At 40.1% G+C, this 106,107-nt stretch overlaps 8 protein-coding genes across 11 annotated transcripts; 6 read left to right on the plus strand and 2 right to left on the minus strand.

Moving 5' to 3' along the window:
• The first annotated feature begins 3,185 nt into the window (after positions 1-3,185).
• On the plus strand, positions 3,186-22,682 carry crbn (cereblon). The gene is made up of 11 exons (XM_085456599.1): positions 3,186-3,285; positions 3,545-3,657; positions 3,794-3,996; positions 5,263-5,412; positions 8,031-8,193; positions 12,211-12,273; positions 12,375-12,459; positions 13,774-13,889; positions 16,995-17,059; positions 20,108-20,239; positions 21,657-22,682. Exons 1-11 carry the CDS (start codon positions 3,213-3,215, stop codon positions 21,838-21,840), a joined length of 1,347 nt encoding a protein of 448 aa, XP_085312725.1. The 5' UTR covers positions 3,186-3,212; the 3' UTR covers positions 21,841-22,682.
• Positions 22,683-33,128: 10,446 nt separating this feature from the next.
• LOC146709565 (vasopressin V2 receptor-like) lies at positions 33,129-35,071 on the minus strand. The gene is made up of 2 exons (XM_085456600.1): positions 34,210-35,071; positions 33,129-34,026 (listed from the first exon to the last, which is right to left on the minus strand). The coding sequence occupies exons 1-2, from the start codon at positions 35,036-35,038 to the stop codon at positions 33,818-33,820; spliced, it is 1,038 nt and encodes a 345-aa protein (XP_085312726.1). The 5' UTR covers positions 35,039-35,071; the 3' UTR covers positions 33,129-33,817.
• A 4,029-nt stretch (positions 35,072-39,100) lies between these two features.
• Positions 39,101-43,051, plus strand: vhl (von Hippel-Lindau tumor suppressor). Its single transcript, XM_085456601.1, has 3 exons — positions 39,101-39,578; positions 41,741-41,863; positions 42,259-43,051. Exons 1-3 carry the CDS (start codon positions 39,392-39,394, stop codon positions 42,450-42,452), a joined length of 504 nt encoding a protein of 167 aa, XP_085312727.1. The 5' UTR covers positions 39,101-39,391; the 3' UTR covers positions 42,453-43,051.
• A 1,882-nt stretch (positions 43,052-44,933) lies between these two features.
• Positions 44,934-47,304, plus strand: LOC146709567 (uncharacterized). Its single transcript, XM_085458043.1, has 6 exons — positions 44,934-45,017; positions 45,110-45,188; positions 45,291-45,339; positions 45,432-45,515; positions 45,644-45,757; positions 46,696-47,304. The coding sequence occupies exons 1-6, from the start codon at positions 44,962-44,964 to the stop codon at positions 46,749-46,751; spliced, it is 438 nt and encodes a 145-aa protein (XP_085314169.1). The 5' UTR covers positions 44,934-44,961; the 3' UTR covers positions 46,752-47,304.
• A 532-nt stretch (positions 47,305-47,836) lies between these two features.
• tatdn2 (TatD DNase domain containing 2) lies at positions 47,837-54,764 on the plus strand. Of its 3 annotated transcripts, none has more exons than XM_085456604.1 (8): positions 47,837-48,066; positions 50,618-50,927; positions 51,044-51,181; positions 51,275-51,457; positions 51,642-52,637; positions 52,761-52,888; positions 53,270-53,453; positions 54,249-54,764. In XM_085456604.1, the coding sequence occupies exons 2-8, from the start codon at positions 50,628-50,630 to the stop codon at positions 54,387-54,389; spliced, it is 2,070 nt and encodes a 689-aa protein (XP_085312730.1). In that variant the 5' UTR covers positions 47,837-48,066; positions 50,618-50,627; the 3' UTR covers positions 54,390-54,764. The 3 variants fall into 3 exon arrangements, with proteins under 3 accessions (XP_085312730.1, XP_085312728.1, XP_085312729.1); XM_085456603.1 differs by having other exon boundaries at positions 47,838-47,879; positions 47,993-48,066; positions 51,044-51,457; XM_085456602.1 differs by having other exon boundaries at positions 51,044-51,457.
• A 1,162-nt stretch (positions 54,765-55,926) lies between these two features.
• ghrl (ghrelin/obestatin prepropeptide) lies at positions 55,927-57,372 on the minus strand. Its single transcript, XM_085458044.1, has 4 exons — positions 57,156-57,372; positions 56,700-56,777; positions 56,500-56,611; positions 55,927-56,405 (listed from the first exon to the last, which is right to left on the minus strand). The coding sequence occupies exons 1-4, from the start codon at positions 57,267-57,269 to the stop codon at positions 56,386-56,388; spliced, it is 324 nt and encodes a 107-aa protein (XP_085314170.1). The 5' UTR covers positions 57,270-57,372; the 3' UTR covers positions 55,927-56,385.
• Positions 57,373-59,513: 2,141 nt separating this feature from the next.
• On the plus strand, positions 59,514-65,318 carry ccdc174 (coiled-coil domain containing 174). The gene is made up of 11 exons (XM_085456605.1): positions 59,514-59,665; positions 59,890-59,997; positions 60,092-60,192; positions 60,274-60,332; positions 60,419-60,566; positions 61,768-61,863; positions 61,959-62,095; positions 62,427-62,521; positions 62,921-63,068; positions 63,171-63,323; positions 64,614-65,318. Exons 1-11 carry the CDS (start codon positions 59,624-59,626, stop codon positions 65,159-65,161), a joined length of 1,635 nt encoding a protein of 544 aa, XP_085312731.1. The 5' UTR covers positions 59,514-59,623; the 3' UTR covers positions 65,162-65,318.
• Positions 65,319-81,140: 15,822 nt separating this feature from the next.
• Positions 81,141-102,708, plus strand: fgd5b (FYVE, RhoGEF and PH domain containing 5b). 2 transcript variants are annotated; one of them, XM_085456606.1, is made up of 21 exons: positions 81,141-81,359; positions 82,283-84,845; positions 91,015-91,168; positions 91,683-91,741; positions 91,849-91,879; positions 92,423-92,574; positions 92,768-92,924; positions 94,593-94,683; positions 94,808-94,858; positions 95,427-95,485; positions 96,426-96,497; positions 96,726-96,794; positions 98,416-98,499; positions 98,651-98,730; positions 98,928-99,024; positions 99,149-99,286; positions 99,440-99,542; positions 100,917-101,053; positions 101,155-101,280; positions 101,420-101,574; positions 102,015-102,708. In XM_085456606.1, the coding sequence occupies exons 1-21, from the start codon at positions 81,350-81,352 to the stop codon at positions 102,049-102,051; spliced, it is 4,425 nt and encodes a 1,474-aa protein (XP_085312732.1). In that variant the 5' UTR covers positions 81,141-81,349; the 3' UTR covers positions 102,052-102,708. The 2 variants fall into 2 exon arrangements, with proteins under 2 accessions (XP_085312732.1, XP_085312733.1); XM_085456607.1 differs by having other exon boundaries at positions 101,155-101,253.
• The last annotated feature ends 3,399 nt before the right edge of the window (positions 102,709-106,107 follow it).

Genomic DNA, 106,107 nt, shown 5'->3' on the forward strand with positions numbered 1-106,107 from the left:
TTTCAACCATTCTGGTTCTTTGTTTTTAGCCCAATGACATAATGCAAAATCTGCTACATAGTTGCTCATTAGAAATAAACTTTATGAATGAAAAAATCAAGTATGGACATGTTATTAAAGTTAATAAAATTTCATACTATTAAATTTCTTGCAAAATGTATGAAATGTATTGAAAGGGACAAATATCCCCTTTGCAGGCATTAATATACACTGATAATGAGTAGATGTGGATTAGAAAGTCACTATTCAGTGTATTCAAGGCTAAGTACCTGACAATATTTGAGTAAATGTAGTAACTTTCCCTTTGTATATGCCACTGTAAATGAAATGCCCTATTTCCTGTATATTCTAATTTAAACTACATCGTTATCTCATTCTCTTTTCAAAACCTGCTGGACTGTAAAGGTTTACTATAGGAATATCAAACACGTGGTTTGATATGAAGTAACCTGCCAAACGGTCCAGTCTGGTCCATCTGATTGCTTTGAAAACTGAAAAATTTCACAGAAGATAAGGTTAGCTTTTGGACATTAAGAAGTGTGGTAATTTTAACTTGAATAGTACCTATCAATGGTAGCTATTCATTCAGAATGTGTGGATTTCTGGAATATATGCATCCCAAAGTTTTTGAGTTTTGTTTTTTTTTTTAATTTATAAGTATACACAGAAAGACTATATATCTCTGTTTGAGTTTTATAATTTAAATTAATTTACAGATCGTTGCCTACTGGGTAAAATACGACCAACTGTTAACCAACTGGTCTTCAGATAACTGAAGAACCTTTGTAACACAAGTAACGACATCATTGTAACTGTAATTTAGTTACAGAATTTAGTGCAGTAACATTTGCCTTCTAGATGGCAGCAGAGTCTTTCAGGCTGGAGTCAAAGAGTTTTCCCAAGCTCTTGACTGGTTGTTCCGTTATGGACGGGATTATAGTTCCTGAGATTGAAAACCGGAACTTGTCCGTCACCTTTCCCTTCTTCAGCACCATAGATCTTGACTTGGAAGGTTTGACACTCATCCTTGCCCCTGAGATGAGACTCTCAAGACCTCATAACATCCACCTGCACCCTGGGACTGATGGCATCGTGATGGTGAGATGCCATCAGTCCTGACCTAGTTAGCGGCCCTCTACACTCCACCTCAGCGGCCTTGACCACCATGTACATTGCGAGAGCAAAGAGCATAACTGAGATGGTACAGCCTGTTATTATACCTTTCCTGAGGCGATGCCAGTCTGAAGTCACTGACCCAGAAGTGACCCTCAGTCTGAAATTGCCATAATAATCCAAGATCAGGTGCTTGATTTTGCTGGGAACATGGTGGAGGTGTAGAGCACGCCCAATCAGCTTGTGTGGGATAGACCCACAGGCATTTGTCAGGTCAAGCCACAAAACAGCTAGGTCGCCCTTGTTCTTGTGGGCTCCTCTTATAAGGTGTGTAACTACGTTAGTGTGCTCTAGGCAACCAGGAACTACTGGGAGCCCCCCCCCCCCGTTCTGAACTGACGGATCAATGTAGCTGCTTCTAAGAAGAAACTCGGTCAGTCTCCGGGAGACGATGCTAAACAAAACCTTCCCCTCTGCGCTCAATAGCGAGATGCTCCAAAACTGGTTGATGTTTTTCGAGTCCTCCTCTTTGGGAATCCAGACTCCCTCTGTGCACCTCCACTGGTCATCAACTCTTGCTCTCTGCCATATCACCTTTAAGATCTTCCACAGATGTCAGAGAAGCACTGGGCAGTGCTTATGGGACCTGGGGAGGATGCTGAGCAGGCTGACTTGATGACCTCACACACCACCTTCAAACTTGGCTCTGTCAACTTAAACTCTGCTATGGGGGGTTGACGAGAGCTTCATTAGGTCCCAAATCTTGTTCCCTCTGTGGGTCACTCATGATGTCTTGAAGGAAGTGACTCACCTCCTCTATTGAGCATTTCAGCTGGCCGCTGTGTTTGTCCCGAGCAGTTGTTTTAGCAATAAAAGCTGCTCGTTTCCTGGCTCTCTCTCTTCCCCGTCTCCTGTGCCACTCTGCTCTGTGGAGGATTATCAGCTTCTTCCTCAAGATGTCACGCAGTCTGTCCTGACTCTCAACACTCTTAGTTCTCAGACTGGAAATCAAACGTGTGATTAAAACACAAGTTTAACTTATAAATACATGTTCATACTTTTATTTTACAATCAGAGAGAAAGAAAAAGAGAAGGGAAAGGTGCAGGACAGACAGAAAGGTGACAGGCTCAGGCTATATACACTAGTACAAAAATAGCACAGGGAGTATTTCCTGTTTTATTAGTATTTATTTTATTAGGGGTACTAAATAAGATGAGAGCTAAATTTAAGTATAAAGTGGTTAAGTTTGTACACTGGCCAAATGTTTGGGTCCTGTGAATAAACTACTATTCTTTTAACTTAACAAGTGAACTGTCTGCTTGTTTCTTCTTAAAATAAATATGGCTCAACACCACCAACAGAACCAGCTAAGGCAGCATAACCGAAATAACCGAACTAACATTAACATTAGTGTAATTGATCGTGCTGTTTTTGCGGGGCTGTAAAAGTGATTTTAAGCTCAGTGTCAAGGTCCTCCTGTCCTCCACAGCTGTCTGCTAATGTTTATGCAGCATTCACACCCTTTTTACATGTTTCAGCTTGTTCTGTTTGTGAATATTCTGGCATTAGTTATTCATAAAATCGTAATGTCTTTTTAACGTTAAAGTCGATCTTTGAATGGCGTGCATCATAAAGTAAAAGCTTTAAAAGCAAGTGGAACCTGCATTAAGTACTAACTAACATCACTAATGTCAGATAACTTTGCTGACATGCAGCCAAATTGAACTTTTTCATGATCTTTGTCATTGGAACATTTGTATCGCTGCACAAATAAGTGAGATAAAACCCAGTAATTACTTTTAAAATTTTACTTTTTGGCTTTCGCATTTGAGCCATTTTTAAAAAATTGTATTTATTTATTATTTCTAATTTCTTTTTTAATTTGTTTCCTTTTTTCTCTATTTTTTCCCCCGACGTGTTTTTTTATGCTTTTGCTGCATTTATTCTGCTTTCGTTTGGCCCCTCGGGGCCACCGTAGTAAAATGGCATTTCAACAGTGTACATTATGTAGCGATGTCGCCGGGGGGCGCTATATTTCCACCGGGTCCTGCACATTGATACGCCGTAGAAGAAGACTTAGTATTGTAAACACAAGGATATGGCTGACGAGAGGGGTGGAGGGGAAGACAACGCCAACGACAACATGGGGAACCAGTTACAGCTCTTACCAGGTACCCGTTAAGCTGACCGAAAGCCTGCTCGGTGTTTTCACCGGGACAGTGCGTTTCTCTTCCTCCTGCTAAATGCTAGCTAACACACCTCCACAGCAGGCCACTGTTAGTGATCACTCTCACTGTCTCAACCCTCTGCTTTCGCTTTCTTTTCAATTATGCCATCAGTGCGATTTATTAAGGTGAAGCTTTTACGTCTAAGGCTTGTCAACGAGCTACCTAACTTAGCCTCTCTGTGTACACTTGTGCGCTGTGACAGACAATGAGGAGGAGGAAGAGGAGGATGACATGGAGACCGAAGATCGAGACAGTGAGGAGGCAGAAAAGCCCAACATCATCACCTTTGACCCTAGTCTTCCCACATCACATTCAGTGAGTCATGCATCACAATCCCTCTTATTCTAACATCTTTTTTTTTACATGATTTGCTTTCATGCATGTGATCCTTCTCAGAGTTTTAGTTTCTCTGCAGCTGCTGTGTTAATCTAACCCCCTTTTTGTGTGCCAGTACCTGGGTTCAGACATGGAGGAGTTTCATGGCCGTACGGTCCACGATGACGACAGCTGTCAGACCATTCCCGTGCTGCCACACACAGCTGTGATGCTGGTGCCGGGCCAGACGCTGCCTCTGCAGCTCTTCAGGCCGCAGGAGGTCAGCATGATGAGGAGCGTCATCCAGAGAGACCGCACTTTTGCTGTGCTCGCACACAGGTGTGTGATGCTGTTAAAATCTCTGTGTATGCTGGCAATCATGGAAAGATGCACAACTCCTACAAATGGAAAGCATTTTTTTGTTTTCATTTGAAGAAAATACAGTTGTGGTCAGAAGGTTGCACACACTCATCATAGGCATGAATGTCACTGCAATTTTGGGCTTTTAATGATGTCTTTGAACTGTTTTTTTCCCCCAGGGTTGAATGATTGTAAAACATATATCAGAAGTTTGAAATTATTTTTGGATTTTCTCTAATCCATGGAGGGTTAAAGTTATACACTCTGGCTTACACACACTCACTTAAATCTTCAAATATGTGAAGGTTATGCAGTGTCTTTTAACCTGACAAGTCTTAGGTCTATTAATATCTCATTTCTGATCACGGTTGACTACAACTGGTAGTGTCTCTTTCCCAGGATTGACCAATACTTAGAACAATGGGAAAGTCCAAGGACCTCACTATAAAACCAAAATGAATGTTTATGTTTTGTTTATTTGTTATGGTGGCACAGGTGTTTAGATTTTCCTGCACCTCAGGTGATTGCATGAGGGTGTGGTCACATGTTATTTACCTGACACTGGCGTCAGGTGAGGCTGCAAACCTAGTAACACAGTACTAGCTGCATAAATATGGTGGTGATAGCATCGTGGTCCAGGTTTGTTTTGTTGCCTGTGGCTCTGGTACATGGCACAAAGTACATGAAATAATGAAAGTGTACCACCTCTAAATTCTTCAACTTTAACTCACTCACAGCTAGATGGTTAAAACGTGTATAGAATTGCATCTTTCAGCAGGGCAATGATCCCAAACACACACAAAAACTTGTTTTGGAATGGCTAAAGCAGGTAAAAGCTTCTGGAATGGTCTTTCTAAAGACCTCAAATCAATTGAAAACTTGTAAACAACACTTAAAAGCCAGGTCCATACCAGGAAATCAATGAATTGAAACGCACTCTTAACAATTCTGCCAAGAAGAGTGGCAGATCCTCTGTGGATTATAGAAAATGGGTTATAGAAAATCCCAGATAAATTCAGGCTTGTGTACTCTAATTCTTGTTTTAATGTTTGTTTGTTTTGTTGTTGTTGTTTTTTTAAGCCAAAATTACTATGGCATTCATGTCCACGTTGAGTGTGTGTGTAACCTTGTGACCACAGCTGCAAATTTCCATGACTCTTCTTTATGTAAACTGTTTCTTGTGGGTCACTGGTGGATAATTCTCAGCATTTCATTTCAATTTCTGCATCTGATGTGTGTCTGCAGCGATACAGGTGAGCCGGATGCAGAGTTTGGAACTACGGCTGAAATCTATGCATACAGAGAGGAGCAGGAGTACGGCATTGAAACAGTCAAAGTGAAGGCTATAGGGAGGCAGCGATTTAAGGTCCACGAGATAAGAACTCAAGCAGATGGGTAAGTTGAAGTTCCCTCATAAAGTATTAAACCAAAGGTGGGGGCTGAATTCTTACTGCCAATCCCTGGTTCAAAGATGTGCGACAAATCAACAAAGCCACACATAACCCTTAAAAAATGCCAAATGAAATCAAATATATGCAAAGGAAAAAAATGCAGCCAGCTGTGGAACAGAAAATGGGTGCAAAACATTTTTCTTGTTTAATTCAGAGTTTCTGCAGTAAAAAAAGGAAACTTTGTTTCTTGCATTTAGTGAGACAGCTGTTTTCTACAGGAGTTGCATACCTGCAGGTTTTCAGCCGGACAACTAGTCAGAAACACATTTAGATGAGAAGGAAAACTATGTCAATAATGGCACAGAGACACACCGTCAACAGTCACACAGTATTTGACCACTAGGGGGCAATCTAACACTTGATAAAATCAACTAGAAACACAGGTTTTTTATTGCGTCACAAACTGCTTCAAAACAAGTAGCATGGAGGCTGTCTCTAATAGATGTACTTAAAAGAAATGTAGTTTCTTAAAACATTTGCTTGTGGAAACCAGAGATTACAGCAATTCAGCATCGCGCGGATGTGCATGTGGATGTGTAGAGGTGATGTCAGCTCTATACCTATCTATATTACCAAGAGGTGGTAAACAGACTACACAATATGAGATTATTATGATTTTGAACATTCTGCAAAATGTTGTGTATTTTAATAACATACTGTATATTGCAATTTATCATCAACTGCAAAGTATCCCTTTTATCCAGTAAGATAATGTTATGTCATTTTAGTTCTTTTTTTTCTTTTTGCTGCAAAATGAGATTGTCAAACATAACAACACTTATCACTAAAAGTCTGTAATCAGTCTACCTTTGAATGGGGCAAGTTGGCAAGTACACGCAGTCTGTTTCTAATAATTCAATGGTAAATCATTGAAATTTGCATATCTGTTGCTGTCTACATAAACTGAAATTCACATCTATCTATTACATTTATGCTCAGCAGTCTTCCTCTTCCATTGGAACAAAACCAGAATACAACCAGCTGACAGCCAGTTGTGTCGAGTCCCCTCGAGTTGTGCTCATTGACAAAGACTCATTCAGACTGATGGCAAACTGTCTGCATTTATAAATTAGACAGCATGTCTGTGCAAACCTTTAACAATCTCTCTGTGAGTGACTGCAGTCAGTTCAAATCAGAATGTGACTGTTTGCAGAAAGGTTGTCTCCTATTGGGTGATCTGTGCATTTGCCTTATGACTGCACAAGTGGTCATGACTGTGCAACACTCAAGTTCTGGGCAACCATCTCGCCACCATAAGTCCTATTTTTACTTGCGTCACTGAGTCATTAGCTTGCTTTTAATTTGGAAGTAGCTTTGTCAAGCTAAGCGTGTCCAGTGTTGGATGGTTTTTCGGTTGAGATTATATATATATATATATATATATATATATATATATATAAAACAATTCTGTAACTGTAACTTCGGTCGTTGCTGTGCTTTTTTTTTGGAAGTCGAATTTCCCAGAGGAACCCACCCGAGGGATTAATAAAGTTCTATCTTATCTTATCTCTTATCTTATATAATGTAAGTTTACTTGGCTAACATTATCACAGGATGATGATGCATGAGATGCCCTCTCGTGCATAGTACTCCCAGAGTATTTTAATTGTATTTAATAAAATATCAATATTTAGTGTCTCCAGATCCATACAATATCACCACACAAAATCACAATACTATGCTTTTGCAATATTTTTTTTCACCGCCTCTAGAATCATCCTCACATGTTGAAATTTGTGAAGAGGGCTGTTGCAACAACAGATTTACGTTTCTGACTTATTCCAGAGTTCAGTGCAGCTGCGTAAATGCAAAGCATATTGTCTTTTTGGACTGAAAAGGAAGCATTGATAAAGATGTATCTATTGAAGTCATGTAATAGATCATATTAACCCACATCCTCCCTGGAAATCATCGGCACATACTGTCCATAAAAATGAGGCTTTATTAAGGCATTTTCCTTTTCTCTAATTGAGGTTATATAATACACATACAGTGGTTGCCATGATTGTGTTGACCTTCTGTTGTGACTCTTGGAAAATACAGCATTTAATCAATCACTCAATTACATGCAGTCTGCTCTTTCTCTTGTTTAAAATTAAAATATACTTTGTACTTTTTCTGTCTATTCTTTCTATTTCAGTAAACATCCTCCCTGTAATGTTTCTAAGATGAAATGGCTTAGTAATTATATTTTAGATCAGATTAAAAGGTCAAGTCTGGACAGACATGGATTTAGCCCTACAGCTGTGAGGCAGCGTTTCTTGTTTCTCTGTGGTCTGGCTTTGCTTTGTATTTCTCTGCACGAAGTTCACTGAGAATAATCTGTGTCGGGCACTGGCAAAATATTTCTTATTGTCGAGTGAGGAAAAAACCCAGATGGCACCTTTTTGTGATCACCTCAATGATCCAAACATCCTGTAATGTAGCGTTTGGCCAGTGCACCATTTGTTTAATCTACTATTCGCCTGCTCAGTTTCACTCATATTCTGCTGTCATCATTCACATTTCCCTTCTTTTGTGTCACGGGTCTTTGTTATTGTCTGCTTTTGTTCCTCTTCTCAGGATCAAACAGGCTAAAGTGCAGATCCTTCCAGAACGAATCCTTCCAGACCCCCTCTCCGCTGTGCAGCTAACGCCTCTGTCCAGGCTCCACATGCACCCTTCTTCCAAACCTCCAAGTCAGAGCTGCAAACAGGCTCAGTGCTGGTGGAATAACTACAAACAGGTACAGAGAATCATGCACAAACGTGAAATCTGTGTGCGCTTTCTAAAAGTAACAGTTTCTACTTTTGGAGATGTTTGAATCAGATGACAGTGACAAGAAAGTTAAGATGAATTTCCTCATCTAAGATGCAAAATGTATTTTTCCACTTTGAGAAACTGTTCAGTAAAACATCAGATCAGTCGGTGCCTGTTGAAGATAAGATAAGATAAGATAACCTTTATTAGTCCCACACGTGGGAAATTTGTTTTGTCACAGCAGGAAGTGAACAGTGCAAAAGTTATGAGGCAAAAATTAGAATACAATAAGAATAAATACAGTACACAACTGTACAGAATAGAATAAAATAAAATACTATATACAGTAGAATAAAATAAAATAAATATACAATAAGATAAAAATAGAATACAAATACAAATACTATATACAACTGAGTAAAAATACAACGATGCCAGAAAAGATTATTGCACTTAGTATTATTGCACATGTATGGATGTGTGTGCTTGATCAGTTAAAGTCTTTATTATGGAGTCTGACAGCAGTGGGGAGGAAAGACCTGCGAAAACTCTCCGTCCCACACCGTGGGTGCCGCAGTCTCCCACTGAAGGAGCTGCTCAGTGCTGTCACAGTCTGCTGCATGGGGTGGGAGATGTTGTCCATCAGGGATGACAGCTTAGCCGCCGTTCTCCTGTCACTCACCACCTCCACTGGGTCCAGAGGGCATCCTAGAACAGAGCTGGCCCTTCGGATCACCCTGTTCAGTCTCTTCCTGTCCCCAGCAGAGATGCTGCCGCCCCAGCAGACCACACCATAAAAGATAGCAGAAGCCACAACAGAGTCATAGAATTTCTTCAGGAGTGGGCCCTCCACTCCAAACGACCTGAGTCTCCGCAGCAGGTACAGCCTGCTCTGCCCTTTCCTGTAGAGGGCGTCTGAGTTATGAGTCCAGTCCAGTCTATTGTTCAGATGAACACCAAGGTACCTGTAGCTGTCCACTATTTTGCCACTATTGCAGAGTCATCAGAGAACTTCTGCAGGAAGCACTGGGTGGAATTGTGGGAGAAGTCTGCAGTGTAGATGGTGAAGAGGAACGGAGCCAGAACCGTTCCCTGTGGGGCCCCCGTACTGCAGACGACCCTGTCCGACACACAGCCCTGAGTCCTCACATACTGTGGTCGGTCGGTGAGGTAGTCCAGGATCCAGGTAGTGAGGTGATGGTCCACTCCAGAGTTCACCAGCTTGTCCTTTAGAACGGAGGGAAGAATGGTGTTGAAGGCACTGGAGAAATCAAAGAACATGATTCTCACAGTGCTTCCAGCGGTCTCCAGGTGAGCGAGGGAACGATGTAGGAGGTGAATGACGGCATCATCCGCTCCAATGCCAGGCTGGTAGGCAAACTGAAGTGGGTCCAGTGATGAGCTTATTAGGCGCCGAAGCTGAGCCAGGACCAACCGCTCCAGGGTCTTCATCAGGTGGGATGTCAGAGCCACCGGCCTGTAGCTGTTGAGGTCCTTGGGGCGTGAAGTCTTTGGCACTGGTACAACACAGGAGGTTTTCCAGAGCTGTGGGACTCTTCCCAACCTCAGGCTCAGGTTGAAGAGGTGCTCCATCACCCCACACAGTTGGTCCGCGCAGGACCTGACGACCCTCGAGCTGTCAGGTCCTGCGCGGACCAACTAAATAATCAAAGTCTAGTTTTGTGTGAAAGTGAAGACCTGAAATACATTCAAAGAATTACTAGAAATATGTGGTGAAGTTTCCATTTGAATCATGAGCAAAATGAGCATTTTCACCTGAATCCTTTTCACTGAATCCCACCCTAACCCTATACTGTTAGATCCAAAGGTTTTTGGACAGTGACATAAAAAAAGATTATGCCTCTCTACACCACCACAGTAGATTTTAAATCAAATCACAATTTTTCCTAAAATGTTGCATTAACTACCTAAAAGTAATTGGACAAACTAACATAATGTTAATTACATGGAATGTCTTTAATACTTGATGAAAGTCTGTGGACATAATCAAAAGCTGTTTCCTCCCCTGAGATCCTCTGCTAGACCTTGGCTCTCTCTGCCTTTAGTTTTGTCTTTGATAACTGAAAAGCATGCTCTGTTGGGTTGAGATCAGGTGACTAACTTGGCCACCGAAGAATATCTAAAATATTTTGCCTTGAGAAAATCTCAGCTTGCTTTTGCAGTATGCTTTGGGTCATAGTCCATTTGCAGTGTGAAGTGCAGGATTTGGTTGAATCTGAGCAGACATAGCCCTGTACACTTTTATCAGTCATTCATCCTCCTGCTTCTATCAGCAGTCACATCGTCAATAAACACTAGTGGTCCAGTTCCACTGGCAAACGATACATGCCTGTATCATGACACTTCCTGCACTATGTTTCACAGATGTATTTTGATTTGGCTCAAGGGCTGTTTTTTTTCCTTCTCCATACTTTTCTCTTCCTAGCTCGTACAAGTTCTTCTTGGGTTCATCTGTCCAAAGAACTTATTTTAGACTGACGCGGGCTCTTTTAGATGTTTTCTTTAGATGTTTTCTGGGAAAGTCTAATCTGTCCTCTTATGGCTGAAGGGGTATTGTCGTCATCACAGTTAGCGGGATGATTGTGAGTTTGTGAATGTGATAACTCGAGAATGAGGCAATGTTTGAATTTAATACAGTGGGTGCAGCTAATAAAAATCTCAACGACCTTGAGTTTGAGCCCAAGGTCAAGTTTTCTGAAAATCTTTTAAACGCAGTAACACAAGAAGAAGTTCATGTAGGGTTTTGAAATTGATCCCACAGGTGTCTCTGCTACTAGGGTGAGTCATACCATTGGCGATTATCAGTGTTTTTGTTCTTTAGTGTAACCAGTAGTTTGCACCTTCTTGTAAATCCTCCTTTCCCAATCATGAAGTCATCTCTTAATTGTAGACTTTGACAATGATGCAACTGTATCTCACTGAGTGTTCTTGACTTGGTCAGATGTTGCTATTAAATTAATTTGGTTATGATCATTTGGTAGGGGTCATCTGTGGTCTTTCAGGCCTTTGATTGTTGATTTGGACCTAAAGTTTGTGCTGTCCCTCGTAGGTTTATTTACTTTTTTCAGTCTAATGATGGCCTCCCTCACTTCCAACAACATCTCGCCAACGAGGGAAGAGACCTTATCTGCCCATTATACTGATTAACATTCAATTGTCCAATTACCTCTGAGCCCCTGAAAATTGTTATTAAAAACAATTTAAAAAAAACCCAAGATAAAAACGTCTCTAACTCCTAAACTGTTAATGCAGTTAGTAAAACTACTTGAATTAAAGCTGAAATCCTGCCAATTCAAACGCATTTTGATTGTCTGATTCAGATCTGTTGTGATGAAGTACTGAGGCAAAATTGCAAAAAATGTGTCATTGTCCAAAAATTCTGGGATTTTTACCTCCATAAACTGTAAGTGGTAAAAAAAAAAAAGATAAGCGGCTTTTTTCTGTCTTGTAATATTAAATACTGCCTACATTTAACTGAGTGCTGAATTAGCTTGATATTTTTATGGTTCAGCATGTTTGGAGTTGGGCATGCTAATCTTTATTGTTTGACATTTCCAAATACAACCTGTACATATAACCTATGGTGTGTTTAGTTAGTACATAGTTCATTTTAATCCAGTTCACTCACATGAATTGACTAGTTGTTGCAGCTGATGTGTTTCATAATGTAAAGATGTGAAATAAATCAATACAGTTAAAAACAGTAGAGAAAGTGACTTAGTGCAGATGTGTTGGCAGGTGTTAGATTGTTTTAGTAGGAGAAAATGTTAATGTCTACTGTTAAAGGAGAATAAGTAGATGACATGTTAAGGTATCTGTGCAGGTGACATTAACACTGGATGTGAAAGTAGCCCATGTGCAAAACCGTGACCTGGAACATGCTACTTTTACTTATCTATATGACAAAGGGACGGATCTTGTGTTGCTTCCATAATCATCAGATTAGATTTGATTTAAGTGATACATGTGTTATTGACCACAGAGAAAGTTTCACTGTGCCAGTCTGACGCCATGGCCACCCTGGGTCTACGCACTCTATGATTCAGTAAGTACTGCAGCCCGCGGCACTTCCTCCTCTATATATAAACATGACACACAAATGAATATAAACCAAGATTTCTCGGCTTTTGGTGGTTCACCTCACAGGAGTCGCTCATGAACAGGGTGAAGAAACAGCTTCATGAATGGGATGAGAATCTGAAGGATGATTCCCTCCCGGCGAATGCAGTAGGTCAGACTATGTTGATTTTATTCCAGAAGGTACAGGTACAGATGCAGACAAAATTATTACCTCCCCTATTATTAAAGTGATGAAGTCAAGGGGAATTTCTACATAGCTTTTCTAAACACACTAGTTTTTTTGCAGAATGTCACTTGAGAAAGTGTTGTTCCAAAAATAAAATAAAATAAGTTTAGATTTAAGAAAAGGAATTGTTGATGGTCACAAGGCAGGAGATGGATATACAAGGTTTTCTGAGAGTCACGAACTGGAGTGAGACGTATCAATAATAAATTCAAAGAGAGCTATTAATACAGAGCAAGCCTGGCAGAGGCAGGAAGCCAAAAAGGCTTCCAAAGGCTCTGGAATGAAAACTAGTGAGAGATGTGTTTAAAGACCCCAGAACAAAATGCAGAGACACTAGTAAATGATTTAGCAAAGTCAGAAATTGTAGGATCAAAGGACACTCACTGGAACGCCGCACAGGAATGGACTGCAAGGTTGCTGAAGGGGAAAAACTCCACTTCTGTAGAAAAAGACACTTTTAAACCAGACTGAAATATGCTAAAGACAACCTGGAAAAAGATTACGCAGAACTATTTGGCCACAGAAACGTTGCTTATATCTGGAGGAAGAAGAGCGGTGGACAGCCCAGAGAGCACCACAATGAAACATGGTGGTCGGAGTATCATGTAGGGATTCTTCGGTGCATCTGGAACTAGGAATCTCATCAAGGTGGAAGGAATAAAGAAGAAAGACATGGAGATTTTAAAAGAAAGCAGTCAGCAGCATAACTGGTTCTGGGTCATTGCTTTGTCTTCCAGCACAGTGACTCAAAACATACATGGCTCCTGGTGAAGAATTGCTATCAGAAGACCAAAGTGAACATTACTGGCTAGTCTGCACAAAGCCCTGGCTTGAATCCGAATGAAAATTTATGGTGTGTACCGAAGACCAGAAGGAGGAGGGGGTGGTGGAGATTGACCAAAGAAGAATGGGCTGGGATTGCTCAGAAGACGTGTGTGAAAACCACAACAAATATCTGCAAGGTGTTACCCAGAAAAAAGGATACGCAATAGATTATTAGCATCAGGGGGGTTAATAATTTTCACCTGATTGTTTCTGTTTCTTGTGAAATTGTTTTGTTTCTGTGTGCAAAGTAAAATATGGTACGCAATCCCTATTGGGAACTACTTTTTTAGGGGGGCTAATAATTCTGTCCTCATCTGTATGTAAACATGCACACTCGCAATTTGTTTGTGTTCGTTGTACTTTCTGTCCTCTTTATTTCATCGCTCTCTTGTCCTTCTGTCTACGCTCTGTCAGATTTCTCCTACAGAGTAGCAGCCTGTCTGCCCATAGATGATGCTCTGCGGCTCCAGCTATTAAAGATTGGCAGCGCCATCCAGAGACTTCGCTGTGAGCTAGACATTATGGATCGGGTAAGTAAAAGTCACCAACAGCCTCGCTGACCTGCCCCAAACCTCAGACATAATTTGTCTTATGCAGTGATAAGATTCCTACTTGTGCTTTACTGAGCACACAGTGTCCCTCTGGTGTGTCTTGTTATATTTAACCATGTCTGACGGGGGCTGACAGATGTGTTAGTGCTGCAATATTTCAGTTTTCAGAGTCAAAAGCAGCCATTGCAGCATTTAAGGTTAATGGACCGGTATTTAGCATGCAGTGAACATCAGCTGTTTGTCACCTTGAAGGGGTTGATCTGATTTTAAGGAGAGGTTGGACACAGCAAGAGAGCTATCCATATTTCAATTAAAGAAAAAAACTCAAAACAAAGCACTCTGGCCACTGTAGATCTGCTTTTACTCAGTCATGTGGGCCAAAGCAGTCACAGGTTGTTTTTAGCCGTGTTAGCAGTATGGCTTTGTAGTAAGGACACTTATGCTGGTCAGTGGTTTCATCACTTTGCTGCGACTGAAATTGCTTCATAATTGTTACATTTGGCAAAAACATTTAACTCCCACTCCAGATGATTTGAAATCATCTCTGGTCTGGTAGCTGTTCTTCTAATCCCTTTAGTCAGCTCCGCTATTTACAGAGACTATTCTTCAGGCCCTCTTCAGTCATTGCCATACTTGAGCATAGGAAGACATGTTCCACACATGCTCAGTGGAGAACAGCAATAGCTACTTTGTTTGTGTTCATCTGAAGAGGATGACAAAAAGCTATGTGTGAGTGCTTAATGAGAGTAAAATCAAAGAAGGGAAGGAGAGGAGTTGCATTAAAGCTCCTATATTGTGTAGCGTATTGGTTAATACGGAGACGGGTTACGCCCTCACGGGGCTTTCATCAGCATCAAACACACATTGTTTACTCCTTCTTCTCTTAGATACTCCCATTAGGATTCCACATTGTCGATCATCCATTTTCATCTCTCCCAGTCTTTTTTGTCTTTCTCTGTCACATGTCCAGCACCTGACTGTCTGCTCTCACAACATCCACAAACCTCTTGTGCCTCCTTTTTTTTCCCCTCTTGCCCAGAAGCTCAAACTTTAATAACCTTCTCTTAAAGATAACCATCATTTCTCCTTCCTCTCCATTTTGTCCCTGAGCCTTCCCTCTAATATGCTCATTCCTAATCCTGTCCATCATTTTCATTCCCAGTGTAAATCTCCTTCGCATGAGAAACTACCTACAGTTCTGCTTCCTGACCTTTTATCTCGAACCTGCAATTGAGTCCATAAGTTTCTGTGACATTTCTTGTCATTTTGCCTCTGTACACCAACATAGTGGATTTTATATACTCAAGATTGAAGTGATTGAAGTGCAGCGTTTTAGCTTTCATTCAAAGGTTTTTTACAGAAAGCTTTGTATTACCTGTTTAGGAATTTTGGCAATTTATGTGCATAGTCCCTCATTTTCAGAGGTACAAAATGAACTGGACGATTGACTGACAAGGCTAGTTGAAGCCTTTTCCCCGTTATTTAATGAGAAATAAAGTATATGTAATATATGTAAGTTAAGATCATCTAACTAAGTCAGGTTCTGTCAGGTTCTCCAATCAAGAGTCTTCTTCATGAGTTTTAGACTTTAGGCTCCTTATTCAAATTATGTAATTTTTTTTTCAGTTGCTTTTGAGTCTCTGAAAATGGGAGACTGTATAAAAATGGCTGAAATCCCCACACAGTTAATGCAGGACTTGAAGCGTCTGGAATTAAAGCTCAAAGTCTACAATCTTGATTCTTTAATTTGAAACTCACTGTGGTGGTGTAAAGGTGCTTAATTACAACAAATTATGGACCTAACTGTATATGACACACCCGATCTCACTGCCACCTTTCCTTTTACTTCCATCACAAATCATCCTGATATGCTCTTCACCTTTCTTCCATGACCGGCGGCTCTCTGAATGGACAACACATCTGATATCGTAGTGGCTCACACTATGATATCAGGGTCTTAATCTAATAACAAATTTAAAAAAAAAAAGATTGCAATCAAGGTACTTAAAAATATTAAATATAAATCACAACAACAGTCGCCTCAAGGCGCGTTATATTGTAAGGTAGACCCTACAATGATAAATTCAGAGAAAAACCCCAAAATCATATGACCCCCTATGAGCAAGCGCTTTGGCCACAGTGGGAAGGAAAAACTCCCTTTTAACACGGAGAAACCTCCAGCAGAACTAGGCTGGCCTGGAGGGGTGGCCATCTGCTGCGACCGTTTGGGGTAAGAGGATATGTTAAGCTGTTTGATGGCAGCACCATGTCTCTGAAAGCTGGGATGAAAACAAAAAAGTCTGGGAAAGGAAGCAAGGTACTAAAAAGAAATCATTTTGCAACTAATGAATTAAATTGACAAGAGGCCAGTAACATGAGTGGGTATAACATTTTTTTAAAAAAGCACCTTAGAGAGGTAGAGTTCCTCAGAAGTAAAGATGGGCTGGCCTTCACCAATCTGCAACAAATTGTTCCTCAGTGTAAACATACAGTACGTAACATCAAATGACTCGGAGAAGAATAGGACAACATTCCTCTCGTCAGTTCTTAGTCATTTACAGACTGATTTACTAACATGTTTTCTATGTTGTGAATGAAAAATGGTTTTTAAAAAAAAAAAGAAAAAAAGGTGTGGCTCTAGTCAGTTAGCCAAATCCAAATAATAAGGAGTAAAATTAGAAAAACAAACAAACATCTAATTGGTTAGCAAGCTCAGATGACTGATTCAGGAGGAGGATGGTAAGTTAATGTTAATGATTTTCCAGGCATGTTTATATAAACAGTGATCAGTGTGTCGCACTTGTGTTGAATCAGAAGCTGAAGCTTGATTTGTGAAGTGCTCGTTAAATGTGTTTGCCCATTATCTGTTGTCCCTTCTTTCTGATTGAGGATAATAATCCCTCTCACCAACGACACTGACGTGACCTGAGCTCGGGCCATGTTTTGAGTCGCATTTGTGGAAGCGTGACGAATGGCATGATTAATATAACGCCCTCAATGAGCCTCAACAGTGGACGCTTTGCTTTGAAAATATGTGACATGTATACATATTGTTAAAACCCTCTTTTCTCTCCTCCTCCTCAGTGCACGTCGCTGTGCTGTAAACAGTGCCAGGACACGGAAATCACCACAAAAAATGAGATCTTCAGGTGAGCGCTTGTTTTTGATTTTTGTTAAAATAGTAGTTGATAGTGATCAGCACATAGTGGTTCCGTCTCAGCACTAGTAACATCCTTCTCACATCACTGGAAATTTGGATTCAGTAATAGAATAAAAGATGATGTAACCAACTTCACAGATTTCACAGATTTCCATGTTCAAGTCGGCAGTTTTTCCTGCTTTTAACAATAATGGAGTGTAGTAGACTTTTATAGTTTTTTGAGTTGTTTCCGGAGCAGCTGGCATAATTGGGGGTGGAGGTTTATGACAGTTTTATTAGGTCTTATTATCCAAGTTCTTCTTGTTTTTTTTTTTCTTCATTGTAATCACTGAAATTATTAGCACGTCAAAGTTAAGACCAATTTGTCTGTCTGAGAGTTACGTAAACTCTGGGATTACATCAGGAAAGTAAGTGGTGCTTCTCTACACCTCCTCACTCACACAGTCTAAGTGCACTCTCTTATATGCACACTGTTATATAATGTCATTTTCTGACGGTTTGCTGTGTAATGGTTAATCTGTTTGTCCAACAGTGACACAAAAAACCTTGAACAGTCATGAAATTGCCCAGAACATTCTTAGGGGTTTATGAGAAAAGTGCACTCTCTGTTTTGTCATCCATATATTTTGAGTCAGTGAGTGATTATGTGTGAGAGAGGCAAGCAGACTAATAGTTGAAGCACTGCCTCTGACGAATTTACATACTGTATGGTGCTAATGCATCTTCTTTCAATGCCAGAGCAGAAGTACATTAAATGTAACCAAATTACCGCTTTAAAGACTGACTGAAAATGAAGTTTTTGGGGCTGATTATACTTAGTGTGTTTGTGTGTGTGGGACATCAAAATGTCTTTTGATGCGTCATTTCTGATTGTGTTTGGCTTTTGATACTTCAAACCTTATTCATGGTGTGGGTTTAGCGCTGTACAGGAGCTGCTCTACCGCCTGGCTGTAGCGGTAGAGCAGCCAGGCGGTAGAATTGGTCACCTACTAATCGGAAGGTTGGTGGTTCGATCCCTGGCTACTCCAGTCTGCATGTCAAGTGTCCTTGGGCATCGGAGAGCAACCCCAAGTTGCTCTCCGATGCATCCATCGGAGTATGAATGTGCGTGACCGTAGTTAGGAAGCACTCAGTATAGAGAAAGTGCTTGTGAGAATGGGTGTGATTGGGTGCATGTGGCATGTTGTATAGAGCGCTTTGAGTACTCCAGGAGAGTAGAAAAGAGCTATACAAGAATCAGTCAATTTACAATTTTACCACTTACAGTACTGTGCAAAAGTCTCGAGTCATCTTCATTTCTTTATATTTTGCTTCCAAGCAGCCAGACTTTCTTGTAACCTTTTCAAGTTGTTTTAAGCAATAGTTCTTCAGGCTTTTCTGAAGGTCTTTGGAAGTTTTCCGTTCGACATTTTCACTCCGTTTCAGTGTAAACCTTGTAACTGACCATTTTGAGAGGAATGTTTTTATTTATTAAGCCACGTAACACTGACCTATGGATCATTCAAGCATAAAAAAGACACCTAGCTCAAGTGATGAACCAGTATTGTGTCTAGACGTAATACAAACAACCAATTTTAAATGGCGTCTTTAGGTACTTTGTTACTGTCAGCCTACTACAAAACACATAATTTAATCACATTTGTTTTTGTTGACTCTATAATAAATGCCACAGATAATACAGTTTACAGCATAAAATAGTATTTTTTTGCACCAACAAGGTGATTCGCAAAGAGATATTAGGAAAACCTGCCATTGTCTATGGTCTGTCCTTAAAGAAATGTAGGAAAACTGGACAGGACAAAAGAAGAAATGACAGGCTGAAGTAACATCAGCAGATGAACAATATCGGAAAGTCTGAAAGACGAATCCAAATTTGAAAAATGCACAATGGAACGATATCAGCCTTGGCTTAGCCTCTCCAGGTTATTGAAACAGTGTGGGGTAATCTTGACAGCACAAACAAAAGACAGTCAAAGAAGCTCTTTGAATGTCCTTCAAGAAGCCTGGAGAACTATTCCTGAAGACTCCTTAAATAAATTAGAAGAAAGCTTTCATAAGTAAGTTCAGGCTGTGTTGAAGTATAAAGGTGATCATAGTAAATATTGACTTTCAAGCTCATTTTACAAACTCTTATTTTACCTTAGATACTGTATTTCATTGTATCATTGCACATGTTTTAATAAATCACTGCACTTTCTTCCCATTTTTCTCCAGGGATGAGTTGAAACTTTTGCGCAGTCCTTTTGAGTTTCCAAATTTCACTCTTAGCTCCATGAAAAGGAGCAAATGTTCTCCTCCAGCTAAAGGTAGATGACAAATAAAGGCAAAAAAAACCCCCATCATAAGAAGCCTTAACCTCAGCCTAACATAACAGCTTCACTGGTCCTGGAGATGAACACCACTCCTCTAAAAGACATTTCCTCATTTTTTTTCTCTCCCTGTTTTAATGATGCCACTGTGTAATCAGACCAAATGGGTTGTTATCTGGTGGTGCTAAGGTCTTAGCATAAGATTCATGTTATTTTCATATTCTTCTGTCACTCTGAAAGAGATCATGACCAACAGGAGAGAGGTGATTTCTCCCACTAAGGCAGGAAGTGGATACCAACCATGCCAGTAAAACGCCTTCACGGTATATCAGAGCCAAAGTCCTTCCATCTAGTGGTCAAGCATTCAGTTTTTAAAATTGTGTGAGTCATGCGTACGCCTGCAGTTTTATGTTGCATTTTTAGCTTAGCTGAAAATAGCACAGATGAGATTCAAAGTTCTTAAGAAGCTCCACTGAAAACATTACCCAAAAGAGTTAAAATGCTCTAAGAAGGAAACGATGAAGACAGAAAATTTGTCTTCATTGTTAATATAAAAATGATGAGCACAGCTGAACTTTTTAGCATTTTCAATTTTAGACCTCTTAAAGCCCGTTTCCCCTTTTCATTTTCAGTGTCTCACTTTCATGATGTTTTGTTTTGGCTCAACAGTTTACTGAATTCACACATTTTCCACCTGCCTCTCTCTCTCTCTCTGCCTCTCTCTGCAGCCTGTCCTTGTACGGCCCCATGGCTGCGTACGTCAACCCTCACGGTTACGTCCACGAAACGCTGACTGTCTACAAAGCCAACAACCTTAACCTGGTTGGAAGGCCATCTACGCTGCACAGCTGGTTTCCAGGGTAAATATTTTTAGCATACAGCATGAGTGTGCTTTCCATAAATGGATGTTTTAAGTAAGAGACACATCTCTTGATACCTCACAGCCCAGGGCTTAGAATTTAATGGCATCTGGTGTAGCTGCAAGTTGCTGTGACACTGCTCAGTGCCTGAAATTAAAATGCTTTGTACTGTACTTTGTGTCAACTTGGTTATCAATGGTGCATCTCTTTATGCATGTTCAGGTTGTGCAATCTTGGATTCTGCAGTCAGTGAAGCCTCCAAATTACTTACACTAATAATCCGCTCATCCTTCTTCTCCTGCTTTTCCCATTCAGGGTCACAGGGTGTTAGTCTGTCCTACCTGCCATAGGGCAAAAGTGAGGGTAATCCCTGGACAGGCCATCAGGCTGTCACTGGGCTCATTTAGTAATTAAATAACCCAATTTAAATTCCTGCAACATGATACCTGTGCAAAGCACTTTATGCTGACAGTAATGTCAGTTTTTCTTTTAAAATTTTAAGATATTTTTAAGGTTGTATCGCTGAACTACACTGTGAGAGATTTGGTGAATGATAACAGAATTAAACAGACCTGTAAGAATCTGTTTCAGAGTTTTAGAAGTTGAGGTTTAGATTCGACCAGGCAAATCAGACTCCAGAGTGGGACTTGTGATTTGGTTCTGTCGCAGACAAAAACAGTCACACTCTTAAGAGGAATGAGTTTGGACACAAATGACTTCTAGATCAATTTTACTTTTCAGTGCAAACGTGATCTGACCTCATTCCGACTCATCTGAGAGATGTACACATAAACAACTCCAGCAGCTGTGCATGCTCTGAATATTGATACACAGATGAGCAAAATCAACAGTTTCTGTAGTTGCAAACCACTACTTATGTTTTTTCTGCCACATGATAAAATGGGCTACTCCAGTATAATACAGAGTTATTCTAGAAGTTTCTTGAGACATGGTTTGCTTTTGTTTTGTTTTTGCTTTGACTCTGGGCTTACAGAGTAATACTGTGAACTTCTTAGTTATGTGAATTCAAGGTATATTTGACTTTCTGTACATAGTTTTCATTTGTATGTTTCACCTTTACTGTACATGTGATTCGGCGCGTTTTTTACTGAGACATCGTTGAATCTATTCTTATGGCACACTCACAGGGAGGACTGTGTTGGCATTAACTTGGAACTTGGAAGTCATCTAATCATGCGGCAATAGAGTACAGTGCATAAGTCTTAAGTTGCACTTTATTTTTTTATTTGCATTGTTTTCTTGCCTCCAAAGAGCCGGACCTCCTTGTAATTTTTAAAGTGGTCCTGAGCAACAGTTCTTCAGGCTTTCTGCTTGTAGCAAAGTGCCAAAAGTATACACAGTACTGTATGCACTACTGATCACAAATGTGAAAATGTGGCACTTTAATTGCTTTCAGGTACGCCTGGACGATTGCTCAGTGTCGAACCTGCGGATCCCACATGGGTTGGAAGTTCACAGCCACCAAGAAGGACTTGTCTCCACCTCGTTTCTGGGGTCTGACCCGTTCAGCCATGCTCCCTCGTATCCCACAGAGTGAAGGGGAGGAGGGCAGAGAGGGTTCTCGCCTCTTCTGTCTGTGATACCAGACCATCTATTTGCCTCATTCAGAAAATTCCTGCAAACTTCCCACAGTCTGCATCTTTAGCCACTGTCTGGCTGCAGTTTCTTCAATCACAATGCCTGTCACCCCTGGCAACAAATTCAGCATATTAGCAGAAAGGTCATTTTGGCCTTCAGATGGCAATTTTTAAGTGCATATTTGAACAGGCTGGATGTAATTATTATTCTAAAAGGTTCTTAAAATGCGGAGGCAGTGTCGAGGTTGAAAGCAGTCTGTTAGAGTGAGAGTCAAACTGAGACTTGCAGAATAGACCATGATATGTGGTTAAGATCCCAGCATGCAGCTGCCTGATCTGCACCTCTTTCCAGCTGTTTTCCAAATAGAAGAACACACAGACCCACAGGGGGACGCTGAATGCATAATACTCTTTACCTTCACCTCCTCTCCTCTGTCTTAGCTGGCTGCATGCAGCTAAAATTGAGATGTCGTCGGCAAGCTGCGATGGCCACTTTAAGCTGTTGTAAAATCCGCACACAGTAATTTAATAGTCTAGCATTCAGATCCTTTGTGAGTTTCTCAGATAGGATTTCTAATATTATTATCAGCTGCGAGAGACCGGTGGAGAAAACTGTTAGAAAGAGAGTGCACTCATGTATGTGTAGATCTGTCACGATAGGAGATATTTTGAATTTTGGAATTACAGCGGATGTATTTTTGTATGCAAGAAGGTTGGAAATTAAGCTAACATATTCATTGATGTTTGGTGAAACTGCAATTTGTTATCACAGTGGATTTGTTTTGTTCGAAACAAGAAACTGAAGTGACAATAATGATATTGTGTAATATATCTGATATAATCTGTGTCTGTTTTGTATTCACTAGAGACTCATTATCCCATCTGGAGACGAGCATCATCTTTGATTGCACGAGTGAAAATTAGCGATGCATTGGTGCCTTGCGGCAGACTGTTTATCAAAGGTCAAAGCCCACTGAGACAGAGCAAGAGGAGCATTTACCCTTCTTTTAGTTTGTTCACGCGTGGTATGTTAAAATGGTGTGCCTACGCTCCAGCTCGGTGTCTTTTGAAGTGCGAGGAATCGGATTCAGAAAGGCAAAATGATGATAAGATTTAAGAGTTATTATTATTATTATTATTATTATTTTAATATTCTCTTGGGTTTGTAGGGTGACAGTTTTCAGGATTCTGTTGCAAGGGTAATGGCTCACGTCTGTATTTATGTACGGTAAAACTGAGGCAGTATTTGTTGTTTATATGGCTGTCGACCGACTGTAGAGTCTAATTTATTTATTTTTTTGCAAAACTCTTTTGCTGATTCTTTGTTAGGAAATTATCTTTTTATGAGTAAGCTGAGTAACACAATGAGAAATCATCTCGAATGTTTGTCTGATGACATGTTTTTGGATAGAGAACATCATTTTTTGGATAAACGCGTCTTTTTCTTCACTTTTTCTGCTGAGAGAGGAAAACATTGTTCATGTCTGTGGATCACATTAAACTGGCAATAGATACATTTTAACTTTACCCCTCTACCCTTCCAGCAATGCTGCAAAAACTGCAAACCCCCCCCCCCCCCCCCCCCCTGTTTCTTTCTACCCTTGATTGTTACTCTGGTTGTTCTGCAGTCTTCTATTATTGCTGCCTGGTGTAAGCTATAGTAGTATGCGCATCTACAGACTGGTTTGCAACCATCTAGCAACCACCAGTTACAAGGGAAAAATTAGCATTTCCTGACTGATTAAGAGTGGTTGCTGGGGGTTAATGGTAGCTGCTGGGGAAGTGGTTGCTAAAGATCCAGTTGTGCAGGCCTATTCAGTGACCCCATGGCAACCAGCAGGCACCAGGAGAAAAACTGCCAACTAGTTGACCAAAATCTCCTTGTGATTGCTTTGGTTGCTAGCATATTGCTGTGGTTGTAGTTTGAATTTAAGTGTCTGAGTGTGACACAGACAGGAAATAGAGAAAGTTCACCTTCACAGTAAAAGTTGTCTCAGCTCTGCAGCTAATTTATTCAAGCCACAATTTTTCTTCAAGTTGGGCTAGTGTATAGGAAGTATTTGCAGACGAACATTAAAACCACATGCAACACCTGTGGGTTTTGGTGAAACATCGTGTTTGCTTACGATTTCATCCAGTGAGAGCCAGAGACCTCCGCGAACTGGTGCCAAACATTCGAGGAACATATCCCATTTAAATTTGGCTACACCTACCCTCAAATGATGTACAAATGATCCAAACAGGTCTTCCAGAAAGCCGTCATGAGACAGAAGCTGCCCAGGAACGGGAGAAGTCCTTTAAGGGACAGAAGGTGCTTGGCCATGTTTAAATCAAGTATACTTTCTGCTCTTTCAGGATGGAGTCATAGAATTTTTATCATTGGAGCCTCTGATAGCCACTACATTGTAATAGCTACTTTCAGCTGCTGCATCAGTCAAAGGGGGCCACCAAATATTTGACTTCCAGTTGATACCCTTCCTTATGCAACCCCAAAGTGTACAGAGTTGTATTGATACTTGGTGGGGAAATACCTTTGTTATTTAATAGTTTATCTAGATGTAATCCAATCACCAATCTTCATATTATTGCTGTTCCCTCAAAAATCTGAAAATGTGAGCTTCCGAGTATTTATTTTTTAAGCTTTTACTCATAATCTTCATATTTCATATCAAAACACTTTGTTTCGTCGAGCAGATATATCCGCTTTGAGAGGAGCTCAGAAATTTAAATGACTGTCTTGTGATCTTTTGATGATATTCTCCATCATATAACTGATTTGAGTGTTTGCCATGCCGTCTGATTTACACTCACATATTAAAAACTATAACCTGGATGCTTCACTGGATAAATCATCTGTTTGCAAAAGCCTTTGCTCGTTTCACCAAGCCATTCGTTGTACCACAAATTTAAATAAACACGCAGGTTCCAAGCAGTAGCTCTTGTCTCATGTTTGTCTAAAGAGGACATCTGTGGGAGGTTTTTGAGATGATCTGCTGAGCTGTAACATGCAGGTAGAGCTAACCAACTACCATGCGCCTTCATTGCAGCGTGCAGTATGCAGATGTGACTACGTGCAACTATGCAGATGCAAGTGGCTGGAGGATCATTGATATTCTGTAGCACGTGTGAGAATCTAATCAGTCCATGTATGGGAGCGGAGAATTGTCAGCCACTGTGGCCTTGAACGTGAGGGCCCATCGGAGAGGAGCATTTATAGTAAAAAAAAAAAAAAGTTCACTTGGTTTCGCACGTGGACTACGTGACCTATGGTCGTGGTTAAAAAGTAAAAACACCTCATCCCAGATCTTCTGGTCATTATCAGGTCTTAAATGAGGTTAATACACCCTCAGAACAAAAACACATGAAATATTACACTATGTCATTATGAATTTAACATAAGTTGAGCAAAAATACAGGTCCCATAAGTAAAATTTACCCATGCCTCCAAGAATAAATGCTTACATATACTATATTTCTCATAGTATGATTTTTGTCATGAATGTTGCCCCCCTGTTTTTCTCTGTAAAACATTAGACAGCTTCATTCATTTTTATACGAAAAATGGAAGGCACCGTACGATGACCATTTGAAAAACAAACAAAAAAATTATTCAAAACAAAAACAAATTATTCACAGTCACCACAGCAGGAACCTCTGCAGTATTTAATTTGGCAGATTTTTACGCCAGATGCCCTTCCAGATGCAACCCCCAGGGGATTTGTGTGTCCTCCCAGGAGGGGAGGCTTGTTAGGAAAATGTTTAAACTGCTACACCACAGAAAACAAATATTTAGCATACTGTTGTTTGCATATTGGTCAGCTTGTTTTGTGGCTTTAGCAGTTGTTTTGTTTCTCTCTTTCCTCCTTTATGAAAGGGATGATGAGGTGGTGCTTTTTCCTTAGTCGTCTGCGACCAGTTTCTGTAAAGTCGTTCCTCGATTTGTGGTCAACAAAAATCACGTAAATATAGAAAATCCTCCCTACAGTTCTCTATTGGAATTTGTTTAGATATAAATGTAGATACTCATTGATAGGCTAACTGGTAAAGTGCTTTAATTATTTTTTGAGTAAGTGTAAATGTACTTTTTTTTTTTTTTTTTTTACAATTAGTCCAAATTGATGACAGCTGACTCATTATTATTAATTAAAGTGAGGTTTTTATTCTCACATAAGTTTCATATTGTAAAAAATATATATATACCTGTGTATGTATGTATGTGTTGTGTGTGTATATCTATCTATCTATCTATCTATCTATATTACACATATGCTAACAGGTCACTTTATTAGGTACACCCGCTCAGCACTTTTAAACACACGTCTAATTAGCCAATCATATTGCAGCAATGCCATGCATTTAGGCAGGTGCACAACCTGCAAAAGTTCAAACTGGTCATCAGAAGGGAGACAGATTTAAATGACTTTGAATGTTGTTGGTGCCAGACAGGCTGGTCTGAGCATTTCGGAAACTACTGAAGTGATGGTACTTTCCCACACATGCATCTCTCAGGTTTACAGAAAATGGTCAGAAAAACAGAAAATGTCCAGTAGTGGTGAAAACACCTTGTTGATGCCAGAGATCAGAGGAGAATAGCTAGACTGCTTTGATCTTATTGGAAGGTAACAGTAACTCAAATAACCACTCATTACAACCAAGGTATGCAGGAGAGCATCTTTAAATGCAAAACAGGTCCAACTTAGAAGCAGATGGACTACAGCAGCAGAAGACCACACTGGGTGCCTCTTCTGTCACCAAACCAAAACTGGACAACAGAAAACTGGGGGGAAAAAAGAAGCTGTGACATTTGTAGTGTCAGAATTTAGTGTAAACAACACCTTGGATAGCTGCTGGTATGGTATCAAATATTTTCTTTGCACTTTGGGCCCCCTAATATCAGCTGAGCATTATTTAAATGCCACGGCTTACCCTGAGTATGGCTGCTGACCACATCCATCCTTATACGACCACACTGTACCCATTGTCTGATGGCTCAAATCATCTCAAACTGGTTCCCTAACATGACCGAGTACCTAAATCACCAGGTATCAGCCCAATGGAGAATCTTTGGGATGTGGTGGAACAGGAGATTCACATCATGGATGTGCAGCAGACAAATCTGCAGCGGCTGTTTGATGCCATCATGTCAAAATGAAGATTTTTTTAAACATTCTGCTTTTATCAGCTAATTTGGGTTCAAGCATATATCCCCAGTCTTCTGATTATTATAAGAATATGCCTAACAAGCTCACGCTTCTCTAACTTCCTTGTTTATTTTAAAACTTCCATTCTTCCGCCTGTGCCATGCAGACTCAAGTGACATCGTTTGAGGACATGCACCGGATTCCTTTTCTGCTTATGCAGCGTGAAGGGCACATGTAAGTTTTACTCTACCCCCAAAATGTGAAAAACAATTTACAAAAAGATCAAAAACTAAACTAAATGCAACATAAAATTAAACAACTTGACTTTTTTTTAAGGCCGAGATAAGATAAAGTGCCCAAAGTTGACAAAGCAGACAAAAGACAAAGGAAATCTTTGGCTGATCACAATAATGTAGATACATAAAGGCAAACAGACACTAACAAAGTGACTAAATAGAAAGAAGTAAACCAAACGGTAATGTGTAACCAAATAAAAAACATGAAAGTAAATCATTTGAATTCCCCCCATGATGTATCTTTAAGGAATTCACACATTCAGACAAAAAACTCAACAACAGTTGCAGAAATGCAGTCCCAGCATGCTTCACAGGCTGCCTAAAGCCTCTCGTCGCTGTGGCTGTCTCCACCCTCCGAGTTGGAGTAAGATCTCTCATCTGCTGAATCTCCAGTCCACACCTTTTGTTCCCCCTGCTTCTCCTGCTCCCCTTGTTCCCCCTGCTCCCATTGTTCCTCCTCCTCTTGCTTCAGTTTGTTGACATCCAAGTCCTCCTGTTTCTGTTCACCTGAGAGTGTCTTGTCTTCGCTCGATTCACACATCTGGACCTGCTTTTTGCTCCCTCTCCTCCCATTAAGACCGCTCCTGGCCAAACATCTCCGCACGGTGGATGGGTCCACCAGAGTGCCGCTGGTCACCGCCAGCTCTGAGGTGATGGCGCTACTGGACATGGTCCGATTCTCCAGGAAAGTCAGCTTAATGAGTCTTTCGTCCGCTTTACTTAGTTTCCTCGGTCGGCCGCTGCGTTTCTGATCTTCAACCGTACCCGTTTTTTTGTGCTTCTGCAGAAGAGCTTGGACAGCACGTTTGGAAACACCTGTCTGACGCGAGATTTCCGCCTGTGAGAGACCTTGCTGGCGCAGGCTCACCACCTTGTGTCTCGTTTCTATGCTCACTTTAGCCATGGTGTTTGATCTTTCTGATCCCAGCAGCCTCACCTTAACCAGGTAGACCAGACGACGGGAATCACAACCAAAACAGCAGGCGGAAGAGCGTCTTCTTCTGCGTCTTCTTCTTGATGCATACTTGAGGTTGGCACACATCTAATTGGTGCATTACCGCCACCAGCTGGTCCCGATAGCGTTCACCACTTAAAGACTTCAACAGCCAGGTTAACTTTTAGTTTCTTGAGGTTTTTGGACCACTTTGCGTCTCTGTCTTCATATTTTTCATAGTATAATACAACATGTTTGGTGTTTTCCTGTTACGAATGACAGATGGGAATCTCTCCTGCTCCTCCCCAGAACCATTACCCTTTCATTTCGTCCTTTCATTGCTTTTGCCACCTTTTCAACATTTTCTGCATCACGATGCTCTTTATTCCTGTCAGCCTGAGTTTAACTAAAACATTTTTTTTTCTAAAAAAAGAACTTTATTCATGAACATCAGTGCAAACAAAAAGGCACTCATAATAGTTGTCTTGATTAACTATCATTAGTGTCTTTTTATTATAGTTATTCAAATAACCTATATACACAAGGTGGGGTGGCTGTGCTGGGAAATGAGAAAGAAAACACAAGATCATTTTAAAATTGTATATACATGAAGACAGGTAGATAGATAGATAGATAGATATACTGTACACTATGTGAGTGTTTTGAGTGAATTTGAGTCAAGTTATTGGTCTTGCATCTTCAAGTACTATGAACATTTCTCCCATGTTCATTCATAATCTGTCAGTAATGTTTTCCTCTACTTTGATAAGAAACTCAGAAACAGTGACCATCACTCTAATTGATGCATCTGCATCAATGTGGACAAAACTGCAGTGCTGATGAATGTATGCCTGTACTGTATGTTTAAAATAAAATCCCCATCCTTACTCTTTCTTTTCCATTAATGTAAATTCTTCTGTGGCGACAGGAAGTATTTGTTGCTCTTTTGCCTGTAATGGCACGGTCTGACTAATGTTTAACTGGCCTATTTTAAGTTCTGTTGCTCTCTGAGACAAGCCAAAGCGCTTTGTTTTTTCTTTCCTTTTCCCATAAAGCTCTTACAAACGCCTCATGTTGGATGACCCCGTTCATGGCCCTGTAACTTTGCTCAGCAATTTAGTGTTAGCTGCTCCCTTCTGATTTCTAGTGGCATTCCACCCAGCTCTGCTCATTATGCTGCTATTGGGGTTGTTTTACACGCAGGTGCGCTGGGTGCAATTGTATGTTTGTATGTATCTGATGCTGAACCATACACTACAATACTCCATAATCTAATACTGGCCTGATAAATCTGCTGTATATGGTCCTCATAGAATTCCTGTCTGCTTAGTTATTTTCAATTAAACATATGATTACATTTAACACTCTTGCATTTCTTACTGTTTTTCTTCATTGTGTGTGACCCATGTAATCCTTTCATGAAACCACGACCAACTCTTGATTACTTACATTTTCCAGTGTAAAGCTTCCCATGACATGTATGTATTTATCCTTCTGTAGTTTTTAAAAGAAATGTATCTGTGTAATAATTTGTAATGCCTATTTTCCTCACTTTCACTAGTTGACCTTCTCTTCACATTGTGTCATATTGTATGTCATGGCACTTTGTTTGTTTACATTGCCTTTTCTAATTTCATGTTTTAAACATAAAGCTGGTTCAGTTGTACTTCTCCCTCTTCTAAGCCCACTTTCAATTTTATTATCTATATAGTACTTTAACCATTCATTTCATATATTCTCCATTGTTTTGCAGATTTGGATTTTTTAAGTTACTGGTCTGTAATTTCCTAGTTCTCTCTCATCTTTCCCTGGTTTTCACATTGTTACTACCACTGCTAACAGAGCCTCCCAGTCTCTGTTACACAGCTCTAATAAGATATTTCTAGATGTCTCACTAAGATTGGTTATTAGATTTTCTCTTAGTGCTGAATCTGCTTTAATACTGATTCTGTCCCAACTTCCATCATTTAGACATAAAACATTTTCCATATTTCCATTTCTTCCTCGTGTCTCTTGTGCAGGTGAAGTAATTTATTATATTTCAAATATTTATTTCAGTTATGTCACAAGTTAAACTAAACAGGACTCTCTGGCTGCATAGTACTATGCACTCGTAGACATGATATGAAAACTGTTTGACTCCACAGCTAGAAGGAGAGCCTCCATTACTCCTGGATGCCAGAGTCTAAGATGTGTGCTGTTGCAGTGTAATAAAGAAAAAGTATGCAGAAACCAAACAGGTGTGAAAATACTAATTTAATATGAAACAATAATATGGACTCAAAGTAAAATGAAATCTTCCTATCATGTTTGGCTTATCCACAATTATTCAAAATCAAAAGTTATTATCAAAGTTTACATCCTGAAATAATACTATGGTTAAATTTTAACTAACAAACTGCTCTTTGTCTAAAACAATAGTTACTTCTGAGTGGCATTCATTAATTCCAGTGAGAGCCTACTACATGGGTTGTAAAAACTGACTGACTAAAAACGTCTTCCTGTGTCTACCCCGGTCTTGAGACTGTGCAGGGAGACACAGCAAACCATACTGGTTGAGATGGAGTGCCTGTGCAGTCTGAATGGACTGCTTGTTTCACAGCGAGCCTGAACTGTACCTGCAATAAAACATTAAATTGCTGTCTACAAGTGTCCAGACATATTCAGGGGTGCTGCAGCACCAGGTGAACTCACCATGAACAGTGTGATTCTAAATTTAGGGTTTAATTGGTAGATTTTTGGATGCTTGCATTTATTGTCCCGGTTTCAATTTTAGCACATGCTGCAAAACAACTCAAAAATTCTAAAAATCATACAGTGACACTTACATTTTTAGATCCTGCTCCCATTTTGTTTTGCTTTTTTCTAATCAGCGCATTTAAAAAGTGTGAGAGGAGCACAGAAAACAACGAAGCACATGAGCTGCTGTCTTCTCTTCTATATCCTGCAGTCTCACACATGGTCTGTCTTTCTGCCTTTACTGAGCTTTGTATTTTTACCGAGACAAGAGTGTCAAATAACTGAAGGTGATGGTGAAATACATATCTTGTTAAGGCCTTTAATCAGGTTAAACCCACCAATTTCAAGATCAGACTGCACATTACTGCTATCCCTGGGGAAACTGAATTGGTGCAGCAAATATAAAAGGGTCCACGGGGGGAAAGGTTAATCATTTTTACAGGATAACACAACATGGATTAAATGGATGTCCACCAATTTTCACAAAAAAATATGTCTATGTGACCTGGTGAATGCCTGCCTCTTTAAAATAAAAATAAACTTTTTAAATAGGCAGAACAAGGAGAACTTAACAACTTCTCAAACATCTCATATTTATTGCACTTTCTACTGAAGTGTAAAAATATATTTCAGATAATAATTTTTCTTTGAAACGAATACAAACACACGGCAGCTGAACATGTATGATAGTTTTGCGCTTTAAGTTTAACATGAACTGATCTATATAAATATATAACTCTGAGATTGTTGACATGCTTGTCTCAGGATAATGTGATCCTGATTTTGCAGACATGCAATCCCAAACCTATCAGGAAGCTCCAGCGTGCTTCACATGTCGCCTAATCTGTCTCCTCACAGTCCTGTGGCTCTCCAGCCTCTGTGTTAGAGTCAGAAATCTCAGCTTCTGAATCTTCAGTCCAGACCTCCTGCTCCCATTTATTGTCATCCCAGTCCTCCTGTTTCTGTTCACCTGAGAGTGTCTTGTCTTCGCTCGTTTCACACATCCGGACCTGCTTTTTGCTCCCTCTCCTCCCATTTAGACCGCTCCTGGCCAGACTCCTCCGCACAGTGGACGGGTGCACCAGAGTGCCGCTGGTCACCGCCAGCTCTGAGGTGATGGCGCTACTGGAGATCTTCCTATTTCGCTGCAAAGTCATCTTAATGAGTCTTTCGTCCGCTTTACTCAGCTTCCTCGGTCGGCCGCTGCGTTTCTGATCTTCAACCGTACCCGTTTCTTTGTGCTTCTGCAGAAGAGCTTGAACAGCACATCTGGAAACACCTGTCTGCCGCGAGATTTCTACCTGTGAGAGACCTTGCTGGCGCAGGCTCACCACCTTGTGTCTCGTTTCTATGCTCACTTTAGCCATGGTGTTTGATCTTTCTGATTCCAGCTGCCGCACCTCATCCAGGCAGGCAAGATGGGCGAATCACAACCACAACAGCAGGCGGAAGTGCTCCTTCCTCACGGTTTTCGTTGGCACTCCGACCCTCGTCGGAGATGCTAAAATGGCATAATGAGCTGATATTAAATTTCAAAGCTAATGTTCAGTCTTACTCACAAGTTATTGAATATTACCATATGAAAATGCACGTTAGCTCTTTATCATTGGCATTTATTTATGGTGGACGTCCTGGATTTCAGAGAGCTGCTGCAGAGATGAGATCACTGCAGGGCTGCATTCACATCCAGTGGAACCAAAGGGCAACAATGTGTTCCTGGGCCCCTGAGAAAACAGCAGCTACACTGATTTGAAAAGATTGGCTGATTACTGCACCCATCAATATTATTAATGAGAAATATTGATGAGCTGTCAATAAAATCAAGTGTTGATGAATTAAAGTAACCTGATTTATTATTGACCTAAACGGGGGTTCTTTCTTTGAAAGAACCTGCTCTTTCAAAGAAGGTTTTTCACTCTGATGACCTGCAGATGTTGCATGACATAGCACAGGGTTGTCCATCTGTCTGTTTGTCTTTTGATTACATTCTTCCAGCTGTAATATTTGTGGAAAGATATGTTGACAATGTAGACAATTCAATCCTTGTTTTAAAACACATTAACATTAGGTGGGACCGCATGGACTTATATCTAAATATTAGTGCCATAAATACGATCTGTATCATTTGTAAATGTTTAGGATTACAAAGGCTACCTCATGTGTTATACAACAGCAGTGCAACACATTTGTGACAACATTTTATTCCATAAATAAACAAAGTTGTTCATGGCATGAACAGTATTTTACAAAATACAAGCACCTGGTGTGTGATTTTGTGAACAGTGAGTAGGTTTTCACCATAGAAACATTTAAAGGGCTGACAAACATATTTCACAATCTTTAAATACAGTTTGTTCCAACATAAAGTGTGCCTCTATTTCTTCTCTGTTACATCAGTGAAACACATATGCTTGCTTTTAATCTTTCGTTTGGAAAGCTATGAATAGATTTTATTTACTTTAGATTGGTGAAATCAACTCAAGGAATGTTTCTATATATGGCAGTATGCAAAACACTATACAGCTGAATCCAATCTGGCTGAAAAGACTGGCTCATTCAGGTACCACTAAATGGGATGAACATTTTATTTCTCAAAGTAAAAAGATTTATCCAAACAGCTTGATGATCCACACCAGTTGTTTAGTCTCTCCAGATGCTGTTATCCAACAGCATGTTGTTCTCACTCTCTCGCCTTTGTTGGCTGCTTTTTACTACACACTATATCTTTTTATGTGCCAAATAACATACAGCATGCGTTGCCTTCACCCTTTGAAACGGTTGCTAAAATTCAGAGAGGCAGCATATCCAGGCGCGCAGACTTTGCACGGTTTGCCCTGCAGGAGTTTCCCATTTTTAGTAATGCGCTACCTTCACTTGGACTCGGGGGGATTTTTTAAGCTTAGATACAAAGTGCTGACCAGCGTCGCTTCCTCGTGCACTGAGTCCTTTCCGCCTGAATGCCTCCTGCACAGGAGCGACACCAGCCTCTTGGGAACCTGACCGCTGAACAAAAGGTAAATGCAGGGATTCGCGCAGCTGTTCAGGCTGGCAAGCAACATCAGGATGGTGAAAGTAGCAGCTGGAATTAAAAGAGGAGGGCAAAGTGTCACGTGTCTGCCAAGCAATCTCATCTGCCACCTAGAGATTAGTAATTTGTGTTTGTGCGTAAATATGCTCAGGTTCTGTGTAATTAGAAAACGTAAAAGACCAAATGAACTACATTGATTATGACGATCACACAGCAAATATACGCAATACTTACTTTCTTTAGGCGCCTGCTTGTCCCACGCGGACCACAGCTGGACAGTGAAAAACGGAGCCCAGCAGACAATATAAGCGAGTACTATGACCACCGTCATCTTCAGTGTTTTCACTCTAGCCTTCGACATGCCAGCCACACCGCTGGCTCTGGATGGCAAACCCACCGTTCCTTTCTGCTGAGTCTTTTGGTAGATGTTGATCTGGATGACTCGGCAGATGCGGACTTGGCAAACAACAACTGTGATAACGGGTAAAACAAAAATGACCAGCGTGGTCCAGGTGATGTAAGTCTGCAGCCCCCATGGCTGGATAAATGTAGCCCAGCAATCAAACACACCCGGTGTAACCTCCACCTGTGAGAAAATGAAGACCTGAGGCAAGCTGCCCAGCAGAGAAATCCCCCACGCAACGCACACGGGGACATTTAGTCTCGTGCGCGTCCGCTGAAACTTTACCATCGGGTTGCAGATAGCCTGGTACCTGTCAACTGTCATCACCACGATCATGTAGGTCGATGAAAACATGCCGAGAACTTGCAAATATTTCACAAGTCGGCACACCAAGTCCGGTCCGACGAACCTGTCTGTGATGTCCCACAAAAGCTGCGGACACACCTGGAAGAAAGTGACCACCAGGTCCGCCAGGCACAGGTGGAACACGAAGACGCGCATTCTGGACATCTGTTTGCGCTGTTTCCACAGGACGAGCAGCAGGCTGGTGTTGAGGACGGCGGCGCTCACGAAGAGGACACTGAGCAGCGCGATCTCCACCTTGGCCAGGCTCTCATCTCTTGGCACATCCTGTGCCTCCACAAAGTCACTGTCATTCATTGTGATTGAAGACCTTCGATGTTGACGAAAAGTATCTGAAATGAAGGAAAAATTGAATATTTTCATTTTATGCAAACAAACAAAAGTCAAAACGTAATTTCCCATGATAAAATATTGTTGAAAAGAAGATTCTGTTCCATAGAAGTAACTGCAATGTGGCTTATTTCTGTATACCTGCTTAAACCTCAAATAATATTGAAGGCGAATGGAAGCTTTACTCCTGCAGTCGAGTTCAGCTTGCGAATGCTGTCTGGTGTTAATCTGGAAGGTTTCTACTGTGCCTCAGTATTTTATGTCAGAATGAAACTGGGTGGAGCTCATATTCATTGAATCTGATTAGCATTTCTTACACATAAAAAAAGCCATGGGTTAATCCTGATAATTAAGTATAAAGCATATGGGAGATTAGTGCTGGCGGACTGTTGTTTAGGCTAAAGAAGAGATATCATGTGATTTTTATTGCATTTTTACTTTCAATATGTTAAAAATAATTTTTTGATATTTAATATCAAGTATAATAGTATAGGATAGTATATATAGTACTATTTAGCCTACTTGATTTTGACCGATTTATCTCTTCTCCACAGATCCTTTACTCAGCAATTGTAAATACTTTAGGCCTATATGCATTTGTATTATCAAATATAAATAGACCAATTAAAGAATCTGTTATTATATCTTTTTATTTATTATTGTATAACCTGAAACTTTGGTTCGCATGCATAGTCTTAACAGATCTGGTCTAGTAAAAGTGGTTAGAACGTAAAATATAGAGTTCTAACCACACACACACACACACACACACACACACACACACACACACACACACACACACACACACACACACACACACACACACACACACACACACACAACAACAACAACAACAACAACAACAACAACAACAACAACAATCTTTATTTATAGAGCACATTTAAAAGCCAACATCAGAATCATATAAGTGTGGAATTATGTTCACAGGTAAAAACCACTAATAAGAGTAAACTATAGCACATAGCTATAGCAAAGTAAAGCTGTACCATCAAACACAGTGATAGAGAACATAGACAACGCAAGACAACTCAAGACAAACAGAAAAATTAATAGAATAACTCACTGCAAACAAGGCCAGGATTTAACTGGTAGAAAAAGCAAGTTCAAACAGATATGTTTTAAGCCGTGATTTAAAAGATTGAATAGAATCAGACGCCCGGATGCCAATCGGGAGATTGTTCCACAGCTCAGGTGCAGCTAGAGCAAACGCTCGATCACCTCTAGACTTCAAACGAGATCTGGGCTGAACCAACAATAACTGTGAGGATGATCTTAAAGCCCTCGCAGGAGCATATGAGTTTAAGAGTTCCTTAAGATAGCTTGGTCCTGTGTTATTAGTAATTTTAAAAGTAAGCGACAGAATTTTAAATTGAATACGAAATTTCACAGGCAACCAGTGCAGATCAGCAAGGACGGGAGTGATGTGAGCAAACTTCTTAGTTTTAGTTAGAATGCGTGCAGCGGCATTCTGGACTGTCTGTAATCTATGTAGAAGGGTAGAGTGGAGACCAAAATAAAGTGAATTACAATAATCTAGCCTTGACGTTACAAAGGCATGGATGAGCTTTTCCAGGTCATTGTGCGGGATATAGTGTTTGGCCTTAGAAATAAGGCGAAGTTGGTAAAAACTGGATCTGACGACAGCAGACACTTGTTTATCAAGTTTTTATGAGCTGTCAAGTAGCACACCCAGATTCCTAACAGTGTCAGAGAAAGAGCTAGTGAGAAAACCAAAGGCATCACGAAGTTTGGCACGGAGAGCGTCACTACCAAAGATCATAATTTCAGTTTTCTTATCATTAAGGATAAGAGTATTTGCCAGAAGCCATTGCTTGACCTCACACATGCACTCTCGAAAGCTACTCAAGGACAGAGCTAGATCATCATTTAACTCAAAATAGATCTGGATGTCATCGGCATAATAATGAAAAGCAATGTGGTATTTCTCAAAGATAGCACTTAAAGGAAGCATATATAATGAGAACAGGGTAGGGCCTAACACAGATCCCTGGGGGACACCACAGCAAACAGGTACAGCGGAAGAAGACGAGGTGGCCAAGTGAACCGAAGAGAGCCGATTGGAGAGGTAAGATTTAAACCAATCCAAGGCAGCGCCCTTGATGCCTGCAGTGTGCTCTAGTCTCGCCAATAGTATGTTATGGTCAACCATGTCAAATGCCGATGAAAGATCCAATAGCACTAGGACAGAGGGGCGTCCATTGTCAGCCATTAATAAAAGGTCATTAAAAACTCGGAGCAGCGCTGATTCAGTGCTGTGATGTTGTTTGAAGGCCGATTGAAATTTATCATTAATGTTATTCTCATCCAGGTAGGTCTGAAGTTGAAGCAGAACTACCTTCTCAAGAATTTTGGCCACGAAGGGAAGCTTAGAAATCGGCCTATAGTTGGCATAATCATTTTGATCGAGGTTACTTTTTTTAAGAACAGGTTGGATTATAGCATGTTTAAAAGCTGATGGTACATAACCGGAAAGCAAGGAAGAGTTCAATATGGACAATAGACAAGGTCCAATTGCACTAAAACAGTCCTTGACTATACGGGATGGAAGAACATCATGTACAAGATTAGTATTGTTCAGTTTCTCAATTAGATGCTTCAGAGTAGAGAGTGAAACGGGTTCAAATTGACAAAAAGTAGTAGAACAATCAGGAATGGACATACGATCTGTCACCAAAGGAAGAGTAGATTTAAGAAATACGACTTTGTCTAAAAAATAACTTGAAAATTTTTCACAAAGACCCGGGGAGCACGGCAGAGGCATAGAGGGGCAGGGGTTGACCACAGAGTTAAAAATTTTAAATAAAATTCGAGGATTGTTGCCATTGGTGGTGATAATTTTAGATAGGAAAGCTGCTTTAGCCGTTCTGGCAGCTGATTGAAACTTCAAGCGGCTAATACATAAAATGTCATATGATGACTGGAGATGATCTTTCCTCCACCTCCTCTCATCCCGCCGACACATACGTCGTAAAGCGCGAACAGAATCATTTAACCAACATTGTGAGTAGGTTCTGGGGCGTTTCATTTTGATAGGTGCTACAATGTCAAGGATAGAGGAGCATGTAGTTAATAGAGTATTGGCAAAATTCTCAAGCGTATGTGGGGTAAGACAATCTGACGTAGTAAATGGAGAGTTCACAAAAGAGTTAGAGAAATTCAACACAGTATCAGGATTCACAGTACGCGTAGGGCAAAGAGGAGCCTCAAAGCGTGATCCGGTGTTATCTAGGTCAAGATCGAAGATAACCGGGGAATGGTCAGAAAGTCCAGTGTTTCGAATTTCCTTAATACATATATCCACATCGTATGAGAAAACCAAATCAAGGGTGTGGCCTTTAACATGGGTAGGCTCATTCACCCACTGAGTAAGATTAAAAGAGTCGGTCAGTGCAAGAAAATCATTAGCCAATTGATCATCCATACAACAGACATGAATGTTAAAATCACCAGAAATAATAACAGAACCATATTTAAAAAGAATGGATCCCAAAAAGTCAGCAAATTCAGAGATAAACATCTTGTGGTATTTAGGCGGACGATAAACCACAACACACATCCGAGGGCCAGTCAATTCCAATAACACACACACACACACACACACACACACACACACACACACACACGCACACATATATATATATATAAACCAATTATATATATAGTCTTAACAGATCAGGTCTAGTAAAAGTGGTTAGAACGTAAAATATAGAGTTCTAACCACACACACACACACACACACACACACATATATATAAAGCAATTATATATATATATATATATATATATATATATATATATATATATATATATATATATATATATATATATATATATATGTAATTGCTTTTATTTATTTTCTAGGTGGAGGTGGGTGAGAGTCTGACAGTTTTCCTGTTGTGATTTCATTTGAAATTTATTTTCTTGTTGCTGCTTCTGCACCACGTACACCGCGTCCTGAACGCATCTCTTGTAGCGAGCCACTGCATGTCACGACCAATCAGAGATCAGAACAGTTCAACGTTCCACACTTTCAACCGGAAAAGTGACTGTAAACAAACTAGTTGAGAAGTAGTTTTCTCGCTGTGGCGTTTAAAAGTGTTTTAAACTTTTTCTGTTTTATAAGATAAGTAAGCGACTAGACAGATTAACTGATACGATTTTTATAATTTCGAGTAGCTGCCGTCGCGGACGATTGTAAACATTTAGGGAGCTACTTGCTAGCGTTAGCTACAGAACGCGACTCTCGCTGCGATAACAGTTTAGCATTATTTAGCTCCAATGCCTCAAGAAGGAGAGGAGACTCTTCCTCTGGTTCGTTCCCTGAACAGTCAGATACCAGTTAAAGTGCTGTTTTATAACCATAGTCCCCGTGTCGTACGGCCTTTGTGGATAAATTACCAGGGAGAACCGCATCCTTACAATGACATACAACCAGGGACTGGACGGAGGATGCACACTTACGTCGGTAAGACGGCTGCTTGCACGTTACCAGTGCATAAAGCGATTAGCTAACAAGTGGCTCTTTGTAGCTTTATTGTAGCAAGGGTGCTTACTCAGGTATTTCTAGAGATTTAAAGCTTTGTTTTGTGTAAAAAAGCAGTTTTCTCGGAATGCTGGTATCACCTGAACGCAGCTTTCTCAGAGAAGAACCCAGCCCAGACTAAAGGAAAACGATGGATGTCTAGGATTAGGTTTACTACAAACACACACACACACACATATAGACCTGTTTTTATGCAGGTCTGTTACATATGATGTCTTTACAGACTGGAAGTGAGCTTTCAGTTGTTTTGATTATCATCTGTGTTGCCAGCTCCTATTGATATTTGTGCTTAATTCTGTCTTGAACCTTGTACTGACTGACTGATTGACTGGAGGTTTTTTGTGTAATTTTAATGATTGTCTCTTTGTTTAAATAATATGTTTTAGTATTTTGTCTGTCTTTTAATTCCGAGATTCATAATAATGATAATAATAATAAAAATAATAAGCCATGTCTTGGAAACTGAACCTAGAATTGTATCACGAAAATCATGAAATAGTATCACCTTTAAAGCATTACTCTTGTATATTTGTACATATTATATATATTTTCTCTTTATACTGTTCATATGTATATAGTGCTGAAAAACTGATTTCCTGTGTCGTTCAGTGGTGCTTTGGTACTCTCAGCCTCTCACTGAACGGGCTCCTGTGACTGACCAGCATGTAATGGAGTGGGTGGGAAGTATTATCCAACATTGTCTTTATTTTGGACAACATCCACCTCTCCGACACCACCTTAACGGAGTCCAGCTCCATCCCCACAACACTACTGGCCTTACGGATCAGTTTATAAGCCTGTTAGCATGAGGCGACCCTCAGCCTGCTCCCCCAGCATGCAACGGCATAGAGGATTGCACTGGCCACAACAGACTCGTAGAAAATCCTGAGTGTTGTCCGGCGGATGTTGAAGGACCTCAGTCGCCTTAGAAAATAGAGGCGACTCTGGCCCTTCCTGTAAAGTGCTGTGGTGTTTTTAGCCCAGTCCAGTTTATTGTCTATGTATACTCTGAGGTATTTATAGTAATTCACAATGTCAACATTGACCCCCTGGATTGAAACAGGGGTCAAGTGTTTCCTGGTCTTCCTGAAGTCCACGATCAGTTTCTTGGTCTTTGCCACGTTGAGCTGAAGATGATTCTGCTCACACCACGGGACAAAGGAGTCGACCACAGCCCGGTACTCTGTCTCATCATCTCTGCTGAGGTCAGGTAATCAACAATCCAGGACACCAGAGAAGCATCCACCTATATCGCTGTCAGCTTATCTCCCAGGAGGGTCGGCCTGATGGTATTGGAAGCACTGTAAAAAAACATGACCCTCGCAGTGCTCGCTGGCTGGTCGAGATGGGTGTAGACACGATTAAGCAGATAGATGATGGCGTCCTCAGTTCGGAGACGGGGCTGGTAAGCGAACTGAAGGGGGTCCAGATGTGGTCTGACAATGGGTCGGAGCTGGTCCAGGATGAGCCTTTCCAGAGTCTTCATGATGTGGGAGGTCAATGCCACAGGCCTGTAGTCCTGGGGGCCACTGGGGCGTGGCGTCTTTGGTGCAGGGACGAGGCATGATGTCTTCCACAGCACTGGGACCCTCTGCAGACCCAGACTCAGCATGAACAGCTTATGGAAGACTCCACAAAGCTGGGGGGCACAGGCCTTGAGGATGCGGGGACTCACTCCGTCTGGTCCAGCAGACTTGCCTGAGTGGAGTCTCCTCATTTGCATCTGAACCTGGTCTGCAATGAAAGTGATGGGTGTGGGAAGGGTGTCAGGATTCTCACCGGAGGCGACAGCGCTATGTGGAGAGAGAGGCAGGCACAGTGGTGTGGCTCTGGTACAGTAGGTGGGGTCTTAGGACCATTCTGGGTTACGCTATTTTATGGTGAGCGTTAGGCTGCGATTTTGTACCTGTTGATCCCTAATCTCGAAAAGGTACAACAAAAGGACAACGCAAGTTATCATGGCGATATATCCTGACAGGAATTTAACCACCACCCCAGTGTGCAGTTAACCCAGGGTTAACTGTTCGTAGTACAGGCCTCAGGCTTTAACTCTTAAACAGTGTTTCCGCTTGTATCTTTTCCAGGTCACCCGTGGATGTTCAGAGATGCAGAGACCGATGACCCTCTCAAGGTCAACAGCAAAGAGCTGTTTCTTCCTAAGCCAGCAGGGGGTGGAAATGTGACATATGCCAATATCAGTTTACCAGGTAAAACATCAGTTATATTACCTGAAGTCTCTGTGCCGTACAATTATGATTTAGTAGTAAGTGTGTATTAAGCTAGTTTCAGAGTATACAGAGTGATTGACATATTGATCAAATCATACAGGCTAATTTCATGAAAAAATACGTAATAGTTTCTCTGGATATTATAGAAATTTTACCAGTTGTTTTTCTTTTTTTCATCAGCAATTTTCAGGGGAAACCACACAAAATAGTGTGACAGATGTTGTAATGTTTTAATTAAGAAACTCTGATGTTAGTATTGTTTGATTCACTTTTGGCATAAGAAGTTTTGGTAAATTTAGAGACAAACTGATCTATATTTGGATTTGTGAGTTGACAAAAAATCCCACACTGTTAACAAGCGTTTGTTTACACAGTTTACAGTCTCAAGGATCGAGCTCTTCAGGTTACTCGGCGTCTTGTGCGACCAAACGACTACAGGAGCTTGGAAATAGCGTGGTCCCTCCACGAGGAGCTCGAAGATCGCCCGAGTGTTTTGAAAGATCTCCAACGCATAAACCAGCGAGTAGCCCAACATCTGAAAGAGAACACACAAGGGCAGGAGGAGTGATGATTAAGGCAGAATGGATATTTATCACATAAGGACAGATGTTCTTGCACTTTCCGAGAACGTAAAGAACTTTAAAGATGAAACACAGGACTTACTTCACAGTGGCTATAAACACATTTTTTGGAAATCAGTTTCAGTTTGATCTTCTGTTTGTTTGTCACAGTTGTTGAACAGAAGAAAATGTGTTTTTTCCTTTTTTAGTAAGAGTTATATGTAATATAAATCCATCTTCTGTATGTAGCCACATTAGAATTCAGAGATCTGTGTTGTTCATATTCTTATTAGTAATGCTTGATATGAGGTTATCTTGCCATACCTGCACAATTCCCTTCAAAAATGGATGCTGTGTTGTATTCTATTGTTGTAGCTGTAATCTGTCAGAAATATTGGGTTATTAGGAACAGGTGAGACTGTCATAAAGGTTAACTCGCAGATGATTTCCAATGTGGGGAAAATACTGTGACCGAGGAGCTTATCCTCTTGTTTTTGTCTTCTTTTCTGTCTTCTTTGTAATAATTTTCCTGATGACACATTGCTGCTGTATGTAAAAGAGTTTTATTTGTATAATGAATAAAATATATACAAGTTTTATTAATGGATGGACGCCTTGATACCTTGGAACACTCTTCAGTTTACATTGCTGTTTTAGTTGTTGGTGCTGTCTCTAAATAAAGCAAATGTATAACAGTTATGTTTCACAGGATGTCCAGGGGATGTGAGGAAGTAATAGTTGTAAGAAAAAGAAGATTTCAGGGTGACCGCTAAGCCATTGGATTCAATTTTCCTGTTGACTCCTGGGGGAGCATAGGTCCGCAACAACACCACTCCAACGGACTCTGTTCTGGGCTGCTCTCTTTAGCTGGGTCCACGTCATTCCGACGGCCTTCACTTCGCTCTCGACAGATCTTCTCCAAGTCTGTTTGGGTCTCCCCACTTTCCTTTTTTGCCTTGTAGGTTCCAGTCCAGTGCTTGCTTTGCGACGTTGTCGAGTGGTTTTCGAAGTGTGTGGCCTATCCAGCCCCATTTTCTCTTCTTGATGTCTTGACCGACCGGGTTCTGGCTGGTTCTCTTCCAGAGGTCTGTGTTTGAGATCTTCTCAGGCCATCTGCTGTTGAGGATGTGTCTCAAGCATTTGTTGATGAAAATCTGTATCTTACTGGTAGTGGTCTTGGTCACCCGCCACGTCTCGGACCCATACAGAAGCACTGCTTTCACATTGCTGTTGAAGATACAGATCTTGCTGTGCTGAGATAAGCCATTGGATTCAGCAGTAACAGAAAAGCTGCAAAAATTACAACGTGGTCAAAAGAAGTGTCCTCTACTAAAACATTACAAAGACCAATGCCATACAGACCATCCTCTCCTCTACACATCTCTGCAATTAGCTGAGTGTAGTGAGCTGTGCCTAACTTACTGCCTCGAAAAGCACATTTTCACAAGAGTCTATGCAGTCCTTTGAAAAACATGTGCAATGCTCAGAAAAATCAACTTTGCAAAGTTAAACAAACCACAAGATTTCTGCAGCAATATCCTTTAGACAGATGAGAGCAAAGAGGAGATGCACAGTGCCACATTTCCAGAAAACCAAACACAGACGCCAACTGTCCAGCCACACAACCTGGGTACCTTGCAGTCATTGAACAGACCAGGAACACTTTTGTATACCAAAACAGAATCCAGTGAGGCTGTTTGTGCAACAGGTAAAGCTTTGCTCAAACTGGTTCATTCAACAGGACAACAATCCCAGGCTCAGCAGCAAATCTACAAAAGAATGGCTAAAAAAGAAAACAATCAAGGTGTTGTGCTGTGGTGGGACCTTAAATAGAGCTGTGTGTAAATTAATGCCAAGATAATTAATGCATTTCTTTACATTTTAAAACAAGAATAGATGAATTCTAACAAGTTGGTATAATTAATACAGGTAACAGCGTAAATGGGTACACAGGTGTAAAAGCAATTTATGCAATCCTGTATGCTGTATCAAAAACAAAACAATTAAACATCCAATGAGCATCTCAAGGACATCTCGAACAACGTAACCTCCTCTGTGTGCAGTCATACATGCCCGCTTCCCTTTCTGTGAGGATAACAAGTAAATAAAGGAACGACCAGGATATCACTGAGTTACATGTATTAGTGTCTCTAATTTGTTGCTCTTCTGGTTAATAATACAAAAATGTATCCATTTATATTTTATATTAATTTATGATATGGCTTTTTTTTAATTAATACTTGAAAATTATATCATGATAGCAATGACACTGCTCAGACTTCACGTGTAATATACCCGAATAACCTCATGCTGTTGGCACTTCTGTAGCATCTCACTCACAGCCTACATGTGGATGCCCTCTTTCAGGAACAGATCACAACCTGAAATCATAACGTGCTTCTGTTTGCTCAGCAGGGGCACTGTTGCCAGACATGTTGCTAAGTGACAAAGTAACACAACACATTGTTGTGTGTGTGTGTGTGAAACGAGTTGAGCTGGGTGCCGTGTATCAGGAGCATGCAGGCGGGGGAAAAGGAAAAAAAACAGCACTCAGGTCGTTTCAGGCGAGAGCTGTAAGACCTCAGCTTTTCTCTGCGTCTCTCACAACTGTAAATAATTAGATCTTGGATCCAGAGTTCATCATCCTTTTCATTTTCTCCGCCAGCAAAACATTTTGGCCGAGGAGTCACCCAGTTGTCTTCCCACACCTGCAGACAGATCACTGGAGCAAAATGAAAACAATGGTAAGAGTAAAACGACAAGAAATCCTGCCTACCTGCAGAGCCGCAGACAGATTACTACATCATAAATTACTGTGAGTTGGTGTCATGGTTATTCCCACATAGGTACCAGTTTATTTTGCGTCACTTCCACCATCCTTGTTAAAAGAATCAGGTTTGTGAGAATAATCAAGTAAAAGAAACTGGCCTTTTCAAGAAAAATGTCTCTAATTTCTAATTTGTGTTTGATTTTATAATTTATTTAAGTGGCTCCGTCTCATGGAGGTAATTCTGCTCTAGACCGCACCACCGGCAGCCCGTTACCTCCCCTGACTCAAGACGAAGGTGCAGGTAATGATTCTCTTCCCTCCCTCTTGTGAGCATATAGCAGGTGTCACATCAGAGTTGGTGATGAACTCTTAATTTAGGTATCGGTCTCACTGCTGAATCTTTATTTTGTTTATGTTTTTTCCCTTTAGGCACATTAAAAAAAACCAGTGTTTCACCTCGAAACATGTCCCAGTACAGGAATGTGTTCAATGAGCGCGCTAGGACGGGCTTCTGCTACTGGCTTGTGGAGAAGAGTCCAACATGTTAGTACTGACTGAAGGCAAAATATAACACATACAATAATCTGCTTATTGCAACTTTCATGCACGTGTTGCTGGATTATCTAATGTGATACTGACGTCCCGAGTTCCAAAAAAGTTGTGACACTGTGTAAAATGTAAATAAAGACAGAATGCAGTGATTTGCAAATCCCATAAACTCATATTTGACTCACAACAGAACATGGAAAACATATCAAATGTTTAAACTGTGAAAAATCTACCAGTTTAAGATAAATATTTGCTTATTTTGAATTTGATGACAGCAACACATCCCAAAAAAGTCGACACAGGGCTGTGTTTACCAATGTGTACGGTCAGCTCCTCTCCCTTACAACAGCCTGTAAACATCTGGGAACAGAGGAGACCAGCTGTTGAACGTTTGGGGGAGGAATATTGTCCTATCCTTGTCTGATACAGGATTTTAGCTTCACAGCAATTCTGGGTCTTCTTTCTCATATTTTCCGTTTCATAATGTATTAAATGTTCTACTGTGGTGCCATGGTGTTGTAGTAGATCAAGTATATGGTTTAGCATTATCTAAAATAGGTGAGGCCTACCCTGAAAAGTACATCATCTGGGTATTCGATTTTTTTTTCAGCTGTGTCCATTGTGCACAGAAATTTCTCTAGATTCCCTGAATCTTTTGATGATATTAAGTAGATGATGAGATACTCAAAGTCTTCACAATTTAATGCTCACAATAGAATAATTTTATGTTCTATTGTGAATCTAATTTTTGATGGCAGACCATAAAATGAATCAAGTGATTCTCACAATCAAAATCTGCTGCACCACAGCAGATGATTGTATAAGAGATCATTCTTATACAGGAATGTTCATGACTGGGATGCTGTTATAAGGAAGGATAATGATACATGACCAGTTTACACATTGACATCTTTTTCTTTTCATTCCTGTAGGTAAAGGATGCAGCTTGGGTGCATATAAAACCTTTCTGGGATTACCAAAAGTTTGAAGAAACAGTTCACCAGACCTCTTCTAAAGATGCCCACATTAGTTTGAAAAGCTGAGCTTGCACTTACTTGAAAATCTGTAAAGAAGTATTATCAGAAATACACATACTTCTAGAAATTTGTTTAATTTTCTTATTTTTTTCTGCACAAGTAATGAGGTATGGCGAATTACAAAATTTTATTTCCAAAAGAGACTTGATATATAGCCTACTCAAGTTCTCTTAGCAAAACATCTTTATTTTGTTTTTAGCATAAGTAATAATGATAATGGCAAATTTAAATTTAATAAGTTAAGCCTCACCTCTCATCACCTTCACAAGTTGAGTGAAAATCTTGTATATTCCCTTGTGCTATAAACGCTGTATTCGTCTTTTTTATGGTTGACTTTGTCTTTAGTTTCAATTCATTCAGAAATGCCTCTTAAGTGAATATACAGAATACAGCTGATTTTTGCACACACTCTTTAGAGCTTGTTTTACATTTTTGGAAGGTTTAAATGAAAAAAACAAAATTAAAAATGTTTAATTCACTGTGTCACAAAAATAAACTTTGGTTTGCTTTAATTTGACCTGTTATTCTGGTAAAGTGAACTTTTGGTGCAGGACAACACTCGCCTACAAATTCCTGAAGATAGGCGTGTTTTTTTTTATGTGTTAATAATTTATAGATCATACATGGAAGCTTCTTTCTGCTTCTGATAAAAATCAAAAACAGAACCCAAAAAATACTGAAAATTATCTCAAACTTTGGACATAACTCAAACTCTAAAGTAATTTTGTAATTTTTGAGTTATTTCTTCGATATTTTTGCGATGCCCTGTTCAAAAGTTTGAGATAACAACCTGAAATTTTAAGTTATAGTCTTCAGTAGCAGACACAAAACATCAAGCCTAGCTTCACAAAGAGACAAAAATGTTTTCGGAAAATTGTCAGGTACAAAGACTGGACTGAATACTGGACTACTTTTCAAGACTACTTTAATTAGTAACGTAAACAAGAAGGAAGAAAGGCTGGCTCATTGGAAGGAAAATATAGAGAAAACTAATGTGTAATTGCTGCTTTAGCCGGTGTAAACAATTCTCGCGAGATCTAACACGATTGTGTGACGAAAGCGCAAAGGAACTTTTAAATGTGCGCTCTTATCGCCACCTAGTGGTTAATTTTATAACAAACTTTTCTTGGTTCAACTCAATACATTAATAATACGTGAAGACAGTGAAACGTTTCAGTGCTTTTGTTTACAGACCGATCTCCGTAGGAGCCGTTTAAGCTGCCGGTTGACGCTTTAATTGCCGTTTCCACCGCGGAGACCCACCAGGTAATAGCTCCTCAACGTCAGGCAGTGCTACTTAAAACAAGCGGCTTAGCTAGATTAACGTTTTATAAATGTCAAATAATTATAGTGATATTGATTTAACTAGTTGGATTGAATATTTTGAGGTAATGATTATTGTTTGCAAACATTCGTGACCGGGAGTTTTGTGGCAGTCAAGCTGCTAGCTAGCACACAGTTATTGCCAAAGTTTTACCGTCAAGGCGCTTCCCCCCCGCGGAGTGCTTTCACACGGTTAATTTAGTGTCACAGCTTTAAAAAAATACACAATCCTGCTGTATATAGGTTATTAAAGCTGTGTTTTACTGTTTATCCCGCTAATAATTTTATCACCTAAAATTCCCTCCAGGTGCAACCAGCGGAGCCCAGCCCTGCACTTAGAAACAGATAGACCCACAAGTAACCCTGCAAGTTAATTCATTAATAAACAGGGATAGGTTTGACGAGCTGAACTAATGAATGAATGGCTACTCATTCTGCAGAACTTTGAGATGGAGATACTCAAACTTATTTGAGGCCAGATTATTTTTGTTAATGCTGTGAAAAAAACTGTTTCTTTGTAAACATACATTTGTATTTAGTTGTAGTTTTGGCTGCAGTATTGGGGTTGATGTGTATTGATTTGTGCAGGGAAATGATAAGCCCATATTCACGCTAGTGTTAGGATTTACGTGATCTTAGTTTGAAAGACAAGGGTTTAAGGTCAGATGATAAAGTAAGACATCCACGCTTTTCCGGAGCCTTTTCCAGGTTAACAGTGCATATGACCACTTAGAGCTGTGGTTCGAGCAGGGAATTATCAGCCCCTAGGGATTAATATTGATAAGTATAGATTTACTCGCATTATTGCTTCTGCTTACAAGGTCATGGTCAAATTTATTTATATAGCACATTTCAAACAGCCGATGCTGCACAAAGTGCTTAACAATATAAAAATGGTATTAAAAAGCAACAATGTAATACAATAATAACAATAAAAAACAAAAGGACAGTAAAAGAATTAAAACAATAACTAAACTAATTCAAATAAGACCAAAATGCTTGGGTCATAATGTGTTAAAAGCCAGGGCATAGAAATGTGTCTTTAGTAAAGATTTAAATTGCTCAAGTGTTTGTGCAGATCTAATATTTAAGGGGAGACTATTCCAAAGTCTAGGACCTGCCACAGAGAAGGATCTATCACCACGGGATTTGAGGTTAGTCTGTGGGATGGACAACATTAGTTTTGATCTAGACCTCGTGGTTTTTCCTGGAGCATAGGCAGAGAGCTCAGACAGGTAAGGAGGGGCTCGGGCATTAAGTGACTTAAAAACAAAAAGTAGAAGTTTAAATTGGATCCTGTAGGAGACAGGAAGCCAGTGTAAAGAAGCTAAAACTGGGGTTATATGCTCTCTCCGTTTGGTACCAGTTAGCAGGCGAGCAGCAGCATTTTGAACCATCTGAAGATGATGGATGGTGGCCTGATCTAGACCATAATACAATGAATTGCAGTAGTCCAATCTGCAAGTAAGAAAAGGGTGAATAACACGCTCAAAGACGTTAGCCGGAAGGTATGGCTTTACCTTGGCTAGCTGTCTTAACTGAAAAAAACAGGACTGAACTACTGCACTCACCTGCTTATTCAATTTAAAAGAACCATCAATGTAGACACCGAGGTTTTTTACATGTGTTTTACAATACGAGGAAAGGGTGCCCAGAGTGCTGTCGATATGATTAAAGTTGCCAAAAATGACAACCTCAGTTTTATTTTCATTTAGTTTAAAAAAATTTAATGACAACCACTGTTTGACATCATCAAGGCAGCGTAATAAGAGCTGCGAATGGTCTGACCCTGCTTTTAAAGGTAGATAAATCTGCAAATCATCAGCAAAACAATGAAATGAAATGCTGTACCGCGAGAAGATGGAGCCCAATGGCAACAAATAGAGTGCGAACAGGGCAGGACCCAAAATAGAGCCTTGAGGTACACCGTATTTAAGAGGGGCTATTTTGGAGTTGTGGGGGCCCATATTGATATAAAAAAAACCTTTCTGACAAATAGGAACGAAACCACTGTAGGGCAGATCCTTTTAGGCCAGCATGAAATTCTAGCCGTGATAACAGGATGATAACAGCCGTGATTACAGGGCTAGTTCTTAATCAATCTCCTTTTTAATTGCTAATCAGATATAGGTAGACCAAAAAAGGTTTTCACCACAACAGGAGAGCTTCATTAAGTCAAATAAGAGTATAAAAATGCTTGCATGACAGAAGCTCCACTGCTGAATGTGGTGTCCTTGTTCTGAACTTCCAGTAAGAACGTGCCAACACTGATAAAAGGAGCTGGTAAGATTGGAGAGATATGATTACTGTGGAATGAATTTTTAAGAAATTCTCTTAACCAGGTAACCCAGTGTTGGGCCCACTTTATGTAGAGTTAATGTTGTGTAGAAGCTAATAAAATGATCATCATTGCATGAGAGCCAGTCCGTGGTCATTTTTATCAAGAAGCTTATCCAGATGTGTTCATTCCTTTTCTAACTGCGTTTTGGATCAGGATCTTAGACATGGATAGCAGAAGAAAGAAGGTGGCCTTCAGCTGGCTCCGAACTACAGTCACTTCACCAGCACATCATCAGGGTGGAAACGCTGACTCAGTCACACCGCCTTGCCGGACCATAACGCAAAATGAAGATTCAGAAACTTTGCCCTGCAGTGATTCTCCAGGATCTGCGCGGCTTGGAGCACTGAGTCTGGATACTCCCAAGAGAAAAGCCGAGGTGCTCTCTGAAAGTCTGCCCTCTGTAGGCAAACTTAAGCTGCGGAAGCTTTCCAGAAAAAACAGTGAAACATTTAAAACTTTGAAGGTAAACCTTTGCCATTGGATTATAATTTTAGATTGAATGTTTTGAATCTATCTTGAGTCTCACAAGTTGCTTGGTTCCAGTGAATACATTATCTGTTTGTGGTTAATTTGGCACAGGACAAACCTATGAACACCTCAGCCGCACAGCCAGAGTCCAAAAACATCCAGAAAGCTTCACCACCTCCACCCCACTCTTTTATCTTGAAGAAGAAAGACAGGACACCTGAGGAGGGATTAAAGGCTATCTGCAGGAAGGCACTGATGGCAGCCCTTGGAAACACAAAAACAACGTGCAGCACTACTAATATCATCAGAACTGACATGAACAGCTTGTCTTCACCTCTGCAGACTGAACGTCCCAGTCCAGCCTACCTTGAGACAACCATTGTGGATATTAACAGCTCCTGGAGCCAGTATGACACTGCACCTGAGGACCGAGGCGGTAGCAAAGGAGATCAGTGGCCCACCCTGCAGGTGTTGGAAGACTCAGACATCAAAGGTGATGCTTCAGAGCCAAAGACAGATGGAAGGGTAAGCAACTACAACTTGTAATAAAAGTAATATAGCATTTCTTCTTGTTATAATGTTTTAGTTGTGCATTGGTTGTTACTGATTCTTTTGAATTCTAAAGCAGCTTCAGTTTTTATTTTAAAATGTTTTAAATGTATCATACCATAAAATTATCATGGCGCTGAATCAAGATTTTGTTTTTCAGCGTTTTGTGGTTGAAGGAGAGGATTTTCCCAGGATGTTTGTTAGTGAGGACTCTGTTTCTCTGGAGAAGACCTTCCAAGACAGACCATTTCCTCCAGACAATGAGCTGGAAGCTGAGGACCATGACTCCGCCCTCCCTGCACTAGAGTACATACCAGATTCTTCATCTCGTTTCTCATCTGACCAGAGCTGTGATCAACATCAAACTTTAGTCGATAGTGAGGGAGGTGTAACTCCCACTTTTACGTTTACACCCTCTAATGAAACCACTGGGACCCTCGAGGCAGCTGCTAAAGACATGGAGGTGCCTTTCTCATCACCACAGAGGAAAGTTTTTGTCTCACTGAAGCAGCCCCACTCACCGCACGTGAGCGTTTTAAATGCATCTGCAGTTGAGGCTGACAATATTTGCTCATCCATCATTAGGGGACGTTCATCGGATCCCTTTGCTCTGCCCCGACACTCAAATACGGGAGCGTCAAAGCTGTGCTTCGACCCCACAGCCTCACGCAGGCAGTCGGACGGTGTTTTCCGCATGCGTTACCCTGGTTACTCCTCATCTCATACTTGGACTCCTAGAAGACTGTCCTTGGGGGCTGAACCTTTATGGACCAGCTACCCCTGCTCAAGCAGTGAAGCTGGCTTCATAGACACGCATTGCCATCTGGACATGCTCTATGGAAAACTTGGCTTCTGCGGGACGTTCAGCAGCTTTCGAAGGCTGTACCAGAGTAGCTTCACTGGAGAGTTTCAAGGCTGTATTACAAACTTCTGCAACCCAGATATCATGGTGAAAGAGGCGCTGTGGGAAGGTCTGCTGGCTGAAGACATGGTATGGGGGGCATTTGGGTGCCACCCGCATTTTGCCAAAAACTACTCGAGTATTCAAGAGCGCAATATACTGACGGCGATGAGGCATCCAAAAGCCGTGGCCTTTGGTGAGATGGGCCTGGACTACTCCTACAAAAACTCTACTGACACCTCAACGCAGAAAGAGGTAAAGTAAAATCTGAAGTGGATTTTCTAATTTGAGACTCAGTTTTTCTTGAGCAGCGTATGCCTGGATATTGAAAATAAGAATGTCGTGGTCTTTGTTTTGTTTCTCTGCTTCTCTGTGAAGGTGTTTGAGCGGCAGCTGCGTTTGGCCGTGGCCATGCAGAAACCTCTGGTGATCCACTGCAGGGATGCAGATGACGACCTGCTGAAAATCATGAAGAAGTGTGTTCCCAGGGAGTACAAAATTCATAGGTGTGTTGTGTGTGGAGTAAAACCCTTTAAACTCAGTTTTTCTTTTTATAGCTTCTTCTTAAAATTAATTGCTTATTTTTTTGTAAGAAATTCAAATGTTTCAGTTTAGAGAAATAAGATAAAGGCTTGCACTTTATTTCTGACTAGCCTTTTTGTAATTGACTCGTAATAGTTGTCATTTTTCGATGGTGATGAAGAAGAACAGAAAACGGTCATAAAGTGAATTTGAATTATTTAATATGTCTGAAACACAACAGCTGTTCTGCTCATTTCCACATCAGAACTGACAACCTGAGGATTTTTAAACTCTAAAGACCTTTGGAGTTTAAATCTTAGTGCCTTTAATCAGACTTTTAATTTGAATTACGTTGTGCTTTCCAGGCACTGTTTTACAAACAGTTATCCAGTGATTGAGCCCTTCCTGGCAGAATTCCCCAATTTGTATGTGGGATTCACAGCCCTAATCACCTACTTGAGGGCTACAGAGGTCCGGAATGCCGTTTCCCAGATCCCTCTGAATCGCATTGTGTTGGAGACAGATGCGCCATATTTCCTGCCAAGACAGGTATGTGTAGATAGAGGCTCGGGAAATCCAAAACAAACATCTTGTGTCATTAATGAAAGAAAAGGTTTCTGCCATTTTTTTTTTAAATTGCAAAATATTAGAAATGTATTATTGAACAAACTAGAGGTATGTCATACAGTTTATTAGGTACGCCATGCTAGTGCTGGTTAAACCTGCTTTTGCCTTCAGAGGATCTTTAATTCTTTGTGGCACAGACTCAACAAGTGGTCAGTTCTCAGAGAGTTTGGTCTCAGATCACAACACAGAAATGCCCACTTTGCTATCAGATTAAACATTTGAACAGTCTTATGTTAGCAAGATATGATCACAAAAGATCCTGTTACCGTTATGTTCAGTGTTTTTTTTGTTTTGTTTTTTGTTAAACCAGCATAAAGGAGGATGAAAGGTATATAATGGTATGACGACAGTCTTGGGAAAACAAAGAAAGTTTGATCTATATCAGAATCAGATGTAAAGCATCAGAGCTGATTTTTAACAGACAACATCATCATACTGTGTGCAGCAGATCCAGCAGTGGAGACGTTTTTGTTCCACCATGCTTCTGAAAAGAACCTCCTGCCTGTTGGCCTGTCTCTTGTGTTCCTTGACTGCTTGATCTCTTGTTGATCTGAAACGAAATTTTCCCTCCAAGAGTGGAGTGAAACTGGGCACATATTTCTATTGAGTCTAAAACTACTATCAGAATTTAAAGCAAATATCCGTGTTGTTATATTTGAGGTATTAATTATTATGAGACTCCATGTTGACCTTTTTGAATGTCATGCTCTTTAATAGGTTGGGAAAGGTGTCTGCCAGTTTTCCCATCCTGGAATGGGCATCCATACTCTGCGGGAGCTGAGCCTACTGAAGGGGGAAGACATGGCCACTGTCCTTGACACCATCCGAAACAACACCACTCAGCTGTATGGTATATGACCTTTAGAGAAAACGCTGTAAACTGGCAAGAAAGAAGAGAGACGTTTCCTGTTTTTGTTTTATATTTGTCAATTCTCCATATATGGATGTTGACGTGTGGAGAAGAAATTTCATTTTAAACAACCTGAAAGAGAAAAAGGAGACAAGCCTGACTGGAATGAAAATATCTCTTGTCTAACAGAGATCCAAGTGTATAATTGTTTATCTGAATATTTCTTTTATGCCGTTGTTATTATAGATTAATTTATAAGCAGTTTGTGTTTTTCTTTTATGTGTGTTTCTGTAGTTTTACATTGCTCGCTTGTTTGGTTTGCTGGACGTTTGGCTGCCTTGGTGTGATGCAGTAGAGATGCATTAAAAGTCTTTATAATAGTGCTTCTTTTTTCTCTGAGACATGTTTTGTTAAATTAGTCATCAGTGCGAACACTGGTGCTGATGGAGGAGCGCACGGAGACAGGAAAGCATAGTCTACAGTGGAGCAAACGTGTACACTGAACAAAGCCGATTCTGCATTGAGGGAAGGAGAGGGGCTGCGGGAGCGGTCCATTACTCCACTTTAATGACGCCCTGCTCGTCACACACATTTGTCTAAGTGCTCTTTTTTTTCTTTTTAAATCTAAACAATATCAAGAGTGAGCAGATGTGTGTTCATCCTGCCAGTTTTTTATTTATTTATTTATTTTTTTAAGCACATTTCTTATTATAGAGCCTTTAAAAAGGTCAGAGTAAACTCTGTCACTGAGGTTTGGACAAGATGTTCTTCAACATCCTTCTTCCTTTTTTTTTTCTTTTTCTTTTTCTTTTTTTCTTTTTAAAAAAAAAACATGGTCATTTTGTGTTTTGTAAGACATTTAGCCTTTTAATTGTAGCTTTAAAGGTACCAGTTAAGTCTTTACTCAAGTGTTTGCATCCTAAGCATCTGTTTCCTTGATATTTTTAGCTCATACAACCAAAGTTCACATGGTGAGACATTCATGATCCATGATATCATGAGGGTCAGAATTTAATCAAACTGGCACACGGTGGTCACCTAATGGGTCTTCACCCAAATCATACTCAAAGTCAAGCATAATGTTTATGCACAAGGCTTACACTTTTTTCTCCCTGATGTATTCAACAATATTCAGTTCAGGTTATTTAGCAAAGTCGTTAACAAAACATTCTTATTAATAAATTTTGCGTGCAAAAAGACATTCCCAGGCCAGTCGAGAGATATAATCGACTGGCCTGGGAATGTCTTGGTGTTCCCTGAGCTGCGCTGGGGAGAAGTCTGGGCTTCTCTGCTTAGGCTGCTGCCCCCCACGGCCAGCCCAGCCCAGGGTGAGTGGCGGAAAATGGATGGACAACTGTTTGTGAGGTTCCTTGACTTCTCAGTGGATTTTAATTGTTAGTTTTTGCAGTACAGCTAATTACCACCAAGAAAACTGTTATTCACCCATCAGGTAACCTGTAAATCATGAACCGGATGAGCTGTTGCATCACAGACCTTCTGATTTAAAGACTCATTAAATATAATACAGTGAGACAAAAGGTTGATTGATGCTTTATTGTATAAGGCATACCCGAATCCTAAAGAGACAGATGGTATAGTGTGTGCTGTAGTGACCTATACAGGGTATCATTTTTTACAGGTTGACTAACATTAGATCGTATTTCTCTGCCGACACAGGAGTTTTAATAATGAATGCAAAATGTCAGAGTGTGAGTTAAACATTTGGGTGTTTGAGAGACATTTTTCCTAAAGCTGCACCCCGTGAAATTCATAATGACAGCTGAACCAACCCCTTGATGATGAACATAATCTTTGAGGCTGAAATCTCCAGGAAATGCTATTTGGCTGATTGATGTGTTCCATTTTACACACAGGGTCACATGGTAAGCATTTTAATGTTTTAGGCATCATTCATTTATCTTGTATTTCATGTTATTTAACCACAGTCTAATAACTTAGATAACTAAAGCTGATTATGGAAAACACTGACACAGTCTCTGATCTTCAACGAGGAGATGGTCTCTCTGGGGAAAATAATATATATATATATATATAAATATATTGTAATATTTAAAGGAAACACTTTTTTTACTGTATAAACCAGAAAGAAGGGACAACCTGCTGATTCCGTGTTTCCCAGCAGGCGTTGCACAATCTCCTGCAGCTCTACAATGTAGTCCGCCAAGTCTTCTGCTCTCAAGGTGACGCCAATTTCAAAGGGTGCACTTATCTGGTCCGAAGAGAAAAAAAAACACAAAGCTGCAGGATTGACTGCTGGGAGATGGGCTGTATTTGTTTTGTATTTTTCCCCAACTCACTGTCATGGTTTTGTCCATATTGGTTTGATTTGGCTCCTCCATGGCTTGGCGACCGATTCTGGAGGACTTCACTTTGTTCTGTGATTTAAAAATGACATCTCATCATTGTTATGAAATAATTTCCACTTAAGAGGTTTAATTAACATAAGAAAACCTCCCTAATTCAAATGGCATGGGTGAGGTACAGTGCAGAATAATGTCACTGGTTGGTTGGTGAGTTCACAGTCTAAATAGCTGGTAGAGTTTTAATTTTTAGTCCATCTTAAAGCTTTGGTGGTTATGATGGGTGATAATAAGTTTAAACTCAAAGGCTGAAAACAAAAAACATGAAGCATTGAAATATTTATAGGTTATTACAAGCGTTAAAAAGAAACCAACGCTGAGTGAAGTTTTCATAAAGATTTTATAAAAATGTAGTTTAAAAAAAAAAAGATAAATTAGGACAAAGTATCTCACCTGAGGTTTCTGTGATGGGCTGAGGAAGCTTGAGCCCGCACTGGTTGACTTGCACCACAAGGTCAAGGAACACAAGAGAAAAGCCAACAGGCAGGTGTTTCTTTTCAGAAGCATGGTGGAAGAAAAACGTCTCCACTGCTGGATCTGCTGCACACAGTATGAAGATGTTGTCTATTAAAAATCAGCTCTGATGCTTTTCACCTGATTCTGATATGGATCTAACTTTCTTTGTTTTCTGTCCATCTTCGTACCTTTATATACCTTTCATCCTCCTTCATGCTGGTTTAAAAAAAAAAAAACACTGAACACAACGGTAACAGGATGTTGTGTGATCATATCTTGGTAACATAAGACTGCTCAAATGTTTAATCTGATAGCAAAGTGGGCATTTCTCTGTTGTGATCTGATATGAGGTGTGATGGACATCTTATCAGTGGGCTATGGACAGAATAGTATTGCAGTCACAGACTTCTACAGCAGCACTGACTCTCAGGCAAGAGCTGTAATAAAGTTAGCAATAATCTAATGTTTGATTAGACAGGAAACTTAAATTTATATCAGCATAGTGTTATCATTACATCAGTGCTCAGCTGGAATGAATGCTACTTTAATATCTCTGAAATAAACAAATAAACCAAAGTAACTGGAGCGGATATTGACACAGCCATGTGGCATTTGATTTACAAGGATTTTCACTCACATTTACATGCTTGTGTTGTGTAATTGTGCTTTCAGTGGAACTGTGATGGTTCAAAATGGTTTTTAGTTTTTAAATCAACAGCCTACCAATTGACAAAATACACGAAGCCTAAAGCATCATGCATAAGACAGTATGAAGGACAGTTTATATGAAATGGAAAAACTTGCATTGGTCAGACAGCTACTCCAAGAAGTGTAATTACATTTCTTTGATTTAGGAAAGTAATCTGTATTTAATTTTTTTCTTATTTAGGCATCACACCTATCATATGGTTACTCAATACTTTGTTAGGTACACGTGTCCAATTACTCAGCACGATTATCTAATCAGCCTCAACTCAATACATTTACCCATGTAGACAAGATCTAGACGACCTGCTGAAGTTCAAATGGAAGATCAGAATGAGGAAGAAAGGTGATTTAAGTGACTTTGAGTGTGGCATGGTTGTTAGCACCAGATGGCCTGGCCTGAGTATTTCACAACCTTCTATAGGGTTTACAGAGAATGGTATGAAAAAAGAGAAAATAATCATTGACTGGTAGTCAAGCAGTAACTCGGTCCCTCGTTACAGCCAATGTGCACAGAAGAGCATCTCTGAATTTGCAGCACATTCAATTTTGAAGCAGATGGGTTACAGCAACAGAAGACCGCACTCGGTTTCTCAGGATAGGAAAATGAGGCTGTGACATTAAGATGTTCAGGAAATAAACAATAAACAGTCTGAAAGCAAGGCAGCACGGTGGCACGGTAGTTAGCACTGTTGCCGCACAGCAAGAAGGTCCTGAGTCTTTCTGTGTGGAGTTTGCATGTTCTCCCCGTGTTTGCGTAGGTTCCCTCCGGGTACTCCGGCTTCCTCCCACCGTCCACCGACATGCAGCTTGTGGGGATAGGTTAATTGGATAAACCAAATTGCCACTCGGTGTGAATGTGTGAGTGTGAATGGTTGTCTGTCCCTGTGTGTTGGCAGGGTGTACCCTGCCTCTCGCCCTATGACAGCTGGGATAGGCTCTAGCGCTCCCCGCGACCCTGAAAAGGATAAGCAGAAGCATGTATCCATCCTGTCTCATAACAGCAGATCAGTCTGCAGGGGACATTTTTGTCCCCCTCAATACCAACTGATCATCCTTTAATTTCCACAGCTTACCTGAGTATTGTTGCCGACCATGTCCACCCCTTAATGAACACACTGTACCCATCTTTTGATGAAAACTCTCAATTTCAAAAACAAACCCCCCCAAACACTTTTGGGATGTGTTTAATTTTCATTGAGGAAATGGTAAGTTTATCCAAAAAAGCTTCTACCCAACAAGGGTGCAGACACTTTTCTCCTAAACATATTGAAATTATGTTGGATTCTAAACCTTGGATTAATGCCAATAGCCCTGTTGCAATTAAAGCAATTTTCATAACTATCTCGCACATAAATGCATATAATCACCCATAAAGCAAAAAAGACAAGAAAAAGAAAACTATAAAACTACTAAAAGTCGTGCAGGAGGGAGTCTGCACGACTTTTTTTCCCTTCCTTATAAAATCTGTTTTCCTTTATCTAGACTAGACAATAGTCATCTCATTTTATTTTAGTTTATAGTTACTTTTTAACAAAAACGGTGAAAGTAAGAATGAACGTTTGAAACGGAAATGCGTGCAGTGTCGGAGAGACGCCACTAGTTGGCTGTAAAGCGACAGTTTGGTAGCAACAGAAATACCAACGAAGAAGTCGGACTCCAGCAAACAGCAACAAACTGGAGATTAAGGTGTAGGGGAAATGGATAAAAAGAAGAAACCTTTAGACGTGACTGCTTCATCGGTGAGTTGAATGTACAGGCAGCTCTTCAAATATTTGTTTGACAGAAACTGTAGACGCTTAAGCTTAATTATACGGATAAACATAGCTAACTTACTCTCATGGTTGCTAGCAGCACATACAACGAGCATGGACTGTATTTAGAAGAAATACATAACGTTTGTTAGTTTTTTTTTTCTTTGGAGAATAAACAGCTAAACCTTAAATTTCGGTTTTATTTCGTGCAGCTAGTGGATCTTAAAGCTGAGCTGTACAGGAAACAGGAGCAATTCAAACGGCAGAAACTTGGACAAGAAACTTCTGGAGCAGGATTCAAAGCAAAATCAAAAGATAAGGTACAGCACGAGTGATTTCTGAACGTTTTTTTTATAATGGCGTGCAATGACTGACTCACGTTTCTAATTTTCCTCTCCACATGTTCCTCTGCAGAAGCCCAACATCTGGAATAAACAAAATGCGGGTGTTTCAGCAAGAGCTGCTAAAGATGCAGAGCAGCTGGAAGAGGAGCGGAGCACCATCGATACAGCAAGGTGAGTTCAGTACTGCTGAAGTTTTTCTGTATAACAGGTGGACCAAAACCTCTCACAGCTTTTTTTCTACTCTCTCGACAGGCGTAAGTTGGAGGAGAAGGCGAGACTCTACGAACAGATGACTAAAGGAGACTTTCCTGGTTGGTGAACTGTTTGTGCCTTATGTCTGCTACAACAGCATCAAAGTGGGCATACTTTGTATTTACCTTGTTGTGTAACTCATCAGATGAAGAGACGGAAGGGCTGTTCCTTGTTGACTTCACCCAGAAGATTATTGACAAAAAGAGAGAAACACTTGCCCAGAAGGAGAAAGAGGACGAGGAGCAACTCAGCTTATCACCCGTCCCTCCTCCTGAGAACCCGGATGAAGAATGGTAACTTCACATTGATTGCATTCATCAATATTCAACTTGTGCTGGCATCATATAACATATCAATATTAGGCTTATATGTTTTCCAGTATTTGCTAATACATTATGTTGCCAAAAATATTCACTTGTCTGTCTTGAGTGGCATTCCTTTCTTAATCCATAGGGTTTAAGATAATACTGGCCCACGCTTAGCTTCATATCTTTCAGCTTTCCACAGGTTTAGGAGTGAGTTTATGGGAATTTTTGACTATTCTTTTAGAAGCACATTTGTAAGGTCAGACAATAATGTTTGATGAGAAGGCCTGGCTCATAGTTGGCACTCTAATTCAGCAGTGGTCAGGATTCTGTGCAGGCCAGTCAAATTCTTCCACTCCAAACTTGCTCATCCAAGTCTTTATCAACCTTGCTTTGTGCACTGGTGCTCAGTCATGTTGGAACAGGAAGGGCCGATCCCCAAACTATTTCCACAATATTAAAAGAATGAAATTGTCAAAAATGTCTCAGTATGCAGAGTTCCTTTCACTGGAACCAAGAAGCTGAAACCACTGCTGTAGAATCCAGTGGCAGCTGCTCGGCCATAGAAACTCATTCCATTATGCTGGCTACCCACTGTTCTTGAGCTAATCTGAAGGCCACGTGAATTTTGTAGGTCTGTAGCGATTGACTCTGCAGAAAGTTGGCGACCTCTGCACAATGTACACCTCAGCATCCGCTGACACTGCTCTGTGAATTTACATGGTCTACCCCTTCATGGCTGAGCTGCTGCTGTTCACAGTTAGTTCCATTTTGTTATAATACCAGTAACAGCTGAGTGTTGAATATTTAGTAGCGAGTAAATTTCACAATTGAACCTGTTGCACAGGTGGTAAGGAGCTCCTAAGAGCGACCCATTCTTTCACAAATGTTTGTAGAAGCACCTGGGGCTTGCCACCTTTTGTTTTTAGAACAGAAGAAGCCTCTTGTATAAGAGCTGAGACATCTTCACAAACTTAGTTCAGTTTTCTAGACTACCATGAACTGAATGATTGAGAAGCCAGAAAGTTTTTATCAGCCACTATATGCAAATAACAATTTTTGCTCTGCGAATATAGAAGGAGTGATCAGACTCTATCACTGCTTTTTGACATTACAGATAAACAAAAGGCCTTGTGTTATTTGTCACAATATTTAAAAAAACAAAAACAACTATTTTTTTTCTCTGCAGGGTGGACTTTGTGGATGCTTTGGGACGATCTCGGCGGTGCATGAAAAAAGACCTGCCAGACTTTAAGAAAATGGACCAAGACCTTCAAGGGAAAGGGTAATTATTTATGTATTGTGATTTTTTTTTTCTTCAAGGATGGTAATGAAATATTTGAAACTCTTAACTCTTTTGGATATGCCTGGTCCCTGTAGAAAAGCTTCATCAGACAAGACATTACTCTCAGAAGACATGCGACGAGAGCTGCAGAGGCAGGAGTGGGAGAGGGAGGAAGAGGAGGCAATGAAAAGGCCTGTTGGACCGATTCACTATGAGGATATCAGACAACAGGGTTAGTGTCACAGCAAAGAGCTTTGAGCCCTTACATCGTCTTTCACTCAGTCAGCCACAAGGCGATTTGTTTGTGGTTACAGATTAGTATTGAGCCTGTGTCATCTTTCCTCATAGTTGGCTACAGAGTTAATGGTGATCTTGAGAGTTTGAAGTTAGATCTTTGTGGGTTTTGCTTAATCGCCACTGAATTCTTTGCCAAATAATATATACCAAAAGAATTTATGGACTGAAAATAAGGTCTTTTTTTATGCTACGCTACACTTTGAAACAGAGGAAGTTTGGTTTGCAGGTTTGAAACTGTTGTCTTACTGTTGTTGTTCTTATCTCAGAGGCTCGGGACCTTGGTGTGGGGTACTACGCATTCTCTCAGGATCAGGAGCAGCGGCAAAAACAGAGAGAAACTCTGGACATGCTTAGAGATCAGGTGAGCTATTAAACACATGTAAAATGCCGGCCCAGGACAGCATTATGGTTTCTGATAGAGGGATGGACATATAGATATTCTATTCATCCCAGGGGAATGACTGTGTTATAGCAGCAGCATAAAGAATAATAAAAAAAAACCATTGATAAAAGCACCACAGGCCCATATTGAAGGCCTTGTTATGTGAGGAAGTGCAAAATTGTACATACAAGAGAAAGAGATAATTTGATAACAATGGAGAGAATTAATAAAGGAATTATTTAACTGTTTACAACACTGAACATTTATAATGTAATAAAAATATTTAGATTGTGATTGTCATTTAAATTAGATCCATCAGGAATTATTTATTACTTTATAATCTAATAAGTGTTTTATTCCACCTGTTCTGTCCTGCAGACTACAGATCAGCGCACAAAGAGAGAACGACTGAAGGAGAGGAAGCAGGCCATCCTACAGGCTCGACTAGCCAAGGTAAGGCAGAGGAAGATGAAGAAGGCCAAGCTGGATGGTACAGAGGAAGAGGAGAAAGAAGAGGAGAATGAAGGTTCGGATCTGCACGGCTGTTTGTGTAGAAAATTTGTTTGCAGGCTTCAGTTCAATGATCGCACGAATGCTAGTAAGAACAGTTATGAATTCTTGGTTTCAGGAGAGGAAGAGGAATTTGAAACAACAGGGACCTCCCCTCAACCAGAGGAGTGCCCAGAGGTCAGCATACTCAAGAAGGTGGAAGTGGAGATCCAGGAGAGGAGAGACACCAAACCAGGAGTTCCTCATGTCAGAGAGTGGGACAGAGGCAAAGGTAAGTCTCATTTAAAAAAAAAAAAACACTTTCATGTTATGAATATAATAAATGTGCTGTATGTTTCAGCTAGATAACACGTTAAATAGGATGTTTTCTTTTCTGTCGATGATGAAGTTAATTCATTATTTAGATACAGCGGTTTCTGTGTCATGCATGCTGGGTCACTGGCATGATTTAACTGGGACCCTTGATTCAAACAGAGACATTGATATTATTAGTAACACTTGTTTGTCCTTCTGTAACAAATCAAAATGTGTTGTGAAAAACCCAAAGTTCAAGTCCCCAACTGATAGTTATAGTATAATATACAGTACTCCAATAAAAAGACTATTTGGTTTTCCATTTGATGAGCTCACACTGCTTTAGGCTGTAGTAATGTTGAGATGTGTATTTTTTTTTTTTTTTATTTGTGGAAATTATTGCAAATACAGAGCAGAGCAACTATGTTTGCAGATGAAAACTTCAGAGAATCTCATTTATAAAACTGCTAAAAGAAGTACAAATGCACAAAAGCTGAAGATATTTGTGTGCCAAAAGTCAGCGTTCCTGTTATAGATAATAGACCACGCGGAAATGTGTGGTCAGCCTCATACTCTGCCCTCTGCACACCCACATTCAGCCAACAATGGTGACGCCAAACTCCTCATGACATTTGATGCATAGAGAAGAGCCAGGCCCCACAGTGCTCATTGCTTGTATTTCCTTTTCCTTGATCTGCATTATGAACAGGACTCATAATGACTGTGTGAGAGCTTTTATTGACTTAATGCAGTCTATGAGCAGGTGGTGAAGGCAAGTCAGGTCAGGTGACAGTAAATGTCAGAGGACTGCTGTCACAGTTGCACTTTTATGCAATTTGTTAGTGCTCATTTGCTCTTTGAACCAGGGCTGATAATCACCTTTAATATCAGGGAAAGGCAAGTCTACAACTATCTATAACTCCAACTGAGCTGTGCTCCAAAGTCAGCCTCTTCTGACTATAAAAATGACTACCACCAGCTGTTCATCCTGAAGTGTCCAGCTTCTATTATTAGCACAGCACAAGTGGATGGAAGTAGTTATTTATTTGCATCCTTCTTCTGCCAGTTTTCTGGAAATTCCATTCATATTTGCTTGGCTGTTTGGATCAAAGCCTAGCTAGTTCTTCTAATAAATTCAGCACCATCCAATAATAGATTGACAGATTGGCTTTATGTCACTTTTAGGTGGAGTTTTAAGGATCAAGGCACCTCTGTTTTCTGGAATGTAACCTCCCTAACATTAGCTTTTGTCTTTGTTTCCTTTCAGAGTTCATGTTTACTGAGTGGAAAAGTCGGCGTCGGGAGGAGCGGGATACTGAATTTGCACCTCCGTCTGCATACTTTGCAGATGACAAGAGGCCGAAACCAGGAAAGTATAAAAATGAGGAGAATAAATCCAACATGTCCTTCAAGTGGGCAAGAGCTCCAGGAGGAATCTCTGAGAGCAAAGCAGAACCACAACCTCGGTCTAAAACTGCATCTTCACCTCCTGAACCTCAACCAAACCCTCCCCCGTCTGCACAGCCACCGCCCTCAGACAGCTCGTCGCTGTCGGCTCCCCCCTTTCATCCCCAGTATCCCCCTCACCCGCTATTTTATCCTCCATTTCCTCCTCCACCTACTCCTCAGTTTGCAAGCCCACCTCACCTCCTTCCTCCATTTCCACCACCGTTCCCACATCAATATCCACCCCAGTATCCACCTCAGGTGCAGAGCCAGGCGCAACCTGCAGGTGACAGCCAAACCCAGCAACTCCACCAGGGCCCTCCTCAAAGTCTGGATGACATGTTGTCCTTCTACAGGAACTCCACCTGATGTCTAAATACTGCTTGATGTGTAGTTGGGTCATATTGTGAGTTTAAACACTGCTCTTTTTTTCTCGCTCTTTGTTTATAGAGTAAATCACAAAAACAATAAAACACAATATGTCAGCTTTTTGGAGTTTAGATATTTAATAAATATCAAGAGTGCATCATTTGTGTTTGTGTGTATTTTGGTCACAGAAGGGATTAATGATTAATTTCTGCTCAAGCACTGCACATGAATATCAAAACTTTAATCCAGCTACGAAGAATGACTGAGGGGATGTCATGCAATGCCTTGTTACTTCAGGGTCAGAGGTCAGGCAGAGACCAGTGACCTGAAGCCAGCTGAGATCTTCTGCCTTGACCTGACATACTGAAGTTACACCGTTTTCTGGAGAGAAATGATCAAAAATGAATTGTCATCGTGCAGGTGACTGCTGTTCAAAACCCCACAAGGCTAGCCGCTCTGATCGAAACTGTGGGAAGAGCGGTGAGTGCACTGAACGAAATATGGGAAAGATCTTCGAGGAGCTCACGGCTCTTAAAAGAGAGACCAGTGATGGACATTAGGACGAGTGTAAAATGGATGCAGTTAGTTCGACCTAAACCAGTTACCTCCATCTCTAATGCGGCTATGCCTCCACCCCTGACGGCGCCAGCTGCTTGAAGGTTGACGCTGAGGAGAACAACAACATTCTTCCAGGAGAGACGATAATGAGAACGAACTGACTCTCTGCCCTATTCATCAAGGCCACCTGCGTAGGACTGTTGATCTTTGCCTAACAGGCGAAAGGACACACACCCCGACACGCACACTGATACTGATATGCACTCACCACACTCCCTTCCCCGGATGCTTACCTCGCTCGATGGAGACAGCGGCTCAGCTGGAGGCGCGAGGAACTGCAGCGTTCGCGACCGCTGTGTACATCGGCGTAATCCCCGCCCCTATGGTGCTTGTCTGTGTTTCATGGCGTATAGTGTGATGATCTGTGCTTCTTTATGTGCTATGGAGTTTCCTGTTTTCTCCTCATGATGACTCCCTTGTTGGAAGTCATCATGGGCAGAAACCCCCTTTTTTTTTCTCCTGAACTTTGCCCCTATATGTTACATATCTCACTGTCTACCCCTTTTTTGCTCCCTAGCCGGACCTGTCTCCCCAATGTAAGTTTGTATATTATGTATTGTCTGTATGGTCGACTAGGTCTGTCATTTCAGCTCCTGGCAACTGCAACTGACAAATAAAGCTTATCCTATCCTATAAAGTTAAAACCATTTGTGGGTTTTTGCTTAGATGAAGATCAACCGTTCTTTTATGAGTAACCAAAACAAAAATCCTGCTAAATCCTTCCAAGGGGTTCATAAATTTTTCTTGCAAGAGTATATCACAAAATGATTCATATTTGTGTTTAATGTCAGTCGGCTCACGGAACTGTTTGGAATCTGGGAGTGTGTAATTTAGTTGCAGTATATAAATATCCACCAGATGGTACCACATACACTTTTATGTGAAGTTCAAGTGACGGTTCATTGATTTCTTCACTATTCCTTTAAGAGTTGCAGTAGCCTTTGTTAGTTGTTTATTTACTGAGTATTTATTAAGGAAATTCTTATGCTTTGTCTCAAAACTGGCTTCGGCATAGCATCTTCTGATGCCTCGATTTATTCCTTTGCCAATCCAAACTGGGAAACCTTTTTTTCTCCAATCTTCTCTTGGAAAAACATGCTTGAATAAAGGTGCAGTTATGGTGAGCCTGTGTGAATATTAGCCTCAGTTTCCTGTTCTTATTTGACAGGAGTGGTCTTCTGCTGCTGTGACCCATCTCTAATATTTGATATGTGCAATCATACCTTGGCTATGAAAACTGTTTATTTAAGTTACTATTTTGTTGCTATGAGCTTGAAGTAGTCTGACCATTGTCCTCTGAGCTCTGGCATCAACATGACATGTTCACGCTGAGAACTACCACTCACTGGATATTTTCTTTTTTTCACACCGTTCTCTGTAAACCCTTGAGATGGTTCTGTGGGAAAATCCCAGAAGAGGAGCAATTTCTGAAATACTCAGACCAGCCTGTCTGGCACTAACAACTTAAAATCACTTTTTTTCCCCTTCATTCTGATACTCGGGTTGAACTTTAGCAGGTCTTCTTGATCATGTGTACATGTCTAAATCCAGGCCATCGTTCATCTTTGGAGAGAATTTAGCAGAGCCCAATATAACAACTGCTCAGCTAAATAACCTCACATCACTGTTATGGGAGTGACTCAAAACTAGCTTTAATCATGATGATTGACTCTGAATGCGGGCTGAATGCAGGCTGTTACATAAAAGCATCTAAAATTACCCTATAACGGAGATTCAGGCATGCAGCATTACGTTACAAAGGACAGCACTTCTGCCGTGGGATAATGTTGGTTTACATGTGCTGAAACATAACACAGACGGTTATCAGTTTTCTCATTCTGACCTCTGACCCTGTGCAGCTCCACAGAAAAATCACAACACACCTCACCAGGGAGCTATTCAAGGGATTAATAAAAAGCCTGATTTACCACTTGACCCTCATCACCCTATTAGCCTTCCAGTTAGATATTTGGCCTGGGTTCTCCCTCCCTTGTTTCCTCTCTAACGAGAATGTTAGTTTGGCGCATTGTGTGTTTTGTTGATCTCTCCAACACATATTGGGTTTATCTTCCTGTTGAGGTAGATTTTTGACCCAATTGTAACCTTAAACATGATGTTTTTTTTCCTCTTTTTGTTACTCTAGTCTCACATTGAGTCCATGCACTCTCAGACAGCTGAAGCACTGTGTCACTGGTAGGTAGATGTATTTGTGTGTGTATCTCTGTCAAGCATGTGTTTGTATGCACTGTTGAAGCTAAACTGGTGCCAGGTAAATTTTCTGCCTGTGGGGTGACAATATGTTTCTATAGTAACAGGACCTCACAGACTAAAAGTCATATAGTGAGTTAAAGAGCAAAATAATAATTTATTTCCTCCCACATGGTTCCTTTTAATGGTATCGCTCAGCTGGTTCATTTTTTTGGTCCAGACTGAAATAACTCAGCAGGTTTTGGAGTGATTATCACAGACTGTTTTTCCCAGGATATTAAAAATGCTCTGGGGTTTTTCTTTACAGCCACCATAAACGTGATATTTGTGGCTTTTAGTGAAATCCCTCAACAACTGGCCGAGTTTAAATTTGTCCAGTACTTTGGTTTATGACCAGATTTATGCAAACTAATGACACTTAATCAGCCTCGGCTTCCACTGTGTGCTCAGCAAATGTTAGCATGATAAAACACTAAGAGTAATATGTAGATCATAATCAATCTAAATTGCTGAACACCAGCATCATGTTTCAGGTGCACGGTCATTGTAAGCAAATTAGTGTGCTGATAAAAGGATTAAGCTGGAAGTATCACTCACTCTATATAAACATAATTAAGGTAATAACAATAGTGACATGTATAATCTTTGGACAGTCTGTTTATTGCCAAAAAAGTTGCCTGTGAAATGAAAAAACAAACAATCAAACTAGAAAACAGTGATTTTCATTTTGTTTTTGTTTGTATGTCATCTAAAGCTTACACTGACTGGCCACTGGTACACTTTTCAACTGCTTGTTGACACAGTTACTCACATGCTAAAAACTAGACACAGTCAAGTCAAGCTGCTGAACTTCGAACTGAGCCTCAGAATGGGGAAGAAATTAGACTTAAGTGACTTTGAATGATGACTTTAATTGACTGTGATTGCTGGTTCCAGACATGTCAGAAACTCCTGGTCCTCTCCGGATTTCCCCACACAATGGTTTCCAGGCTTTAAAGAGGCTGATTGGAAAAAAGAGAAAATGTCCAGTGAGCACCAGATCCCTGCGTGAAAACTTCTTGCTAATGCCAGAGGTCAGAGAATGGCCAGACTACATCGAGCTGAAATGAAGGCAACAGCAACTAAAATAACCACTCGACACAACCGAGGTATGCAGGAGAGCACAAGACATCAAACTTTGAAGCAGATGGGCTGAAGCAGAAGAAGAGCACACCAAGTGCCACTCCTGTCAGCTCAGAACAAGAACCTGAGGCTACAATTCACACAAGCTCACTAAAATTGGACAACAGAAGAGTGGCAAAGCATTGCCTGACCAGATTAGTCTCGATTGGGCCAGAATTTGGCTTAAAGAAAATGATAATGATCCGTCTGTATCAGAGTTCAGGAGTGAAATGGTATGGGGAATGCTTTACCGATACGGTTTTGGGCCCCAATACAGCTAAATATTGCGTAAACATCACAGCCACCCCATTACTGTTGCCAATCACGTCCTTCCTTTTATTATCATAGTGATCTTCTGGTGGCTGCTTCCAGCAGGATAGCACACCATGTCACAGAGCTCAGATCATCTCAAACTGATTTCCTGAACATGTCTGTAAGTTCCCTGAACTCAAATGGCTTCCACAGTCTCCAGATCTCAATCCAGTGGAGCACCTTTGAGTTCTAGTGTAACGGGAAAATTGCATCATGGATGTGCGGCTGTCGTATCTGCAGAAACCGTGTGAAGCCATCATGTCAATGTGGACCAAAAATCTCTGAGGAATGTTTCTAACACCTTGTTAAATCTCTAAGACATGTCTAAAAGCCCAGCACGACCAAGATGCACCTAGTGGTAAATTAAATGTGTCAATGTCATCAAATTTCAAAATCAAAGTCAATATTTCTCAGTTTCAGTCACTGCTGTCCAAAGTGAGTGGCTCCGAACACTGACCACGACTAATCTGACCATACAGCCTTAACTGAGTGGGGCCAAGAAGTAAGTCAGTGCCTTTTGTGTGCAGTTTTACCAAAGACTGAACAAGATTTGACTTGCTGACTTATCACTTTAATGAATCTAATCACTTATTAGGGACATGAAGGTGTGTCCTGCTGACAGATCTGCCTTTCTCTCACGGATCAGCCACACTGGGAAATCATTTCTGTATTTCTGTGTGGCATTTTAATTCTGCTCTGGGTGAGCAAAAATGGCAATCAGCCATTTTCTTAATGGACAATAAATGATCTGCACATCAAGGATACTTACAATGCACTCTGATGTTTTTTTTCCCCTAATAATTTTTTGGGGGTAAATCAAAAGCATTAAGTTTCGCCAACAGCCACACATGTGTTGATGCAACTATGAAGCCACTCAGTGCTGAAGGTTGCAAACTGGGGGTGATGTGCACCACTTTCTCAGCGATGCCCTCTAGACTTGAACTGATGATCTAATCTCTGCAGGGCCCTGATCCAGAGAGGTGGGAAGAGAAGGTCTGTCCCCCTGTTAATGCACTTACACTGACATAAAAAGCAAACCAGGCCAGTGAGCTGCAGCGTTTATCCCTTCTACCTGCAACATCAAACTACTGGCACTGGGAGATCAAATAAATCCTCTCCTCGTGCTCCAGAGAGGTTCAGATAAACTAGAGCAGTGCAGAGGTTTCACACTGACTCTTTGTATTAAAGTTTGTATAGTTTGGAGCTGATCCTGATTATTATATTGATATATTGAGGCAAACATTTTCTGTGTCCTCAAGTCTGTAATTAATCGAAATTGATCAAATTAGATTTTTTTGGCTTTGTAGTGGAGATACTAAAATCAAAAGTGCAGCTACAGCCACTTGTTCACTGGGAAGAAGGGAAACAGCTGGCCTGCCTCTGTCTGAAGGCAAACTCTTTGTATAATTATTATTTACTTACTTCTTGGCCATGAGCTATATACTTCCTGAAATCTCACGGTTTAGCTTACACTACAACGTCACACAGGTCTTTCCAAAAATCTGTTCACACTGTACCGGCATTACTTTAGTTAGGCCCAGGCGAGCTGTGAGCTCAGACGACACACCGGTCTTTGGGATGTTTTTAATCCTCTGGGCAGTTTTATGATGCAGAGTATCAACAGCACAACAGGGGACTAAACTCTCAAAATGGAAAAGCAATCAAACTCATAAATTGTCAGTGCAGGACACACAACTGCAAGTTCACTGAGCTGGATGGAGGTTTGGTAATAAAACGAAACCTTCATCAAGAAGTTTTTTTCATCAAGAGGTTTGTTTTTAAGGTTTAATGTAACGGTAAGAAAGGAAATAGCAGGGTTTCCTTGAACGGTAATAAGGGATTACGTTTATTGATTAATGACATGCACATTTGAACCAACAGAGACATTTAGAGACAGTGACAGATTACTGAAATTGTTATATGCAAAAAATTGCGAAAGAATGTGTCAAGTATTGGAGATTTTCTTTTACATAAACTGAAGTTTCTAAACATTTGACTAAAAAATCAGATTAAAGTTTTAAAGATATGCAGAGAGCAGGTTAAGATGGTAAGCACACATTGGTGTGTGTGTGTGTGTGTGTGTGTGTGTGTGTGTGTGTGTGTGTGTCTGCATGTGCTCACTGAGCAAAGTTACTTAAAGTTGGATCTTCACTGCAGTCATAAAACAATAGGGGGGCCTTTTTGTGAAGTCCAGCAATCCTGAAAGAGAGACTGGTGGAAAATCTAAAATTCATTAGAGCTTATTATGTTTAATTTCTGACACGTAAGCATTTTTATGCCTCTAAAATTAATTTCACCTTCTGTAAAGAAGGACAGCAGCTTGGTTTCATTTCCTTTCAACAATCCATGATTCCTGCTTTGGGATCCGCGGCGTTCTTCTGTGTGCTTATCTCAGCTGTGGAGCGCTGCAGGAGCTTCAACTTATTTGATTCCAGAGTCCTCCTAGAAATGCCACATGATAGAAATTAATTGAAAAGTTGCAGGGGAACAGAAACAGAGAGATAGAAAGAAGAAAACACAAATCAGAACAGGCTTCATGCCTTTGTTTTACCACTGTTGCTACTTCTTCTCGCTACAGCTATTACAAAAGAAATGGGTGAAACTCATGCTGCCCCACGGCTTGATAAAAATGAATAGCAATGGCACCCAAACAAAATGTGTTATTAGAACATCCTTTAAAAAAAATCTTCAATGAGCATCATCTAAAGATAATTAATTAAAAAAGAGAGCTCCATTAAAAAATAAATACAACAACAACAAAGAAAAAAAAATTAAATTTGTGCACGGAGCAGACAATTAAATCACATTATTAGCTCGACATCCCACACTGCTCAACGGGAGCACTGCTTTGCTGCTGTAGGCTTCCTTAATGGTTCATCAGTGAACAGTCTTACACTTATGTGTATTGCCACCTCCACACCATGAGAGGATGTGCTTCAGATGGAGGCCCGGGTCGCTCTGTCAGCATCACCCCACGGTGAGCTGTAATGAGTTGGTGAGCATAATGATAGCTAATGCTGCCACGGCTACTGAGCCCCTCTTGCCACAAGGCCGTAATGTGCTCCTGCTGCGCTGTGTCAAACAGCCACATGTAAAACAGACTGGTGCCAGTGAGCTTGATGGCAGGCCTGCTGCAATGTCTCCCCAGCAGCAGATGGATCAGAGAAAGAGGGGACAAAAGGGCCGTGGAGTCTGTAATGACAGTGTTTGGCTGCGGATCACATCACGACTTGGGGCAGCTGAATTTATGTTGTTAAATAACACCTCCTGCCTCCTCTGATCACATGTTGTTAACACGGGGGTGATATCAATTAGAATTTTTCAGTTCCACTGCCAATGCAACCACTCGGTCCTGATACTGCTGCTTTGTGAGACGTATGGTTAAGAGACTCATGGTTGCATCAGCTGACTAAAGTGCAGTCAGTATTAGTATCCAAAAAAATGCCATAAGTACTTCTAACAAGTCAACAAACTGCATTCACTGTCCTACTTGATTAAGCAAACACTTATTGCTACCCAAAAGTAATAATGAAAAAATTAATTGTACATATAAATGTCCCTGGTTGCTATTACATTGTGTATAACATAATTAGACAATTAATTCTGATCCATCAGTGTACCGGCAGCATTTGAGTGCTGTATGAGGGACCACAAAGCAAAACGACTGGGAGAAACGGATTTAATCTTTTCATTAATATGCTTATGTTTGTTTGCTTTTAAGGTTTGAAATAAATGAATCAAGTCCAACACAAGAACCCAGGACTTTGAGTATAGTGTATATGAGTAATATAAAGGTACAGAAACCACACTGCTGGGTGACATGTTTAAGATGAACAGGGATGCGTTTTTCAGTTCATCACTGTGGTGAATATTAACAGACATACCAAATCAGTCTGCATTAATCTTTAGTCAATAATAGTCCTCCTTGAGTAAGTTTTGGTAAAGCTCACTGAAAACTGCTAAATAGTGGGCTTTTTTCTAAATTAATAATATTTGTGACAATTTGAGCACATCACTCTGTGAGAAGCTCAGAGCCACAGACTCTGTAGGCAAGTGAGAAAATGCAGAAAAAGTGTATTTTATGCAGTTATACATGATTAAGCAGTATAATGCTATACTTATTTTTAAGTGATGTGATCTGATTTCCTTTTTTTGTATGTTTGTCACACTTGAATGTATCCTATCATTAAACAAGTTTAAATATCAGACTGTATATAATAACTGTATACACAGTAGTAAGTGTACCTGATTTGAATCTATGGTAAAACTGATAGCTGATGTGTTTCTGTACATTTATGTCTTCACTTGTATTGTTGCATTGCTCCTGATTCTCTGGGATTTTGAGCACTTTTCACTTTTCCTCTATTAAAAGAAAAGGTTTGTGCTGAATTCATTACTGAAGTTGTTTCCTTATAGAAGCAAACTAATGTGTCTGAGATGCTGAGGAGTGTAAAATGCATCAAGTGTATACAGTACTTCTGGGCTGAGCTGAGCTGTGAGCTTGGAGGTAGTTTGTCTCCTGGGCAGTGTATGTGTCGCCTGTCAACTCTCCCACCCACCCACACACACACACACACACACACACACACACACACACACACACACACACACACACACACACACACACACACACACACACACACACACACACACACACACCACCCACTCTTCACGATGGTGGATAAAGATATTAGCTGGGCACTGTTGACATTGCATGCACACCCGTAATGGCCTCATAAATTCTGCTGATGTGAAAGGGGAGAAAAAAAGGAGTGAATAGGAAGGAAAGGGACTGGGGACTCATTGCAAGTCTACTCATTCTCCTGCTGCTCTAAACCACCCAGCAAGCTTTCTACCTGCAGTTAACAGATGCAGCAAATAGTCCTGCAAGTAGCATTTGACATTTGTGTTTACGATACACTTCAGAGCTCTGCTGCTTCATGTTGTGGTTATATGGTTTCTTTTTGGAATGTAACTCCTTTTTAAAGTGCTGCTAAAGTTCTTATATTACCATGTTTGATATTGTTTTAACAATCTATTATTCACTTTTACCCTAAAATGGCAAAAATAGTATGTATATTATATTTATGGATTTATTTTAGATAGATTTTGGGTATTTGATTGTATGAAAGTGGAAATTAAATTTGTGTGTAATATAGTTGAATAATGGTGCTGCCAGTTTTTGTCTTTATGTCTGTTCAGCTGATAATGTGCTGTGTTTGGACTCTGGTAAACTATTATTTGGTCATTACCTGTAAATGAAAGATGGATATTGTCACGATAACATCACCTACTTTTCTGCCATCCTAGGTTTTAAAACCAGATGTTAAGAGTGAGGGACAACCGGTTGGTATAAAATAGACAATAAAATATGCAATAAATAAAACTAGAAAGGCTAAACAAACAAAAAAAAAAAAAACGGACTAAAATTATCTTGACTAACTAATATTAACTCTGGTGTGTGTTTTTAAATGTGATTTAAAGTGGAGGACCAACTCATTCTATAATTTGGGGGTCACAGACCTTTGTTTGGTGTATATGTGCAGAAGGTCTGCCAGGTAAGTGGGAGCCAAGCTCTAAAATAAAAACTGCTTTATTTACTTCACGTAGGACCTAATTTTTTTTTTAAATTAAAAGAAAAAAAAGATTAAAAAAGACTTGAAAGTAATGATTACATTTCATGGAACATGTTTGTTGAGATCTGACCTTTTCGTTGTTACTTTCTGATTATTTGTAACTTTTACTTTTGCACCAGACGAGTCAGCACCTGCTGGTTATTTGGAGAAAAAAAAAGTCCTCCTTTTGCATAAAGCTCCATAAACATATTGCGCATATTAGTGTGTTTTAACTGCAACTGTCACACCAGCTGCAGTATTTTGTGAACTTTTACAACTTCTTGAGCCTCTGACCAAACATCTCATACCAATTACATCAAAGTAATAGACATAAACAACAAAGATCACCTGATGCTAGCTGGCTAGACAACTTTTCGCCCCTCCTACGGGACACACAGGCTTCAACAACACTTCTGAAGAAACAATGCTATAAGTGCATGTTACAATACACTATATGCATTATTTACCTTAACAAAAAAGGGGGCCATGTGACCTAATTTGAAGGTTTTGTGACATGTGGAAAGTAGAAGTGTCAGCTGAAAACTAAGTGTCTAGAGTCAGACTACTGAGTTGAATTTGATGGTGATCTATGGCAGTCAGTGACCTTCCCTAAATTAGATGCTGTAAAGAATGGAGGCGGTGTTTCTTGGCAGCAAAGATGTCACTCTTGCTAGCTCCAGAGTCACATGCCCAGTATTGATTGTTAGATCCAGGAGCTGTTAAGGGGCTGCTTGCATCTCAATGTGTCCTTCAGCAGAGAATTAATGCTACCTCTGTAAAACAGCCTCTTTCCTGCTGGATTTCACTTCATTATTAATTAAGCACAAACAACAGTTTCCGAAACCAAAGTAAACTAAAAGATTCAGCAGGCACAGATCAGCATTCTAGTCAATACTGCTTTATTTATTTGAGAATTTTGAGCTTTCACAAATGCATCTCTGTGGTAAATACGAGGCCACAGCCAGGAGTCAGTTAGCTTCATCAGGTAAAAAAGCACATTTTTACACATTTCAGTATGTATTAAACAAACTGGAAATGAAATACCCAAATCAGGGACATTAAAGGGATTTCATGCTTATAAGTTGTGAAATGGAGTCTGTGACTCAGACGCATTCCACAAATTCAAAGAAGGCAAGATGATGGTGTCAGTGCAGCTGCTTAATGCATGTTGTCTCAGTTAATGCAATGCAGCAGAGCCAATACTGTATATGAATAAGTACATATAGTACTCATTCAGAAATCATACTTGTTATTAATCTCTGGCTCTCTTCCACAGCATGTCTTTTATCCTGTCTTCCTTCTCTCACCCCAACCTGTCGCGGCAGATGGCCCCGCCCCTCCCCGAGCCTGCTTCTGCTGGAGGTTTCTTCCTATTAAAAGGGAGTTTTTCCTTCCCACTGTCACCAAAGTGCTTGCTCATAGGAGGTCATATGATTGTTGGGTTTTTCTCTGCATGTATTACTGTAGGGTCTACTTTACAATATAAAGCACCTTGAGGCAACTGTTGTTGTGATTTGGTGCTATATAAACAAAATTGAATTGAATTGAATTCAGAGGATGTCAGTTGATGTAGCAGATACACAAGGCGCCATGTCCACTTGGGTAAATGGTAAATGTATCCTTATTTCCTAAAGATGAAATACTCATAGAACTAAACCACATCAAACTCTTAGGAAATTTATGTATTCAAGGGGGAAATATGGGAGAGGCATAACCCATGAGACTTTTCATGAGTTTCACTCCCACACGAGACCATCATTTAATTAATTAGTTAATATATTGATTTTTACTTATTGTTGCATTGCTTTAAGGACTTTGATTTTTAGTTTTTCTGTTTGTTTACTAAGAGATAGGGCAGAGAACATGGTGCGTTTATGAAAATATCCACATTTCTTTCTGTACATTAAGCAAATTAGATACTCTGTATCCCTCTAATATAGACACAGACAGATTTAGTCCAACAAAACGCCTGATGTAATCTGATTTAGTGTGAAACACTGAACATTTGTTCTCATTTTTTTCCTCACTTTGTTGCAAATCTTCTGGAAATACAACGCTTAAATAATCAAAGGAACACTTTGCAAACCCATCAGATCTCAGTGGGAAAAGACTCTATCTACACTGATATGGGTTTGGTAATATGTTATAAATGAAAGGATGCCACATTGTTTTATTAAAAATGAAATGATCAGTGTGGGAAGCATCACTGAGGTCCTGGACAGTCTGAGGTACAACCTGGCACTATCAGATGAATGAAATATATTGTCCCAGAGGTGTTCTACTGGATTTAGGTCAGGTGAGTGTGGGGGCCAATCAATGGTATCAATTCTGTCATCCTTTAGGACCTGCCTGCAAACTCTTGCCACATGCGGTGAACCTGCTCTAATATCTGAAAAGCAAAGAGTGCCGGTGGTGGCCTGCCAGTTCTGGTATTCTATGGCAAAAGCCAATCGAGCTCTATGGGGCGGTGGGCACAGAGCCCACTAGGGGTTGTTGGACCTTCTTTTTCTGATCGTGTGGTCAGAGACATTCACACCATTGTTGCCCCTCTAGTTCACCTGTTGTTAATTTCATTAACACCAAAGCAGCTAAAACCGATTAATGACCCCCCCTCTGCTACTTAACTGACCAGATCAACATCCCAGAAGTTTAACTGACTTGATGCTTTACTGTGATTAAAAAGTGTTCCTTTAAGTTTTTTGGAGCAGCATATTTGTTTTCACTGAACTATTACTGAAGTTCAGCGACTTGGCCTCTGCGTGCAAACACACACTGACATTTTATTACAGGAAACACACAAAATATTCAAGACAGAGTTTAAATTAAGTTCATTTTTTCTTTTGTTTTTTTGAAATGACAGTTTTAAAATTTTGCATCAACAACCTTATGGTCACAGTTTTCCTTTGTAAAAAACTATCCCTATTGTATACTTCTTGTACACTATTGTATGAAAGTTCTCACAGAAGAACAAAAACAACCTTCCAGCTGTGTTTTCTTCCTTGTCATGATGTGAAGGGAAACTAAAATTAGACCGCCATGACACAAAAGTTTCTTCCTGCATCCTATCAGACCCTGTCAGTTTACTGGATTCAGTGTTGCCAAAGAGAGAAAAGTCAACAAAACTTTTCAAGGATACTGAACATGCGCCTTTATTTTTCACTGGATGTACAAAAATAAAGTTTACCTGTTAGTTATCCATCAGTGTGGATATTATACTAGCTGCCTACTTGCCTTCTGATTTTAGTTTTGAGACATTTTTCTCTCAAGTAACCTCTCAGTGCTGATAAAAAAGTAGGACAATGAGGCCCTGATTGAAAATAACTTGAATTATCCTTTACGTTTGTTGACTACACCCTGTGTGTAGTTTCACTGAAAGGCTTGAAAACAGTGACAGGAAGGAGTAGATCAAGATGGAGTTCCTTTTTTAAGCCTCGGCCTTATTGTTTTACCTCAGAGCAGGAGAGAGGAGCAGACGCACTCTTTTCTTGTCTGACACAAACAGGAGACACACAGATGGAGATGAACCTCTGAGTTTATCTCCATCCTCACTGTAAACAAACTGCTTTTCTCATCCATTAGTTGTTATTGTGTATTTTCAACATAACGTGACATGTGTAGCCTATATCTCTATTAGGTTATGTACTCATTGTTCTTTAGTGATTTCTTATTATCTGTCATATATATGTACTATTACAGTGATGGATGTAACAATGGGCACACCAAGTGGTGGGGGCACGCTGCTCGGAAACCCGACAATGGGTTTGTCATACTGTGTTTGGGTATTTTGCTGGCTTGTCTTCTTAGAGGAGAGATTAACTGCAAATCAATATAAAGTTGTTCAGAGTAATCACCTTTATCCTATGATGAAATATTTCCTTTATTCAAAGATATCCTTTAATTTTTCACCTATCCGCATGCCTAAAGAGCAGGTCTAGAGAGATCTTATCTTCTTCTTATTGCAAACAAATCCAATTAAAAAAATTATTTTAGGTACTTATTGAAGGTACTTTAGTGACAGAGTTTGCACTAGTGCACAATAGTGTATCAGAGCAGAGTGTAAATGATCCTGAGACAAGCATACCTAAATTCACACCATTTTTTCTTCTTTATGCTCAATTTTTGTTAAAAAAAACTTGCTGTGCCCAGCTGTTTTGGAAAACAGCCAGATGCCGACAGACTGGGGAAGTTGCAAAGTACTGAGGGACAAATTAACTCATTGTTTGTTCAGCTCTGTACTTTAGACTGACAATAGCATCACCAGCCTTACCCTATTTTATTGTGTGCGCTCGTGTTTTTGTGTGTGTGTGTGTGTGAGAACACCCACTCATCCTCAACATGTTTTTCTTAGCGGATCTGTCATTACTGTTTGGTGCTAGAGCTCACCTTCCCCTCTTTATTGACTCAATATGAAAACACAATTATTGCACCAACAAAATCAGGGTCAAAGGTGGAACCACATGATGTTTGTAATGAGTCTAACACTCTCTTAATGACAGGACTATTCACGGCCTCACATAGAGCAGCACATTTGGGGTGCTTTTCATTTAGGCAACTGTTTGAAATCAGCCTAGTTTTGTGTTTCTTCGTCAGAGCATCTCAAGCTTTATGTTGGGCTGTGATAAACCATCTATTGTGGGGTTATCAGAGATGATATTTTCTATAGTTTAATGCATGCAAGATTGACTGGCATTGTCGGGGGACTGATTTTTGATCTTAAAGTGTGATGCAGAAGAATATCAAATGTGAGGCTATTCATCCCTATGTTGCATGGCCACATAAACTCTCCGCTCACTTGTAACCCACTAAATATGTACAATGGGATAACAGCCAAGGAAATGTCCATTATAAATGTTTGAGACACAAAGTCTACTACATATGATTTGCCCTGGATTAGCCTTTCTAGCATTTTGTAATCTAATTTCACTCATGTTTTGTGATATGAAAAAAGGATATTTAAAAAAAGAAAAAGAGATCAATTCATTTGCTGTTTTCTGTTTGATGTGAATTATGTGTTTTTGAGTCAAAACAGCTGTTTCTTGACTCCCCCCTTTTTTGCATGCTGGACTTATCCCCCACTGAGCCACTCCCCTAACCCTGCTGTTTGCTGCTGTAACACACACATATTTTTGGTGTTATAAATCTTCACCAGCTGACTACAATTGATTAGTAAAAATAACTCCCCTTACTTCACCACCGGTGAGTCACAGTAAAATGCACGGAGGGGTTAAATGATGTCCATAGGCTGCTAAGGATGTGAAGTTGGGCTGTGCAGGAAACATGGGAGAGCAGCTTCCTGTTGTGCAAAAAAGGAGCCTGTTGTACAGCAATCAGATGGACAGATGGGCGTGCAGGGAAACAAAGCCGGTTTATCAATGCAAGAGAGCTGTTCTGAAATGTCAAATATATTTTATGCTGCTAAGAAAAACTGTTTTATGAGAATATTATCCAGTCGTTGCTCTGATTTGACACTAATAAATCAAACACTCAGTTTCACAAGAACAACTTTAAAAAACGCCCATAAGTTGCAAGCCATGACTTTGTTGTATGTTTTATTATCTCGTGATAATGTTTAACATTTGGTTACTTTGTAACTGCTAAAAATAGAAACTATAAGAAAGTATATGATGATAACAAATATCATCATATATATATATATATATATATATATATATATATATATATATATATATATATATATATATATATATATATATATATATATATATTTGATGATACAAGTGACATATATATATATATATATACACACACCCTGGGACAAAATGTGGCATTTTTTGCTTTTATGGGATTTTCCCAGAATTATCGTTTTTGTGTGTAGTCCACCTCGTGAACAGGCGTTAAATTAAGTTTCTTTTACATAAATTGAGTGACTGTCTACGTAAAACATCCACATCACTCCGTTTAATCTCATCCCTGTTATATTTACTGATTACAGTAAAGTACCAATCATCGCTGAAATTCATTTGTAGGCGGACTGTAACATTTCCAACACTTGACTGGACCTGCTGCTGTGCAGGGATTCTCCTCAAGTGCGGTTCATTCCAGTTTCCAATCGCGTCCGGCGCGCACCAAGACGCACCAGCGAGCGATCAGCTGGGCAGCGTTTCCCTCCCAGAAGGCAGGGCTGCGTTGAGGCACACTCACTCACTCTCTGCTTAGACTATTCAACAGAGTTTGCTGTTTGCTCCATTTTTATTACTTTTTGTGTCCTGACTGATTTTGCGGACGAGATGTTGGAGATACTCGCTTTCCAAAAATGAACACAGGTGAGACGATTTGCCTCGAGCCACGAACTGCTTCACTTTCGACATTTTTAGAAAATTAGAAGACATATCATCTTTTTAAAGATATATATATATATATATATATATATATATATATATATATATATATATATATATATATATATATATCTCACTTTGGCTCCTTTCTTCGTAAATGAATGACTCCAGCTGTAGCAACAGGATATGGAGCAAATCAAAGTGTGCCTTTACCCAGTGTTTCTTGATTTTACAAGGAAGTATGGTGTTGGTTATATAGAAGGAAAGAGAGCGCTTTAGCAAAAAATGAAGCTAGCTTGGGGTTTGAAAACTTCAAATCAATCTTTAACTGCATGTTTTCTATTTATAGGCAACTGTCATAATTGCCTATTTTAACACTTCCTTTATATAGATATTGTGCATTGCATAATGTATTGATGTAATTCATGTATTGAATGCACGTGAAGTACATGTGCTGATTTATTAGCACTGTCCTTTGCGACATGTAAAGTGACCTATTGTTCTTAAAGCAGTACAGGCAGCCTGACAGGAGTGTCTCTCGCTTGAATCACAGGAAGTGAATCAGGGAATTCCCTTCAATTCTTTCTTGAAGAATATCAAAGTATACATTACTAATTTAGCATCTTTTTATTATAATCTTACACCACCAAGCTGTACCAATTGGAGGAGCTATCTTGGTTTGTACTGTCAGTTTCATGTATGGAAATATATATATATTTACAAAGAAATATTCTACAGATTTTGTGAAGAAAATGTGCACAGCTAAATATGACTCTTACACACGGTTCAAAGTTTTATCATTTGTGAATCTTTAATCAGTTTTAGGTCACAGTGAAACAATGCAAATGACCTGCAATCTATTTTAAAGCACATAATCTTACAGTTTCCTTTTCCTGTTGTTCTTTCAGACTGCACCAAGCCCTCTGTTGCTCCCAAGCCAAGATTTGTTTGTCACGCCAAGCTGTCCCCCCTTCTGTCTGCAGCCAGGGGTCCTAAACCTTCTATAGCCCCAAAACCTAAAGTCGCATCAGAGGTAAATGGCAGCCAGGGAGGATGCAGTAATGGCAGCCTGGTAACCTCAAATGGTGAGGCTGATGAGGAGCACAAGACAGAGAATGGTCTAAACAAAGCAATTATAGACACATTGCCAACGGAGCAACAATTTAACTCTTACATCCTCAAATCACCACAAACAGACTCACCATCGGGGTCACATGGGCTGGAGGACAGAGATGTGACAGAGGAGGAAAACGAAGATGAAGATATGATTCTGAAGATGGATGAGGACTGGAGATTAACTGACAGTGCTGTGACAGAGGAAGCTGATTCCCTGGAAACACTTTGGATCAGTGATGCTAGACCCACGGCTGACTCGGAGGAGGCAGTGGAGATGATTGACACAGACGTGACGGAGGACATGGATGCTGAAGGTTGCGATGCAGGTGAGGCGCTGGCCGACACAGATGGCATCTCTGTGGGAGACTTTTCTGTTAACAGCATCGATGAGGAGGCAGGCTGTTATTCTGGTGAAAGTCGAGACCTGAACAAGAACCAGCGCCAAATTGAAGAGGATGCAAATACAGCAGACGATCTAACTGAGTCTTGTACAGATGAACCTGATGTCCTGGGTGAAGAAACCACAACTGAGGCTGATGACAAGCGTGTTTTTCTAGCAGAAGACGAAGAGAAAGTAGAACCAGTCTCTGACTGTGGTTTCACTTGTAACATCCTAAAGCTGAGGTGTAGCCCTAAGATTAAAGAAAAAGGTGAAAGCCAAGAGCGCACCCGTTTTTATGACTTCACTCCTGACGACCAGAAACAGATCTCTGGTGCAGCTAAGAGACACACTGGCTTAGAAGGCGATCCAGGTTATGAGCCGTTTTACATCTCTTCGGAGGACATTATAAACCGAGACTTGATGTCAAGGAAAGACAAAACTTGTGGACCACTAGAGAGTGCACTCACACAAAGTACCGTTTCTTCTTTAAACAGCCATGGAGTATCAGCCAGGAAATATGAGGAAACAGCCGAAAATATACAAACGGAGTGTTTGGGTTCTCAGGATTACATTAACAACACTCATGAAAACAAGGTAAGGATATGTCCGAAAAGGATGCCTGTCAAAACTGAAGAGCATAATTCTCATGCAGTGGGAGACATATTAAATCATTTGTACTTCCAGCCGAGGTTCAGGCAGATATCCATCTCAGTACCAACAGATGCCGATACCTCACTGACCTCTTCATGCTCAGGAAGCCAGCTCCTGTCCCCAAACGACTCTGACGTCTTCAGAGACGACGATGACTCGGAGGGCCACATTGTGCCCTTTCTGGATGACACCACTGACACAGAGCAGGACATCAGCGATGAGCATCTATACGAGGAGCCAGGGAAAAGTTTGTATGCGGAAAATGGTTTTCCTTTTGATAGGAAAGTGACCGGGATTCGATCCCACTCTTTGTCACACCGCATTACTAATAAAGTGGAGGATACAGGAGTGCAGTTTCTTCAGAAGCCCTACACGAGTGGATTTGGACAACCTGCAATGAGCAGCAGCCCCATGTTAAACTCAACACGGCACAAAAGTTACTCAAAACCCCATTATTTGTCCCTGTACCCCCGTTCCCTGTCCATGGAGGGCCAAGACTCATCTCTGTGTGTCTACAGGGAAGGATCTCCTAGACAGAGAGGTGCCCTTTGTTCATCTGAAAGCTTCTCCAGGCGCTCCCCTCTCTCATCCAGTGCCCTATCCACACCTACATCTGCAGTGGATATCCCTCCTCCGTTTGAGCTGGCCTACATCACTAAGAGGCCTATTACAAAGAGTTCTCCTTCCCTTCTCATTGAGGGGGACTCATCAGAGAAAAACAGGAAAAAGAAGTCCTCCCTTAAGCGCTTTCTCATGCTTAAATTTAGGCGGAAAACAGAAAACAAGCCTGCGGTCGATGTCAAACCATCGTTCTTTAAGCCCTCAGCAGAGTCCAGCCACCGTACGCCCAGCAGACTGCTGGATTTAGATAGAAGCAGCATAAACAGCTCTCCGCAGCTGAACTCACGCTCAGTCAGCAAACTACAAGTTTCACCTGAGCCGGCCTCTCCCTTCCTGTTCTACAAGGAAAGCAGAAGGAAAGGGAACACTGTGGCCTTCCTCAATCGCAGCGTTGTCCGGGTGGAGTCCTTCGAGGATCGCTCTCGTGTGCCTTTCACTCCTCTCCCCCTGACCAAGCCTCGGTCCATCTCCGTCCCCAACACAGATACCTCTGACTACGAGAATGTTCCGGTCATCAGTTCAGACTACGAGAACCTTCAGGTGCCGCAGCGGAGGCCTGTTCGGCAGATACCTCTCACAGACTTCTTTGTCCGTCCCAGTCGAGTGCTGTCTGCTGCCAATGAGACAGATGGTTATGTGGACATGAGCAGCCTCCCTGGGTTTGAGAAAAAAACTCAGTCACTTGAACAGGAAACAGAAAGGTATGTAAATGAACCAAAGCTTGTAGCACTGCCTTGAGTTAAATGATGACATTGCTAAAAACAATAACAATGTTGGTTTAAAATGTTATCTTGGTAATTGCTTATTACCACTAAACATCACACGCAAGGTTTTATGCAATTCAAATTTGACGTGTTGATGCTATCAGAAGAAAGTCATGTTATCTAAGTTAGGGCTCCACACTGGATTCACCGTCTGAAGATTATGAATCTCTGCAACAATTTTTATGTCTGTCCATCCCAGAGTTTTTGCAATAAATCCATCAGCACCAAAGCAGTGGAGTGTCTTACTAAAAGACCAAGAAGCCAAACAGCTAACACGCATGGCAATTGTGCATCATATTAGTGATTCCTGCCACTACCATTTTTTATTACTTCATGGTCACTTTAATAATGTCCTTGGAATTATCATTATTTGTTATACAGAGACCCCCCTGATGCTATGATCCCTGCAGGTATGTAAAGAGGAAGCTTACCTCTTACCTTGCAGTAAGACTAAACTTGTCTTGTCATGGCTTGTTGAGTGGGAGAAGAGGAAATGCTGGTGTAGGGGTAGTGGCTTAAGATGTAATTGAAAACGGGCTGTTTTCATTCATAAATCATCCCTTTAGGTACAGAAAATGGGGTCCTTTTGGGCTGATGTTGTAGGCAGAGCCTCTTGTGTCTCTAGTGGGATGCTGTTTGTTGTATGATCAGCCAGGCGGCTCTGACTTTAACCCACCTCCCCCTTACCCCCCACCCCCACATTCCTGTTAGCTGTGCCCATATCATACAGGCTGTCCATGATGATTAATAGTCAGAGTCTTTTGGAGTCATTGCTCGTCTCTAGCCATTCAGAAACAACAGGCGGTGATACAATCTCAGTATGTTCTGTAGTCAGCAGTTGTTCACCAAAGAGCTTCCCTCTCCTCATGTTCACCATTTAGGTTATACTATATGTGCAAACAAAGCTGTACAGCAGGGCTTATAATACACTGCTGAAGAGGCTGACACAGTGTGGTTTGACACAGACCGTTGTATTTTATACTCTATATCATTTCTGTGAAAATTAACTCCTAAAATCAACCATTGGAAAACATACAGGTGTACTTCTGACTCTTAGTCATCAATGAACAGCTTGCTGTCTTCATCCTTTCATATATTTTCCTCACAAGAAGTTTTTACAGTCTATAAACTTAAATATTTTATGTTTTAAATCAATAAATCAACCTGCACACACCTTGAGTTGATGATGAACATGTGAACATGTTGTATGGCTGAGCATATCATTATTACTCTGGTTTGGGCAAACTTTTTTTCTGGTGCCTTAAACTACACATGGATACTATTATTTAGGGACTTGTTTAAATTCCAGCTTTTTCATATGGACACTGTGCTCACTTGCATGTGCACACACTGGCTCCCCATAGTATTGCAGCGTGAGTTAATAGAGTAAATTAACCTGTTTATCTACTACACATTTGAGAACTGTGAAAATGCCAAAGACAATATTGAAGAGCCCAAGGTGGCTTCATCAAGAATCTTTATTTTGGCCAAAAAATGCAAACTATTTTTAAAATAATGACAAATAAAAAAAAGTAAGAAATGTGAAAATGACCTAAGGGATAAATTTCAAGCAAAGACCAGGCAGGTAACTTATGCACACAAACAGAAAAACCAGAGCATTTGCTGCTTTCTCTTGTCATGGTTACAAACACTGCTTTAGCTCACTGATTTGAACAAGTGGCCCAAATGCCATAAGCCTAGTATAGAGGCCCAGGTTGGATTATGCCCCACAGCCATTTACTGCATGTCTTCTGCCCTGGTCTTTCTCCCAGTGTCTTCTCGCCACTGTTCTATCAAAGTAAAGGCTGAAACCCAACAAATAAATTAAAAAAACAGACTTTATTTAAAAGATACCTCCATGACGTCCTGTTGTGAAGCCTCGTGTTTGGTACAGACAGTATAAAAGACATAGCCACCCTGACTCTATAACTGTAACTTAGAAATTCTGCATTTTGAAGCTTCAACATTAGCATTTTTGTCTGCTGTGTTATTTGAAGCCAGACATTCCCTTATATGGATAAATGATGGTATAAGCTACCACTATAGCCAGCATGGTGAGCAAGCTACTTTCATAAGCTGTACCAGGTAATACCAGCTAATTAAGCACAGACTTCTGCAATGGTCTATCGAACAATAAAGCTAAATATCAGTCAGATAACACATTAAAAGTGCTCAAACAGCACAAACATGACACTCACAAATGCACACACAGTTGGGAGGTCCAGTTTAATGACTTGAACTAGGATGAGGCCTACCCAACTGGCTCCAGCTGCCTATCCATAGATGCTGAACCTGTTTTTAGTACCAGGCTGTAAATGTGTTTTTCTGTTCTGCAACATTGGACATTTTAAAGTGTGAGCCTGTAGGGGCTGACTGTCTTTTGCTGAAAGCTTTAAGCATTGTCTTGAGGAACTGCAGTTTTTGCCACTTCTGTGCTGACATCATATTTCATTCACAGAGGTTGCCCCCCTGGTTTGACAATATAATCGTCACCATCTTGATTTTTTGGAGACAGAAAGAGAAAGGGTTACAAAATGAACACTAATAATGTTAATAATAATAATGATGATGCTAGTGCTAAGATGTAAATCAATAATTAATAACAATGATAGAATTGCAGGGTCAAGGTGCATAAAAAGAAAATTAACTGGAAAAGGCAAATTAACGTGAGACTCGTGTAACATTAAAATTGTTTCAAGAGAAAAATTATTTTGGGAAAAAATGGTCAGCTATGTATATAATGCTTAAAGTTTAACACTGAATGTATAATAATTATTTTTAAAGAATCATCACCCTTTCAATTCTTACAAAGGGGGTTTATAACAAACCCATAAACCCTTCCAGTTCCTGCTGTCTAGTAGTGTCAGAGATGTAAGTTCCCTTTCAAAACAACAACGATTTTAAAAATAACACTACTAATAATCTACTTAATCCAGTTGAGCCTTATTTGTCAAAGCAAAACAGGAAAAAAAAAGTATTTAACAAAACTCCATCGTAAATACTACGTAAACAGTGAATAGCTACAACCTCAATAAATCAGCAAAGTTGTCAAATTTAAGAAGCTACAGTAACAAGATTTTTTCATTATATAGATTGAAATAAAACTTTTTAAAATAATTAATGAATAAGTTGTTTTTTTAAATTATTTGCTGATTTTTTTTATTATTATTTTTTTGCACGACTAATTTATTGCTTAATTGACCTTTTAATGTTAATCCTAAACAAACAGTGGTATGAATATGATTTCTGCACGGTGTTTCAGCTTCTACAGAATAAAGCCAGCATAATCACAGTTCTCCAAATGGACAGTCGAGTTAGAGGCTGAGGATGTTAATTTTGCAATAGCCTGAAGGAGCCATATTAACAGATAGTTTGGAGATAATTGGTGTCTTTTCTCCAGTCAGCTTTCATTGGGAACCTTGCTTGAGGAAAAAGATAGAAACAATATTTTTTATCTCCTGTAATTTATCGCTGCACATTTCGCCTTGAGACGTCATACATTGTGGCAGGAGCGTGTGAAGAGATGGAGGCAGTTTCTTTGGCAGTGATATAAAAGCCTAATATAGAGACTGTCCGTGCAGTTTTGTGGTATCAAAGTTTGATCTAGTAAACAGTAATGGGCCATGCAGCTCTAATGTGTGTGATGCAGAGATCTGAACTGCTCACATATGTTGTTCATATGTAGCTAATTTGCATCTCAGTGGGATTTAATCCACCGGTGCTTGGAGTGAAACATGGCAGGAAGATTGGCAAAGCAATTATCTGGTCACGTAGAGGACTACTGCATCACCACTGTAACTTTAAGGATGTGTTGTTATTTGCGTAGCTTACATTCCCCGCTGAGCGGCAGACATTAGCATATTCATTTGGGCTCCCCGCAGAAGGAAATCTCATAGCATAAAATACCAACATGTGTCCCTGATCGGGTACAGTTGTCACCGCGGGCCTTTCAGAATCAGTTTATTGGCTTTTGCAGACCTGCAATGTTTTATCTATTCACATTTAATTCTAACACTGACTATGTTTATTATAGTGATATTTCAATGTGAAGCATAAAGATGATTTGAATGGTTAAATAAAATTCATCTGATTTATTCTCACATGATTGAAGCTCATATTATAGAATCACTTGGTCAAAGTGTGGGGGAAAAAATGAAATGACACATTTTAAGGCTAGAGTAGTGGTTTTCAACAAGGGGATGCAATATACACTCACCAGACACTTTATTAGGTACATTATGCTAATACAAGGTTGATTTCCCATTTAGCTTCAGAACTGCCTTAATTCTTTGCGGCACAGAATCAACAAGGTGCTGGAGATTTTGGTTCATATTGACATTGACGGCGTCACAGAGTTGCTGCAGATTTGACAGATGCACATCCATGAAGGGTGTCTTTAGATCTACCAAAACACAAAGGTGCTAACTAACCCCCACATCATTACGCCACCACCATCAGCCTGAACTGGTAATGTGAGATAGGATAGATCCATTCTTTCAGCAGCAGCTTACAGCAGAAATCAAAACCAAAATCATCTTTTGTGGTCCAATTTTGGTGAGCCTGTGTGAATTATAGCCTCAGTTTCCTGTTTTTAGCTGACAGGAGTGTCACCTTGTGTGGTCTTCTGGTGCTGTAACCCATCATCTTCAAGGTTTAATGATTTCATCCATTCAGGGATGCTTTTCAGCATAACTTCATAACTAGTGTTTTTTGAGTTACTGTAGACGTCCTATCAGTTTTAAGCAGTCTGACCTCCGCTGACCTTTAGCATCAAAATGCACTTTTGCAATTCAGTGGATATTTTTCTCTTTTTCTGGACCTTTCTTCGTAAATGCAGAAGTCAGCTGGGCGGGAAAACCCCAGTAGATCAGCAGTGTCTAAAATACCAACACGTTCTCACTCCCAAAGCGTAACATTTTACACTAGGTGACAAATCGTCAACATATTACGTTTTCGGCTACCCACCACGTTCCTAAATGACGACCTCGGAAAAAAGAGGAAATATGAGAACCGTCTGGACTCCATCTAAACATGTTCGCTCTTTTTCTTCAAATCGCTTAGAAACACGCTATTTAACATCATTATAGTCCTGGTTAAGATCAGGCAAATACTCAGACTAGCCTGACTAACAGAAACCGAAAAAAACCCCCAACAACATGCAAAGTCACTTAAATCATTTTTCTTTCTCATTCTGATGCTCAGTTTGAACCTTAGCAGGTCATCTTGATTATGTCTACATGCACTCTGTTGCTTCCATGTGATTGGCTGATTGGATATTTACATTATTGAGCATTTGAACCAGTGTCTATAACAAAGTGTCTGTGGATATATTATTATTAAGGAATAAGAAGGAACAAGCACTTTCCCCACATATTTTGATTTTTGTCGATTAATGATGAAAACAATTACAGATCCTGAAGGTAGGTAAGTTTAGCCAGACTTTTTGTAAGTCAAAAAGCAGAGACAGCTGGAATGTTTTGGTCACAGTAATCACTTTTCTGTGGATTAAATAGGTTAAAATGTCGTATTTAGTGAGCTTTAAGATGCTCCTTGGCAAATATTATTTTGTTTCGGCGTTAGCTCTGTGTCCTTGTATTCAGTATTTATGTTAAGGTGCTAAAGTTCTGCTCTCCATATCTTCATAAAACCCTTACGTTCTGGACTATTGTCCATCTTAAATAATACCCCACATTTACTTAATTTAGTCCGTAACACTATGAGGCCTGTGGAAGAATTTGAGATGAAATAAGTCTCTGTATCCTTTTTACCAGGCAAAAGTGTGATTTGAAAATATTTTTGCTCTCAACAAATCAAAACTGTAAATTAGGCAGAGTAGTTATGAGGCTGTTACATCAGTGTTATGAGCCAGAAACCAAATGAGGTACAGCCTCATAAAAATAAGCCAACAAGGGCGATATTATTAAACATGTTTTTGAAATTTTCCATTTTACCAAATTCAGTGCAAAAGAAACCAATAAAATGCTACATGAATTTTCGTCATTATTGTTAAGAGTGTGCATATACTCTGTAGCATTTTTTGGACTGTATATCCAGCACGCTGCCTTGTTTCACACCAGCCACTCCTTTTTTTTGTTGCTTCCCACAGTGCCTATACAGAAGCATACAACGTGTGTGCGTTGGCAGCTGGTCCACAGGTTAATCCGGTGGGTGAAGATGTGAAAAAGACAATGGGTGAAGAAGACCAAGGACGCACCTCTGAGGAAGACGAGGCAGTGACAGAAAACAACTATGACAGACAGGTTGGGTTCCTTACAGGCACACTGAGGGGAGAAAAAAGGTTTTATAGGTAGAATAACAGATTTCCACAACAAAATGTTAAATATCTTGTCCATAACATACTTAGCTTAGAAGTCCCCATTCACTAAGCCTTTTATTCACCTACTCTTATTTAGAAAACCCTCCATCCTCAGAAATAAAACTTAATTATTTAATTGTTTTTACAGAGAAGTCACCTTTCCTCCAAATGACTGGTAGAAATGAAGATGTATTGTAAGAAGAGAGTAACATAACACAGAGTAAACTGTTTTTTTTTTCACCTTGGCCAACTGCAAAAATGCCCTCCAGTGCCAGCATTTTAATGCAGGTTAATGGAGGTTAATGGGCTACTACAGGGCTGTCCTCATTATTTAGAATTTGATTGCTGCTTGGAGATGATGTTGAGTGGTGAGCCAGCTACATTTGAACCTGCGCCAGAATGCTTTAGTTTCTCCCAACATGAGGCTTATTCCAAGTAAATAATATGATTGTTTACAGCCTGACGGTCGATCCAGAGCCTTTTACATCGTCAAAGAGCTGGTGGATTCAGAGAGAACGTAAGTTTCCTATTTAACATATTATTTCTTATTAACTATATCTGCTAAAAGCAGTCTCATTCCCAGTACTATCCTGCTGAATTGTGGCTTTATTTATCTACCCACAGACATGTTAAAGCCCTCAAGGTGCTCCAGGAAGTAAGTGAAGTTTATATATATATATATATATCCTTTTCCAATTAACCAACCCACTCTACATCTCCTGTATGCATCCAGATATTCAGTACGGGTAACATTACAGCTCAGGTTTATATTTATTACCTTTATTCCTGCGTCTGCTTTGCTGTGTGTTCGGACCATAGTTACTCATTCACAAGCTCATTTTCACCACACTCATTTAGCACAAGTACACTTTTCTTCTGTCCTCTTTGTAGCTCCACTGAAACAGTGTGGAGCACCTCTGCTGTGATAATGAGACAGGAGCAAACCCTGTTTTTTTCATTTTGCTTCCTGCTACAGTATAGGGCATAACCAGTGACCTAAACCACTCCAGGGCTTGAAGAGATGATGAGATTCCCTGATATATTAGCTTAAGCTCTTCCTGCTGTGGGAGAGTTAATCTATGGTGGAGAAAGGGACGGATTGTTGGAGGCTAACTGCGTGGTTTTGGGAAACTGGAAGCAATATTCTAACCTAAACTGTGACATAAAGTTAATTCCTCCACACTCATCCATGTGCCAGGACTTTCGTGAGGCTGTTCGGTCGACAGTAGGAGACCAAGGGGAACCTGCGCTGGATGATGAGAGACTTCGAGAGATTCTTAATGAGCTTCCTGATGTTTACACCCTGCACCGCACGATCCTTACTGAGCTAGAGAATCGAATCCAACACTGGTGAGCGATGGGACAGCATACATTACTGTTAAATAGGAAATACTTCAACACACACACACCTAAAACACATCAAGCTATTATTGAAAAAAAAATCCTTTCCAACCTTTTTCTTCCTCTATTGTGTTGCTCAGAAAGCAATCTAAGGGCAGTGGGTACTTCTCTGTCATGATCTCGCCTCTGTTTGTTCATTCAGGGAGGACAGCCAAACGATTGCAGATATATTCCTGAGCAGGAAAGCAGAGTTTTTGGTCTTTACCACCTACATCGGCCACTACGATCGGAGCATGAGTTTACTGGAGGACAGCTGCCGAACATCGCCCGCTTTTGCGGAGATTGTTCAACGTTTTGAGGTATGACCTATGACAGGGTCTTTTAACTGACTTGTGAAAGGTAGCACAAAATTCAAAATGGCATATTGTTAAAATTAACTATAAATTTAAAAAAAAAGAAAAAAGAAAAGGTGTTTTTGAGAATCAAATGGTCTTTGCTGTGCTCAGTGAAAGCTGCACAGCTATGATTACATTTTCTTACTATAAGGACATTATTAGATAGTCAAGAAGTCAAGTAGAAAACCTATACTGTTATTGTATGTTCAAAAGAACAAAAACAGAGTTAGTGATGATTAAATGTAGGATACTTGTCTAAGTAGTTATGGATTTCTATATACATATATGTGTGTGTACATGTGTGTATGACAGAGAGAGAAGAAATAGAGACATAAGGCTTTGAAAAGTCAGACACTAAGTAGCTAGAAGTCATCGTTTTATTTCAAGCAGCAGCTACATTCATCTGCCAAAAAAGGAGCAGTTATGGCACCCAAAAGACAAATAAAGACATTAAAAAATCTTTCAGAATGACAATTTAATCACCAAACCTTTCTTAAAATTTATGTTGCTTGCATTTACCAATGGCTTTTTGAACTTTCCCAACACAGGCACAAATTAATTAGCGACTAATTTTAGCTCCAAGGCTGCAGTTATAATTAGCCTCAATTAAACGAGCAGACACAGGAATGTGTTTGTCTAACCAGAGAGCAACAGATAGGAAAGCCTTTAAGTTGATAAGTTTGGAGTATTAAAAAACGATAAGTACAACAAAAACGCATTATAAGCATTTCTTAAACAGCTGTTGTTTTATTCTCAGTCGCATGTTATTTAGAGTTCAGAGCAGGTCAGTCTCAAGTTTGTTCTTGCTGTTTTTCTCCTCAGGGTTTGGTTACTCAAAGTATTATGCTTTTTAATAATGCCAGTTAATTGTAGATCAACGTCGAGTGGCACAGTGTACATGTGTTTTATTTATGGACAGAGGAATTTTCAATATTTTCCATCCATTTTACAGACCACTAAGGAGAGGAGTTGGCTGTAAAAGTTTGCAGAGCTGCGCAGTTTTCTCCGTCTAATTTAAGAGCACCGGCGTTTAAACGTCCTTAGATTCTACTTTGTGCATTAATGCCAACGCAGTGAGCTTCTTTGTCTACCCTTTAAAACAAGAGGCTGCTGACAGAATAGTTTTTTTTTTTCACTATGAATTAAAAAAGTGAAAAACTCAAATTATCACAAAAATACTATAAACAGAAATATGTTACACTGTCCATTACATTTATTTACAGGGCAAATACCTTCAGTACTTGCCGAGCCCCATTCTTAACAGTAGCATTGAACCAAGTCTTTCTAATGACTAACGAAGATTTGCATTTTTGTCGCTAGCAGTGTCTGTGTGAAATAACTAAATACAAGTTCAGGCACACACCCAAACTCACAAACTGCTGTGCTGACAGGAAGTTTGGGTTATTGGCCCTTGTTCACGTTTAAAATATGACTGTTTCTCCTCAAAGCTCCTGTGATGTTGTATAGCTTGTGTGTCGATACAGCTGTCCTCTTTTTTGTGGACAGTTTCATTCCTTGCCTTTTTAATCACTCTGGCATTGTTTGACTTGTGTTCATGTGAGCTTCTGCAGTAAACGTGGCCCTTAGGGGCAGCTGTGATTAAGGGAAATAACAAATATGTATGTGTCTCAGGAGAAAAATCCAGCTGGGGAAAATGCCTCCTTTAAACATCAGCTTCTGCGGGTCATCGTGCGTGTGGCTCAGTATCGTATGCTCCTCACGGGTGAGCCAAATTTTAATTAAATCAGGACAAAGCGTCCGTCCTACAGTATTTAGATAATATCTTACTCGACATTGTTGTCTTCTTTACTCTCTGGAGGAATTCATTTCTTTTCTTTCTCTTGCAGATTACTTGAACAATCTCTCCCCAGATTCCAAGGAATATGAAGACACTCAGGGTACAGTAAACATATCACAAGAGCAGGCAGCAGTGTGCACAGAGGCTGCAAAGTTCACACTCTCTTCTACTCACAGGAGAGCTTTGCCAGCTTCTGTTTGTGGCTGTGTGTTTAGAAAGAATTTATTCGTGCTCATTTGGCATGTAGAAATGGTCAAGAGAGAGCCAATTTAGATTTCTTTGTTTTTGGTGGTAACCCACCGAGGAGTCATTCGAAGTATTTTCTGCCTGAAGACAGTAATGTGTAATTCATGAGAAGGCACGTTGAAGCAACACTATCTCTTGCTGTATCTCCCATAAGGGAGCCACCTAGTCCAAACATGCAGACACTTCCAGACTCCTAACTTAATCACTTTGCACACAGAAGCAAGGAAAAAAGATCTCATGAGTTATACAAACCTTTAATGTGATTGTGGTCATGACTGAAACGAAATAAATCCAGTTCAGCTTTATTTATGCGAAGTCACAATAGTACTGACACCTTAACTTTATGATATTGTAGAAAGAAACCAAACAATCCTCTCTGACGTCTCTACCCTGATCCCTCTGTCTGTGTTTGTTTTACTCAGCTGCCGTAGTAATCATGTCTGACATCGCAGATCAAGTGAATGACAGCCTAAAACATGGGGTAAGGGTCACACGTTAACTCTTGTACACACAACACCACCTGTGATGCAGAATCACACTTTTTAAAAAATCTTATTAAGAGCACACACACACAAATGCAACATTCATACAGGAGTACAATCAATGATACTGGTTTATAGACCTAGTTGAGAAGGAAAGTTCACTGCTCCCTTATTAATAGTGTCACTTTTCAATGTGAATGCATTATTAAATGCACACATTTAATAATGCATTCAACCCAAGATATCATCAAAATCACACTGTTTAAACAGTTCTCTTCTTTCTCATGTTGGAATATGAACAAATATAATTTAATCCTTTCTTATTGTCATGAAGACATTTTGCAGCCACACTAAACTGAGACATATTTGGTGATTCCCAACCTTTCCAGCTTTTGGAAGGAAAAATCTGATATTTTCAGTCAGAAGCAAATAAGCTAAAATTTCAGGAAATCCCCCCCAAAAGAAATAAAACACGTTGTGTAGTATATATTTGTTTATTTCTTCTAATCTACATCTACTTTATCCTTTTACCCTTTGTGAACCGTCTGAAAATACCTGAAAGTGCAACAACTGCTGGATGTACTGACAGGAAACTGGGCACACTCTTCCCCACCTTTAAAAGCTGCAGCTGCGCTTTGAGAGTGAAATCTTAAATCAAACATTCATAGTAATAAGAGTCATAAGTAGAGACTCAAATCAGCATCCAGCTACAACTGTGTAGTTGGAGTCACATGTCTGGCATAATGACATTTTTGATTGGGTATGGTCTAAAGCGAAACATATATGGTATGTTTGTCTGATTTAAGAGATAGCTCCACTCTGGAGTCAGACAAAATATAAAAATATCTTGATGTTGTCAGGAAAATGACGATAATGCCCTTTCATCCATCCGTCTCTTATTTTGGCGTCTCACCCCTCTCCTTTCTTTCTGTCTCTCAGGAGAACTTGTTGCGTCTGGTCAACATAGAGTACAGTGTTCGTGGCCAGCGGGACTTGCTTCAGCCTGGCAGGGTATGTGTCTGATAACAGTATTGTTTCTGCTTAAAGCTTGCCAGCCCACCCTGTCTGTGTTGCACCACTCCTTGCTGCCCTTTACACAATCATTCAGCTGGGAATCCCCACACCGCCTGGTTAAATAACATTAATTACCGCAGATGCCCTCTTTGTGTCAGGATTTGATGAGTTGTGAAATGCTTGGTTTGATTAAATCATGTTTGTTTTGTTTTTTTTAACCGTCAGATTTTTGTGAAGGAGGGCACACTGATGAAGGTCAGCAGGAAGAGTCGACAGCCCCGCCATCTGTTTTTGGTAAATGTTGTTTCCTGTTTGCAGGACATTGGTATTAAAGACTCATGTACCAGTCTCTTATTATACCAACTTTTTAAGATATGTGTGCTATTTGCTTAATTAGAACTTCTTATTTTTATTAAATGTGTAAAATGTAGAGTGAGGCATTTTCTGTCTGTTCTATTTCCATGTCCAGACTGAGCTATTAAGAGCAGGGTTTCCTGACAGGATGTTTCTGAATGCTGGCTTCCTGAGCCAGTTCTTTACTGACAGCACAGGGAAGGTCAACAAGAGCTCCTTAAAAGCTGAGCGATCCATGTAGAGTTTTACAAGGCTAATTGTGTTTGGTAAATATTAGACTAGCATGCGTTTAGCTCCTTCAGTTGATCCTTATTAAGTTCATGCGATATGATGATAAAGAAGTAGAGAAGGATGTCATTGATGAAACAGAAAGCATAAACTTAGTAACCACCTTAATACAATTGCTCTGTTTATTTACTCTAAAAATTCAGTTTGAAAAATCAATACAAAGATATGAAATATGAAATACTGCAATCAAGAGAGGTTGGGAAATTAAACGCCTTCGCATATTATCCATAGAGCATGACCGAGGTGGATTGTTTTTCCCTCCTGTGGTGTTTTTGAAATTTGTGGTCTGAGCTCGACACTAAAAAAACCCTCGTAAATGTCTCTTCTGGAGGAATATTGATAATCATCACAGCATAACTTTTATTTCCAAGCTTATTGGGATTAATGTTGGGGAGAGCATAATAAAACAAGACTGCAGGAGCTGGCAGTTTCCTCAAAGACGGTACTAAAATGCAGAGGGACAGTAAATAAAATTATGTACTGGAAAAATAATAAAAACTTTAATGATGCAATTTGACACCGACTTTGATAACCGTTGTCTCAAATATCTCACATATGTATAATCATAAACATTTATAAGTAGGAGTTATCAATTCACAGATCCCCTGCAGACATGAAATAATAATCTGCATATTTTTATTGGTTGTCTCACAACTTTAATCCTGGATTTCCTCATTGAAAAATTGAAAAATTTGGTATTTCAAACTGCTGGATATTGTTTCATAAAAAAACACATTGGAAGCACAGGGAAACTTTCCCTGTTAGGAGATGAATCTAAAAATGATCTTCTACTGTCAAACTATGCATGTACGTTGGTGTTCTCATTGGAGGGCAAACATACAGGGGACATGACACATGAGACGCAACCTACATAGAGGGTGACTTCACAGTTTTATTTACCATGTTTCAGAATAACCGATAAGTTCCTAATGAAGTCAAAATCGATTATTGGTTTCTTTTAGAAGAGGGTCTGATTGTGTTTTCATGCATGAGAAATTATTGTTTGTAAGCATTCAAATACACTGTGACTGTTTTTACTTTGTGCAAGAAAACGGCTGATAATTAAAAGGGAAAAAAAAATCCTGTTCTTTTTTAAATGTGAACACGGTGGTCAAGTTTTGCATTAGAGTGACGCCTACTGGAGAAAAGCTGCATATACATGAACGATGAACTGCTCAGCTGACTGTTTTAACTGCTGACTATTGTTTTTATGCTTCTAACAAAGCCTTTCATCTACACTCACTAACTGTGTCTCATGTCTGCCTGTTGTCAGATGAATGACGTGCTTCTTTACACCTACCCTCAGCAGGATGGCAAATATAGACTGAAAAACACTTTGCCCCTCACTGGGCTGAAGGTCAGTCTTAAGATTAGAGTCAGTAATGCTCAGTCGCCGGCTTACATGCAAGTTACATCTATAAAAGCACATGGATATTTCAAGAATGTGTTTGAATTTCTTGTACGTTTTTTCTTCATGTCTGGATGTCTGATCTTGAATGATTGCTCAGGTCAGTAAACCCATTATTGAAAATGTCCAAAATGCACTGAAGATAGAGGCAGCAGACATCTCCATCACTTTGTCTGCAAGGTGGGTCACAATATAGAGCATCCTGTAAAAATGATCGATAATATCTGTGGTACTGATGGTGGTGAAAAAAACAAACAATGATTTTGCTACCAAAGAAGTCTAAAACCTTTGAAACTAAAGAGATGAATGTGGATACTATCACATTAGGTGTCTAGTTGAATTGAAGCTTGTTTTGAGCTTGTCTGTATATTTTGCAGTTCCTTTTTTGAAAGAGAGGACTGGTTTTACACTCTTAATCGCGCTGTGACTGAACATATGAGAGGCTCTGTGACATTCAGCAGTTGCTCTGGAGAGGTGAGCAAACCCTGCTTCCAAACAACTGTGTTAATACTTTACTGATATTTCTTCAGTCATGCTTAACCGCACCAACCACAATGAGACTGATATATCTGTGTGCTTCTGTGTGTGTGTGTGCCAGGCCAGAGATCGCCTCCGGCTGACTCTAGGAGAGAAGGCTCCCACACTTGTTCCCGTCTCACAAGTGATGATGTGCATGAACTGCACCTCAGATTTTAGTCTCACTCTTCGCAGACACCACTGCCACGGCTGTGGACGGGTGAGCCACATACAAATAAAACACTGAGCTTTAAGATAGTTTAAAATCTACAGTTTAGACAGGATGCAGCAAACTGTAGCTTTCACAAGTGTTAATCGTCATTAGAGCTTGTTTTAATGCGCTTTGTGGTTCCTTCGTATATTTGTGTCACAGATTGTTTGTCGGAGCTGCTCCAGGAACAGATACCCTCTGAAGTACATGAAGGATCGCATGGCCAAAGTGTGCGATCACTGTTACAATGAGCTAAAGAAGAGAGGTGAGAAAAATGTGCTCAAATACATTTGAATATCATATATTAAGAATTTCAAACTCAGTTTACATCATGAGTCACATGCAGCCGACTTTGACCTCAAATGGATTAGAACAGTGAAGCCCCCCCCCCCCTTTTTTTTTAAGTATAAAGAAGTTTAATCACACATTAAATCCCTCAGTTATCTATATATAAGAAAAAGAAGTGCTATTTCAAAAACATGTCCCAGTTTCTCTACATGACAAAGAAATACTTACATTGAAATGTACTTTAATACTTTCTGTTGTAGTTAAGTGAATAATGTGAAACATTTCTTTCATTTAAATGTTCACCTATTACTTGATTACTGTGGTGTAGTACGAATGCCCCCATAGGGGCTGTAAAACTTCTGAAAATACAGTTAAAAGTAGAAAATCAATCGAACATGTGACGGTGCGGATTGGAGTCTTTGGCAGGCCGCTTTGGGGCACTGAGCCATATGTTTGACAACCATCTCCTTTGTCTTCACCTGTACATGCAGGTCCTTTTGATTAGTTAAGTTTATGCTCGGACTGAGTGTGAGTGGAGTCAAACAGAGCTAGAAGATTAAAATGTTTATTTTACCAAAGGTACAATACTGGGCAAGAGTCTTGAGTCGCCCCTCCTTTCTTTATATTTTGCCAGAAGATCTGAAATAGATGCATTGATTTAGTGAAACGTGTGCAAACAAACAGGAAAATACAGGGAAATATGTACCTTATAATATTGTTTAAAACTGCTGGTTCATCCCTTCAGTTAGGTGTCTTTGTATGCTTAAATGATTCATAGGTCAGTAAACAAACAAACAAATTAACAAATTCTCTCAAAAATGGTCAAGAACGTGGATGGGACTGAGTAAAAAGCTGCCAACATCCAAAGAACTGTGAGAAAGCCTGGAGAGCTAACCCCTAGCTCAAAACCACGACAAAAAACAAAAAATCAAGAAAGTCTGGCTCCTCTGGAAGTCTGGAAGCAAAATATAAAGAAATGAAGCTCAGGACCTTTGAAATGTGTATTCGGAAAAGACAGGAAGTTGTACTATTGGAAAATAAAATAAACAATCTAAATTAAAGATGAAACTCCTGGGCTGCTATTATGTACAACAGCTTTTTTACTGTCAGCTGCACCACGGTACAGTTACCTGTTACAGGTAAGTGGTCAGACAAAATAATAAATGTGATTGTGTTATCATTGCATTAGTATATTACTTGAATTCACACAGTTGTTACTGTGCAGTTTTCATCGTTATTCGTGCACGTCTTCATAGTCACAACAAATATGCCTGTGCTGTGAGTTCTCATTTGATTGGGTTGTAGCAGCTGTCCTTCACGCTGGTTGAAAGAGTGTGGGCTCTCTCCACAGGCGGAGATGCTGCTGTGATGTCAGGGCAGACTAGCCCTCGGTCAAACCGCTCCAGTCGTCCGCTCTCCACCGTGTTCCAGAACATTCATCCTCCCAATATTTGGAGACATCGGAAAGGCACTGCATCCTTCACACAGGTAAATTCAACAGAGTCTGTGCATTATGAAGGTTAATGAATCGCTGGTAATGAAGTGACAGCTATGCCATTTTATTAAGTAAAACTGCCATTGTTACACAGGTGACAGTGTCGGAGGAGGGCTCAATCAGTGGCAGTCTACAGCGAAGCAAGAAGAGCAAAAGGAACTGGAAGAGACTGTGGTTCCTCCTAAAAGACAAGGTGCTTTACACCTACAGAGCCCAAGAGGTGAGGGGAAATATGCACTCCCCTTTAACCTAAACCACACATATTTTACACCTATACAGACTGCAATGGCGAGGTTTAATAACAAAGTGTTGTATGTTATAACCTGTTTAGTTTCCTCTGATTTATCTTCCATCTGCAGGAGAAGGTAGCGTCAGAGAGTTTACCTCTGTTGGGTTTCACAGTGAGGCTGCCTGACAAGCAGAGGGGAGATGAAGAGGCTAATGTCTTCCAGCTGTACCACAAAAACACTTTGTACTACACTTTCAAAGCTGAAGATAACAACACAGCCCAGAGGTGAGAAGCACATTTACCTGATAGCCCATAAAATGGAAAGAGGCTTAGCTCTTAGCCTGACTCAGTTTGAAACACAACAAGCATTACTGCTGTATGGATGCTGGTGTTGATCTTGGGAACTCACAGTGTCTTTGCCAGTAAAAATAACTAAATGATGGCTTCGCATTGACGGGTTGTTGCTTTCTGGGAGAACAACTTGACCTTAACCCACAGACCATCTACAGCAATTCTTCAACTCAATTTAAGCATGAATAGCACCAAATTTGGGGAGAAAACAGAAAAGCTACCATCCTTGGCCAAGATAGACTAATATTAAAAACTGAGATATAAGACATAAAATTAGCTCAGTGAATAACGTAGCCACCCGATAGCCCTGGTTATTGTTAGGTGGTGCAGACTAAAATGACTCTTTTCTGATCTAAAATCTTTTCCTTGTGCAGATGGGCAAACGCCATGGAGGAAGCCACAGTTTTATAGAATAAGCTGAAAGAAAAGTCTGCCTTTCTCTTTCTACACACTTGCGCCCCTCAAAAAACTTCTGACTGTGAAACCACAGCGAAGAGGAACAAACACTGTTTTATTACTGCAGGTTTACAAGTTATAACTTGCCAGCTGGACTGAAGAAAAGAAGACATTGTGTTCTTTGAGAAGGGACATGATCACCTACTTTGTCAACCTCCAAGTGTTCCCTGCCTGCTGGTAGAGCAGGTGTGATGCTGAGAACCACGAGATGCACTGGCCCAGATACCTGACAGTGTGGAACATTACAATGATGTGACCTGTATTTCCCCCAGCAGCTGATCAGCGTCACTCCTCCAAATTGTGGTGAAATGCTGTCGATTATTTCCAAGTTTTATTACTAACAATATTTTGAATATGTTGAATACTTCAGAAGAAGCTGAAAAGATAATAACACCTGTCAGCGTAACTCAGAAATGGCCTCATCTTTAGTCAAACATGCATTATTTATGCCTTAATTTCAACATTTGTTCTTGCACTGGATCTCCATAAATATGCTCTGAAGCACAGGCTGCATCAAATAGGGAGTAACTTTACATGTATAATAGTGTCTATTGCTTTGCCATGTACTGTATTGTGGAGATGAACGTGAATAAGTAGTTTCTATGCCTTTTGCACTGATTTGAAAAAGAAATGATTGTACAAATGAGTGTCATTCATTACTGGGACCAAAAGGTTCAACTACTGTACTTAATATACTAGCTACTGGGAAAATGTGGAAAACTATGTCTTTAACATTTTAAATCCCTATAATAAGTATATTATAAATCCATGTTTGTATAAGACTCACTGAGCTGGAGCGGATCTGCAGACGTGGACTGAAACATGAATCACTGATTGCACTGATCTACATAATCAGTGTTTTGGACTTTGTACTGTACTAGATGTTTTCTTATGTTTATTTACAAGACAATAATTTTAAAACAAAGTAAAAGATACTATATGATCATACAAAGAGTCAGTGTCTGTGCTTTCTCTTCATTCTGCTCGTGTCCTCTAGATGGCAGGTGGACTATATTTTAAAGCAGGTGGCAGGCTGTCATTGATTTTCTGTTACCGTGTCCTTGCTCGTGGTTTACAACACATACTTTAGATTAAAATAGGAAAAATTCAACATGCAGCAGCTTCTAAATAAACCTAAAGGTGCCTGGGCTGACAAATAGTCCATGTGACGCTTGTTCCGAGACCAAGCTGGTCAGTTTTTCAGCTCACGTGCAGAGCTTCTCGGGAAGACACAGTGGGACTAAGTGATACACAGACCAGTGTGCTGTTGGGCCAAAGACAGGCCAGGCCTGTTCTGCTTCTCATCTACCCCTGAGGCTTCCTGACCCAGAATAATATCAGGCAGAAAGTTTGCTTTCTGGGGCTACTGAAAAGTTGCAGACACCTCGTCCTACATAAAGGAGAGACCATTCATCACTGTGTTCTTCCTCTCTAGCCCCAGTTCTGCTTTCTCCCTACTCTGTTTGCTTTCATCACATATCTTCAGTTGGGACTTCTCTGCCTACGTTGCATAGCAGTTGCCAGATGCCACAAGGAAAGCAGGGTACAAACCTAGTTTACCTAAATGTAGAACTTCTCTGTCAGCTTCCAAATGCAAATTTAGTGTGTCCGTATTTAAAATACTTCCCCTTAACTTTTTTCCTTCTTCTAAAAACAGGAACTCATTGCAAGGGCATATATGAGGGCATATATGACAAGAACAGGTATATCCGGTGGCACTTTTAATGATTATTTATGTGCTAGTTAAGAAGCACAAAAAGAAAGCCTTCTGTGTGCTTGACGTGTCTTTTTCAGTGAGGCAGGAATGGTGTCATAATCCGGTCTTACTTCCACATTGCTGCAGGCGGGAGCAATGCAGAGTGAAGCAAATAATCAATCGTACACACAGCCTACTCAATAAGGTCAGATGCAGGCAGCTCTGTTATATGTGGTCTGTTACCATTAACAACTGATGCTACGGAGCCGCTTGAAATCTATTCTGAGGTGAGCTTCCTTACCTGTGGCTTTTTACTCACAACGCACCAACAGCACACACTCGACTTTATTTAACGACAAACTCACACTGACACGCTCGGACCGCCAGTCTTTGTCTGAGAAGGGAATGCAGCGTTTGCATTGATGTCGTGAGCTACAACAGGATAGCTTCTCATCTTTCATAGTGCTGTGTGGGCAGCATTGCCTCAGGGGAAAGGAAAAGAGTTTATTACGCAAGAGCTGGATGTTTAATAAAAAGAAAGACTCCGTCCCCTTGACATTGGCTTGACATTTCTGGGTTTGCACCTTGTGTTTCTCGTTCTCACTCAGAGATGGGGAGAGGAAGTGGAGAAAAGAAAAGATACAGAGAGGCTGGAAGAATAGAGGGACTCACTCTTATGTCCCACTTTGCAAACTCTTTGCAGCCTACACTGCCAAGTCAATGTTACACCTATTCCACCTCCCCTAAAGCTTTAAATAGCCCGCTTTCCCTCAAAAGGACAAACCAGAGAGAAACACACAGCCTTCAGCACACTCTGCACCTCCGACTGAACATACATTATTCCTGCTGCCTAAACGGGTAGTCTGCATTGTGCCTTCTGTTCTCTGGTGATCAGTGTGTCATAAACATTTAGAAAGAGATAATTAAACATATGTCAGCAGGACCAGCATCCAACAATAAAAGGCTTTGAGATATGACATCTCAGAGGAGGCTTTTGCAAACTCCAAACACTTTAAAAAATGCTTGTTATTTGGTGACCAGGCTTTAGAGCTGTGTTAATGAGAGTTAATTTAGAAGACTGACATCACACTCGGGAATTTCCATTTAAAGTGGATCTTGTTTTAGTTTTTTTTTAATTCTGACCGTAGAATCACTTTATTTGAACCATTTTAATTAATAAAAATAAAGAAAAGCCTGATAGGTTAAAGAGTGTGACGACTGGGGAACAAATAGATTTTCAAAGCAAACAAATAATACCTTTCAAATCTATGGAGCTCACTAACAAGAATCTTGTTTCTAGTTGAAAATGCAGAAGTGAAAAGGTAACCTTGTCAACAAACATCACAATGTTTTACCCTCATGCCCTTCATCCAGACGTGAAGGCTTTATTTTTTCTTTTTGTGCACTGCACTTCAGGTGTAAAAACATCAAGTTGTAGTTTGCTTGGAGTTTATTTAGAAGACCATGGGAATCAAACATAAGCTTCGGTGGCCCAAATAGGACTGGGCCAACACTCCACTGAACTGAATTTGTGCTTTTAATAGTATTTTTTTTTTAATTTTTTATAAATAATGCAACAGTTTTCCAAACAATTAATTGCCAGTGACAGATAAATTCTTGTTTTTCACTATCTACTATCTAAATGGCTGAGCAATGAGTAATTTTAAAATGTAAGCCCAAAGAGTAGTGCTGGCAGATTTCTTTCATTTACCACAGTACCATATCTGCATTATGCAGAAAAACTAAGACATACTGGTCAAATTTCACTTATTTTTCTGATATTAAGATATTTCAGGGAGCAGATGTGTAGGTAAAATTCATTACACTGACAGAAAGCAGAGTTTCACTGGTCCAACCCAGATGGTGAATTTTGGGTTGTATGAATCAGACATCTCTGTAACAGACAATATATTAGCTGGAGGAAATTGCAACCAACACAGAGTTCAAGCACCCGCTGGTTTATTCTATATAGCCTCCATAAAAATGATGAAGCACTGCTTTTCCACTTTGTTTTTGTACAGATTTAATAACATTAACTGTGTTAATTCACAAAGTCAAGTTGTGGTGGAGTTTCCGCCACAAAAGCAAGAAAGCTGATGTTACACACTTATCCCTTAAACATGGGAAACGATCTGTTTATCCTAATACTTGTAAATGGAAATGCTCTAAATGTCTTTTCCACAGAGCAATCGGGAGATGCTGCTGTGTCTCTCTAGCATTATGCATGAAACTAATTCATCACACAGTCTTTATCTGCAACTGTCAGGCACCCCCAAATTTTTTTCTTCCTATTTTATAGCTGATGCTATTCTGCT

This window comes from Copadichromis virginalis, linkage group LG5 (assembly GCF_057382275.1).
Source record: "Copadichromis virginalis isolate Kocher_CV1m ecotype Utaka linkage group LG5, C_Virginalis_male_GT1.1, whole genome shotgun sequence".
NCBI lineage: Eukaryota > Metazoa > Chordata > Actinopteri > Cichliformes > Cichlidae > Copadichromis > Copadichromis virginalis.

Bases quoted from the DNA above. Each gene is read 5' to 3' on its own strand.
- ghrl (XM_085458044.1), bottom strand. From the start codon at position 57,269: ATGCTTCTGAAAAGAAACACCTGCCTGTTGGCTTTTCTCTTGTGTTCC. The intron at 56,778-57,155 runs GTGAGATACTTT...TTTAAATCACAG, and splicing joins GCCCATCACAGAAACCTCAG to AACAAAGTGAAGTCCTCCAG. The intron at 56,406-56,499 runs GTTGTCCCTTCT...TATTTTCCCCAG, and splicing joins GGGAAACACGGAATCAGCAG to AGAGACCATCTCCTCGTTGA.
- ccdc174 (XM_085456605.1), top strand. From the start codon at position 59,624: ATGGATAAAAAGAAGAAACCTTTAGACGTGACTGCTTCATCG. The intron at 59,998-60,091 runs GTACAGCACGAG...GTTCCTCTGCAG, and splicing joins AAGCAAAATCAAAAGATAAG to AAGCCCAACATCTGGAATAA. The intron at 63,324-64,613 runs GTAAGTCTCATT...GTTTCCTTTCAG, and splicing joins AGAGTGGGACAGAGGCAAAG to AGTTCATGTTTACTGAGTGG.
- LOC146709565 (XM_085456600.1), bottom strand. From the start codon at position 35,038: ATGAATGACAGTGACTTTGTGGAGGCACAGGATGTGCCAAGAGATGAG. The intron at 34,027-34,209 runs GTAAGTATTGCG...TTTTAATTCCAG, and splicing joins CAAGCAGGCGCCTAAAGAAA to CTGCTACTTTCACCATCCTG.
- fgd5b (XM_085456606.1), top strand. The intron at 91,880-92,422 runs GTAAGTGAAGTT...TCCATGTGCCAG, and splicing joins CCCTCAAGGTGCTCCAGGAA to GACTTTCGTGAGGCTGTTCG. The intron at 101,054-101,154 runs GTAAATTCAACA...ATTGTTACACAG, and splicing joins GCACTGCATCCTTCACACAG to GTGACAGTGTCGGAGGAGGG.
- LOC146709567 (XM_085458043.1), top strand. From the start codon at position 44,962: ATGCAGGCGGGGGAAAAGGAAAAAAAACAGCACTCAGGTCGTTTCAGG. The intron at 45,189-45,290 runs GTAAGAGTAAAA...ATTCCCACATAG, and splicing joins GGAGCAAAATGAAAACAATG to GTACCAGTTTATTTTGCGTC. The intron at 45,758-46,695 runs GTTAGTACTGAC...TCATTCCTGTAG, and splicing joins TGTGGAGAAGAGTCCAACAT to GTAAAGGATGCAGCTTGGGT.
- vhl (XM_085456601.1), top strand. From the start codon at position 39,392: ATGCCTCAAGAAGGAGAGGAGACTCTTCCTCTGGTTCGTTCCCTGAAC. The intron at 39,579-41,740 runs GTAAGACGGCTG...TATCTTTTCCAG, and splicing joins GAGGATGCACACTTACGTCG to GTCACCCGTGGATGTTCAGA. The intron at 41,864-42,258 runs GTAAAACATCAG...TTGTTTACACAG, and splicing joins TGCCAATATCAGTTTACCAG to TTTACAGTCTCAAGGATCGA.
- crbn (XM_085456599.1), top strand. From the start codon at position 3,213: ATGGCTGACGAGAGGGGTGGAGGGGAAGACAACGCCAACGACAACATG. The intron at 3,286-3,544 runs GTACCCGTTAAG...GCGCTGTGACAG, and splicing joins CCAGTTACAGCTCTTACCAG to ACAATGAGGAGGAGGAAGAG. The intron at 12,460-13,773 runs GTCAGACTATGT...ACGCTCTGTCAG, and splicing joins CCTCCCGGCGAATGCAGTAG to ATTTCTCCTACAGAGTAGCA.
- tatdn2 (XM_085456602.1), top strand. From the start codon at position 50,628: ATGGATAGCAGAAGAAAGAAGGTGGCCTTCAGCTGGCTCCGAACTACA. The intron at 51,458-51,641 runs GTAAGCAACTAC...TTTGTTTTTCAG, and splicing joins AGCCAAAGACAGATGGAAGG to CGTTTTGTGGTTGAAGGAGA. The intron at 53,454-54,248 runs GTATGTGTAGAT...GCTCTTTAATAG, and splicing joins CATATTTCCTGCCAAGACAG to GTTGGGAAAGGTGTCTGCCA.